Genomic DNA, 144,179 nt, shown 5'->3' with positions numbered 1-144,179 from the left:
CCGGTGAAAAATGGAATTTCCCAGCCAAGATTCGAGAAAGAAAGAAAATACAGGTATTAAAGTGCTCTTTACCAGAGTTTTAGGAAGAACTGGCCACCTGGTAAAATAAATACTGCCCAAACAACATCTTCATCTACTCTTTATAAGAAAGGGAAGCAAAATCACAGGTAAATAAGGTGGGGACGCCGCCACGGAGAGTGCTTCTACGGATCCTTCCCTGGGGTCTTGGAAAGAAGATATCTGGAGCAGGGGGCTCAGGTTGAAGGTGGCGTACACATTAGCTTTTTAAAATTAAATTTATAAACACACACCTGCAGAACTTTCAAACTACTGTTTAAGCAAAGAACGTCTCTCCATTCAGAGCTGAGCTGGCTGTTAAGTGGGTTTTAGAAACAGCACTAGTAAGTGAACCGCTCTGGAACTTTGGGGTTTCCATTCCTATGCGACTTCCCTCCTCTGGGTCCTTACCGAAAGGGAAGGTCCCAGAGGACCATCAGCTCACCCTGGAGGCTCCAGGACTAGACATTGGACTCCCACAGCGCAACACCATGGAGACTCCGGTGTTGGATACCTGGGGCCCCCTCCTTGGCTCCCAGTCACCGTCCTCACACACCCTGTCCCCAGCTAGGGACGGAGGCCATGCGTAGCTGCAATCATGTGTATGAAAGAATTTCTCCGGCAGGGTGCGTTGGCACACGCCTGTAATCTCTGCACCCTGGGAGGCCGAGGCGAGTGGATTACGAGGTCAGGAGTTCAAGACCAGCCTAATAGAAAAATTAGTCCGGCGTGGTGGCGCCCGCCTGTAATCCCAGCTACTGAGGAGGCTGAGGCAAGGAATTCCTTGAATCCGGGAAGCCGAGGTTGCAGTGAACCGAGATCGTGCCACTGCACTCCAGGCTGGGCGACAGAGCGAGACTTCGTCTCCAAAAATAAATAAATAAATAAAGAAGAATCTCTCCCTGGCGTTGGTTTCTTCTCTTCTTGGAATGCTTTTGGCAGATCCTCCGCGTTTTCCGAGTCTCTTGGGAGTCTGACCATGTATTTTTCCTTATTTCAGACAGGACTCCGAAGTGTTAACTGGATTGCGCCCTCCCCACTGCCTGTTCTCCCTATCTTCCTTCTCAATCGTCTGGCGCACGAGCCAGCGCCCCTGCCAACCTCAGGCATTTGGGTCTTCCCCGGGCAGAGGCTCATCCGAGCCAGCGAGATTGTAACTATCCCCCGAGTGCGCACCGCGGAAGCCCGAAGAGTCTGCTTGGGCCACATTAGCAGTTGCTGCGGACACCAGCTTCAGCGCGTCACCGGAGTGCCGGTTCCTGTGGGCGCGCCTAAGCTCGCGGATCGTCCTCTCACATGTTTAGAGGCCAAGAAAAGCACTTTTGAAATTCACTCTTTATTGCCGGGCGCGGTGGCTCACGCCTGTAATCCCAGCACTCTGGGAGGCCGAGGCGGGCGGATCACGAGGTCAAGAGATCAAGACCATCCTGGCCAACATGGTGAAAACCCATCTCTACCAAAATTAAAAAAATTAAAAATTAGCCGGGCGTGGTGGCGCCTGCCTGTGAGCCCAGCTACTCGGGAGGCTGAGGTAGGAGAATCGCTTGAACCCGGGAGGCAGAGGTTGCAATGAGCCGAGATCACGCCATTGCACTCCAGCCTGGGTGACAGAGTGAGACTCTGTCTCAAAAAAAGAAAAAAAAAAAAAGCCACTCCTTCGACCGTGGACAGAGGAGCCTGTGGGCACAGAGCCCTAGCTGAGGGCGGGGGTCGCAGAGGAGAGGAACTGGAAAATGGGAACTCGGTGTCTGCTGACCTAGGGTTCCTCGGCTTTGATTTTAAGCAGCAGCAAGGTTGGGTGGTTTCGCCACCCCCCTCGCTCCCGGGCTGCTGGCGCAGATTGATCCTGTAGCTAGTTACGGGTGTTAAACGGGTACGCGGGTGGGGCAATTCATTAGGCAAGAAATGGATTAGTTGTTTATTATCTATAAACATTCCAACCACAGCAACCAATCATAAAACCGCGGAAGGACCCGTAGAGTAGGGCAGCAGCGAGGCCTCGGGGTGGTGGGCAGCTCAGACTTAGCGATTGTTCCCGGGCGGGGAAGGGTCGATTAGGGAAGGTGGGGGCGGGGGAGGGGCGATAATTAAGCGAGTCCTCAGGAAATTGTTTCCTAGATGGGGATCATGATGCCTCTAACTTGTACGGGGCGGGGGAAATATTGGGGTGATTTGAAGTGGGTGATGACGGAAAGCACCAAATAAGGATTGGGAGGCCACAATGAGGTCATTAGTGAGGTTGATGCCGGCGATAAAAGCTGTTGATTAAATGAGGAGAGCAATTTAGTCTTTGGTTTCTTGGTGAAATGCTTAGTCACTAACCATGAAAGCGGCCTAATAATATTTTATGGGGGTTGGGGGGGGTAAGTTTAAAACTGGCATCTTTCTGGTAGCAGAAATTCACCTTTAAGGAGGGCTTTTTAAAATCCTCTTTAGAATAAAACGTTTTCTAATAAGAGTTCGTCTCAAACAATTAAATACTAAATATTAGCTTGGTGCAAAAATAATTGCAGTGCCTGGCATTACTTTCATATGACAAAAACTGCATTTACTTTTGCACCAATCTAATACTTTCTCTTTTTAAAGTACAAAGCTTTGGTTTTTAACAAAATAGCTATTTGGTTTCTTTGGTATTTCTTAAACTTTAAATTCATTGCATATTTAATACTTTACTATATTAGAAACTGGTGCAATAGTTAATGCTGGTATTTGAATAACTGATTCAAGCATACTGTTTTCACTTTGATTCAGAACCTATTACTCAGAACACAAGCTACTGGCAAATTTCTTAATACAGTTAAATAAGTATATTGGCTTGGAAGTTTATTAAAACTAAGTTTTAGAACATAGTAATATACACACATTAGAGGTGTCCTTTCTCAAATTTTAAAAAACCTTTTAAGTGTAACTGTCCAAAAAGGGGCATAAGTCATAAATGAAAAGTTTGATAAATTATTTTTTAAAACCTTCTTATGAAATTTTTTAGCTCCAGATAAAGAACATTGCCTGCACCCCAGAAAATCCCCTACTGCAAGATATTTTTATCAACGTATTAGATTTTTCTTTGGGGGGATGTGTATGTTTAAATAACTGCTCATCAAGTTCTTGGATTTCTTTTCAAGACCAAGATTGTAGATTTCTCCCCGTTGGAGACCATCTTCCTAAAAATAAAAAGATTTGAGCATTTTGAAGAAGGAACAAAAACAGCCTCCACAAATATATCCATCTTCCCCTCCTTCTGGCAGCACACACTCCTTCCCCCAGCTTTCCTTATACCATACTGAGACATAACAAACAAACGATTACATGTTGAAAAATACATCTGAAAACAGAAAGGTCACGTTACTACCGAGTCCTGGGGAACATTAATCTGATGTTTGGAAAACAGTTGACAGTTGAAGGTTGGAGTTTCTCTTTTCAACTTTTGGACAGAGAGAAAGAGAGACACACACACAGAGAGAGTTGAATGAAAATAGAAGGAAAGAGAAATAATTGAGGGGCTATGAAATTTCGAACCCAGATTTAAAAATGCAAACACACACACAAAGGGGACTAACAATCTGAAATGGCTCAAGTCGGTATTGACTGTATGTGAGAAGGTGTGTGTGTGTGTTGTCTTAAAATAATTAATGTGAATAGTGAAAACTAATCACGATAACATCAAGCCCCGCACGCCTGAGGGGAGAGTTTGCTGGACAAAAACCAGTCCCTTTACTAATAGTTTGTGAGAAGGTGAAAGTTGATTGCCTGACCACTTGCCTCTCTCCAGCGTTTCTCTAAGCCCGAGCCCCCAACTCTTCCAGTCCTCCCGGCTCAGCGAGGAATTCCTTTCCTTGAATTGGTTAGGTGCTGGTAACGCACGGCTCAGCGGCTGAAGCACCTGGGTATCTAAAACTCTGATATCTGGCTGCCAGTGGGATTCAGAATGAGGAAAGAGATCTGAAGGACATTCCTGAGACTGTGACTGGAAATGATCATATTGAAAATTATACTAGTAAATGGCAATGGCAACAAATAACGAGTTCTTCTTTACAAGCGTTCTCAGATCCTGGTATCTCTACAACACAGTGAATATTTGAGGGGACGATGGAGGGGCCAGGTGTGAGAGCGAGAATCAGGAGACCTAGGATCAAGCAATTTTACCAGAGCGTTGTGTGACCTCGTACAATGTCACTTTAACCTGGATGGGGTCAGGTTTCCCCACGCATAAAATAAGATCGGATAATGCCCTCTAGCATTCTTTGACTGTAGGACATTCATTAGGCCAGAGTGAGCAGATGCGCTTGGTGGCCAGAAACTCCCCTCCCCCCCCCGCCCCGAGCTCCCTTTGCGGTCTATTCAAAGGGCTAGTGCATATTCTGGAGCTGTCTCAGAGACTTGGACGGAAAGACTCGGGGCAAATATTCTAGGCTGGGAAATTTCGCGCCGAGCCCCCTGTAGTTAACCTGCCTAAAGGCTGGTGTGGCCAGAGCCCCCTGAGAGCTCTGCACCTACCGTAGGGGCTGACAGTGATTTATGCGAGTGTTACCCAAGTAGACCGTAAACCTGGTTTGCTAGACGTGCAGGGAGCCGCGCCTTTGATGCAGAGAACTGATCCTCAGGCCCGCACGGTCTCCCCACCTGGTGCTCTCCAGCTCCAAAGCTCAGGGATTTCAGCTTTTCCTGCCTGGTTGGATCCTATTTCAATCCCCCCGGTTAACTGAAAGCGTATCCACCCCACCCGGCCCGCAGGACCCTAGGGGCGCCTGGAGGAGTCTGGTGCGGTCCTGGCTGCAGCGTGCCCAGCAGAGCTCCGGGTGCAGGAGGCTGCGAAGCCATTGCAGCGCCCAGGCCCCTTGAGCGGAGGTGGGAACGGTCCGCCCTAGAGTTCAACGCAAATTGCTGTGACCGTGGCCAGTGGAGGAGGGGAGTTCGAGCCGTTCGCCTCCGGGAAGAATCATCCCGGATCATCTATTTTTAGATGTGAATTCCTCCAGAAACCTGCAGAGGCTGCGGCCGGAGCCCCAGCGCCAGGCAAGCGGCCAGACTGCGCTGTCGATAAAGGCGCGAGAATGATTCCATCTGGTTACAAATATACCTTTTTATAAAAAAGGAGTCAGATCCTGAAGCGCTTCCCTGGCCGTTCCCCGCTCTCCGCAGGCCGCTTCTCCGAAGCCAGCGGGGGGCAGCGCCCACTCGGTGAAGCCCGCGCCTCCGCCAGGCAGACCTCCTGCCGCGCGAGCCGCGGCCCGGCGGGTTCCTGCCCAGGGACCTCTAATGGGGTCGGTGGTGGAAGCTGATTTCACTCTTCCCAATTCCTTCCTGTTTGTTTCTCAACCCTGCCGTTGAGAAACTTCAAGTTATAAAATTCACTTTATAACTGTACATTGAAAGGTATAATAAGTTGGAAAAATTCACTTTGTAACTGTCCCCTCACAAACACACGAGTCAGAAAGATGGCAAAGAATTAAACTGGGCAGGCACCCACGTTGCGAAAAAGGTTCCCCTTGGAGACTGGAGGAGGGGCTATCCTTCTTTACAGTTCACCACGTTACTACCCACTTTGTCCTCGAGTGCTCCTCTCCCTGCCGGAATTCCTGGCCGACTTCGTACCAGACAACGATGCGATCATGGCCTCGAAACCGAACGGGGCGTCACGTGCCGTTCCTCCCCAGCCCCCGGGCCCCACTCCCACCCTCGCCGCTGAAGCTGTGACAAAGCCGCCGAAGTCTGGGCACCCGGCCTGGCAGTAGGAAGACCGTGAGATAAAGGACGCGATAGTGAGTCCTTCAGTGCTCAGCAGAGATGAGGTCCCGGAACCCTGGAAAATTCAGCCCGGCCTCCCTACTTCAGCAAGTCTCCTCTTGCTTCTGTCAGCCCCCTCCCCACACACACCTGGAGGGAGAGGCGGTGGCCGCCGGGTCCGGGGTCGCAGGGGCAGACCCTCCGCTCCTCCACGCCCGGCGGCCCGGGGTCCTAAGGCCACGCAACTGGCTTCCTTCTCTGGAAAGCCAGGAGATGATAATGAGAAAATCCCTCAACCATTGGCGCGACAAAGCAAAAAAATGGACAGCCCTCCCTAATTCATAAATACTACTTCAAAGGTGTTATGGACGTTAAGTAACTTTTGTTCTCTTTAGAATCTCCAACGCTGTACTTTATACTGACAGATAAGGTATGACTGGTGCTAGCCGCGTGCCAGAACACTGAACGTGAAAAGAAGGAAAACAAGTAAAAGAGTTTCTAAAAGGACACACATACCATTTAAAATAACCACATACAAAGCGCTCAGGTAATTTCTCTTAAAAGAGTTACAATGAAGAAAATACGTTTCCAACTTAATAAAATTTAATTCTCTTAGTCGTTTGTACAATGATGGCCTTTGGTTACAAAATTTCACTTTTTGGAAAAAATATTGCTCTGCTGTTAAATTACACCACATGACAGCAAATGAAAGGTTTGACTTTTAAGCATGCACATTTATTTGAAACAAAATGTATTTAACTCCCTGGCAGCATACAGGACACAGTAAAAACATGGTTAATATTTTAGGAATTATCTTAATACATTCCTCATTATGATAGCAGAACTCACTCCCGATTGAACCGAGGAAGAATACTTAACTCTTCAGATAAAACAATTTTTTCTCCTTCATTGCCAGACATGATTTGGAAAGCAATAAATGCATGTTTGCAAGAAGTCAGGAAAAATCGAGATTAAAAATGCTGTATAATCTTCCTGGTAAAACATAACTTATATACACATTTTATATATGACCATATGACACTTGAATGAAATATAATTCCTCACGATATTTGTATTTCATAGCAAATGGCAACAGATAATATTACTTACCTTGAGATATTTTTTCTTTTAAAAGCCCCTCCCATCACATGAGAGAGACCTATATTTAAACAGCTACTTATATTGAAATATATAATCTGAAGGAATTAGCTATTTGAAAGTCTTCTGGCAACTTTACAGATTATATCTGTTGAGTTTTCCCTCTCGTCTATTTCCACAAATTTACATGTGTGAATATTTGGGTAACCCTCACTGTCTTTTCCGTATCAGTCATGCATATTAGGTAGAAAAATTAATTTTGAAACTTTTCCTTGATTTTAAAATGATATATCTCATTACTGTTAGGTGAGGAAGCTAAATAAGCTAAATGTATTTTATTGGGGGGAAGGGGGTTAACACAATGTTAGCGCAAATGTAAATAGCATTATCTTGTTGATGTTAATTAAAAGGCCAAACCTCTTAGTCTGTGAAAATCACCTACTTACCTTCTCTTGATTAAAAAAAAAGTTTAACTTTTTGACTCTCTATATAATGTGTGTTCTCCATAGATTTTCTAGTACATATTAATATTTAGATGATGGAGCTAACCTTTTTCCAATCCCAAAAAGCTTTTGAACAATACAGGCAGAGGAGGGAAAAGACACCTACCTCACACATTCACACCCCAAATTTCCTATCTCCAATGCAACAGGAATAATCTTTTTATTCCATTAAAATGGTCACTAACCTTGTAATAATAAAGGCATGTTTTAATCTCTTACCTGAAGGAGTTTTATCAATGTAACAAGAACTGAAATTGTAACTGGTCCATGTTGTCCATTACAGTACAGAGATCTGTACTGTATTGCCTTTGTGAAGGCTGAAGTAACAACATATGGCTACTGTCTCCAGAGACCCTTATGAAAATGAGATATATAGCTGGTTCAAATAAATGCTTTAGACCTTGACCGAGGAATAGAATTGAGAAAAACAAGTTATTTCACATACACTAAAACATAATTAAAATGTTATTCTAAGCTTGGTTTTTGTGTGTTATTTCGCATTTGCATACTAATGATACTCTCAATCATAAAGCTATGTAAGAAATGATTGTACTTATAAAAATGTTATGTAAACATCTTTTTTTCTAAAAGTGAGAAAAATTATCTTAGAAAGGAGTTACAGTGCAACTTTCACTCTTAAAGCCTTTGAAGATTGAATATTTTAATTCATAACGTATTTCTCATTATTAAAATTTTTTGGCTTCCTCAAATCTGGCATTTTAAAATTTTCAGTAGTTTTACAGACTATGTTTGTAAGATTGCATTTTTCATTGACTGTCAAAATAAAGTCATTGTTTCCTTTGGATGTGTATGGATATTTGTTTAAAAATATGAACTCGGGAGAGTTTTAATTCTATGCAACATAAGTCAGTTTTATATAATCAATATATACAACTTAAGCTAATAAAAAGTAAGATTTTAATCTCGACAATATATTACAAAAATGTATTAAGATATTGTAAATCTTAAATGAGCTTGATATGAAAACAAAAATAGTAAGTTCTTTTAATGAACTAGTGGCATATTGTTATGTTATATGTATATATATTTTGCTGATTTTAGCAAGAAAATGGAAAATAATCCTCCTGTAAAAGAAACTTGAGGTGGATTACCTAATAAATGTTTTTATCCTGAATTTTAAGGTACTAAGACATAGCCACACGTTTTGTGTTTTAAAATATCATTTTCAAAAAATTTTTCAAAAATCAAAGACATTAGAGGTATTCCCTGTTTCAAAACCATGATCATTATTCTGCTTTTTACCACCAATATTGATGCTGGGAAAAATATGTTTAACAGTCATCAATACCTTGGGCTCACTGACCATATGAGTGAGTCATATGATCAAAACAAATAAAATAATATATTGAAAAAGGTATATATATATATATACACATACATATGCATATGTATTCTTTTTACATGATTAAAAGGGTTTTATAACCTGGGACAGCAGAAAAAGGGAGTAGCATGCATCACAACCTAAGGCATGAATGAAACTAGTAATGGCCTCTAGACAAAGGAGCAAAGACATTTGCTTTTAGAGTTAGTTTTATTTGGGACAACTGGGAAGAAAGAGAAGTAGGCTGTCAATATCGAAATTAAATTATCTGGATGATTTGTCTACACAGAGCAATAATGACATCTCTTTTGCTGTTGTTTTGTGTGGGTTTGGGTTTTATTTGTTTGTTTATTTGGAAATAGAGTCTCACATTGTTGACCAGACTGGAGTTGCCCAGGCTGGAGTGCAGTGGCACCATCTTGGCTCACTGCAGCCTCTGCCTCCCGGGTTCAAGACATTCTCTTGCCTCAGCCTTCTGAATAGCTGGGATTAAAGATGCCCACCACCACGGCAGCTAATGTTTGTGTTTTTAATAGAGACAGAGGTTTCACCATTTTGGCAGGGCTGGTCTCGAACTCCTGACTTCAAGTGATCTGCCTGCCTCGGCCTCCGAAAATGTTGGGATGAGAAGCCTGAGCCACGGCTCCCAGCTCCTCTTCCTAATGCACTGTGTAGATACATTTCTAACAGGAGACTACAGGTCCCCAGAATTTACTTTTAAAATAATTCAAAACTTACATTTCACTTAGGAAACACGTTGTGCCAACATCATATTGGGTTTTTTTTCGATTACATTCCCCATAACAATGGTTCTTAAATGAAGTATACCTCAACTTAATGTTTGTCACTCCTGTAATAACTATTCGTTGACTGTTTAATACAATTCTAGAAGCACCAATGACTAAAACAAATGAAATAACCTACCCTTGGTAGAGTCAGTGGAACTTTGTTCAGAGTATGAAAGTTAAGGGCGAAAAATCCTGTAGTTTTCAGGTTATCCACTAGGTGGCAAAGTGTGCAAAATTGACTGCTTATTGTAGAGCGAAATTTGGTACAAAGAATAGTGGCTATGAAAATTTCCACCATATTTTGTTTGTAATGATATTGTAAAGTCTCTTTCTGAGCTCTACAGTTAAGAACTAACTGTCAGGATACACTTTGTGTTCAGTTTTACAAAGCATTCTTTGCTAGGGGCTCATCTCTTCAAGGAAAGAAGAGAGCCAGCTGTGTTCCCTAGAGGCCCACCTACAAAATACCCAAGCTTACCTTAAGAAATTTTTCTCTTTTCCTCCCTACATTTTTCTGTGTCCCCAGATGTGTGGATTATGAAATCTGCCTAAGGGTCTCAACGTCTAGCTTTGCAGAGGGACCACAAAGCGTCAGTTCGATTTTATTCAAATTTACAGGCATCACACTTTGATTCGCTGATTTGGGAGGTTAGTGTCCAAAATACGAACATATTACAAAACATCCATGCTGACAAGTAGTCAAACACATATGGCCATATGTACATACATGCAATCATGCATATATTTTGTTTTCAGAGACCACTTGATATCTCACATTTATAGCAAATAAATAAAATTATTTTGATTAATCAGACCTCTTCTTTGCAAAAGAATTGTGATATTTTTCTCAATGAAATTGGATATTTATGCATCTTTAGATCTCCCAAAAAGATTAAAGGGAAAAAACTTTCCTTCTTTGAAAAATGGTTTATACGGGATGTAGAATACTTGTAGAGTTGTTCAAATATAGAGTTTAATTTTTTTCTGTGCTTGTCTACCATATGAAATCTGGACCTTTGTTCTCAGATGAGTAGCCTCTAAATCCAGAAGTGAGATATTAGCTAGGCATTGTGGCACTCACCAGTAGTCCCAGCTACTCAAAAGGCCAAGGTAGGAGGATTCCTTGAGCCCAGGAGGTCAAGAGCAGCCTGGGCAGCAGAGCAAGACCCTAATCTCTAAAAATACATAATTAAAGTGCGATTTTAGAGGTAAATATTTTTCTATGTGAAAATGTTCTCTCCAACAAGCCTGTGTGTTCTTCTTCTAAGGACGTAATTACTAGGAAAACATTAACATTTTAATGTGTATAGCTGAAATTTTCTCCTTACATATTCACTTTGGCTGTGATAATTCTCAACACATTCAAACGTGTGCCTCATAGAAGAGTTTATAAATTTGACCATGAGTTTTGATAACAGTTGTGAATAAGCAAATGAAAGATTATTTTATACATATATTGGAAATGTGGGTTGTTTCTGATAGATGTGGTTGTTTTCCACTTATCAGAGTTATAGGGAAGCTATTTTTTGAAATTAGGGAAAAACATTTATAACAGGCTCAATTCCTCCCAATTTATATCTGTTCTGCTTAGCTCAGGGGCCTCCACATAGTTCAATTAACATATTTACTGATTGATAACTACAATCTACAATTTGTTTCATGGAGAAGTCATCTGTATAAAATGTATTTATAGATCATAATGTAATCAAGCCAAGGTATTACTAGTACAAAAATAATCCATTCTTAATACAATTTTAAGTGTAAAGGGATTACTTGCAGTTAGTCTAAAGAAAAGAATAAATCTTACTCACCCATCCCCCAATCCTCACTGCATTAATTCTGCTTTGGGTTTCAGGATCCGGAAATAGAGCTTTTAGTCTTTGTTGTTTTTAATTCCCATTACAAAATGTCAACTCTTTAATGGCTTTACTATGATGAAATTATATTCTGGATTACTATCATTTTAGGCTTTTCTCATAGACTTACTGACTTTTGTGAGAATTTTACTTTTTAGTTCACAATTGTATAACAAGCAGAGCAGAACTCAATAAAATTTTTTTAAACCACAAATTTCTTAATAAATCCTCAATACGTCGAAGTTTCCATGTAAGCATATTTTCTACTCAAAATTTTCAATATACATTTTCTTCATAATTATAATTATTGTATACATTTTATTTATGGTTTTTACTTCATATGTTATTACAAACAGTTCTCTGATCCTTAACTAGTTTTTATATTTGTCTAGATTAATGTCTAAATTCCCTTGGATTTCTTTCTAAACATTCTCCTTCCCAGTGTTCCTCATTTCAGTAACGGCACTAGCAGCTGTCTGGTTTTAAAAGCCAAAAATCCAGGACCTATCAATCCCCTGCCCCCCTTGTTTTTTCTTTTGAGACAGCATCTCCCTTTGTCACCCAGGCTAGAGTGCAGTGGTGTGATCATAGCTCCCTGCACCCTCAACCTCCCGGCTCAAGCCATCCGCCCGCCTCAAACTCACGAGTAGCTGGGACCACAGGTGTGCACCACCACAACCAGCTAATTTTTATACTTTTATTTTTTTGGAGAGATGGGGGGGGGTCTCACTGTGTTGCCCAGGTTGGTCTTGAACTCCTAGGCTCAAGCACTTCTTCACCTCAGCCTCCCAAACCCTTGGGATTACAGGCAGGAGTTCTGGCACTATCTCAGTTCTCTGTTTCTCCACTGCCGTCACCCAGACCTTACATCTGAACAGCCTCAGATGCCTGCTAACTGGACTCCTGGTTTTCCCTCTTCCTCTGGCCTATTACCTGCTCTTCACACAGCAGTCAGGAATGATTGCTTTAGAAACATACATCACATCGCGTAACTCGTCTTTTAAAATCTCTCTATAACGTTTTATTGCCCTTGAAATAGAATTCAGATTCTTTGCTACTACCTACCAGCTCCTGCCAGATACGGCTTCTGCCTTTTTTTCCCCAAACCCATCTCCCTCTATGAGTTCCTTTCTTCCTCACATGTTTCCTGACCTTTATCATGGTTTAGTGGTTGTTCTAGGTGCTGGGAATGGAGAAGTGAATGTAACAGTGTATTCTTTCATGGCACTTAGATTTTACGGTGCATGGACCAGTGCTGTTTCTGCCTCCCATCCTTGGCATTACTGTTCCTCTGCTTTAGAAAGCACTTATCCTCCCAGGGACGCAAAGAGAAAGAGAGTTTAATCAGTAGATCCAGGACTCGATAGCCTGTGACCTCTAAAAATGGTCATGTTTACCTCCTTAGAGCATATTTGTGAAGGCTGAATGAAAGAATACAAAGCCCTTAGCACAGTGAGTGTAAGAAAAATGTGATCAACAATTTGGATTTTTATTATCATTTTTGTCAAGAAATATTTCTTCAATTTTTTTAGAGTTTTCTGAGACTTGCTTCCTTATGTCATTGACAAAACTGCAAAATGAGCTCCTCTACAGGAATTTTGAGCTACAACATACATTTCCAAGAAGCTGAAAAAGTATTTCCTCCCAGAGCCAGGGTTCTGCTGTACAGCATCATACAAATATCCCAAGTTTAACACTATGGTTTTTATCATGGATGCTGATTAGAACATAATTTAGTGATGTTTTTGACTGGAAACAAATTTTGACCCTGTGGTGCATTACATTCAAAATGTCTCCATTGCAAAGTGTTTAAACTTTTATTATTGCATTTATCACATTGTATTATAGTCATGGGTAGGGTCACCACACATCCCAAGTTTATGCCTTTTGTCCTGAAGTACCATCTGGTTTAGCATTTTAGCACTCTCAAAAAGTGTCCTGGTTTAGACAATAAACTCTATAGTCCCCCAGTTATGAGGCAGGTGCCTGGCTGCAGAGGCTGAGGAGCACTGGGGTGGTCCTAAGCTAAGTGTGGGCCTATTTGAGAAATTGGTGATGCTGGTGACCCAGAGATGTCTGGCTGCTTTGCATGCAGAGAAGGGCTTTGAGGAGAAACTTAGGTGCTGACGGCCAAAGGCAGAATCAGTGGAGGAGAGTAAGGAGGGCCTCAAAGACTAGGCTGAAACTCTGTAAGAGAGAGCTTCTCTTCTCATTTCTGCTAAGAACACAGCACTTTCTAAGGCAGTGAGGATGGAAGAGAACAGCTTCGTTTTAGTTCTTTTGAGGCTTCTAGTTGTATTATAAGACAGGAGGGAATCAAGGGCAATGAGACAAAACTCAGAAGATGCTTTGCAATCCTAAACCTCAGTGAAGTATGAAAGCAACTAAACCCAGTTTCTGAAGACTAGAAGAAACATTTGGGATTGGGTGAGGATTAGGTTTGCATGCATCTTATTTACCAGTGTAAGATTTAATTTGGTTTGATTTTATATTAAAGTTTTAGTTTTTAGTACTTCCAATTATAGGGTCAGATACAATCTATCAAATAAAAAAGGATATTTGTGAAGTAGAATACCTCGTGTCCTGGCAGGAGGAAACTTTTTGGAAGAGAGTGCACCTTGGTTATTTAAAATTTTTATTGTGGAAGGTGGTTTAAATTGTGACAGGATGGTCACTTTTTACATATAAGAAATGTTATTAAGGTACTTTGAGATTTTTGGATGCTTGATTTGAGAGCACTGGTCAAAATCAATTTGTTCATACAACAAATACTTATTTAGACCGTACTATGCCTAGTGCTCATGACAATGTCACAATGCATATCAGCTTCTCTGGTTTCTTCTACTATGTCTATGCTGAGGACTCTCCCAAAACAAGACGGGAGACTTTATCTCCCGTCTTAACACTATACAACCACCAGCTGAATACATAACCGTATATTCAGTATGCACATAACTGTCTTGTGCATACTTCAAATTGACCACAATGAACTCATTCTCGCCTGCTTACATCCTCATCGTTACCACCTTCCTCCCAATCCAAGACAACGTGTCCTCCACTTACATTCCCTCCATCTAGAATGGCAACTCCTTCTTCAGAGTATTTGGAGTAATTTTTAACACTTTCCTCTGCATGCCCAATAGCCAGTACTTCACCAAGATGGTTTACTTCAAAAGTTTCTCTCAAATCTTGCTTCTATCACTTCCACTCCCAATAACAGTGCTCAAGTTCAGATTTCCATTGTATTTCACTTGCATAATTGTAGTATCCTCTTCACTAATTTCCTTAGACTACGTTCTGTTTCATTTCTACTTCATATTTTAGATTGGCATTAGAAAGATGTTCTTCTAAAATGCAGATCAGAAATAACTTTTTTCTTGAAAAATATCCAATTGCCTGCAAAAATAAAGTACTGATTCTCTATTTTAGCTTACTGTCTATTCAAACTATATTTTCCAGGCTTTTCTTCCACATCATTCCTACTTTACCCTACAACTCTAGCAGATTATTCACTATTTCATGACCCCTATATGCTTTTCATTCCATGCCTTTGATCATGTTATTGACTCAGCCGGTAATACACCTACTAAAATAGCATTCATTCTTTCACACTCAGCCAGTCAGTATTAATTGCTTACTCTTCTCTTTCTAAAATACTAGTCATTTTTAAAAAAATCTTTTCATATGGTTTCTTCTGTTATTCATTAAGATTAGTAATAAACAAAAGTTACTTGGGAGTCAGTGTTTCTCTTGGTCTCTATAAATGGTCACATGCTCCTCCAAAAGTCACATAACTCTGAAAAATTATGGTGATATATACGAAGTATTATAGGACTGTATGTGAGTCATTATGGTTGCCTTCCTTCCACTGAAGTCCTTAATAACAAGAGGTAGTTTTCTTCATTTTCTTCATTTTTGTCTCTTTCACAGCACCTAGTAAGTTCCTTTCTTGCACAAAATGAGTCATCTTTAAATGCTTATTTAAATATTAAAAATTAAAATGCCACTGTAATATAAAATAATGTTCTAAATTTACTGTTGTATCATAGGTACTGAGGGGTTATGGCAAGTTTGAACTTCAATATGTGAGAAATAATAGTTCCCTTTAACAGTGAGAAAAGCACAAAATACATCAGAATGAGGTTGGGACAGTAGGCCTTGCCTGTAATGTGGTTGGCTACATTAAGGCTTTAATAAATTGATGTAATAATAAGTGGAAGTATTAGAAACATTCTGAGTCAAAGAAATGGGAAGCTGATGAAAGAAAGGGTAAAACATCGTGCTATTTAGTATAAAATTAAAAGCAATATGGAAGAGATTGTTGGCAGTATCTAGTAGAAAGTGACTTTAGCTGTCAAATTTTAAATGTGCAAAATGATTGCTATCGAGGACTGCATTTGGCTATTTCAGTCTTATGCAAAACATAGAGCATTTAATTCAGGTAACTCCTCTTGATCAGACTCCATGCCCTTCAATCAACTTACTGTAGGCTGGTAAACAGAGAGAAGGTGCTGATCATATGTAGTAGGTTATCACTGTAACATTTCCTTTAGTTCTGGATTTAAAATCATGTCATGAAAAATACATGTGCTTGAGGGGTGCTGACAAAACCAGATTTCTGAGTCTAAGAACCAGACCCAGAACCAACACAATCCATCATGATAATGAATGCCACTCTGGGAGAGCTGTTACAAGGCACTGAATTTCATCTAATCCAATCTAAGCTTGGTCTCATTCAAGTTTTTCATTTCTCTGGCTGATTATTGACAATGGTCATAATCTTTTTTGGATGGCATCCAGGAAAATACTATATATTATAGTACCAAGATTAATTAAGGGAAGGAGAGAAATACATATTTTTAAAATTTATGCTGTAAGAACAAAAATCTCCAAAGAGAAAGAAAATAAATAACTATGAACTCCTTTGTAAACACAATTGCCTAACTTAGACTTTGCAATTCTTTTTTAGAAAACTATGTATTTCTCTCCCTCCCCTAATTTCACAAACATTGAGAAAATAAAATATATACTTGTTGAGAATTATAGAGATACAATAAACTATTCAATGGCCTCAAGGTTGAAAATGACATTGGCTTTGGAAGAAACTCACTGGCGGGCAATGTGATGGGTGCAGCTGAGCCGGTATTCACACACAACTACTTTACTTAGCTCCTTTTATTGTCCTTTCAAAAAGGGCGGCAGCTTCGATGAACTTTTCTGGGCTACCCCACTTTTCTCAGACTGCCTACCAAAGGAGTGCAGGCAGATACTCACTGGAACTCCGGCCCTGGCAAAAGGGATTTTCCCTTGGGGAACACATATTCATGCAGCTCAGAGGAGACAAATACTCCGAAGTTGTTCAAGATGAGGGCACTTTTTGTTCATTTTTTGTTTAGATAAAAATTGGCAAATACACAGTAAGTTTCTATAAAAGTAGCCCTTGGATGTCTGTTATATCAAGACCTTTTCCATGAGGATTTTGTTGGAAGAAATTTTTCTTGCTTGAATTCTTTTGGGCAGGTTTTGAAATAAAACAATAAACATTGATATTGGTCATTGCTACAAATACAAATAACAATTTGTACAACTGTTATTGTAATTTGGTATTTTTTAAAATTAGCAATTAACATTTGGCATTTAATTGCTATTAACATTTACTTAACTTTCAGTAAAACACAAATGTCAAATATAATAATTTGCAAATACCAAATACAATACCAATATTGAACCAAAAATATATATTGCATTTACTGCCAAATTAACTATATTCAGCAATTTGGGTTTAGTTAATGTCATCATTTTTAAACAATACATACATACATTAAAAAGGATGTATTAAATCATATTGCAACCTTATACCTTAATTTAAAAACTTGATTATAAAATTAGTTATGTTTTTTAAAAAATCTTCAAAAGTGAAAAATGATTTTACTTTAAAAAAATGCTTCACTTTAGTTCTTTAAGCTAAAAAAATAGAATGTAACCTGAGATCCTAAAATTCCTTGTTTAATTTTTAAAACAAATTAAGGAGAGGGGACATTAGTACAGATTTTGTCTTCAAAGTTTCCTTTAGAAAATGTCAACAACTTAAATATTTAAAAAGTGATTAACTACTTGGAAAGAGACTAAAACCAAAATCTTAAGTATGTGGGTCCCCAAACATACATATTTCTGATTTAGACTTTTAAACTGTCAATACCAGAGAGACAACGCCATTGACGGGGACCTGGCACTAGTTCTTCCACTTAATTTTTTCCTTGGAGAATGGTTTTGGGCGACAGAGTGGCGTCCGGGCTTCCCAGGTTGTTGCACTGACAAACTGCAGTGGTGGCAAAGTCAAGGAGTCTGACAAAATCTCATTAATCATTTTAAATTAAATCCAACCTTCCTGTCCAACCATGCCAGGAAGAAAGCCTTTAATTTTTTTGTTTTTAACAAATAAAACTTTCCTCAGTACAGATTTGGTATCTTTCTCCTGTTGGTCTTTAATTCGATGAGACAAAAATAAAATAAAACAATGTACTTTTCTAAACTTGAAAACAAAACATTTGTCCAGATAATGATTTAACAGGTCAACTCAGTGTCTTTTGAAAATAAATTTTGAATAAAAATACATAGAAAGATTCTGAAGGGAAACTCTACTAGGTAAATTAGGAACATTGTTTATTTTCTGAATAGTTTGATGATTAATTTTGTTCTATCTAAAATATATGATCCTTAATAAGATTTTAAAGAGAAATCAAAAAAAAATCCACTATCTATAATATTTTGGTATATTTTATGCCAGTCTTTCTATTCATAGGTTTTGCTTTGTTTTCTATAGTAACTATAATTTATGTATATATATGTGCAATATACACACATGTACAATTTTATAAACTTAATGTTTTTCCATATTATTCATAAATATCATTACATCACAGTAATACATCATGAGGATGTATTTTTGTCTTCTCAACCAGTGCATGGTACATAGCAGGTACTTAAATATTTGTTGGGTATTTGTTAGAATTCTGGTGTTTTCATCTCTCTTTTCTTTACAAAACAATAATGTAATTAAAATTGTATATATTGCCTTTTCCCAATTTGGAATTATATCCTTAAGATGACTTCTTAGAAGAAGACACATTTACTCATGAATGTTTAACAAGAAACTGTGGGCAGTAGGGTTATTAATAGCAATATTTAGGAAAAAGCTCACTTTTGACACAGGAAAACAGGTTTTAATTCAAATAAGTTATTTTAAATATTAAAACTTATGAATAAGCTTACTGTCATTGAGTCCAATATTCATAATACTGTCAAAAATTTAGACCAATTAAAAGAAGTAACAAGATCAATGATAAACTCTTGATGTTATTTTTTTTAAAAAAAGGTCACCAACACAGAGTCTGCATGAAAAAAACAGGCAATCTTAAAGTAGCAATAATTCATTCAGACAGTTCAAATTACTTCTGGAGAGGTGAGTTTATGTCTAAACAATACATAGTTGAATCTAAATATTTTAAAATATACTCTGATTTGTAAATTGTGAAAGGTCTGGATTATTTTTTAAAAATGGAAATAGTAGAGCCACCTTTCTATGTGCTTATTTAGAAACTAAACCAGAGCTAAAATAATTCAACTGGATTTATCGAGAAACTGCTCTGGGCTAACATCTGTGTTAGGTACTGAGTGAGATACAAGAACAAAATTTCCACCTGCAAGAATTAAGAAAGCTGTCCTGGAGGGGAAAGAATCTAACAGGACTTGGAAAGACCAGTAACATTCCACAGGTAAATATGAGGAAAGGTTAACAGCTTTACAGAAGAGAAACACAGTGCAAATGAATGGAAGTATGAGAATACAGATTTTTATGAAAATACAAATTCGCCGGGCGCAGTGGCTCACGCCTGTAATCCCAGCACTTTGGGAGACTGAGGCGGGTGGATCATGAGGTGAAGAGATCGAGACCATTCTGGTCAACATGGTGAAACCCTGTCTCTACTAAAAATACAAAAAATTAGCTGGGCATGGTGGCGCGTGCCTGTAATTCTAACTACTCAGGAGGCTGAGGCAGGAGAATTGCCTGAACCCAGGAGGCGGAGGTTGCGGTGAGCTGAGATTGCGCCATTGCACTCCAGCCTGGGTAACAAGAGCGAAACTCCATCTCAAAAAAAAAAAAAAAAAAAAAAAGAAAATACAAATTCATCAAGATTAGAGAGTGCTAATTTTAAAAGAATGTATGCAAGCTGTTAAGCATTTTTGTTCTTTCCTCTCTCTCCACTTCCTTCATTTTTCTTCCTTCTTTCCTGCTTCCTTCCTTCCTCTTTCTCTTTTTCCTTCAAATTACAACCTGTATCTTAGAAAACATAACAGCTGACTGTGTATAGGACAGATTCACTAGCAGTACCCAGTTGCTATGGTATGTTAGGGTTTGAAACAACAGAGCTTACTAGGGAAGAAATGTATAGACAGGCCTGAGTTGCAATGGACCACAGCACTTTTTTGAGTTTCAGCAGAGCTCAAATTATCACTGGGTAAAGGAGTATTTGCCTGGTGACAATATAAAGGGTATTGGCAATATTGTGATTTTCTAGCCTCAGGGAACTCAGACCCAGGTGAAAAAGGTGAACTCAAGAAAGCAAATATATACAGAAAAAAACCACTTCCTTGGTCTCCAGCAATGTAAAACTCAGCATCCTTCCTGAAACTCTTCCTTAGCTCCTGGAATACCATTCATCTCTCGTCCTTGTACAGTTCTGATGAATTTTTTCTGACTTTTCTCTATCCAAAGCTAAATTACTGTGTTTCCCAATTGTTTTTTACTCAATACTGCCTTGAGAATTTATCTTTTCCTATGTCTCATTTGTATAACATACATTAAATACTAATAAAAGCCAGCCACGATTTACATATCCAGCTCTTATTTTTAAAAATTCTATTTTCTAGCTGTAGTCAATTAATGTTCTTTTAACACTTTCAAGTTACAAAACTTGGGATCATTACCCTTTCCATTTTACTCCACTGGGTGCTTCTCCTGGTAGTTACCTTTGATAATAGGAAAACCAGACCCTTGTATTAGAACCTTTCTCAAAAATTACCAAATCCTATCAATTTCCAGGGTTTAAAAAAATCCATTCTTTCTTTCTAAGCCTTCTGCCACTTCCCTAGTTCAGGTCTCACAGTAAGAACATAACAGGTTGGGAGCAATCCGAGGCGGGTGGACCACGAGGTCAAGAGATCAAGACCATTCTGGTCAACAAGGTGAAACCCCGTCTCTACTAAAAATACAAAAATTAGCTGGGCATGATGGCACGCGCCTGTAATCCCAGCTAGTCGGGAGGCTGAGGTAGGAGAATTGCTTGAACTCAGGAGGCGGAGGTTGCGGTGAGCCGAGATCGCGCCATTGCACTCCAGCCTGGGTAACAAGAGTGAAACTCCATCTCAAAAAAAAAAAAAGATATGCACAAAGTGCTATGGTTTGCAGAGAAAGAAGCAATTAACATGACTGTTATGTATGACAGACAATCCTTGAAAGTGTTGATAAAGAAATTACATTTGACATGGATTTTGAATGATTAGCAGGAGAGGCAAGATTGTGAAAGGTTTTATATTCCATGCCAAGGAGGCTACTCTTATTTTGCAGGACCAAGGGAGACACCGAAAGACTTTAAATAGATGTGTCATCAGGAGATTTATGTTTAATAATAATAACTTTGATACATCTGAAAGAAAATGCAATCATTCTCATCTTCGGGTGATTTGTCTCCCCAGCAGGCACTTAGAAATGCATGGGAACATTATTTGCATGTCAAAATGACTACGGTATGCTATTGGCATTTAGTAGGCAAAATCTAGGCCTGCTTATGTCATATACTGCATGGAGCTGTCTCTCATGAAAGAATATCTTTCCCCCAAAGGCAGTAGGACACCCACTGGAAAATGCTGGATTGCTAATTTGGTAAACATTTACTAAATGTTTATTAAGGTTTTTCATAGATGAAACATGTTAAAAATTTCTATACTCACCTAGATTTAAAAATAATCAGGAACAAATCTCTACTTAGTAATCACACGAAGTAGTAAAAAGAATACTACCTAATTGGGGAGGGTTCCATTTCAAGTGATGGTCAAGAAGTTCTTTCAGACCAACCTGCCAACATATAAAATTACAACTCTGGACAAAATATTTAAAAATCAGTGAATTGAAAGTAATAGAAAACAACCAAAAGCAGGCTGATCCTACAGAGGAGTGACTACCTAGAAGAAATGGCATTGGGTGAGTGTCCCATTTTTATATCTCTTAGCCTGAGGTAACTCCTCATCAGGTAACCCTGCATCATGTGGTGCCTATATTGTATTGACTTGAACATAGGATTAAGGTAGCTGGAAAATGCAGAGGGAAATCCTGATAAGAAACCAACCAACAGAGGGAGTCCTAAATTCTGTGTATGACTCTGCCAAAATTTCTGGCTGGTCTCTCAAGCATGCATGTACAGAACAGATTTCAAGTACAGTACCCAGGTTAAAAATCTGAATTAAAATTTGAGCTGCTACTAACTCTAGGGGAACCAGAGTTTGCAGCTGGGAGTTTGGCCAAGCTAACTGCCTGCTTTAAAAAAAAAAGTCTTTGGAGAAACAAATAAAAATCCAGGGTTTCTGCAATATTTTACTTACCATGTCAGGACATAATCTAAATTACTCAACATATGAAGAAACAGGAAAATTATGTAACCCGTTCTCAAAAGAAAAGAAAATCAGAGAAGACTGACAATGAAATGATTCAGAATATTGAAATGAATATTGAATATATTCATCCAATATATAAAAATTAGAATTTTGAAAATTGAATACTTTTCAATATTAATATTAATATTGAATATCAATATTCAATACTGAAATATTGAATATTAATATTGAATATCAATATTCAATACTGAAATATTGAATATTAATATTGAATATCAATATTCAATACTGAAATATTGAATATTAATAAAACCAAACATTAAAATAGACAAGTATGGAATATGAAAATACAATACTGAAATGAGCTGGCAAGTATTTTAAAGTAGCTATTATAACTACGCTAAAGCTGGCAAGTGTCTTAAAGTAGCTATTATAACTATGCTAAAGGAAACATACACTTGTAATAAATGAAAAGATGGAGAGAGATCCAAGATGGCTGATCACTAGCAGCTCGGGCTCGTAGTTCCCAGTGAAAGTGCAGAGAACGAGAGGACGCCACACTTTCAGACGAATATTTGTTGCTCACGGACCAGAAGATTCCCAGCAGAGGAGCCCCATGTGTCGCCAGGGCAACTCTTGTGGCCGGTGCAGTGGTTTTGCTGGTGCCTTAGCACGCCAGTTTTTGGTGCAGAGTCTGGAGATTCCTGGGCAGAAAAGCACCATCCATCTTAACACCGCTGTTTTGGCCGGCGCAGTGGATTGCTCAGATTTCGGCGCTGGGAATCAACAAGTTGGACGTCTGCTCAGAGACCTAGTTAGAAAGTCGGTAATTACAAAGACAACAGACGGATAAATATATAATGAAGGGAAGAAATCAGCGTAAAAAGGCAGAGAATACTCAAAATCAGAATGCCTCTCCCTCTACAGGGGATCGCAATTCCTCATCAGTATCGGAACAAGACTTAATAGATTACGAGTGTGTTCCAATAACAGAAGCAGGTTTCAAAACGTGGGTGATAAGAAACTTCTGTGAATTAAAAGAACTTGTTCTAACCCAATGCAAAGAAACTAAGAACCTTGAAAAAAGGTTTGAAGAAATGTTAACGAGAATGGACAATTTAGAGAGGAATATAAGTGAATTGATGGAGCTGAAAAACACAACACGAGAACTTCGCGAAGCATGCACAAGTTTAAACAGTCGAATTGATCATGTAGAAGAAAGGATATCATAAGTCGAGAACCAGCTCAGTGAAATGAAACGAGAAGACAAGATTGGAGAAAAAAGGATAAAAAGGAATGAGCAAAGTCTCCAGGAAATATGGGACTATGTGAAAAGTTCTAATTTACGTTTGATAGGTGTACCTGAATGTGATGAAGAGAATGAATCCAAGTTGGAAAATACTCTTCAGGATATCATTCAGGAAAACTTTCCCAACCTGGCAAGGCAGGGTAATATTCAACTCCAGGTAATACAGAGAATACCACAAAGATATTCTTCAAGAAGACCAACCCCAAGGCACATAATTGCCAGATTTATTAGGGTTGAAATGAAGGAGAAAATACTAAGGGCAGCCAGAGAGAAAGGTCAGGTTACCCATAAAGGGAAACCTATCAGACTTACAGCAGATCTCTCAGCAAAAACCCTACAAGCCAGAAAAGAGTGGGGACCAATATTTAACATCCTTAAAGAAAAGAACTTTCAACCCAGAATTTCCTATCCAGCCAAACTAAGCTTTATAATCGAAGGAAAAATTAAATCCTTTGCGAACAAACAAGTACTTAGAGACTTCACCACTACCAGGCCTGCTTTACAAGAGCTTCTGAAAGAAGCACTATACATATAAAGGAACAACCAATATCAGCCTTTCCAAAAATATATCAAAAAGAAAAGAACACTAACACAACGAAAAATTTACATTAACTAATGGGCAAAACAGCCAGCTAGCATCAAACGCCAGTATTAAAGTTATATATATTCTAATCGGATAAAAAGCCAAAACCCATTGGTATGCTGCATCCAGACCCATCTCACATGCAACGATACACAGACTCAAAACAAAGAGAAGGAGGAAGATTTATCAACCAATCAGAGAGTAAAAATAAACAAACAAATAAAAAGCAGGAGATGCAATTCTCGCCTCTGATAAAGTAGGCTTTAAAGCAACAAAGAGCAAAAGAGGCAAAGAAGGACATTACATAATGGCAAAAGGATCAATGTAACAAGAAGAGCTAACGATTTTATAGATCAACGAGACAGAAAATTAACAAGGACATCCAGGACTTGAACTCAGACCCGGAACAAGTAAACTTAATAAACATTTATAGAACTCTCCACTTCAAATACATAAAACATACATTACCACCTCACACCTATTCCGTAAGTGACGACATAATTGGAAGTAAATCACTCCTCAGTAATCGCATAGCATTTCATAGGTTTAAATGAAATATTGGTTGGCTGCTCGTTTGTTATTTTCTTCCCTTATTCCTTCCTGTTTACATCAAGTACAAGTATAATTATTGGTATAAAAGAGGTTTTCAATACCCATCACTAAACTGCATTCTAGCCTGGGCAAGAAAGCAATACTCTTATTCTCTCCCTCTCTTTCTCTTCCTTTTTCCTCCTCTTCTTTATTCTTTTTCTTTCTTTCTTTCAAAAAATAAAAAAAAAAAAGAAAAGATAAAAAAATCTCAGAACAGAAATATAAAAGCTAAATAGAATTTCTAGAACTAAAACATACAATAATTAGAATAAAAGTTCATTGAATGGGCTTAAAAGAGAATGAGTACAGAAGAGTCAGTGAGTTGGACTGTACAGATCAAGTGAAACAAATCCAATTGAAGAAAAAACAAAGAGATGAAAAATCAAGAGCCTCAAAAACCTGGGAGACCATATCAAAAGGTCTAGCATATTCATAAATGCAGTCCCAGGAGGAGAAAAGGAGATTGAAAAAAAAAAATTGATGGAATAAAGCACTGAGAGGAAAATTACATTTGTTCACAGGGGAAAAACCATTTGAACACTAATGACTTCTCATTGGAAAAAATGGAGGTCAGGAAATGGGAACAATAACCCTAAAATGCCGAAAGTGGGGTGGGGGAAGTTAATCTAGAATTACATATTCAGCAAAAATATTCCTCTAGAAGGAAAACAAAATAAAGGCATTTTCAGATTTTAACATTTGTCATACTTAATTTCCAGCAGATCTGAACTATAGATGTTGAAGTTTTTCAGTTTGAAAGGAAAGATATTACAAGGTAACTTGGATTTTCAGGAATAAATAAGAACAGCAGAAAAGATAATTTGGGTAAATATAAAATAACATTTTTTTTCCTTATTTAAATGAATATGCCTGTTCAAAGCAAATTATGACATTCTATTTTTTTGGAGTTTATAACATGCACTATGTGTAATACATTTAATAAGATAATGGATGGGGATCAGGGTAAAGAGGCTTATATGGTTATAAGTTTTCTATATTTTATGTTATATAGTACAATATTATCTGTAAATAGGCTACAAAGTTGTACATTTTGAACTGGGTTTGGTTTGTTCAAGTATACATGCATTTGAGGAGACTCATTGATTAGTACATATAAATTTTACCTCAAAGAAGAAAAGCTGGCAGGGCACAGTGGCTCACACCTGTAATCCCAGCACTTTGGGAGGCCGAGGTGGGTGGATCATGAGGTCAGGAGATCAAGACCATCTTGGCTAACACAGTGAAACCCTCTCTCTACTAAAAATACAAAAAATTAGCTGGGTGTGTTGGTATGCTCCTGTAGTCCCAGTTACTTGGGAAGCTAAGGCAGAATTGCTTGAACCAGGGAGGCGGAGGTTGCAGTGAGCCAAGATCGCGCCACTGCACTTCATCCTGGGTGATAGAGTGAGACTCTGTCTCAAAAAAAAAAAAAGCTAAAAGAGTTGATCTCTAGCTAATGATATACAAGTTTAAGTCTTTAGGAAGAAAGCGTATTTATGTTTAAAAGTTATTTTGAGCTGTATCAAAATAATAGGTTGATTGATGGATAGAGGAATGGATAAACACGTGATTTAGTGAATACAGTAAAATTTTAATTGTAGAATACAGGTGGTAAGAACATAGGCATTCTCTGTAAAATATTTCCACTTTTCTATTTTAAAATTTATTTTATTTCTAAATTTTGAGACAGGGTCTTGCTCTGTTGCCTAGCCTGGAGTGTAGTGGCAATCACAGCTCATTGCAAACTTGAACTCCTGGGCTCAAGTCATCCTCCTACCTCAGCCTCCGGAGTAGCCAGGACCACGTGTGCACTGCCACGCCTGGCTAAATTTTTATTTTTTAGTAGAAATGTGGTCTTGCTATGTTGCCCATGCTGGTTGCAAACCCCTGGGCTCAAGCAATCCTCCCACCTTGAACTCCCAAAGTGCTAGGATTAAAGGAATGAGCCACTGTACCTGGCCCCACTTTTCTCTGTGCTTGAAGTTTTCCTAAGAGAATATTGGAAAAGCAATTATTGCCAATCCATATTCATAATCAGGTGAGGGTGGAAAAATAAAATAGGAAAAAGAAGAAATTAGGAAATGGAGGATACAAAAATAAGGAAAAGAGATAGGCAAAACAGAAGCAGAGAAAACTGGATGGTAAGAGTGAGACATGTATGAAGAAAAACAAAGAAGAAAAGATAGAAGGAGGTAGACAGAGGGAGAGCGCAAAGTGCCAATCATTGGAAAATAGAAACGATAGTAAATAGTAGTTATCACCACCCTTTGTCTTTTGAAATATAATAAAGCAGTTTTGAAGTTAAAAATTAGAATTGTCATGGAATTCAAAATTATGCACATTTAAAAATGATTTGGGTATCTGCTTCAGAGTCTTAGAAATTATTTACTATCAGTCTAAAAGTCCCTTAGACATCTGAAATTTCATTATCTTATGTCTTGTCCTTGAAAAATCTGTAGTACAACATTCCAGTTGTAATACTGACAACCAGTTTTGACTAAGGGTTAGATCTGGAAGGAAGCCAGGATTCACTATCTCCCTCAGCTCCCTTCTAAGGTTATGCTTTCTACTTAGAGGTCACTTTAACTCACCATATAAATACACTGTTCTCTATCATTCTAATGCTGCATATTTTAACTATTAAATAATTGTTAATTAAGATATACTTCATATAGTTGCTCTCCATTAAGCAGAATTTTTCTTCTCAGTATCCAGTTATGTAACATCTGTGAGAGCAGGGCCCATGTCTAGTACTTAGCACAGTGTAAATACATGTAAAGCCCTGGACAGATATTTACTGAATCAATGAGTAAAGAGTGTTCACTGTTCTTCACAGTATCTCTTTCTCAATGGACTCTGCACAGAGATCATCAAGATTAGAAAAACAGTAAAGTTTGCATAATCACATCACATATAAGCAAGCAAACATTTACAAGAGTTCTAATAATATTTTATTTTATTCCTATGAATGTAAATTATAAATTTTGATCTTTTAAAAAATCCTAAATGGTTTAAAGAACTTACTGAGACTTGATTAACCCAGTTTTTAAAATAAAAAATCAAATTATAAATTTATATTATAAAAATAAGTGCCAGTTTTGCATAGTAATATAGTAACAAATCAACACTCTTCAAAGTTTAAAGGAAAAGGAAGCTGGTATTGGTTTCTATCTTTAGTCAGATCCAACTTTCATGAAGACAATAACTTCAGATCAGAATCAAATAAATTTCAGAACTCAGTTTGAGAGAAAAGGAAAAACTTTAGTTAAAATCTTTAAAATAAAATAATTATGACTATAAATCTCTTTAGTTAAATATGTACATATTACGTGGTATTTGTATAAAGAATGGAAACGGATAAAGTTTTTCAGGCAAATCTAATGCACAAATACACCATCTTTTAGAGTATAATGTCAGTTTATCATTCTTTAACAGCTGTGTTAGACAATGGCTCTGCTTTGTGCAAAACACGATAAACAAAATTAGGAAAAATTCTGCAAAATTATTTAGTTCCCCAAAGAAATTACCAAAATAGAAAATGACAAAAGAAAAAAAGGTTGTACACTGAAGCTTGATTGTATACACAGGCTACAATGACCAGCACTGATGTAACCCCCATATCTGCTAAGTCCTTGGGTAGCTTTAGTCTGAAGTAAAAACTTGAAGTCCTAGCAATTGTGCTTTTATGCAGCCACATGGCCAATAAGGTAGATATTGTCATAAAGGTGCCCTACAAAATCTTCACTAATATTCTGAGCAGCACGACGGGTATTTCGAATAAATTCTCTTTTTGACATTTTATTCTTCACATGAGGGCTAGTGAGGTCAATGGAAAGTAGAATCAAAGAGTAGCACAGTACATAGACAGCATCTAGAAGGAAAAAGAAACACTTCAAATTATTAGTTGGTTTATAAAATATGATTCCAAGGGCATCATATAAGGCAATTAGCTCATAAATATAGAGTGACCAATCCATCCCAGTTTGTTTAGGCTCTTCCCACTTTAGCATTGAAAGTCCTGTCATCCTGGGAAACTCAGTCCTGAGCAAATCAGGATGGTTATCTTTCTATCTAATACTAATTAAGCATGCATTTCTTTCAATTCAAAAGAACTTTAGAACAGTTTAGAAGTTTATAGTAAAAATTCATTCTAGATTTAAAAATTTTAGAACTGGCTTTCTTTTCATCTTTGCTTTCAAATGTGATATTTCTATTCAACTACCCATAAAATACATTTATACTGTCAGTATTTATCTTCTCTAAAAAAAGTTTATATAGATGCTTTTACAAAAACCCAATTTAATTTGAAAGCATCTTTAATGACAAGGAAGCATATTAACCTAGTACTAGAAAATGAAATGTAATAACTCAAAAGATTAATATTCTTATTTAAGATAACATGTTTTAAAGGCCTGTGGAATTTACATATTAATTTCAAAAGTAAATATTTAGAAGAAAGACTGCTACACCTGAACACCATGCAGCAAGATTTTATATATGCCTAGGATAATATCTGATGTTTAATACTAAAACAGTAACAAACATCATGATGGTTCTACTACTATGGTGCTATTTCGGAACCCTTCAGTCTTAAGAAGGCCAACTTGAACATTATGTCTTGTGAAGTATGCTCAATAAATTTCACATGACAGGAACATTTCTGTAATCTCTGTTTAATAAGATAAGCACAATAAAATTTTTGCTATGAAAAGTTAAGCTATCCCAATTGAAAAAATATGTAGGAGATTCAGGCTATATCATACGCACACAAACATATACATATAGATAGAGGTACACACAAACAATGAAAACCAGTTGTATTAAAACCAAATTTTAGTGAAAAATGGTGCTACCTATGTAATATGCAGATTATTAAAAACTTTAAAAATAATTTCTCAAGTTTTCAATTGGACTAGTAAAAATATCTAACACCCAAACAAGAATATTTTCTTAAAGAACTTATGTAGCTACTTTCTTAAAACAGTATATGTGTTTTTGCTCAAAGCAATAGGAAAAAAAAAGGATATGTGTGTGTGAATATATATGTACATGTATGTATATATGTGTATGTATAGCTGTTGTGTGCATACACACACAGTGTTTTAATGGAAAGTAGAATAAAAGAAAAGCACAGTACATAGTATCTGGAAGGAAGAAGACTGCTTATACTACATACATATTTCATGTATTAGTATTCTATGTGATACGTGTATATGTATTCTATAGAATTCTATGTATATACATATATACATATACATACATGAATGATAGCTATGTATATGTATATATTGCTATGTATATGTATATATGTATATAGACACATATACACATATTTGTATATATATAAATTTGTAATATATATTCTATATACATAGACATATATATATATAAATTTGCATAATATATAAAAAATATAGGGCTGGGCATGGTGGCTCACACCTGTAATCCCAGCACTTTGGGAGGCCGAGGCGGGTGGATCACGAGGTCAAGAGATCGAGCCCATCCTGGTCAACACGGTGAAACCCTGTCTCTACTAAAAATACAAAAAATTAGCTGGGCACGGTGGCGCGTGCCTGTAATCCCAGCTACTCAGGAGGCTGAGGCAGAAGAATTGCCTGAACCCAGGAGGCGGAGGTTGCGGTGAGCCGAGATCACGCCATTGCACTCCAGCCTGGGTAACAAGAGCGAAACTCCGTCTCAAAAAAATAAAAATAAAATAAATAAATAAATAAATAAATAAATGACTATACATAAATAGCTATGTACATATATATATATACACACACTCATATGCAAACAAATAGCTATCACAAATTATTTTTTCTAAGCTCACATAAATGATGTAGTCAGTCATTGCTACAAGCAGTAAAACAAGTATTTGTAATTACTGAGAATATTTGTCCCCACAGTGAGACAAACGTCTCATATGTCTCTGTTTTTACCTAAAGGTGGGCAGGGGGTGATGCACTATTAATATATATATTCTTACCGGGACTAAGGCCAAGTTCTCGCATTAAATCAGGGTTACAAGCACAGAACCTATGTGAGAACTTTGTTATAAGAGTTTCAAGATACTCTCCACGCTCTTCAGGGGCATGGATATGACGAAAAAATTCTCTCAGTGCATTTGGCAAGAATTGATTTCTAAAATTATGCAATGTTACAAGGTCATCCAAGACATCTCTCCTATAGAAAGAAAAAAAGGCACAGCTTTAGTTAACTTTTCTTCATTTAAAAAATGATAAGAAAAAACAACAAATTGCCATTTTTTGGATAAAAATACCTTATTATTGATTACTAGATTAGCTAATATTATAAAAGTATATATAATTCCTAAAATTAAAAAAATTTAAGTATGATTATTTAAGCAGTTAACTTTGAAATATCTTGAGTAGTTTACAACAAAACAAAACAAGTTAAAACCTAGTAATTTTACTCCTAAAATGAAGAAAAAAAGAATTTTGTAGTATTAAAATGAATAACTTCTTAAGTGTCTTCTTGGCTAAATCCAAATAGCAATAAAATTGTTTATTTTTCAAATTACGAAAGTAATGACAGTCTCCACTTATACCAATTCACATCTCCAGAGTAATAACTATTTATATAGACTTTTAAGAATGCCTATATATGCTATGTGTTGTTTCAGAATTTACTTTTGCTTTTTTCACACAGTGTATCGTGGACAGCTTTCTAAATCTTTACACTTAGATTCACCTAATTTTTTTTTAATGGCTTCACAGTATCCTATCTAATGGAAACAACAATCCTATTCATAAACGTTTAGCTTATCTACTATGATATAAATATTTGTGTGTATACATAATTTTTAAAAATCACTAGCATTCCAATATAGAGTCACATTTTGTTACAGTTCCTATTGAACTCAACCATGATTATATAATCATAATCTTCAACTTCTACCAATTGCATATAACAGGAATAGGCGAACTACAGCTACTAGGCCAAATCTGGCCTGCTGCCTGCTTTTGTAAATACAGCTTATTAGAACACAATCACACTAGTTTGTTTATGTATTGTCTATGTCTGCTCTCACCACAGAATGGCAGAGTTATAAGTAGCTGTGACAAAGACTGTATGACCCACAAAACCTAAAATATTTACAAAAAGGTAGGGTTCTTTACAAAAAAAAAAAAAGAAAGAAAGAAAACGAAAAAAAGCCCTGTGAAACCCTAGGTACTGGGCACTTAAACACAAAAAACTTGATGCATCTTTACATCTTTCAATGACTAGTATGCTGAAAAGTCAGGAATAACGTCTTAATCATCTGTGAACTACTACTCTAACAAAGTTTCTATAATATAATGAACATTTACAGATTATTGTTGAAAAATCCTGAGATACACAAAAATTTGAGAATTACAATGAAGGTAAACATATTTTGAAGCCATACATTAGATTAGCATGATATCTATAATTTTTAAAATGGTAGTTACGTTGCATCCAAATGTTGTCCCAATATTTTATGTTCATTAATAACCAAGAGTAAAGTGTACAAATGAAAGACTATCAAATCAGAACAGTATACTAACCATCATTTCTGTGTAAAACACTGCTACATGTTACATTCTCATAATTTTCACATTTGAACATGACATTTCTATTAGTATCTACATGCAAATATATATATATAACTTATATCCCCAGGATTTGGGGTTTATAACTATAATTTGTGTTTATACTAGGTTTTTATATGGTTAATTTCATAACTCAGAACTTTTACCAATATAAACACTTAGATTATGGCTACTTATTTTAAAAAGTCAGGGTTGCAGATTCCTCAAAAAAATTTTGTTTTGGTTTGCTACTACAAAGACGTTGGGGTTGGATTTTTTCATACTTTTACAATGGCAACTTCCTCATCAGCAAGTTAAAGCTCATAAAAGAAATGATATATGAGATATAGGAATCTTTTCCCTGTCTTTACTCAATTTTGCAATCAGATGATTACTATGTGATATTAGTTTTTAAAGTAAAACTTAACTCATCAAAAGCATTATTTAACTTATTTCACATAAAAAGTTAATTTTCATTTTTACCTTTCATCAAGATAGATTCTCAGTTTTTTCCAATTTAGAGTTCTTGTACAGAAGATAAACTTTGCTATTTCCTTTGGCGAATCATCTAGGATACCCTTGGACATAAAGTAGTTCACTCCCTAAGGCAGAAAGACAAGTCTACATAAATAAAATTGTCTTTATTTATACATTTTAACAATTAGGCAATAGCAGAACAGTAGCTATAAATTCTTTCCAGCATTAAGAGACTTTTTGTAGCTTTATCATGCAAATACAAGCTAGAACTTCAACTGAAACTATTTTATGTGGTTGATAGTTTACATGCAATGAAAAGCAGGAAATTCAAAGTTAGGACTGCTAGAGAAATCTTATTTAATTTTCAGGCTCATGTCAGGTAAAACTAACTATACAGAAATATGGCCTAATTTGGAGAAGGAAGCTGCAGATGAAACCACAATACAGACATTAAAACAAGCCTTGTAACAAACATTTCTACTGTCTAATAGAAAACATGATTTCTTAAAGCTCATATATATATTGTAGTATGCCCTTCAAGGAAATAGCTTCAAAAATACTCCAAATGAAAGATAAGCAATTAAAAAATACTCCAAATGAAAGACTAGCAATTTTATTCTGGAATAAAAATATTAAATTACTTAACTTAAAGAAGGCCCAACTCCAAGTCAATTTATAGGTTGCACTACTTTGGCTTTAAACATTGCTACATTCTACTAGAACCAAGCTACAATACACACTGAGAGAAAACATAATAAGACAAAATAATTCAATGTTTTTCATAGGATTTATCTTTGAATTTCCTTTTCTCTGCATGCAAAGTTTTCCAGAGAAGCATTATCCATAAGTTTGTATTTACTTTAGATTTTAACCACCACCAACAAAACACCAACAAAAAAACTCAAATGCTGAAAACAGTATTCTCTCACATATACAGAGGTCACATTCAAATAAATGTCTTAGCTGGATTTGAATGTGCAGTTATTGAAATAAAAGGCAGGTGGGTTTATTTCAACTTGTGGTTATCCAGATACATGCATTCCCATGAATACTTATGTCTGGATACTAGCACACTATGTGCTGTTAATTGGTAGAGAAAATGACGTATTATATACATACAACATAATGTTTCCACACATAAATTCCTTTGGCATTTCTTCACTTTACAAACACTTACATAGTACTCAGAAATATTACACACATTAAGAATTTCAAAAGTTGGAAGAATTTCTATAAAAACCTTTTCAAGATAAAAACTTTCTCATAAAATTTTTTATGTTAAAATTTTTTAAAAGTAATTTGGTACCATGAGGTAATGCTTTTGAAAGGTTGTAATTATCTGTGAGTTGCAATTCAAAGATAAGACTTTTTATATAAAACTACCTTTATGAGCCACCAAATAATATCCTACCAGCAATTCTATCAAATTTTCATGTGAATTTTAATAATACAACAGCAATGCTAAGGCACTAATTTTAGAAATGTACATAAAGAAAAGCAGAATGTGCTAACATGAAACTTTCTTGTCAACTCAGTTGTAACCTGTATTTCAGACTAAATCCTGAATACAAGGGCTAGAAAATGTAAGAGGATAAGATGGAAAGCCAAAATATTTCTTTGTAATGAGGCTTTAAGCGACTGTCCGAGGGGGCAGCAACTAGAACACTAATGCTTGTTCTATCCTTTCCTCCATTAGTTTGAATAATCGAGAGTTGACTGTATACTTAATTGATCTACTTAGCAAAAGTTAAGTCAGGTTTGTTTCCAAAATTCCTCAGTGTAAAAGCATAATGATATTTCAGAATTCTTTCCAGTATTTAATTTTAATTGAAATGATTTAAAAACAATGTCAATTAAGTATTATTTAACAGATTCTTTATTCGTACCTAAATCAGTATCTGAGATGTAGAACTAATGCTAAGCTACTTTTTAAAAACTGTGCAAAATAAACAAACCTACTAATATTATACATTAATGATATCTAATTATCTAGGTATATAATCTATGGCACTTTAATATCATTTGGTGATACTTAGTTATAAATTAACATTGGTATTTGCCTCAAGTAAAAATCATAAACTGTTGGCCATATTCTGTTTTATGAAAAACACATTTTGAGAATCTTATATCTAATCTGAGTTCTCCCAAATCAATCATATACACAGGAGTAGGCAAGAGCACAAAGAATTTTAAATCCAATCCTGAAAAGTGGGAACACAGGTTGAAATAAGCCAACTCTATTGGTTTTATGAGGAAAAGAGGCATCAGCTTCAGGCCTGGGATTCCTTTGGAGAGGAAGGTTACTTTCAAAGTGCTTACAAAGTGAATGGTAAAGGAATAACAAAGAGAAAAAAACATGAGACCAGATTATAACTGTCTCTAATAAGCAAGTGAAAGTCATCCAAATTTTTATCTTTTTATATATTAGGTAGGTGCGAAAGTGATTGCAGTTTTTGCCATTAAAAGTAATGTCCAAAAACCGCAATCACTTTTGCACCAAACTGCAATTAAATACAAAAAAAAAACATAAAACAGCATGAGGTCTGTTGAATAACTATACATTTGTTTAGTAAGTGGTATAAGCATTTTTAAAAATTATTAGAAGAATGGTACAGAGAAACTCCTAGACCATATAGGATATCAATGATTAGTCAGGACTAACTCTGAGCGGTGGGTATGTGCATGCATGTCTGTGCAGTGTCTCACATGCAAAGGAAATCATTAGTCTATATTAATATATATGTAGTACTCTGAAAAAGAAAGATTGTAGCTCAGCGTCATCTACATAATTGACTATAAAAGTGTCCAATTTTGGGTGCCACATTTTATGAGGCACATTGACAAATTAGGACTTATCTGGATAAAGGAAATCAAGGCCTGGTGAGATTGTTGAAGGGTGTAGAATTAATGTTATGTAAGAAAGAGCTGAGGGATGTAGAAGTATTAGGCCAGAGAAGACATAGTTAGGAAAGAAGAAAAGATTAAGACTTTAGGATATCTAAAAGGCTGCGTCACAAGGAAAAAGGAAAAGATGTATGTGGTTGGAGTAAAGATACTAAGCTCTTTTGGGGGGCTATGGATCCTTTTGGGTACTAGGAAAGTTATAGAACTTCTTCCCAGAATAATGCACATAAACATTTTGTAAAATAGAAATTAACTTCCATCTAAGGACTGCAGGTTACGAATCCCTATCCTAGATGAATATAGAAATAAAGTCAGGGAATGTCAATTATAGGCAGACAGGTTAGTACCACATAAGGAAGGGCATGCTTGTAACTTCAGCTGAGCTATTCAATGATCAATCATTTGTCTTTGCTTGCTTCAGTTTTTTTTTTTTACATTTGAAAATAAGATTAAGCTTCAAACTTAGAACTACTTAAATTTAAATGTTTAATCTATATATACTTTAACTCCCATTTCCAACTCTGTTCGACTTTTAGAATTATCTAAATTGTTGCAGTTACAATGTAGTTTCTTTTTTTGCATGTGGGGAGGATTCTAAGATAGTTTTGTCAGATAAGTCTGAGATGAATCATGATGGTGTCAGTCCTATAATGGGCTAAAACCATGATAATTTACCTCAGAGTTATCTCCAAGCATAGAGATAAGCTCTTTCAGGTGAAAGGAAACTATTGGCTAAAATATATTTAAAAAAATAGTTTTAAAGGATAGTTACAGTGGGTAAATAAAATTCCTCTTATGAAAACAGATATTAAGCCACATATTTCTTGGGAAAATAACAAATGGTAAATAATGTTCATGCTACTAATTATAAATTTCCTAGTAATCTAATTTTTTAACAAAAGTATGCAATTCATTTTACATTTAGACAGAAAGATGAATGCCTAGAGACTAGTTTGTAAAACAGATAAATTTATATCTGTGCATATTTACATATAAAATGCTTTTTAATACATGAAATAATACATTATCTGCATCTTATTTTTCTTTTTATTATTTTTTTTTGGCAGTCATCTTTGACTATTTACATCTTATTTTTAGAATATGTTAAACACAAGGTGTGATATGCAAGGTACTCAGTGATAGACACTGAGCAGTGTAAGACAGAGTTCTGTCCTAAGAAAATTTAAAGTTTATCTGTGGCAATGAGACATATATATAAACATCTAGAATACACACATGTACCAAGGTATATCAATAATATATGGCAGTAGAAAAAACCCTAAATGAATGCTTATGAAAAATAAGTGTTTCAGTAGTTCAATGAAAGGAAAAATCACTATGGGATAGGACGTTTGGATAAGGTTTCCTGCTAGAGATTAGACTGAAGGAATGTAAGGGGTTTAGATAGCTCTGAATGAGGGGAACACTGGAGAAGAATATTCCAGTTAATACTGTATTATATAAGCAAAAGCAATATAAAATTTTTAAAGACTATTTTTAGGAAAGGGGAAATATTTTGGGTGTGAGATCAAGTCTAAAACCAGTTTATGACAGTGACAGAAATAGGGCTGACTTTTAGGGTAAGAAGTTTATTCTCTATCCTAAATTTAACCTGAAGCCTCTGAAGGCTTTAAACCTGATGAAGCAATGGGCTGCAATATGAATCTGGCAGGAACATAAGGAAAATAAATGAAAGAAAAATTAGACAGTAGGCTATTCAGCAGAGCACCCACTGAAAAAATAAAAATAGATAGTAGGCTATATACGTCCAGGTCTGAACACATTAAAAAGAACTAGAAATATGCTACGTATATGAAAATAACTTGATAAATATGCTGGCTATCAAGCAAGCAACAATGAAAAGTGAAAGATAGTTGATGTTTCTGGCTTAGATGAAGAGGGAAATGACTGACAGAAAAATGTTGGATAGGTCAAAAATAAAGTCATAGAGGGTGTTGATTTGAAGAAAACAGTGATGAGTTAGCTTTTAGAAATGTTCAATTTTCAGTGATGACAGATATAACGAGAAAGGCATAGTAGGCAGTTGGTAATGAAATAGGATATATTTTAAAAGTGAGGGTTGAAGATACAGGTTCAGTATCTTGGATGAGAAGGATCAGTAAGGGAGTAGTTAATGAAGAGAAGGACAGAATAACAAACATTCCAGAGGCCCAAAGCCTTTGAGTTAAAGAAAAGGGTGTCTAGTGCAATTACAAGTATGATGGAAAGAGCATCATTTTTAGAAGGACCAAACCATGGCTCTGCCACTTAATGATGATATGAACACAAACAATTGACTCAATCTTCCTGAGCCTCAGTTTCCTAATCAGTAAAAATCTTAGCGGGCTAAGTGCATAGCAAAAGGAACACAGCTAGTTTTCTTTTTCTTTCAGATAGCTCAAGGAGACTAAAATAGGAAGAGGGCACTGAGTTTGGTGACTGGGAGGAAAGGAAGAAGTGACTTTCAAGAGGTCTCTTTCCATACAGTTGCAGAGGCTGAAATATAAGAAGCAAACGAAGAAATGAGCTCAAGGTAAAAAAAACTGAGTATTGTTCACTCATTTGAAAAATATATTAGTACAAAGGAGGAAAAATGAATGGCAAAATTAAAGGAAAAAATGAGAAAATAATTTTTTTTCATGATAATTTCAACCTACTCATGTTAGAAGACAAAAAGAGAGAGTTAATGGAGACAGGAAAAACTGAGGTGCAGAAGATTTTGCTGCAGGGGCAGCAAAGATAGCATGGGAAAGGTCTGAAAATGCTGCTGGAGTTTTAATGATTAGCTGGGGGACAGCACAGTAGTACTGGTTCTGAGACAGCTACAGAAAGAAAGTAAAAAACAGAAAACAAAGAACATGTTGGTTTCTTTCTTAGAGAGGACTATCTGGGAAGCATTGGAAAAGAGAGGGCTAATTTGGATCCCTGGGCAAAGTGGTGAAGATTTCTGTCAATAATGATGCAATGGTACGACTGGGAATTAATTCACTAGATATAAACTCAAGGAGTGCCAAACAGCAATGAGAATCTAGGTGAACCTAATGTGAATTCAACCCATCTCTTGTTAAGGTTAAGCAAAATCTACCATACAAATGTTCAGAATCAATAAATATATATTTGGGAGCCGAGTGAATTCTAGAAAATTAGAAATGCAAAGCCAAATGAAAAAGTACTAACTATTGGTACTGAAAGTACTGGCTACTGGCACAGACACCTGGCATAAACATTGTGTAACAGTTGGTATCAATATAAGTTACATAATATTTTGTTTTGTTTTATTGGTGTCACTAATAAAACAAAACTGTCACATACTAGGGAGAACCCTTAATTTTTTTCACAAAAAAAACAACTTAGTAAAGAGATTTAGAAAAAAATTTGATTTAGTAAGTTTTGTTCAATTTTGTCCTTGTATACAATGTAAAATCTAGTACAATGGCGACTATTTCTCAGGTAATAAACTGTCCTCAGACCATTATATAATAGAAAGCCAACTGGACACTGCATTTAATTTTCTTTAAAAAAAAACATTTTGAAGACTTTAAAAAATAATAACTCTTAAACAAGTAGTTCAATCTAGATTTCTAACTTTTCTTTCAATATGATAACCAATATATTATTTTTCAAATATACATTTTAAGCACAATGAAATTAACTGAATATATTATTTTTCAAGTATACATTTGACCACAGTGAAATTTAAACTGAAATGTAACATATACAAACTAAAGGTAATGCAAAAAATTAAGTGATACAATATATGTTATGAATAGTAAAAAATAATTGGCACATCTGCAGGTCAAATGGGAACGTTCCCATTGTTTTGTCTGAAAATAGCAGCAGCAATGGCTAAGATAACTGCTCTGATACTATTTCTTCTTTTCTACAGTGTTTCAAGAATTGCTAAGGTAAATGCAAAATCTATCAATTTTTACCAGTCCAGAAGTTTTCACTCTCCCTTTAATCAGAGAATATGTGCTCTATAGTTAAGGAAGGGTAGGCCCCAAAGAATGTGAATAGTTGAGAATAATTTATCTGAGGATATTTATTTTGCAAATAAAAAATCAACACCTTGCTTTTTAGCTCCCGTAAAATAAGTGCAAAAGGTTTCTTAATTAGTAAGTTTAAGATTAGGTGTCCATGTTTTTATCCTGTCATTTCATTTCATTCTACCCACTAAACTTTGTAATGTTTTCTGCCTTCTGTAATTTTCCATGTCCTTCTATGCTTAACGCTGACCTTGAGCACATACATAACAGAAATGTCACACACTGCTTTTATCAAGTTGCCTATAAATGTTACAATAGTTATTCATAATACAGTCACTAGATTCAAAGACTAAAGTAAAAACTATGCCCAGATTTTAAAAGTTGTCCTAGATAGAAAGATTATGAGTACTAAGTTTTCCTCTCACTGGGGAACCCATAACTGGGCTATTCACTGGCAGGCTCTGTGCTACACAGAACAAAGAGGAAACGGGGCAATGAAAATTGAGAAATAAATGCAAAGATAGTTTTCATGTCAGTTTTAAGCCTGAATAGCAGATTTCAGTCTCCTCTCTTCCAGAGGAAGAACAGAGAGCACACACTGTCCACACTGAAGTGAGAGAATTAATAGTTATGAACAGACGGTGCCAGTATCCTGTAGCCAGTTCTCTCTGATAGTTATGAAACATAATACCATATTTTGTCTAGAGGACAATGAAGAGTCATATTATTCAGTTTTGATTTTACATTTACCTTTCATATAATATGAAACCAGTTTATGTATAAACACTTTGAATAGGCAAAGATTTCAGCTAGAACAATTTATGGAAGACTTTTCAACATATTAAAGGGCAGGATGCTGAGGAATTGCTAAAGACAGAGACACAGACACCTGAAATTATTTGTAGTTAAACTATATCAACAGAAAATCTCACATAAAAGAGGGATAGTTTAAGGAAAATCTAAATAAAAATAAAAATTTCTTCCAATGGAGTCCAGGGAAAACAGACAGGAGGTATAGGACAGATCTTTCTGCTTATTTTTCAAGAGAGAAAAAGCAATGACAAACAAAATAACATGAACCTAATTATCTAAAGTTTTAAATAATCAAAAGTCCCTATTAATTAGTTCTAATAGCCTCAAACAGAAAAAGAACTACATCTGTGAATTCTAGTATCCTCCAAAAGAATCACATTTGTAACTTGGATGAATCAATATAAGAAAGTATTTCCTAAATGATAAATTACTACTATCAATTAAGCATAACAATCGTTATTATAATTATTATTGAAAAAGTTGCTGGTAGCTGAGTCAAGCTTCTTGGAAAAGCCCCCTCTATATCTAATCTGTCTCTATATCAGAAAAAGAAAGCATTCTAATCAAAATATGGAGATAAAACTATTAGGTTATGATTAATAACTGAAACTAATGATGAGAAAATGACACATTTAACAATGATGTCAGCTAATTTAGAATTCTTGCTTTATAAAAATCACATACAAATACTGGATTTGCAATATGCATATATACAACTATTTAAATGACTAACTCATAAACACTAGTTTCATCATATTACCTAGATTTTAATATGTACATTTATAAATATATTTTAACAGCTCTGAAACAGTTTTAAAGTAAACAACATTAAAAAAAAAGGTCTTACTAACAGACAAGCACAGAAGCAAGTTGGGACTTACATGATAGTTTCACTGCCAGCACATGTATACACCTAATCATGACGTAAGTATCTGTTCATCCTGCCAACATTGCAGCCAAGACACATATTTTAATTTTAACATAACTCTGGACCCCTAATTACTGCTTAAATGTCAAAAAGATTAAACTCAGCAGCACTACTGAAACAAAATGTTACTGTATATGCAAAAGATTGCATATACATGTCTGAAATTACAAAGACAAAGGGTATCATTTAAAGCCAGGAGAAATCAAGGTGATCAGTACATACATCATGAAGGACCATTAGTCAGGTGTCATATAGTTATCTACTAGAATCTAAAAGTTCCAGAGGAGGAAGAACTCCAAGGCCTAGAACAGCACCTTGTTTTTGGTATTTTAAGTTGTTGTAGTTGCACCTTTAGTACAAATATACAGTTACAGTTGGGTGAATATTTACAAGCAGGTTTAACATGTCTTATTTCATTTAATCGTCACAAGAACACTATGTTGTAAGTACTATTATTGTCCCCATTTTACAGAAGGGGAAACTGAAGCACAGAGGTTAAATAACTTGCTCAGAGTCAACATCACATAAATTACAAGTGGTAGAGACCCTTAATAAATATTCATTGAATGAATATTTGAATCTACATGTACAAAGCTTCCAGCTGACTTTCAAGAGATGCTGTAAACTTTTGAGGATTATATAATTCAACCCGAGGAAAAATACAAAAACAACCTCCTTCCAAAAAATCTATAAGTGGGATCAAATATATAAGGTAGATAAAACCCCAGTGCACTTTGAAATACTTCAAGTTATGAATTCTCAAAGGTCAGAGTCACAATCCAAATAATCAAAAGTAGCATATCACTTTGATGCTACATTTAACTGCTAATGACCAAAAAAGATTTACAGAAATCTTAGGAATTTTGTTATAAAGAAGGCAACTCTTTAAAAACTTTATGATATAAAAGCAGAAAATGTTATATAGTTTAATGGATAAATGTACACTACAGTTAGCTGGTTTAAAAAATGCTCTTAAGGTAGTGTTTTCTTCATACTCCCATAGTTCAAAAACTGTAAGTTGATTGATATCTTACAATTGATGACATTCAAGAATTGAGGAAATATTATCCTTTGGATTTCTGATACAAAACTCAGATTTTGAAGTAACATCTGCTAGTAACAACAATTGCTAAATTCATGAAAGACATGTAGGCTCTAGCGGCAAACGCCTTGGACATTAGAGCTGAGAACTTAAATCTAGAAAGTGATATCAGGTTTCACTAAACTGTGATTCCCACTGTATAAGGAAAAATATATTGGGAGGTATCGAGGGGGTCAGGTAGTGATTGATAAGGAAATAAAAAGCAAACAGATATTTCTTTGAAATGTACTTAAAATACTCAATGTACCACTGCAAAGTCTCTAGTTACATTTATTTAAATTGCTAACAAAAGTAAAATTCAAATAAAAATTGTTCATTTTAGCATATCATATTTTAATATTAGAAATTTAAAAATGTGTCCTAGGATCAAGACATTATCCACTAATTTCAGCTTTTACCCTAGACAATTCACACTCAATAACATAGCAAATTAGTAGCTCACGTAGCACACTGAAGAAAACAAGAGCAAAATATGTCAGGTGGTTTGACTGATGAATAAACTATGGAATACTCTAAGGCCTGAATCTCTTTTTCAACTAGATAAAGATTAAAAGAGGGCCTGGGAAATTAGTCTTTCTTTGAAGTTTCTGAAAGATTTATTCCGAGTCCACAAACCTCCTCTGGGAACTAATTTTAAACTACTGGAAGACAAGGGACAAGAAGGGTGGCTGGGATAGAGTATGGTGAGGGCAAGGTGTAAACTAAAGTTGTCATAAAAGACAAAGGGTAAAGTTACCCTCTTAATCATAAAATCATCTGATGGATCAGATTAAAAAGAGCTGGATGGATAGATACACACATAAACACATACATATCCACACATACCACATTACTCTTAAAAAAAGAAAATGATCTCCAGTTCAGCACCATTTGACTAATTGTAACTAGTCACTTGAAAGTATTAACGTGTCTAGGCAGAGGAGGAGGGTATTTAGCGTCTGAGAGACATAATTTTTCACTTTGACTCTAATGCTGATCAAGGGGAAGGAGCTTGCCATGAACCCCAGCATTTTAGCTCCTGTAGGGAAACAATTCTTACAGATGGGTTAGCTAGTTAAGCCATATTTGGTGAGGGACTCCTCTCACTGTCACCTACCTTCTTTTGCCCTGATTAAATTCCCTTCAGCAAATTTGGAGATAAATTGACGTGCTACTGGTAGTTAGCAATGTCTGTTTATGAAACAGAATCTTGCTTTGTCAACCAGGCTGGAGTGCAATGGCATGATCATGGCTCACTGAAGCCTCAACTTCCTGGACTCAAGCGATTCTCCCACCTCAGGCTTCTAAGTAACCGGGACTCCAGACACATGCTACCATACCTGGCTAATTTCTGTACTTTTTGTAGAGACCGGGTTTTACCATGTTGCCCAGGCTGGTCTAAAACTCCTGGGCTCAAGCGATCCACCTGTCTTGGTCTCCCAAAATGCTGGGATTACAGGTATGAGCCACTGTACTCAACTAGCAATGTTTATTTTTAAAAATTTGCATTGAGGGTTACATCTCAAACTCCTAAGAGTTTGTATAATAATAATAGCAATAATACATTGGATGTCTTTGGTTATAAATAACAGGAGACCCAGTTCAAAAAAAGGGGGATATATTTACTTAAAAAATAATATTACTTTGCATAACGAGAAGTTCCAAACAAATATGGCTCCAGGTTGTTAGGCTCACAGATAGCATCACAGATCCAATTCTTTCTTTCTAGTCTGCTATTCTTGGTAGGGTAACTAATAACTCTCATGGCTACCAGATGGCTGCACATGGTCTTGTCATTATATTTTCACATACCAATGCCTAGAGGTGTACATGATGCCTGTGCTTGTGCATGTGAGCATGCACATACAATACTACTTCGTTTTGTCTTTTTAAAACCTAAAAAATAGGCTAGGTATGATGATTCATGCCTGTAATCCCAGCACTTTGGGAGGCTGAGGCAGGCGGGTCACTTGAGGCCAGGAGTTCCAGACTAGACCGGGCAACATGGTGAAACCCTGTCTCTACTAAAAAAAAAGATTAGCCAGGTGTGGTGGCGTGCATCTGTAATCCCAGCTACTTCAGAGGTTGAGGCACAAGAATCACCTGAACCCAGGTGGTGGAGACTGCAGTGAGCTGAGATCACACCACTGCACTCTAGGCTGGGCAACAGAGTGAGACTCTGTCTCAAGAAAAAAATCAAAATAAAAAACCAAAAACAAAATCTTTCTCTACATACACCTTTTCCAACCTCATGAGTCAGAGGCAGATTACACAGTTGCCATAAAAGCCAAAGGGAATGGAGTTTGGAATAATCCATATTCAACTCTGGAGCCTAGGAATGCAGCCAGCCACACAACTGGTTGAGGCACCTTCCCTAGGGAGAAGTCTAAATGGTGGGTTATAAGCCTTGCTTGTATAGGCCCAATGTGATTTTTAAAAAATTACTTTTACCATAGGATATAGCAGCATTAGAAAGAACCCCAAGAGATCTCTTGAGTTTCACCTATATCCTTTTGCCACATTGGATAGTATTATTTCCCTCTGGTTATTAGGCTTAACCACTTCAACTACAGCCTAACTACCGCCCTTCATATTCCTGCTCTTCCTTTTTAACATTTTGATGTGTTTGCTTAGTAGCAGGAAGACCTAAAATGGCAAGAAGGTAGGGTCAGCTACCAATTCAAATTGTTGTGCCACTGGTGCCAATGTTCCTCCTTTAGATACTGAGGCCTTTAACCCAGAAGATACCAGAAATAAGGAAGGCTGAATCACACATTTTTTAAGTGGATCACTAGTTAAAATAGTGTTACAGATGCTTGGATGCCTTAACAAAGGCTATTTCCCTTTTTCCATTTCTTCTAGCATCTTAGCTGCAGTTGTTGAATTATAAGTCTAAGCCAATCATGTAAGCTTTCTATTCTATTCTCCAGTGCTCTAGGGGTGTTTGTGTGATTCAGTTATGTTCTGTAAGAAATGAGTAGAAGCACGTTGAAGGCTTCTGAAAAAGATTTTCCTCCCTAATAAGTATAAGGAATATGAGGAGAAAACTTTTTCTGCTTCTCTTTCTTCGCACTGGGGTACCGTCATAAGGGAAGTGGTATTTTGAGCTGTGGTAAGCATCTTGCTATCAAGGGAGAATGAAAGTCAACACACCATGGGTCTATCATGAGATCATCATCTCACTAAAATAACTGGGACCTGCCTCCAGGACTCTTTAGAAGTAAACAAATGTAAAGGGTTTAAGTCACAGTTTAGGTTCTCTGTTCCTTGCAGCCAAAAACATCTTAGCTGATGCATACAGGGAGAAGTGGGTACTGAAAGAAGCCAATCGTAAAATGTGGAACATGCTGAGCTGAGTAGCGTTATGAAGAGTGCTGAGGACTCAATTTTTCCTAGCTAGATCTTAGTCTGTATCACAGCCAAGAATTAGAACTTTGAGTTTATTTTTCTCTTTCTTTATACTCTCCGGCACTGTTTGAAGTATGTGTGTCTTACTGTCAACCTGGCTAATGTTCTACTACCTGTAAGTTTATTCCTGAGAGATTCACTTTCAGTAGAAAGATAAAGTCAAATTTCTAGATGTATAGAACTAAGGGTAAAACTCAAAAGGTAGTACATTTTCCAAATTAAAAACTATCTTAGTGGCCTGTCAGCCTTCATTAGCAAAACCTCTGTATTGCAGGAAGTACTAAGATTTAAGAGTTAGTACAGAGAAGGAGATATCAAGGAAATAATGATGAATGGTCTGTATTTGACGCAGATACTTATATCAATGTGTACAGGCAGTTATTTGAATTCAATATTGCTTACAGGTTTATTGTCTTACCCTTATTGCCCAAAGTAACACTTCCCTTTCCAAATCAGATGGTAATCAAAATATAAAATGGAAAAATCTCTCAGTCTGTCAAGACTCAGTTCAGCTTTCAGGGTTTTTTTGTTTGTTTGTTTTGTAGTAAGTACTATCAGACCAAAGGAAAGAAAACAATAATAGACCCACAGATTTTGACGAGACGATTACATCAGATAATTGTAGGTGAACAACAGGGTATTTCAACCATTCTGAAATATTTATTTACACACAGTAAGATTATGGATAATCTATACTAGGTTATCTCAAAGTATATACCCTGGAATGCTTTTACCTTCCGCCCCCTAAAAACGAACACCAAGTCAAACAAAATTGGATATATATTGTATACAACATCTCCCCTGTTAGATAGTCACGATGTGCATCAAAGTAAAAGTTAATCTGTAAATAAGCCAACTAATCACAATCTATCATGTTTAAATTAGACTTAAGAATTCCTATTTAACTGTGTATTGCCAAAGAATGCATTTGGGAAATGCTTATTGGTACATTCTAATAATACCCACGAAGGATTTCATTCCCTAGGAATAAAAGTTAAAGTTATTTTTTGCCACTATTGCTATGCTATGAAGTAATGGTAATGACCATTTTGTTGTTGCATATTGGAGCAAAAAGTCATTAACATATATCTGAGATACCATTCATAAAAACTGAATATATATTCCTCAAATGGTTTCTATAATGGAGAACTACAAATTTCCTGTTCATACTTTAGCTGGTCCGATAACAAAAGTAATATGTTATCTTGAAAATAAGTTGCATATTCATTTTTATCTAAAACATGTGATAGGTTAAATTTACAATATTTTTATAATATATTCAAGATCAATTTAGTAAAATGCATAAAATTATATGCATGTGGATATTTCTGTATGAATAACAAATAAAATGCTTAGTCATTAAATAAAAAACTTTTGTTATCTGACCCCAATGAGGATATTTAAAACAAAAAACTGTTTAGAAACACATTTAGACAAACAAAAATAAGCTTATATTAAAGTTAAACCAGTTCATGACCAATTTTTCAGATTCTAAATTTAAAAATAACTATATCAAGAAAATGTTTTAATATACATTGGAGTATGAGTAATATAGTTTACTGGTTATTAAATAAAATTACTTTATTATACTCAGCAAGTGGAATAAAATTGACACACACAACTTGTACATGCAGGAGAAATACAACTTAATGTAAACAGATGGTTTTCAGCACATTCCTTTACTAGAATGTGGACACCTGCCACAAAGTACACAAGCTCATGCACAAGATCAAGACGTTACATACAGCTGAGATCACAACGTCATGCATAGTACAACAGCGTGCTAGATTATCGTACCACAAACTGTGCAGATGTTCTCCCCCACCCCATGAGCCACTGCCAGCAGCTGCTGTGGAGTTTGGTTACCCATATCCGTGACATGAACGGTGTCCTTTGGAGAATCTTGTTCCCTGTGGCTGTAAGTATTCTTATTTTTATAATATTTTAATGATTCTTGCTATGAAAAATGTTAAGTACAATACTGGAAATTATGGAAAAGTAGACTTTTTACAATACTAGGCAATTATATACATCTTATCTCAGGTACTTGCAATAAACATCACATATTTAAACATAACATCAAAAATAATTTACTGCTCAGAGTTAAATGAACCCAAAATATGTCTGATGACAGTGCTCCAGTAAGTGGGGAAAAGGAAAACAAAATGCAATCTCCAAAAAGTACCACCTAATTTTGAGCACTCAAAAAACGTGGCAAGAGTCATTTTAAAGTCTGGCTAAAGTATGACTCATACAGATAAGTGCTATATAAGAACATTTATCAGGATAGCTCTTTCACTTACATGATTTCAATTTTGAAGACGTGACTTGGTAAACAATTAGCCAAGTTTACATTATTTATGTTAGTCAATGAAATAAATACAGAATATAGTCATTGAAATACCTCCCCTCATTTCTCTGAACCTATTAAGTATATAGCAATGTCCTTTTTTCCCTAAATATTTCCTAAGTGTATTCTGGTAAAGATAGCATTCTCTTTTGCTATTAGGTAACATCTACTAAATTACATGTTCATAAAAGCATAGAATCAGAATTTTGGAACCACGAGATACGTTGAGTGGCTCAGCTCTATGCCTCTTGACAGTATTCTATGGCCCTTTTAGGAAGGTAAATTCAGTGCTTCTGGAATGTTCCAGACTATCTTTAAATCAGGCCAGGGAGCGGGAAAAAAAAAGAAAAGAAAAGAAAATACAGCCAACTCTCAATAACAATGGAAGGTAGGATAGATAAGTAAAATCTGAAGATGTAAACATCTTATTTTAATTAATAACTTGAATCCCCCCTCTTAACAAACATTTGGTTTGTAATTTTTAAAAAATTATGTCAGATATAAAAAGAACTTGAATTATAGCTCTTTTCTCTGCCCCCTCTCCAAACACTCTAGAGGAGGTACTAACAAGAACTGTATAGTCTGATATTTGTAGCTGCAAAGTTGAAAACCTATTTTTACATTTAGCTTTTCCAAATTAGATATTTAAACCTATACATATATTAGTATATGAGGACCCATGTATATTTTCATCTTTGTGTAAAAATGATTGCTTTATAATTTGTTTAAAAATTGGCATTCTTTTAGCAAGGAATGACTACTTACCATAATCAATATCAGAAGTTACATCCAACTTTTCTGAGTTTGTAACAATCTACAACTTAGTACTTACCAGGTTACATTTCCCTTAGAATGTAACATTTGAAAGTGATATGAATTGAAGATGAGTTTTTACTCAACAGCAGAATAATTTATGACAGGAGCCAGCACACCTTGATTAAATGGGCATAAGACTGGGGCTGACAACAGCTGCCTCTCCTGATTCTTATGTACTGTACAGTAAAACACTGTACCATTCTGCCTCAGTTTTACTCCAGCGATCATCACTCAATTACCTCAAAAGACTGATGCAAAATATATACCTTTATTATGATCATGATCACTGAGACAGGTCTCACTCTCACAGCTTACTGCACTCTTGACCTCTGGGGCTACGTATCTTTATTACGATTATTATCATTGAGACAGGGCCTATCTCACAGCTTACTGAACACTTGACTGCTGGGGCTCAAGTGATCCTCCTACCTCAGCCTCCCGAGTAGCTGGGACCACAGGCATGCACCACAATGCCTAGCTAATTTTTTTTTATTTTTTTGTGGTGACAGGACCTCTCTATATTGCCCAGGCTGATCTCAAACTCTTATGCTCAAGTGATCTGCCCGCCTGAGCCTTCTAGAGTGCTGGGATTATAGGCGTGAGCCATCAGACCTGGCCTGCAAAATAATCATCATATGAACTGTTTTAATTAGCAACAAATAATGTTTAAGTCTAAATAAAAAATTAAGAATAATAAAGTCTCTAAAAGTATGCCATTATTTGAATATGTATGTGCAACAGAATCTCTTGTAAGAGCAGGTATGCCACAGTGCAAGATCAAAAAAATGACATTCTTATGTTGCCATATGTTTACATGGAAGATAACTGGGATTTGACCAAAAACAGATGAAAACAAGTATATTTTATAATAAAAGGCATAAGAAAAAATGTGTGATAAAGGGACAAGTAATGACATTTAAATTTATGGTAAATAGTTTATCCATTTATTTTCATTTCTGAGAATGATCATTAGATTCTAAAAAGCAATATTATATTGGTAAATGTGTAATTTGAACTTCGTAGAAATCATTCTAATTTCATTAAGGTATCAGTTTGCTATTCATTGACAGTAATACCTCTTTAAATAGTGATGAAATAAAAGAAACACCTGAATTTAAATATTATACCAGGCTTTACAATATACATACTTTGCTGTATTTCTGATACACGACTGATAAGAAGGATAACAGTAAACCTTTGCAATGGCATTTTATTTTAAATTTATGTACCATAAAAATTTAACAAAAAATAAACCATACATAATAAGTAAAAATCAATTGATTAAAAAATGGTATCACTAGTATTATGATATGCCTACTTATAAAATTGGTATTTTTGTTTAAGACTCAAATATTTTACATAGGAGAAACATTTCCCTAATTGTAACGGAACTTAAGGTAACCTTAGAAAATATTTGGCTACGTGATTTAAACTGTCCTTAATACTGTGATAACAAATGAAAAGAAAGTTGGTTTTGAAAATTAGGTAAATTAAAATAATGCTGCCGATTAAATTTTTCTACAAAAAAGAATGCACCCAAAAGTAGTAGTTCTGAGTGCTGTATAATTTTTACTTAGATTTCTAAGAATAAATCTGTAAATATTTAAACATTTCTGAAAATCTGAACTTTTCCAGGACATAGTAAAATAAGAATAGGGAAAAAAAAATCAGTCAAAAAGTTGTTTTTACATTTTGATCATTATTACATGTTACGTTAAGAAATAATTAAATAATTAATACAAAATTCTTTAATTTTATAACAGAACCTATAAATAGTTCCTGTGTCAACATGGAATTATACTGTTAAAGGCATTATTTGAAGACATTGTTTTGTCAGAAACTAGAACAACATCCTCAATGATTACCTTTGATAAAAGTAACATCACTACTAAGGAAAAACAATAAATAGAAAAAACTGCTACAGATAAAACCTGATGAACACACTCTGTTCTTATTATCAAATTTTTGTGCTCTCTACTTATAATGTACTAATACTGTAATCAGGTCAGTAGAGGGCTGAACATATATCATGGATGCTGCTATACAAAGTGAGCAGGTAGAAAGGCTAGAACGTGACATGGTAAGGTGAAGAAAAATGACTATGTCACATAGCAATAATTTAAAATACTGGTTTTGTCAGTGATTAAAAAAGCATGTTCAATGACTTGTTATTTTCCCTGCTAGTTTATCATATTGGAAAGCTGCAGCAAGATAGTAATAAAGTTCACTGTATACAAATATTCAAGTTCTTCACTAACCTCATCTGGGTTGGCATTAAAGGTGAGGCTGCCTTCATCCAGCTGCATATACAATTTTCTAAAAGAAAATCCTAAAGGTGGGTTCTTATTGTATATAGAACAGTGACCCCAAGTGGATTTGCACAGCCTGTAAAATCAGAAAATGAGACAAGAAAATATTACTATCTTTAATTTCCTAAGTTAAATATGCATATACATGAAAAAATAGTAACATGAAATAATATAAAATTGAATTTTATACCTCTAAAGTTTAAAATTTTTAAGTTTGTACTTGTTTTCTATTTGTTTACTAGAGTATGACAGATGCCTTAAATTTAGCAATTTTGACAGCATCCAATAAATGTGAATTACAAAGATTATCATGAGTACTATCTGAAGTTAAATATAAACTGTTCATAACAGTAGCAATAATAGCTAACATTTACTGAGTACTTACTAGATGTCATACCCTATTTTAAGTATTTTAATTGTATTAGCTTGCCTAATCTTCACAACAATCCTATGATGTTGGTGGTACAGATAAGAAACACAGAGACAAAACAGTTGCCCAAGATCATATGACTAATATGTATAGATGCAGGATTTCAACCCAATGAGTCTTAATCCAGAGCTTGCAATATTAACCAAGAATCTAAATAGGATTTATTAAGTACTATGTGCACCACTGTGAAATAAAACTAAATGGGAGGAAAAGACTGCTGGGCAGGGAAACAACTTTTGTTTTTCAAACAATACACATGTTACAACAGACAAATTAAATATAGAAAGTGTTTGTAATGCCACAACTTCACTACATTCATCAAGCTGTGATGTTAAATATAGCTGTTTTTAAGATACTGCTTCAAAAACACTAGTTCTTTACTATCAGAGTGATACATTATTGTTTAGAAATTCTATAAAACCCAAAATACTAACAGTTCATATCTCAAAACACACTGCAGATTGGGATAGTTGTTTCTAACTCTTTACAGAGGCAATATCTACCCTTATTTGAAAGCCAGAGTTTTATCTTATTATAATGCCTGAAAATTCTGGATATCTGTCAAAGAACCTTAAACATAAATGCATTATTTTCGAGACAGAGAATACTGAAATTATATTGATACAACGGTAATGAGTCTTTGTCTCAAAATTTTCTAATTTGTTGTATATTCAAAATCACCTGCTACTTGCTGAGACAAATGAAACTGTTTCTTTCTTCATTATTAATTTCTGCCTCAAATTTCCTTTTTTTTTTAACACACACACAAAGTGCAGGGCAACAAGAGAAAGTTACTGTCTGAGCATATAACGTCAAAAATTGTGAGGACAAGGGGGTAAAATAACTGAGTTAATATGAGACTATCCCCTTAGTACTTGATTTATACACTGTATTATTTTTACCAACCAAATAAAATCATTGACTCAAAACCGTAAGTATAAAAAATTGTTTAGAACATTATCAATATTTTTTCAGTCTCTTTAATCTAGTCCCAATACAACTCAAAACTAGAGTTTTAGTACTAAGCTATGTGAAAACCAGAGGACTTCCCAACATCAAAGTATTGAGCTTTGAATACACCCAAAGTTGAAATTAAAACTAAGCCAGCATTTAATTTCAAATAGAAGCAATTTATCATTAAGGAAGAAAATCCAAGTATTATAAAAATAGGTATAATTATGGCAAACATTTCTTTCACAAATGAACAATTCAGATTTAAACCCCAAATGGAGAATACATTCTGATTGACTTCAGGTAAAAACTGAAATTAAACTTTTAAAAAAGTTCAAATAAAGAAACAGAAATAAAGTTAGTGAGGAATACTAAAATGTAGAAGAGAGATTATAAAGAATAAGCCAGTTTAAAAGTACTTTCATTTCATCTTATAATTACATGATTAAAAAATTAACTGTTATTTAAAGACTCCTTATTAATAGAATTTCCTCTCACATAGTACTTTCACTATGACAAACGAATGAGTAAAAGAATAACAAGATATAATATTGATGATTTTTATCTATTTAGAGGTTGAGAAATGACCTACATAAGTTGTACTATAACTCCGTGACATCAGAAACTCTAACTTAGGAATGTCATTACTGGAAATACATTTTGACTAAAGTTTGCAATTATTAAGTCTCTCACTTAGATTTCTAGTTAGAAATTATCTGAAGTCTTAAAAAGATGTTTGTTTCTAGTTGTATTCCATATTTTTATAAAGATCCACTTCAAGATAATAAGACAAATAAACTTTGGTAAAGGAGGCTAGATCTGAGATCCAATGATTTCAGGTTTGGTAATATTTTCAGGATAAAAAAAAATCATGTACCTATACTTTTTGTTAAAGTACATGATGCTATTTAAAGAGTAACTTAGGTTCAATAAAACAGATTCTATTCCAGAAAATGTTCTCATATTTGTAGTTTTAATTCAAACTAGTACAATGCAAAAATTAATATAATGTACTTTAAGTTCAGCAAGTAAATAAAAACAACTGTTTGTCCCCTTCTTTTCTAGTATTTGCCTACCTCACTGAAATGGTGCTTAGAAAAAAATAAAAAGTAGATAAAATTTTCACCAGTTAAATTTTATTGTAACAGACACCTTTGAAGAAATACAGAATTAAGTAAAAATGTACACATGTATGCTCTACATGAAGAAAATAAAAACACTAACATTTGAGGATTATTCATTGATTTTGAAGTCTGCCTAGTCTTCAGATGTGATACATATAGGAAGCAGAAACTACACAACACATGAACACTCCAACTTTTAAATTAGAAATTCTCACTCCACAACTTTGCAGTATTTTTAGAATAAACTGAGAGTTTCTGATTTATATAAACTCTCAATGCTTGATTGGTAACCTCTCTTCTAACTATTATTCTATTTTCTATGGTCCACCTTTTCACAATATCAAATTTGACTGTGATGCTAACTGTATATTTTTCCAGGTTTTAATAAGGAGTAACTCAAAGTACAAGCCCAAGTTTAAACAAAATATTTCATAATATATATTATAAAAAGAACATTTAAGCATGATTATGTTTAGAGATACCTGAATTCAACACTGGTGGGTTTAACTTACCCTTGCCAGAGAAGTTCATCATTCGCGAGGTCCTGCCAAACACATGAAGCCAAGCAAAGGTCAGTTGCATTCAGGTAGGACAAGATGGTAAAGCTTAGCTCAGGGGGCAACATTTCCAAATTAATGAATCCTTCCTGCTCTTTAGATTTCCTTGCCTTCAAAAGATGATATATGTCAATGCCTCCTTGGACTTGTTTACGATGACTGGTGTTAGAAATGTTGTTTGCAGCCATTCTCCTGCTCTGCTCTCTGGTGAGGTAGCCTTGCTCACTGTAGCCTTCTTGTTGTAGCTGCTGGTTTCTGACCACTCTCCACAGCCCTTGACCCATCTGCAAGCCTGGGAAAAAGCCAGAATATAATAAGGGTGACATTTTAAAAGTAACCCATTTTCCCCAGTGGTATAACAAAATCGACATGAAGCATTCATTTATCAGAATTAAAACTCCTCATTAAAATCTATTAAAACCAGTAATATATTACAAAGAATAGTTGGAACATTATAAGTGCAAATTTTGATAGGCAAAGTTTCAGAACCACTTAGTTCGATCATCACCTTTACCCCAGTTTGCTAACTACTTTTAAAGTCCATAGGTGACATAATCATTTTTCACGTGGTAAGATTTAAAAATTACTGATGTCCTTAATACTCTTACAAATTATAATTATGTGGACTTATGGGCTAGTATTAAATACAGCTCTGATTAGAGCACAGACTTTAGTTAAAAGGCCTCCAGACCCTGCTTTTTATCACAATTCAGTCTAAGCTAAGCTAGCCCCTTTTAACCAAACTCCCAGATGCATAACAGCTGGGAAACAGGCTTTTAGTTTAATTCTTGCCAGTCTACACTTATGTTGTAGACTGTAATAAAATGTAACATAGGCCCTGAAGCCTAATTCAGAAACCTTATAAATTAGACACCTAGAAATCCATGATAAATAGCTCAGTAATAGTCGACTATTTCATTTTGTTGTTGCCTTAAATTAAAAATTATAATTTACACTAATTTTCTAATTCTTCTCCACAAATCCCTATGGATTCTTCAGAGGTTCCTGGGAAAAGGTACCAGAAGAAGGCGTGCTCCAGTGCCCCCACCACAATCTGACCTCCCGCCACAGCATTTAACATTTGTCTGTAACATATATTGACTTCCTTGTATACAAATGTATTAGAAAATTCCTAGATCTAGATTCAGCATTGTCTTTACATAGCTTTTCCGGGGCAAATAAAGTTATTGAGAACAACTAAATCAGAATTTTTAACAAATACAAATAATTACTTTCATGATCTCTTTTTCAAGCAAAATATTTTTGTTTTATCAACTCAAGTTGACTACTAATACCTGTGTGTGTTTCAAAAACTTGGAAAAGATACTGACTTTCTCATAAAATCATTAAAATAGTCAAATAATTTTTATAGCATAACCTGAACTTAAAATATGGTGGTGTTTTAATTAACTGTTTACAATAAAGACTAACAAAAACAAAAGCAAAAACCCCTAAAAGACAAAAAGCAACCCAACCAACAGCAGTAACTATTTTAAAATAAGAAATAATTTGAAAATTGAGTGGAACTTCAAAGAATGTCAAAGATACTATTATTTTAGTATTCAAAAAGGTATAATTCATGAATTTATTTACTAAATCATTGGCTATTGTTTGGGTAATGGCCACTAAATTAGGTCATCTGTTGATTAAAACAGAAAAAATAGTCTGGGATAATTTTTAACCCCATCTTAAATTGCACTGCTTGGAATCCCAGCAGCTTAAACTATAAAGGTATGGTGGGGAGGTACAAAGAAACATTAATAATTTAAAAATGTGGGAATATTTGTTTTTCAAAAGAAGGCACAAAAGATAACCTTTCTCTCCCTACTACACACACCACCATGGTATTTCTTCCTAAATCAGTGGTTAAGCTATACAGATAAAATTCTTTAAAAAATACAGAATATCAAGAAAATAAAAAGACAAGCCATAGACCAGGAGAAAATGTCTGCAAAACACATATAAGATAAAACACATACTTTGTATATCCAAAATATGCAAAGAACACTTAAACCTCAGCAATAAGAAAATAATCCACTTTAAAAAATGATCAAAAGATCTGAATAGATACTTCACCAAAAAAAAAAATATATACAAAGGGCAAATAAGCATATGAAAAGATGTTCAACATGATATGTTATGAGGGAATCGAAAATAAAATGACAATGAGCTACTACTACACACCCATTAAAAGAGTATATCCAAAACAGTGAGAATACCAAATGCTGGCAAGGATGTAGGAATGCAAATGATACAACCACTTTAGAAGACAGGTAGTTTCTTTAAAAATTAAACATACTTTATATGATTCAGCATTAGCACTCCATGGTATTTACCTAAATAAGATGAAAGCTTATTTCCACACGAAAACCTACATGGGAATGTTTAACGCAGGTTTAGTAATTAATTTTCAAAACTTGTAAGCAACTATGATGTTCTTCATCATGTGAATATATAAATTAGCTGTGGTACAGTATATCTATACAATGGAAAACTAGCACTAAACAGAAATGAGCTATAAAGCAATGAAAAGACATGAAGGAACCTTAAGTACATATTATTAATGTTAAATAAAAGAAGGAAATCTAAAAAAGTTCTTTACTATATGATTCTAAGACATTCTGGAAAAGGCAAAACTATGAATATAGTAGAAATGATTATGTACAAAAAATAGAGCATGTCAACAAAAATCTATAAGTACAAGTTTTATATTTGTTTAATGTTTAAATGTGCCATGTCACAGTACAACATAAGTACAACTTAATTTGGACACATATTGAACATTTTAAGTCTACTAATCATCAAGAAAAGTATTTTATTTTCACCATGGCTATTCCTCTGTTTAACTCAACAAGAAAATATCTAGAAATCATGTTAACTGCTAAGCTCACCCAGCACAGCTATTAAATAATTAAATTTATTCTTCTCTTTTGTTTTTGTACCACCAAAAGTAAATTATCAAACATGGTAACTGCAGTATCTGAAGTCTCAATATTTAAAGCATTTATTAACAACTTCAGTCTACTTTCCTACAGAATCTTTCTGGTGGCATATGGTTAAGCAGCTGTTGCTACTCTTAGGCCTGTTGCTAGGAAAGAAAGAATCAGGGTGATTTCCCTAGGCTCTGGACTTTAATGGGGATCACTTAAATTGAGCACTGGATAATATGACTCAGAAAGCATCCAGCAGGTAGGAAGAGGTAAAACCAGCAGCTGGTTCTTTATAATAATGGTAATAATAATAATAATAATAATAACGGGGAAGTTGGAGGGTTGAGGCTTATGTATAGATAGTTAGACAAAAAAACTGCAAGATTATACCTCATTTTCTGTATTCCTACTGCTAAACAATACTGCAAATTGTCCCCTTGGGACTTTCGTTTTCCTTTAAAGCAGTTATTGATCCTGGGTAAAAACACAGTAATGATAAAGCACTCTGTGAAAGAGTAACATCATTAGTTTAGCATTTGGAGAAAGAAAAGGGAGTCTGTAATGTTCTGTCCCCATTCCCTATCTTTCTTAGGGTAATAGGGATGTGAAACATGGATGTAACTCAGAAAAGTGATAAAACTCTCAAAATGACATGACATCCATTGTGTAAGTGAAGCAAGTCATGGAGGGAGTACAGTAGTATGGGTCTAGAAGTCAGACAGACCTGAGTTTAAATCCTGACTTTATTAGTTATTACTTACAGAACCGTGGGGAAGTTACTTGACTATTCTGAGCTTTAGTTTCTTCATGTACAATGTAAAAAATAATAATAATAATATCTACAGTTCAAAAGCTGTTGTGTTAAGATAATGTACATAAAATTCATTTCATGGCTAATAGTCAATACACATTAGATATTACTTTGACAAGCATGTTTTATCAAGTGAAAATAAGCACTTTCATAAAACTTATTTGATGATACTTCTACTGTTCTGATGTCCTGCCTGTTAAATAAGCTTATCTGCTCATGTCGCTACTTGTACAGCTTTGTAGGGCCTCTACAAACAATTCACCTCCTTTCGTTATTTCATATTTTGATCATGTTTTTATGTTCTTTTCTTCTTGTAAATGTAATTCTTTTATATCAATGACCCAGCAACAACAACAAAAAATTCTAAAATACAAAAACGACTGTGTTATTGTTCACAAAAAATTTTAAAACTCAGCATCCCTGAGGATGGTGCTAACAGTGGTGTCATGAAATAGGTCCTCATGTTATTGTTAATAATCCATCAAGATGTGGCTAGGCATGGTGACTCATGTCTGTAATGCCAGCACTTTGAGAGGCTGAGGCAAGAGGACTGCTTGAGACCAAGAGTTTAAGACCAGACTGGGCAACGCAGACCCCATTTCTACAAAATACAAGTAAGCTAGGTGTGATGGTACATGCCTGTAGTCCTAACCACTCAGGAGTCTGAGGCAGGAGGATCACTTGAGCTCAGGAGTTTGAGGTTACAGTAAGCTATGATCACACCACTGCACTCCAGCCTGAGTGACAGAGTGAGACCTTGCCTCTAAAAAAAAAATTGAAACTAAAATTAAAAATTAAAAGAAAATCCGTCAATGCTAGCTCTAAAAGAGATGCAGAATGTGAGGCAGTTTCATGCTGGGTCCATGATTTCAAACTCTTGAAAACAGTGCTTAGACTGAACCAATTAAAACTTAATTTCAAAGTATAAAGTCTTCAGATTTGTCTTACAGTTTTAATAATATCCTGGTATAAAGATTTAAAATTGAAATATAATATTATAAAAGATATAGTACTGTCCTGTCACTTGCAGAAATTGTTTGGTAAAAAAAAATTCAGCTGCAATGTGAAATCACTGACTATGTAAAAAATTTCAAATTGAAAAAAAAAACAACATGAAAGAAGTTTATGTATTTGAAATCACTAGTTTTGGTGTAAATATGGATTCTGTGATGAAACTACAGCTTTATTTGTTCACTCAAAATAGATAGAGAAAATATATATTTCTTTCTTTGAAAAAACATTTACTCTTCTAAGAGCATAATTAGTCTATGTTAGTCTACCTCTTATAGAAATAAAAGAAATCCAGTTGCTTCTTGTTATTCATGGCAATTATGCTCTATAATGTTTCTGCAAACACTGAATTAGCAATATTGAACCACTGTTCCTAGGAAATTACAGGGTTACTGCAAGCCTCTGGTCACAATATTTTCATTAACTGATCAATACACAACCTTGTTTTATGTGTGTTTCTGCTGAAAGACATTTAATATATATTGCTGATTCATTAACCATGAACTCAACAGCACTATAACTCAGGCTTGAATGAGGCTTATCTAACATGTACTTTCTCCATAAGGCACAATACTTAGGAAAACTAGACAACACTTCTGCACTATGCTTGGGGTCCATTTTAAACAATAAAATCACTAAGAAAAAGCACAAAAATGTGGGAAATGTGGCATTACGTAAGCCACAAAAAAGACACTTGTTAATAATGAGAGCTAAGATAAGAAGGCAGAGCTTGCCTTTAATTTCAGCTGGGAATGTGCACCTTGAACAGCATATTTTTTTCAGGTCTTGTGCATGTTTGCTAAAGACTGCAAAAGGACCAGGAGTACTGTTTTGGGAGATACAAATAAATGTTAGTGAGTAGGCAAATTCACAAATACAAAATTATAATGAGAACTAACTGTAAATTAATATGATTCAAGATGTTCCCTGCCTTTTCTTCCAAATTTGAATTTATTTTGTTCAAAGCTTCTTTACCGTGTTGAGAGGATCTATAAAATTCTTTCTAAGGAGCTTCAAAATGAAACCAAACATTTTTTCCTGGTCTACAAAAGTAGAAACAGAACTTCATTATTTATCATCTGACAGAAGTAAACCAAAATTTCATAATTACTTAGGTCACAGAAGAAGAATTATGCTACCGAAAAATTATCTGTAAGATTTCAAAGTTGAAACTCTTCTTTACAGAGGAGACCAAAAACAAACAAAAACAAACAAACAAACAAACAAACATGGGGGGAACCCCAAAGCAATCATACTCATTTTCTCCTATTTGTCAGAATGGTAATGAAATGTGGCAGGTGCAGTGGCTCACGCCTGTAATCCCAGCACTTTGCAGGGCCAAGGCGGGCAGATCACTAGAGGTCAGGCGTTCCAGACTGGCCTGTCCAACATGGCGAAACTGTGTCTCTACTAAAAATACAAAAATTAGCTGGGCGTTGTGACGCATACCTGTAATCCTTGGTACTTGGAAGGCTAGGGCTGGAGAATCATTTGAACCCGGGAGGCAGAGGTTGCAGTGAGTGAGAAGGTGCCACTGCACTCCAGCCTGGGCAACAGAATGAGATTGTCTCAAAAAAAAAAAAAGGAAAAAAAAAAGAATGGTAATAAAATGAATACTTAAAACTGAAGATTCAGACACTATTTGTAAATTTAAATTGATAATTTCCACAGTAGCTGGGAAGACATAAATGGAAAGTAATATGATTTTGAAAGATTCCAGCATTATTAAAAAATAATGCCTTTGAAAGATATTTATCTAGAAGACTGCATAAAGTTTCCTACTTAGCTAAAGGTCATTTTATAGAGCAAAGAGCCACTATCACCCCTATATGATCTGTTGTACTCACACCTGATAACATTTCAGTAAAGTTAGATCTAGGATTAATATGGATATATGGTGTTTTTCTTTCTACAAAGGCTCTTTTGGTATTACACAGTTTAAATTTAATATGCTAAACTTTAAATTCATTTTTATTCATGTTCATGTTTTAGAAATAGGTTTTAAACCAATATTGGGATAAATATAAATGGTAGGTTATCATCTCATTAACATGACTTGCAATTTGTAAGATATTGGTTGGACAGGAGATAGAAGAAACAATGTTTGGACTCATTTTTGAAAAAATCTTTTAAGGAACTTTTTTGGAAAAAATCTCAACCTTGGATGGATTCTTGTAAGATGGAGCATATATATTTATCACCTCTCTCTCCCATAAAATGACAGAGAACATATCAAAAAGGTAGAAACTATACCTAAAAGAAAAGGAAAACAGGATATTCATGAACGTGAGATTTCAACATATTTCTGCAACATGAAAAGTAGACAGAGGAGTGGTTACTAATGAAGCCATGTAGTTAAAAAAAGGATAGTCTGGAATCGTATGGAGAGAGAAAAGCAGAAGCTTATGTACCTTGCGTAAACCTTGAGAGGCTTGGGACTCCAAAACATAGGATAAGGAAGAGGGAAATTCAGAGTGAAATGAGCAAAAGAATCAGGATATTAACATCTCTGGGTCACTGTTTCCTTCCCTACACAGTGACAATAAAAATATCACCCTTTTATGATTTTTATGAGAATTAAATAATGTATATATGCATATGTAACAATGGAGCACAACCTCCCCCCTCAACATACATACATCACATATCTAGAATGCTTAGGTATGTACCCCAACCCCATTCCCTCACCCAGGCAAAATGAAGAAGTATTTTTGCTAAAGAAATTGAATGACACTAGAGAAAAACTCCCTGCCACAACCCTCCTAACATTTACAACTGGCTCAGCATAAAGGCTGTCAAACCAATCACCTCAAAGCAAGGACCACCAGCACAGTATGGTGCACAAATCTGTCAGTCACTTTTTATTGCCTCAAAGATCCAATGTTCAAGCATCAAAGTGTAGCTGAAACACTTGCATAGCAATTACTTCATTTTTCCTGATTTCACCCGGTATCTTGTCAATAAAAGTTAGTTTTAATCTTAATTTAAATAGATATAATTATAAAATCTTATACTATACATATTACATATTTGGGGAATTTACCTATAGTAGGTACTCATCAAAGTTCTGCTATATAGAAATATGGTAAAAAGGTGCATCTTTTTCTCAACTTGTACCTTTCCAGTCTACTTGGGACCCCCTAGGGGCTACCAAGAAACTCCTAAGGCAGTGTTTCTTAAACTTGGATTATGAGTATTCAATGAACTAACAGCAAATCAAAACAAAACAAAAGCAATGAGATAATGTAAAAACGACATTAAGAGCTAATTTGAAGGAGGCTTCTATTGGCTAAACCTGGAACATCAAAATAAAAATGACAGTAATGAATTAACTGTCCCTTGGTATTTGCAGTGGCCTAGTAAAATGGTATAGTATACATCCTCCTGTATACTTTAAATCATCTCCTGATTACTTACAATACCCAATACAATGTAAATGCTATGGAAATAGTTGTTATACTGTATTTTAAAATTTATATTATTTATTGTATTGTTATTTTCTATTTTTTTCTCAAATATTTTCAATTGTGGTTGGATGACTCTGTGCATGCAGATCCACAAATACTGAGGACCAACTGTATAATCCATTACATAAAAAAAAAAATTCATGAGTCTATACTGATGATAATCAATAAAAACATAAATAAAGGAGAAGGAAAACTCTTTTTTAGAGTGGAATTCTAATTAAAGAAGATAGAAAGAATGATGTGGTTAGAAAAATTATCATTTTACCATCAGAGAAAGAATAATTTAGGCAAGAATTATCAATGGATGTTGTTTAATCTGGAGTTTGACAAAGAATGGAATACTTACAGAATCCCAAAGTATCTTTCCACATATCAATCATTAATTACAAGAAAAAATAAAGAAATAAGACAAAACCTTAACCAAATGATGAAAATGAACGTTTACCAATAAGAGGCAAACGCATATTATGTGCCTCTAGATGTGATCCCCTGAGGACATATCAATCATATAGTAGTCCAGACAAAAACCCACAATCTGAGTTTAATAGGGAATATCAGAGAAACTCAAATGTACTCTGTAAAATAAGAGAATTTTTTCCTTCAAAAATGCCAATGCCAGGGTGGGAATGGTGGCTTATGCCTCTAATCCCAGTGCCTTGGGAGAGCAAGGCCAAGAAGAGTGCTTGCAGCCAGCCTGGGCAACACAGAGAGCTCGTCTCTCTAAAATATTAAAAAGTTAGGTGAGTGTGGTGGCATGCACCTGTAGTCCTAGCTACTCAGGAGGCTGAGGCAGAAGGATCACTTGAGGCTAGGAATTGGAGGTTCCAGTGAACTAAGATTACACTAATGCATTTCAGCCTGAGTGATGGAGCAAAACTCTGTCCCTAATAAATAAATAAATAATGCTAATGCCATTAAAAAAAATGTGGAAGAAAAGTTTTGCATTAAGAGACTAAAAACATACCACCGAAGTGCAGTATGTCAACAGGATTGGAAAAAAAATTGCTATATAGCACATTATTGAGATATATAAGAAAGTAGACATATGGGCTAAAGACTAGATAAAAATATGGTGTCACAGCTATCGATATTAAATTTCCTAAATTTGATAACTGTGAAATGGCTATAAAGAAGTATATTCTCATTCTTAAGAAACACACACTGAAGTGTGATGGTGTGATGTATGCAACCTATTCCAAAATGGTTCAGCAAAACAGTAAAATCTATGTCTATACAGATAGAATAATAAGATAATGTGACAAAATGTTAAAAATTTGTAAACCTGGCTAAAAAGTATTCAAGGGTTACTTTTATTCCTCTTAACAACCTTTTCTGTAACCACGAGTCTCCTAGCTGTGGAATCCAGGCATGTAAATTTGAAAAAGATGTGTGTCTGAGTTTGTGTATTCAGTTTAAGAATTACTGCCTTAGGGCTCAGTGTAATACAGACTAAAAACCATTACTAAAGAGATAAATACTCAGTATCATGGTATAAGAGTAGCAGGAAACCTATTGTTAGAAATCATCAAAATTTTAGTAGGAATTATTTTTGCCATTTTTGATAAGAATTTCCTATTTTAAAGGGCAGAGACATTCTTTTTTTATTCTAACAAAGTAGAATAAAAAACCCTTTAATTATTTCTTGTGTATGGAGATTTAAGCCTTAGAATGAATTCCTGGCTCTGTTCCCTCCTTTTGTACATAATATTATGCATGTAGCATTTATTTATATACTATTTAATAACATAAACATTAAACGATATTATTTTGTGCTATGAACCATTAATTAAATACTCTTTGCCAAGCACTCTGTTAAGTTTGTTGTATCTCATTTTAACCCTCACAACAACCAATAGGTAGGTGTTATTATGCTAAATTTACAGTTAAGGAAATAGTGGTTCAGAGAGTTAATTTAAGCAAATTTGCTTGAGATTTCACAGCTGGAAAAATGGAAGATTTAGGATTCAAACTCAGGTCTGAGTCCAAAGCTTTTATTCTTAACCCACAAACTGTATTTCCAGAACTGCTGGAGCCCATGGATGGTAAAGACAATTTACCATCTGTTCCTTCATCACTGGTTCTCATCTCTTTTTACCCGTCACTGTTTATTACCTCCATGGTTGCTCCCAGCTGCAGCTACTCTTTCAGGGTACTACTGTTCTTGTGGAAAGTACATAGGCTTTGATATGAAAAAAGATCAGGATCAAACCCCAACATGGAATCTGATTAGCCTACAATCTCTGATCCTCATTTTTCTCATTAGTAAAATAATGGATAACAATTCTTATGCTGTGGGACTCAGCGGGGATAAAGTTTACGGAACTTAACCCATAGTAGGTACAGTTTGCAATAAAAGGTAGTTTTGTACTCATCCCTCTTACCCTCTTTAAACGATAACTATTATTTAGGTTCCTTCATTTCAAATTACACCTGACTACTGTGGATTTAATGACCTCAGTAGTCATAATCCTGGTCCTAAATTTCATTAATTTAGGATCTGTGAAATTTGGAAAGATGCCCTTTGCTGGAGGAAAGAAATAACAACTAGTAAATGTGTATATAAAGGAAACAGAAGCTGATTTTACTTAGACTGATACACTATATATAAAAAAGTTTGTCAGAAAAGTTCAAATATTTAGTCATTAGTGATAACAGAATTAGGCACTATCATCATCTTTAGTCACTACCAATACGTTTCTAAAAATGATAACATCAAGAATTCTTGAGAAGAGTCATGTCAAAGGTTCATTTGGATGTACCACAAAACATGTCTGTCAACTGACAAGAAGAAATTTCTACTACAAATCTTTGTAACCCCTTCAAATTCTTAGTAATTTGAATTAGAAAGTGTTTTATGCAGAGCATGCTAATGTCTTAGACCTTTGGAATTAATGTATCAGTTGTTGAGATCACTATTTTAAAGCATATCTCTTGATTATACTATAATATTTACTCAAACATAAGTCCATTCAGATAACATTGGAATTCGCTATCACATTAAACTTTCGTCCAATTTCATTTTAAAGTTTGTTTATTAAAAGAAATGAACATTTAAAATACACGTGAAAAATATATGCTTATATATTTAAATTATACAAGGCAGTCCTTGCTTTGTCTAGTTCTGTGCTGATTACTGGTTAACAGCACCATGGGAATGCACAAAGCAAGGCCACAGTTCCAACATGCACTAGTTTCAGTTAACACGGTACCATGCAAAATGACGACTGTAAGTACTAAAATAAGGAACTGACTCCACACTAGAGGCTACATGAATAAATCCAGTATCAAACACAGTGCTTTGATATATAAAGTGCTCAGAAAATATCTGTTGACTGAACAAATGATTGGTAAACACTGATTTTTTAAAAAGTGAGTTAGATGAACCTTGACCTAAACCTTACACTTTTTACAAAAGTGAACTCAAAATGGACCATAAAGTTAAACGTAAAACATAAAACTACATTAATTTTAGGAAAATACATAGATGGAAATCTTTGGGGTACAAGGCTAGGCAAAGAGTTCTCAGATATCAACATCAAAAGCATCATCATGAAAGTAAAAATTGATCCAATGGAACTCATCAAAATAAAAAAGTTTTGTTCTTTGAAAGTCTATATTTAGAAGATGAAAGGACAGCCTACAGACTGAAAAAAAAAATTGGTAAACCACATATCTGAAAGACTAGTACCTAGAATATATAAATAACTTTCCAAACAACAGTTTAAAAAAATCCAATTTAAAAATGGGCAAAAGAAATGAACACACATTTCACCAAAGAGGATATACAAATGGCAAATAAACACATGATAAGATGATCAACATCATTAACCAGGAGAAAGGTGGGTATGGTTATAAAAGTGCAGCATGAGAGATCCCTGTTGTGTTACAACTATTTACTATGTTGCCTATGGTGCTGGATATGTGAACTTGCACAGAAGTTCATACACACACACGTACACTAAGTAAAAATAAAACTGGGAAATATGAATAAGAGAGGAATTGTATCAATGTCAAAATCCTGGTTCTGATAGTGTATTATAGTTACAAAACTGTTACCAATCAGAGAAACTAGGTAAAGCATACAAGGGATCACTCTATTTCTAGATACTGCATGTGCATCTACAATTATCTTTAAAAAAATTATAGAAGGATGAAAAAAAGTTTAAAAAAGGAAAGGAAACTGCATATTTAAAATGAATGAATTTTATGGTATGTAAATAATACCTTAATAAATCTGTTTTTTAAAAAAAGAATTAGAGAAAAACTCTAATAAATGCTTTAAAGATGGTAACCAAGGACATGGCAAATCTAGCGTCATTTCACAAACAGTAACTGTTTTAGATTTCAGGAGTCCAATTAATTGTTAAAAACCTACCACCTATGAATCATCTCTCACATCATGTAAATTCAGATACATATAGATCAAAAGAAGATAGAATTAAGAAATACAAATCCTTAATGACACAAATCTGAAATGATGTTTTGACCGCTTACATAGGATGTATCAACAACAGAGTAAGGTAAAAATGCAAAAAGGGTCGATATTTGTGTGACTCTTAGTCTAATAAAAAAGAAAATGTAAATATAAAATACATTAATTAGAAAATTGATATAATTATTTAAAAACAAAGTAATAAGCAAATATGAATTAATTTGGATTGTGACAAATACTGTATTTCTAATATCTGTAGAAAAATGCTTCTACTTATTAAAATATATTAAAAAATCAACAAATTTTATTTAAAATCTCTTAAATTCTTATATGTCCTAGTTTCTATTAAAATAGCAACAGCAATATTAAGAATAATACTTTTATTACACCTTGACCAAATATTTATTTGACAGAGCAATTTTTTTTTTCTTTAAGATGGAGTCTCCCTCTGTTGCCCCAGCTGGAGTGCAGTGGCTCGATCTTGGTGCCCCATAACTTCCATCTCCCAAGTTCAAGTGATTTTCCTGCCTCAGCCTCCCGAGTAGCTGGGACTATAGACATGCGCCACCATGCCTGGCTAATTTTTGTATTTTTAGTAAAGACGGGGTTTCACTATGATGGCCACGGTGGTCTTAAACTCCCGACCTCGTGATCTGTCCTCCTTGGCCTCCCAAAGTGCTTGGATTGAGCCACTGTACCTGGCCGACAAAGCCAAGTTTTTTTAAAAAATCTAAATGTATTTAGATATTTTTGGTTTTTTAAAATTAATTTCTCTAATTTCGGTTTTATTATGCTAATTTCAGCATAAATAAATAAAACTAAATCTCTAATGTGGGCCATATACTATAACGTCTGCTTTACAGTAATGCAGAAGTTTTTTTTGACACTACTACTGCAGCAGATAAATTTAAATATGGAGCTCCAATTACACTGTAACTTGCTGTATGACATTAGGTATTTAAAACAAGGTTCTGATCTTTTGTTTCCTATGAAATGGGGGAAATCATTCCTGTTTTACAGGGTGGCTATGAGCCTTAACTAAGAAAATGTATATAAAAGCATCTTTTAATTGGTAAAGTAGTAGGTAGTTTCTGAAACAGCTATATTGTTCTAACATAATTTTGGATTTTTTTTTTTAAAGAAGTAGTTTTAGTCTAAATAAATCTGTTATAAAAGAGTTTCCACTTAAAAGCAGTACAAACTATGGATTAACTACAAATAATTATACAGGCTACGTATTTATTAAAATTTATAATAATAATAGTTACATACCTTTTACTTCTAAAAGATGGTTACATTTCTAAAGGAGACGGTATTTTTGACTATCATGTTTTGTTTCCTTTTCAAAATAGTAGACTATTTCTTAAAAAAGAATAAAATACAAATTTTATTAATAGCTGTTGCATCTAATATAAAGTTTATATGTAAAATATTAAGCAGCTTTAATCAAACTATCTCTGTGTAACAAGTTAAACACCAAATAAAGTAGTATCCATTAAGAAAAAGAGAACTACTGCTTTTAATAATTTCATGGCACTAAGCACTCAAATGGCACATGCTGTGTTGACGATAAGTAATGAAGAATGGTTTCTATACTATATGGGCATATAAAATCTACACAGTGAAAGATGGCAAGAATAGAAAGGAGTCTGAAGGCCTCAAAAAAGCATTCTGCTTTAAGTACTTTTGTTTGAAGCAAATCAATTCCATAAAGGTTTTACTGAACAAACAGTGTTAAATCATTGGTATGTGATGATTGACATGTGAATAGCCTCATTTAAATACATATTATAAATGATTATTTTTCTTCAGTATTTCTTAGTTGTCTAAATAGTGAAATTTATAAATAAATGTCCTTTCTCAGATAAAGGTTTAAAATGTGTACTAAAATAGTTATCTCTAAAATACAAATTCTACTAAGACTTAAAGATAAGAAAATTCACGTATTTTTTAAACTTTCAATGCTTTTCAGGTAAAAAGTAACAATTTTATTTTTGGTTACTTTAGGTTTTAAAAATCTTTAAGTGATAGCATGTGATATTATTCAATGGCATAAGAATGTTGGAGAGTCTATGAAAAAATATTTTCTGAGACATTTTGAATCAAATCAGGACCACAGCATTTATTTCTTCACTTCCAAAAGAACAGACCACCAAAGTAGTTTAGAACAGACTGGGTAGAGAAATTTTTTAAAAAAGAAAAGAAAAACCTGATAACCAATCACATCTCTAAAATTTAAAGGCAACAACTGTAGAGAAATGAAGGAAGGGTAAGTCCACAAGGAGGTCTTTCTAAGGAGAAAAGGGAAATAGCTAAGTACTAAGAGGTCACAAGGTACATTAAACACATAAAAAGCCACCACTCATTAAATTTAAAGATCTGGTCCTGCAAGAGCCGTTTTTGTTACTAAAAGGCATACCATTTGCAGGTTTGGGTTTTTTTAATTCAAAAAGATTTACAATATTACTTTGTTTTCTAAAGGTTTTTTTTCCCCCTGTTCTTTGATTTTATTTTATAAGTGTTACCAAAATGGCAACTAAACAAATGTAAAAATTAAGATGTGTTATTTAAATGCAACCAAAAATCTCAGAATTTTAGGCTTATTCAATTTCTTTGGTTTTTCAAGAAATGTTCCATTGTCCAACTATTTGAAATTTTAAATAAAAATGTATCATGCTTCTCACTAGTATCATTTTAAATTATATCGTTCTTATTTAATTGCATTACTATTTACTTAACATGGCTGTAATCAGCTGCAGTCATGGTAGCATATCCTAACCCACCTTCTCAGTATACACACACTCACCTGCCCGCTAACCACAAAGGCCATTGCTATGAGTGCTGTGGAATTAAAAAACAAAACAAAAGTCATAACTCTCACTGAATTGCTTTTATACAAATAAAACAAGGTATCAAATTAAATGAATATTGAGGGCAGCCAGAAATAAGACGAAGATGAGAAATTAGATGAGAAAACATTTAATAGTGAAAGAGACTTATAGAAAACATCAGTTTGATTTAGTTTCCTTCCTTAGCCAGTAGTGAGCATCAAGCAAGTCGCTAAAATTTTTAAGTCTCAGTTTCCTCCCCTGTAAAATAAGGGTTTTGAAATTGGTGTTCTCTTAAGGTCTTTTTTAGCTATAAAATTCTATAATTCCAAGAGTAATTAGATAAGAAAAAGAAGTAAAAGACATGCAAATTGGAAAGAAAGCAGTAAAATCCTTTGTAGTTACCATAACGATTCTACCAAAAACTTAGAACTAATAAACGCATTCAGCAAAGTAGAAAGATACAAAGTCAAGACACAGAAATAAGTTGTATTTCTATACATTTACAATATACAATCTGATAAGGAAATTAAGAAAATAATATAGATTACAACAGCATCAAAAAGAATAAAATACTTAGGTAAAAGGCTTCTGGAATGAAAGCTACAAAACACTACTGAAGGAAGTGAAAGAGGACAAATAAATGGAAGCACATCCTGTGATTATGGATTGAAAGACTTAATATTATTAGGATGGCAATACCACCCAAAGTGATGTATAGATTCAATGCAGCGCTTGTCAAAATTCCAATGACGTTTTTTGCATTAATAGAAAAAAAATTCTAAAATCCACATAGAATCTCAACCTCTAATAGTCAAACCAAACTTGAAAAAGAACAAAGCTGGAAGACACACTTTCTGATTTCAAAACTTTTTACAAAGCTACAGTAATCAAAACAGTGTTATACTGTCATAAAAACAGTTAAACAGACCAATGAAACAGAACAGAGAATCCAGAAATAAACCCTCACATGTATGGTCAAAAGTTTTTTGACTAGGGTGTCAAGATGATTTAATAGGGGAAAGGACAGTCTTTTCAACGAACAGTGCTGAGAAAACATCCACATTCAAAATAATGAGGTTGGAACTTTACTCAACAGTATACATGAAAATTAACTCAAAATAGTTGAAAGACTTAAATCTAAGACATAAAACAATAATACTCTTAGAAGAAAAAACAGGGCAAAAGGCTTACAACACTGAATTTGGCAATGATTTCCAAAGGCACAAGCAACAAAAGAGGAAATAGACCAACTGAACATCATGAAAATTAAAAAAAAAAAATTGTGCGTCAAAAGACAGTATTAACAGAGTAAAAAGGTGACCGACAGAATGAGAGAAAATATTTGCAAATCATGTATCTGATAAAATCTGATATCTATAATTTACAGATAACTCAAAACTCAACAACAAAAATATAATTAAAAAATGGGTAAAGGACTTGAAAAGACATTTTTCCACAGAAAATATACAAATGTCCAATAAGCACAGGAAAATACACTCAACATCACTAATAATTAGAGAAAGACAAACCAAAGTACAATGAGATACCACCTTATATCCATTAAGATAGCTACTACAGAAAAAAAGTAAGTGTTGACAAGGATGTGGAGGAACTGAAATCCTTATGTACTGTTAATGTGAATGTAATATGGTACAGCCTCACAATATGGAGCTTCCTAAAAATAAAAACAGAATTACCATGTGATCCAGAAATTCTACTTTCATGTATATACCCAAAAGAACTGAAAGTAGGATCTGGAAAAGATATTTGTACACCCTTGTTCATAGCAGCATTATTCACAACAGCTAAAACATGGAAGCAACCCAAGTCTCCATTAACAGATGAATGGACAAGCAAAATGTGGTCTACATATATAATGGAATATTATGTAGCCTTAAAAAGAAAAGAAATTCTGGTATATGCTACAACAGAGATGAACCTTGAGGAGATTATGCGAAGTTAAATAAGCCAGTCAAAAAAAGTCAAATACGGGATAAGCCCATTTATATGAGGTATTAAGAGTACTCAAAGCCAGAAACAAAAAGTAGAATGGTGATTGTGAAGGCCTGGGAAGGGGGAGAGGAGTTATTGTTTAATAGGTATAGAGTTTCAGTTTGACAAGATCAAAAGAGTAATGAAGCTAGATGGTGGTGATGGTGGTGCAATATTAACTGTACACTTAGAATGGTTAAGATGGTAAATTTTATGTTATGTATATTTTACTACAATTTAAAAATTGAAAAAAATATGTGATTCTATAAAAATGAGGGAAAAAATGAAAAATAAATCAATAAAATGAGATGATGGTGTGTGTGTATGTGTATTTACCATCCATCCTTTCCTTCTCTTTTATCCCTATATTCATGACTTCCACAAATCACTACTCCATATAGGGTCTCTCCAAGTGTGGCTTACTTGCTAACATCTGGTTCCTTCATTCAGATAGCTTTTGAATCCTATGAAATCTATTCTGGAAAAATATACAAACTGCTGACTACAGAGTTAAACTCCCTAAAGCTGTTGCCTAAACTCCAAACCATAAATATTTTTAATCTCTATATTGCTATAAAGTACTTGCCCCAGACCCAGCACAGTGACTCACATCTATGATTCCAGAACCTTGGGAGGCTGAGGACACAGAATCGCTTAAGCTCAGGACTTCAAGACCAGCCTGGGCAGCACAGTCAGCAAAAAAATTTTAAAAATTAACCACACATGATAGCGTGTGCCTGTGGTCCCAGGTACTCCGAAGGCTGAGGTGAGAGGGAGAATTGCTTGAATCTAAAAGGTCAAGGCTGCAGTGAGTCTTGATCACACCACTGCACTCCAGCTTGGGTAACTGAGTAAAACTCTGTCTCAAAAAGAAGTACTTGTCCCAAATATGATATAAATTTATTCAAGTCAGCCAAAGATGTTTTAGTTTACTAGAGAGCTATGCCAAGAAATTTGTCAGAAAAACAAAACCATGCAAGAGAAATGAAAAAGAAATAGTGAACACAGATTTCCAGAAATAGATGTATTTCATTTAAATTGTTTAAAAATGTTATTTATGTAGAGTAATTCAAGAAAAAGAAACACGAGTTAAATGCATAATTCTTAGACTTCAGTATTAATAATTTTGATGCATTATCATGAGTCAGTCAATGGAATAGTGTCAGTTCCCAAATTTCAATCAAGACAGAAAAATTACTTGTACATTAACAGTTGTTTAAATAATGAACCAAAGTATAAGTCTGAATGACTAATTTCAACACACTGTGATTAAAGATTTGGTAATTCCATGTTTTCATATTGCAAAATAAGGAAAATATCTTTTAACCTAGCAACAGTAAACACACAAAACATTCCCCATTAAACTGATCATATGTAATAAATTATAATCAACGTTTTGGTTTATCTAGAAGTTATTATAATACAGTATTTTGTGGATGGAAGTATTTCAATTGATCCAAGGGCCCCAAGTAATATTAATAGGCTGTAACTTATTAAAAGAAGTTACACTGCACCCTAATTCCTGACATACAGAAATTGATGTTTGTTGTTTTAAGCTGGGGTAAATTTGGGGGTAATTTGTTACCCTGCAATAGACAACTAATGAAGTACCTCATCAGACATATTGTCAGGTTAATTGGCTAACGACAAATTTCTGACCTAATATGAAAAAAACAAAACAAATTATTCTGAATTCTGAAACCTACCCTATTTTGTATATCATTTTTGTGAGGGGTAGAGTTGAGGAGTGTATAGAGCTCCTACTTCAGAAATATATTACTTCAAACTTTAAAGGAGGGGAAAAGAAAGCTGAAATAGAAAACATAAATTGTCTTCACTTTGCAGTAATAAAAATCATGATATATTCATTTGAGGAGATACACCTAGGACCCTTAAAAATGAGTATTTTACTTGTAAAACAAGTAGAATCAATTATTTTATTAGTAAATTCATACAGAACCTAAAAATAAAACTAAAAAAAAAATTAAATGACTGAGGACTGGGATCCATTTATGTAATTTTACCAAATAAGTATTATTCATTGAGAACCTACTATGTAAGAGATTAGAACCCAGTCGCTGAGAAACAAATAAAAGACAAGTTTGCCAAGTTTTATAACTGAAGTTTGACTACTGTAGTAGCTAGCAATCCATCGTGATCCTAACTATACTTGGGTCTGCATTCATATTATCGGAAAGTGGTAAAGAACCAAAAACTGTGCATAGGAATCAAAATAACACTACCCGAAAACCAACACTTGGAACTGAAGAAAGTAACCCTTGCTATTTCTCAGCTTTATTTCATAATGACGCTGGGTTACTACTTAGAGTCCTAAACCGACCTACAACCCAATGGCCTAGAAACAGAGCACACTCAGTCCCGCCTCTTGACACTGATTCCTCACTTTAATGAGCCACCACCGCTGTCACTCAACATGCTTTGCACTATCATTGGTCACAAACTCTTGCTGGTCGGCTCTTGCTGGTCGGCCAGTTTCGGTCAACTGGCAAGCAATAGGTTGTCTTTATTTTCGAGAAAAGTGAAGGTGAACAGGGAAAAGAGGCAAGAGATCTGAAATATGTAGGTTGACGCTTGTACCTGAGCGACCTGCGATCTCCACCGCCGCCGCGACGAATTGGCCTCTGGGCGGGGGCTTTTAGCCAAAAAGAAAACGGCTCAGCCGGGAACTGGTGCCCAGGCCATGGAGAAGCCGGTTCAAACTTTACTTGTCCACACCTGTGGAGGTGACCGCGATGAGAGTACCAGAAACAGCACTACAACGCTCAACTCAGGGAACCTCCAGATGCAGGAGCCAGAACTGCCGACTGTCCGAGTTCTGACGTTTCCTATTGTTGCCGGAAGTGACGTTAGTCTCCGACTCTTAATACAGAAGCATTTTTATCTCCGTTGTTTACGATTCGCTATAGATTCCTTGTTTCTCACTTCGCAGCCCGAGCTGCTCTGACCATCAAGATCAGAAAAACTTCTAAGCTGCCAGTTAGAATTGGACTGGCCATTAAGGAGGCTCTCCGCAGAGTCATTCTCCACAGGAGTCTTGACGACCGCGGTGTGGAATCTGCAGCTAGAAATCCTGGAGCTCAGAGAAGCCCTCTGCTTAGAAGGTCTTGCTGCGGTGCGTGGCGGGCGGGAACCCACAGTTCCAAATACAAACGGTGGGCGCGAGAAGCGCGTCTGGGCGCAGGCGCCAGCTTGTTGAGGCTTGTTGGCGGGAGGCTAGACTCTGGTGACTGTCTATGGTTGCATATGCTCCCTTCTCCTCTCCCTGTCGTGCTGGGCCTTTGAAACCCGCTTCTTGACTGGTGGATCCTGCGTGAGCCCCGAGGAGCGGGCAAGGCCACACTCTATTGGGCAGAGGTCGCCTCTCTCCGCCGCTCTTACAGAGACCCCGGGCGGGGACGAATGACCAGGTCCGCCTTTTCATTCTTTTAAATCAAGTGGCGGGAGGGGAGCCTTGCTTACATACCCAATTACTGTATGGTTTTAGTCACAGTGAAGTGGGAAGTATCGTGGCAGCTCATCCTGTCAGAATTAGGTTGTGACTTAGGGCTGGAAAATTAGACTTACTAATTCCTATCGGATCCTCTGAGATGAGGATCCATCCGGCTCCTATAAGGAAGACAGGACAGCAGTTCGTGTTTTTCTTGCTTGCATTTTCCCAGCTTTTCAAATATTTCTTCACCTTTATTGAAGACTACAGATTTTTTCCTCACTATAGAAAGTTAATACTGAAATTGTTATTCTCTTATACTCTCGACTTACGGCTATGGTAGACTCTTGAAAGAAAGAAGATGAATTAGGTAGAGCTGATGACACCAGGTATAGATAAGGATGTAGTACTTAAGGGTAAATCTGAAATTCTCTTGCATAATTGAAGGACAAAAATCTGCGTGTGAGAAGGGAAAATTTTGGTGAAAAGTGAAAACTTGGATTTTGTGGTCCAGGGCCTTACAAGTAGACAGCACAACTCAGAAGAGGAAAATTTGGGGTGCTTTTTATACAAAAGGACTATTTTTAGAGGTGTGTGTACACGGATCTGGCACTGCTTCATTTTTTGACCTCTTTATTGAGGCATGATTGACATACAGAAAGCTATAGATATTTAATGTATACAATTTCTGTTTGGAGATAAGCAGAGATTGTGAAACCATCAAACCATTATTACAAGAAATCAATGCCATCACCTGAAAAGTTTCCTTCTCCCCTCTTTTTTCACCTTTTGTGATAAGAGCACTTAACATTAGATCTAACTTCTTAGCAAAATTTTAAGAATACAATACAGTATTGCTAACCACAGGCACTGGGTTGTACCTCCAGATCTTATTTATTTTGCATAACCGAAACTTTGTACCCTTTGAGCAACGCCTCCCATTTTGTTCTCCTCATCTTCCCTTACAACCACCGTTCTATTCTCCGCTTATACGTATTTGACTATTTTCGATTTCACATATATTGAGATAATACAGTATTTGACTTTTTGTGGTTAGCTTATTTCACTTAGCATAATGTCCTTCAGGTTCATCCATGTGGTTGCAAATGGCAGGATTTCCTCCTCGTTTAAGGCTGAGTTTGTTTATTCTCACATTTTTGGTGGGGTCCCTAAGGTTTTCTACATATAAGATCATGTCATCTGCAAACAGATATTTTACCTCTTCTCTTTTGATTTGGATGTTTTTAATTTCTTTGTCTTACCTAATTACTCTGGCTAGGGCTTAAAAACACTACACTGAATAGGAGAGGCTAAAGTAGGCAAACTTTCCTTGTTCCTGATCTTATAGGGAAAGCTTTCAGCTTCTTACCTTTAAGTATGTTAGCTGTGGGCTTCTCATAAATGGACTTAATTTTGTTGTTCATCCTTTATCTAATTTGTTATAAGGTTCCTCTATACCTAATTTGTTGAGAGTTTTTTTTTTATCAGGAAAGGGTTTTGAATTTTGTTAAGTGCTTTTTCTGCATCTGTGGAGATGCCCCATATGAGTTTTAGCCTTCATTTTATTAATGCAGCATAACAAATTGGTTGGTTTTCATATGTTGAATCATCCTTGATTCACAAGCATAAATCCTACTTGGTCGTGGTGTATGATTCGTTGAAGATGCTGTTGTGTTTGTTTTGCTAACATTTAATTGAAGATTTTTGCATCTATATTCATCAAATATATTAGACTAGTTTTCTTGTGTCTTTTTCTGGCTTTGTAGTTGGGGTGATGTAGGCCTCAGAATGACTTTGGAAGTGTTCCCTCTTTTTTAATTTTTTTTTTTTAGATATGTTTAAAAAGGTTTTGTATTAATTTTTCTTTAAATGTTTGCTAGAATTTATCTGGCTCTTGGCTTTTCTTTGTTGGGAATTTTTAAATTTTTCCTTCAATCTCCTTTTTTGTTCTTTGTCTATTCAAGCATTCTATTTCTTCTTGATTCAGTCTTGGTATGCTATATTTTTCTAGGACTTTATTTTTTTCTAGATTGTCCAATTTGATGGCATACAATTGTTCATAATAGTCCCTTAGGATATTTTTTATATCTGTGGGATCAGTTGTAATGTCTCCTTTCATTTCTGGTTTTACTTAAGTCTTTCTTCTATTTTTAAAGTCTAGCCAAGGATTTGTTGATTAAGTTTGTCTTTTCAAAAAATGAACTTTAAGATTTGTAAATTTTTAAAATTGTTTTTTTTTCACTTTGACTATGATGCCCATAAAATTGTTTTTCAATTCTCTATTTCATTTATTTCTGATCTAATCTTTATTATTTTCTTCCTTCTACTAATTTTGGATTTAATTTGTTCTTTTCCTAGTTTTTGAGGTATAATGTTAGGTTGTTTATTGAGATCTTTCTTCTTCGTCTTCTTCTTTACTGAGATCTTTCTTCTTCTTCTTCTTTTTTTTTAGATGGAGTTTTGCTTTGTCACCAGGCTGGAGTGCAGTGGCGCAATTTCAGCTTACTGCAGCCTCCACCTCCTGCCTCCCGGGTTCAAGCAATTCTCCTGCCTCAGCCTCCCGAGTAGGTGGAACTACAGGCGTGCACTACCATGCTCAGCTAATTTTTATATTTTTAGTAGAGATAAGGTTTCACCATGTTGGCCAGGATAGTCTTGATCTTTTGACCTTGTGATCCACCGCCTTAGCCTCCCAAAGTGCTGGGATTACAGGCGTGAGCCACCGTGCCCAGCCTCTTTCTTCTTAATCCATTGATTGCTACAAACTTGTACCTTATTCTGCTTTTACTGCATCCTATACATTTGGGTATGCTGTGTTTTTATTATTGTTTGTCTTGAGATATTTTATAATTTCTTTTTTGATTTCTTCTTTGATCCAGTATTATTTAATCGTATATTAATATTATTAGTTAGTAATTTTTAGTTAGCATTTAATTTTCCTGTATTTGTGAATTTTCCCATTTCATTTCTATTATTAATTTCTAGTTTCATTCCATTGTGATCAGACCAAATACTTAGAATGTGTTTAGTCTTCTTAAATTTGTTAGAACTTGTTTTGTGACCAAGGCTGTGATCAATTATAGAGAACGTTTCATATGCTTTTGAGAAGAATGATTATTCTGCTATTGTTGGGTCTCATGTTCTGCATATGCATGTTAGGTCTGTTTGGTCTATAGTGTTGTATAGTTTGCAATTTACTTGTTGGTATTCTGTCCAGATGACCTGTATATTATAGAAAGTGATGTATCAAATTCTCTTTCCATATTATATTGGTATCTATTTCTCTCTTCAAATCTACCAATGTTTGCTGTATATTTTAAGGTGCTTTGATATGGGTGCGTATGTATTTTTAGTTGTTATATCTTTCTGTTGAATTGACCTTTTGATATTATATAATGCCTTCTTTGTCTCTTTTGACAGTTTTTGACTTAAAGTCTATTTTGTCTGATATAGGTATGGATAGCTACCCTGCTCTCTTTTGGTTACGGTTTGCATGGAATATCTTTCTCAATCCCTTCACTTTCAGCCTATGTGCGTCCTTAAATGTTAGTCTTTTATAGACAGCATATAGTTAGGTGGTGTTCTTATTATCCATTTAGCCATTCCATGTCTTTCAAGTGGAGAGCCCTTAATTGTTAAAAATTTAATAATTAAATAATTTAATAATTTTTAATAATTAAGGACTTACTGTTTCCATTTTATTCAGTTTTCTATTTGCTTTCTGTTTCTCTTGTTTTTCTCATTGGTCGTCTGTGATTTGATGATTATAGTAGAATACTTTGATTTTTTTTTTCTTTCTTTTTTGTTTATTTACTATACTTTTTATTTTGGTTACCATGGGGCTTGCATCAAATATTATGTAGTTATAGCAGGCTTTTTTAAGCTAGTAAGAACTTAACTTCATTTACATTCAGAATCTCTAAACTCCCTCCACTTCCTCCTCACCAATATATGTAATTGATTTCAGATTTTACTTCTTTCTATATTGTTTCTATTAACAAATTTCTGTGGTTATTATAGTTATTAATACTAGTTATGTCTTTTAATTTATATACTATTGTTCTATGAGATTTACATGCCACAAATTTCAATGTTGCAGTATTCTGTGTTTGTTTTCATGTTTACTTTTAGCAGTGAGATGTATACTTTCATACGCTTTATACTGTTTATTTAGTGTCTTTTCAGTTAACTTGAAGAATTCCTGTTAGCATTTCTTGTTACTGCGTGTCTAAAAGTGACAGACTCCCTCAGATTCTTAATTTGAGAAAGTCTTTATGTTTCCTTTCTTCTTTTTTTTTTTTCAGGTCTGGCTCTGTTGCTTAGGCTGGAGTGCAGTGGCATGATCTCAGCTCATTGCAACCTCAACCTCCTGGGCTCAAGCCAGTCTCCCACCACAGCCTCCCAAGTAACTGGGACTAGAGGCATGCACCACCATGACTAGCTAATTTTTGTATTTTTTTTAGAGACAGGATTTTGCCATGTTTCCCAGGGTGGTTTCAAACTCCTGAGCTCAAGCAATCTGCCCACCTCAGCCTCCTCAAGTGCTGAGATTACAGGTGTGAGCCACCACACCTGGCTATTTCCTTCATTCTTGAAGGACTGTTTTTTTCAGGTAATTATTTTTGATTGACAGGTTTCTTTTTTTAACTTTCAGTATGTCAGATATGTGATTCCATTCCTTCCCTGCAATGGTCTGCTGAGAAATTCACCACCAATACCTTTATGGGGGCTCCATTATATGTATATGATAAGTTTTCTTTTGCTGCTGTCAAAATTTTTTCTCTGTCTTTGAATTTTGACAAATTCATTATAGTGTGTATTAGTGCAGACCCCTTTGGCTTCAACCTACTTGGGAACTTTGGGCTTCATGAATCTGGATGTCCATTTTCCTCCCTAGATTTGGGAAATTTTCAGCCATAATCTAAATGTGCTTTCTGCCCCTTTCTCTCTCTGCCTTCTGGAACTTTTATAATGTGTTTATTAACTTACTTAGTGGTGTACCATAAGTCCCGTAGAATTACTTCATTTCACTTTTTATTCTTTTTTATATTTCTTCCTATAATTTTTCTATTGAATTTTTCAGATTAGTCATTGTATTCTTCAGCTCTAGGATTTCTGTTTGGTTCTTTTTTGTTTTCTATCTATTTTTTTTTTTGTAGTCATTGAGCTTCTTTAAGATGATTATTTGAATTCTTTGTCAAGCAGTTCATGCATCTTAATCTTATTATAGTCAGTTTCTGTAACATTATTGGTTTCTTTTGGCATGTTATATTTACTCATAATCCTTTGAATCTTTCAATGGTGCCTGTGCATTTGAAGGAGCAGTTACTACTTCTATACTTCACAGACTGATTTCAGTAAAGATCTTCTCTTGCTGGTCCCTTGATGAGACTGACTTCTAAACCACTGTTTAGTCACTTAGGTGGAACCAGGTTGTGGGTCTGCTTACATGTTCATAATCAGGTATGTGGATTGTGGGCCTGTTACTGGGGCTTGGGTGGGTGTGGTTCCTTCTGGTTCCCTAGACAAACAAGACTTCCTATGAGACCTTAGACAAGTGGGTTGGAGTCCACAAGCCAGTGAAGCTGCTGCTGGATCTGGAGCCAGTTCTCAAGTCACATGCTTGCCACTGGGTCATGATTCTGCCCTCTCAAAGTGGCTTCTATCAGTCTTGGGCTCCAAAAGGATGTCACAGCCTCCTACTTGAACCCATCAGGGCACTTTTATACATAGATGGTTGAGAAATTGGTGTTTCTTTGAAAAACAAGGGCTGGGGAGGTTCTGTTCCATTATCCTGTTCTAGCCATAACCTTCTTTGATTTCTTTTATAGTTTTGTAGTTTGTAACATACAGATCATGTACGTATTTTCTTAGACTTACAAGTATTTTTCATGCTATGATAATGGTGTTTTAATTTTATATTTCATTCTAATTATTTATTGCCCATATGTCAGAAAACATTTGACTTTTATGTATTATTAACCTTATATACTTCGACTTTGCTATAGTCACTTTTTAGTTTCAAGGTTTCTTTTGTTGACTCTAGCATTTCCTGCATAAAAAATCATGTCTTTTGCAAACAAAGACCATTTTATTTTTTCTTTCCAAGCTGTTTTATTTCCTTTACTTGCCTCATTTCTCTAGCTAGGGCTTCTGGGACAGTGTTTTATATGAGTAGTGAGATAGGACATCCTTGTGTTATCCCCAGTTTTTGGGGGAAGTATACAGCTTCTCAGCTGTAAGTGTGGTGTTAGCTGTTAGGTTTTGTAGGCTTTATAGCCATTCTAATAGGTGTGTAGTGGTATTTTGTCTTAATTTGCAAATCTCTAATGATAAATCATTTTGAGCATCTTTTCGTATTATTTGCAATCCATATATTCTCTTTAGTGAGATATCTGTTAACATCTTTTGTCTATTTTTTAAATTGTATTGTTTGTTTAAAAATTCTAGGTATCTTCTTGATTAATTTGAGGGAGTTTCCCTCTATTCCTAGTTTGCTGAGAGTTTTTATTATGGGTGGGTGTTAGATTTTTTTTCAAGTGCTTTTTCTGCATCCATTGATAATACATGATTCGCCTTCTTTGACCTGCTAATGTGGCTTACATTGATTTTTAGACTGTTGTGCTAACCCCCTACATACCTAGAGTATATCTGCTGGGTGTGGTATTTGATACCTTGGCTGAGTATGGAATTCAAGATTACAAGTAATTCCTTTCAGGATTGTGAAGATAAGTTTTCTTTATCCTTTAGCTTCTAAGATTGCTATTGAAAGTTTGATGTTATTTTGATATTCTTCCTATGTGATCTTTTGTTGCCTTGTTAGATGTTTTTCAAAACTTCTCTTTTACCTTATGCAATGTCACAGTGATCTATCTTGGGGTGTGAGTTTTGTTTTACTTGTGTTGATCACTCGTATTCTTTCAATCTAGAAAATCATGACATTCAGTCTTGAGAGACTTTTTATTTAATTTTACAATTTTATTTTTAATTTTTAAAAAATTTTTATTTAATTTTACAATTTCCTCCCTTATTTTTTCTGATCTTTTTCTAGAATTCTTGTTCATGAGATGTTGGACCTTTTGGTTTGGTCCTCTAATTTTCTTAAAATTTCTATTCCATTTTTGTATCTTGTCTTCCATATGTAACTATAATTATCTCCTCAAACTTGTCATCTCTTATTTTAATTTTTACTTTTACTGTTATTTTAAGTTCTATTGTTGTTTTCTATATAAATTCTATTGTTGTCTAAAAGCAAACATTGTATGATTTCTGCATTTTGAAAATGCGTTAAGGTATGCCTTATGACTCCCAAAGGTAGTCTCTCTTGGTGGATGTTCCATGTGAGATTGAGAAGAATATGTATTCTATTATTGTTTCATGAAGTAGTCTGTAAATATTCATTATATCCAGTTGATCAATGATATTGTATATCTTTACAGATTTTTTTTTTTTTTGCCTGCTGGATCTATTTCTGATAGAGGAATGTTGAAGTCTCCAACTAAATAAAATAGGGGATTTGTATATTTCTCCTGTGATTCTGTCAGTTTTTGTTTCACGTATCTTGATGTTTTGTTGTTAGGTGCATACACATTAAAGATTGTTATGTTTTCTTGGAGAATTAAGTCTTTTATCTTTACATAATGCCCCTATATCCCTAATAACTTTCCTTATTAAACAAAATGTGTTTCTTATAGACAACATATAGTTAGATCTTATTTTTGGTCCACTTTAACAGTCTCACACAAGCTTAATATTTATTATATCCTTCTTTTCTTGTTTTAGGTTTTAATTTTTTTTTCTAATCTCATTGAGAATAGAAAGCTTTACTTTGAATTTTTTTCTCGTATTATCTCTATTTCCAGAGAAGAAATTTTTCTTCTCTGCTTATTTTGTTTAAAGTATTTATATATACTTCTCATACTGAAAGCTTCCCTCTAAAAGTTATTGATTTTGGGGCATATATTCAGTTTCTCTAAGAAAAAAAAGGTACCTGGCTAAAGCTTATCAATGATGAGTTTGCTGCAGGTTTATTGGGCAAGACCCTGGCCTTTTCAATGGAGATTTTCCTCAGATGTCAGAAATGTGATGACATTTTTTTCTCCAGGTCCATCTACTTTCTCTAGCATAGAACTTGATAGTCTGTTGTCATGGAAGACATAAGTCTAACTAAACAGTTTCTTGAAGCTGAGATATAGGAAGAAACTTTTTTACTCTGTGTGTGTGTGTGTGTGTGTGTGTGTGTTTGTGTTTTCATTAATACTTCTTTCTGCCTTCGAGCACTTCATTCCATGTTGTTTGCTTTGCCTGATGTTTCCAAATTTGGTGCTTCTTTAATTCAATTTCTTTAGAGTGTAAAGCTCTTTTCTCTTTCCAGGGAAGGTGAGAGGTAGTTGCCTTGCTGAACAAATTATGTGTGTAGGTATAGGAGGTGGAGGGAAAATAAATTTTAGGGTTAGCTGCTGCTTATGTAGACTTTCAAATAATCATTCTTATTTTAGCCCCCTGGACTTACCCCTCTGTTTTCAGAAGTATCAAGTGTACCTGATTTGTGAACATATCTTGCTTCAGTTGATTTCCTCCTGAATAGGCAGATGGGATTGGTTTGTCTCTGCTCTGCTAGGTTTGTTATTCATTTGCTTTTCATTTTCTAAAATTTGGTTGATACCTCTTTTGTCATGTGAAATCTCTAGTTCTTTTTGTCCTGGTGGGTATATCTGATTGTTAATTATTTACTTTCATGTTAGTGGTCTTTAGAAAATGAAAATGAAGGTAACATGCATTTAATCTGTCATATTTATCCAAGTGAACCCTGCATTTTTAAAATGTGGTTTTAGTTTTTAGGAAAGCTATCTTTTTGGCAACTATGTGAGATCAGAGCCCTGTGACTCTGATTAAATCTGTGCTAAATTTATGTATCTCTATTTTTTTTTTTTTTTTTTTTTTTTTTTGAGATGGAGTCTCATTCTGTCACCCACGCTGGAGTGCAGTAGTGTGATCTCGGCTCCCTGCAACCCTGCAACCTCCGCCTCCCAGGTTCAAGCAATCTTCTGCCTCAGCCTCCCGCGTAGCTGAGATTACAGGCGCATGCCACCATGCCTGGCTAATTTTTTATATTTTTAGTAGAGGCGGGGTTTCACCATGCTGGCCAGGCTGAATCTCAAAGTCCTGACTTCATGATTTGCCTGCGTCCACCTCCCAAAGTACTAGGATTATAAGCTGATCCATTTTTTATTGATTGTGTTATGTAGCCTCTATAAACATCCAAAAGAGTCATTGATGCATGTTATTCTAAGTTGATGTGTCTTCTCAAATGATGCTTTATTCTTCAAAAAAAAAAAAAAAAGTATTTGGGAAAGTGTCAAATAAGATACATCATAACAACATGAATATAAGGCAAACTTATTTTTTGGAAGGAAAACATAAAGGAGGGTAGGGGAGACCCTTACCCTGTATTCAGGAATTTATAGTCGTTACAAAGTAGAACTTGAATAGTAAAGAAGCAGCTAGGGGAAAAAAGATCTAGGGTAAGATAAATATGGTAAGTGCCAATAGGAATATGAACAAAATAGAATCAAGAAGCTTCAAAAATACACAGTTAACCAGTATTTCATGAATTTCTAATTTTAGGTGAAAAATTAGACTATTTTAAGAGGTGGAGCTGAATCTGATATTAAATAATGGCAACAGGTGACTTAAAAAGAAGCTTACGGAACCTAGAACAGGTGCTCCGCTTGCTAAATTATCCTGAAGAGGTGGACTGTGTAGGGTAAGCTATGATATCAAACTTACTTGTTTTCTTCTTGCTAGTGATTTAAGATAATATTTAACATGGGAGACTACCTAAGAAAAATCAGTTTTTATCTGGATCCTATTTAAATCTGCCTTGAAATGATTAAAATATTTGAGAAAGCAGGGAATTATAGGAGTTTATTTCTAAGTATGGAGTAATGAAGAATTCCAACTTAAAAGATTTGAAACTGTTTAGAAGCACAGTATTTATCTGTATAAGGTATAGTCTTTGTATAACTTTTAAACTCATAGAAGTATAATAGATTTCGTTATATGTATAATCTACCACTCTCTCATATTCAGTTGTATGGTATTTCTTACAGTTAAATATATCCAGAATAAGAAGAGATTGTTGCCATTTCTTGTCAGTATTTTCTTGTCATTTGTTTATTCTCTTATGGAGGAAAGGTTTTATACATTTAAGCCAAGTGTTCTTTTTCATATGGAAGACTCTAGTTAGTAGATTTTTTTCTGTGGCAACCAGAGGATTGCTATTAACCTATCCCATTTAACAGACCCCACTTTGAACCTTTCACTTTAGCTTTCATTTTTCAACTGTGAGTTAACGTTTTTAGAATATGGCGACATACATTATCCTATATTCATGCCAACCTAATATGGTACTGCAGTCATTCTCTATCCTTTCATACTTCTGTTTCTTTGTAACACTTACCCTTAACCTTTTATCATTGATTAATTGATGGATTCATTAAATGTTTCCCTTTAGCTTACTAGAATGAAAGCTGAAGTCTTGGACTTCGTTGTTTTTTTTTTTTTTCACTGTGAAATCCCCCCATCTAGAATTATGCATGGCACATATTAGGAGTTGATTAGACATTTAATGGATGAATGAGTGTCCAAACAAGTCCAAGTTAGATGTTCAAGAGTAGAGTGAAACTTGGTTAAACCAGCTACTAAGTAGAATCCTTGAGTAATGGGCTTTACATATAAGAATGGATATCCATATAAGAATGGATTTTCTGATAACTCTTGAGGTTATACTAGGGAGAGGTAACTCAAGAGAGGGCTGCTAGTGAAACAGTAGAGAGGGGGAATAAGGAGAAAGTTTAACTCTAATTGCTGTTATTACAGGCATGATATGTGAAAGGCAGAAGATATGAAACAGATAAAATCCATGCATGTGAGAATCTCTAGATTCCTCAAAACATGAAAATTTTGACCATCCAGAACTTGCAGGGCTTTAACCAGTTTGATTGGTCAAGTTTTCTCCTTGCCACTTTAAGCATCAACATTTTAAGAGACATTTTAAATAGGAATAATTCTAAAATATACCAATATTTCTTGTTTTCTAAGCAAAATGTTTAAACATCTAGTTCTCTTATTACCCAAGAGCATCATTAAGGACAATAATTTTTACATTATTGTATAACGTACTAAAATCTGCAGGGTCTATTGAGATTTGTAATGCTAGCTGCTTCTTCCCCAGAGACACTCAGATTGCTAGTCTCCCTGCCACACACATGTAAGTACACACACAATAACCCCCTCATTTTGATTCTTTTTTCTATTTTTTCACATTTTTAATGTTTTCTGGCCATTTGCTACTTTTTTGTCTTGGTATGCCAGTTTGTAATGTCTGTTTTTCTTGCTGTTTCAATATGCTAAGTCTTTAGGAACTAAATAACCAAGGTTTTTGAGATTGTTTGACAAAAGAAGTGTTAAATATGGGCCTGGCTGTCATCTATGTATAATGCGCATAAAATGGACAGAGTTTGCTGTAAAAAGGCATTTTTTTTTCATTTCCTGTTTTTGGACTGTGTTTCAGATAGACAAGGTTGCCAGAGCAGTTTTCTAATTGGGTGAAAATATTGTAGTACTTTTAAAGAAACATAAAAGAAACAATTCATATTGTCCAGAAAAACAAAATGCAGTGTTATCATGTATTTGTTCTCTGTCTTATTAAAAATTTGGGTGGGGATGGGAATATTTATGTGAACATCTTGAATTTTTTGGAAAACATTTATGTTTTATATAAATACAAATACTTAAATTGAACAAATCTTAACTGGCAAATTGAACAAATATCTCCTGCACTTTGTTGTGGGAAAATCAGTGAAGGTACTTGACATTGAGAAAATAAGAAGACAGGAAACACTACCAGACAGATGATGAGACAACAGATACTGAGCAGCCTGAGAGTCTTTTTTGGAGAGATCAGTATAGATCAGAAAGTCAAGGAAGCGTCATGGGAGGCTTGAGATTTGATGAATGATTCATAAAGAATAAATAACAATTGGATAAGCAAAGAAGAGTGGGATACCTTTCTAGACTGGAGAAATTAGCATAGGTAATGAAGTACAGATTTGGAATAAGCAGTAAGTGAAAAGTAATAGACTGCTCAGCTAAGTCACAGTGCATGCTTTCTTCCGCCCTGTCTTCCTCATCTGTAGCTTAGAATTCATAATATTTACCTTTGCAAGTTTGCGATAGAGAGCAAAGGAGGTAATGTAACTAAGCTTTGGAAAATCAATGGTAAATAATTGGTACTAGAGAGATATAGTAAGTTTTTCCAGCAAATGAACAGTGGTATTTCCTAGTAGTCTGGCTAGAGTGGTTTAGAATGAGGAATGGAATCTAGACAGTCTCATGTATCACCTAATTATTATGGCTATGGTGTTAAGTTTTAAATTATTATAAACATTTCTTATATTTTCTTGATTATCCAACTTTGTGGAATTATGCTTACTAAATGCTTATTAAAATGTTTCTTTTTTTCCCTAACAGTTTGATAAAGGGAGACACAGCAGCATCTTTGCCCATCATCAGCTATTCTTTTACCTCTTACTCACCGTATGTAACAGAACTTATAATGGAATCCAATGTAGAGCTGATAGCAAAGAATGACTTGCGCTTTATAGACGCTGTCTATAAGGTATTTTGAGTTTATAAAATAATAATTATAAGTTATTGAATGATTTTTTTAAATGAATGTTTTAGTTATAACTTCTTAAATATATACAGCACATACAGTTGACAGGCTATTTTCATTTGTATTTATCTCATTTAAATGTAGTCCCTGTTGAAATCAAGATACAATTCATGTTTGCTTTTTGAATGTTTCCTATTCTAATAAATACAGCGATGGCAAATAAACATTTGCTGTCGGCTGTTCTTGGCCCTTTTTATATCAAATTTTAGTAAAATTTGGTATACTGGCAGAAATTAGAGAATAATGTAATTATGTTCAGTAAAATTTATAGTTTTTTATAATTATAAGTTAATTTAGTTGTTTGTAAGAAGGAACTATTACTGACATACTCTTTTTTTTTTGTAACTGATATATTCTTTGAGGTCTGAGAGTATGTCTTGTATCTACCCTAGTATTTACACTTGTACTATGTGTATACTTAATTTAATCTTGCATTTGATTTTTTTTAAACCCTGCTTTTATCATTAATTTTTGCCTAAGTACTGTGGTTTTTATTAAAGTTTGTTTTTAATGGTAAAACCCCTTTATCAAATGTAGTCTTTTTTTTTTCCCTTTTGAGACAGAGTCTTGCTCTGTCACCAGGCTGGAGTGCAGTGGCGCGATCTAGGCTCACTGCTCACTGCAATCTCTGTCTCCCCAGTTCAAGCAGTTCCCCTGCCTCAGCCTCCTGAGTAGGGACTATAGGCGCGCACTTCCATGCCCAGCTAATTTTTTGTATTTTAGTAGAGACAGGGTTTCACCATATTGGCCATCTCTCTGGACAGCTTCTCTTCTACGGCATATGTTTGGCTACCTGTCTTCCACCTGATACCTGTTTTACCGGATCATGACTTAACACCAGCCCTATAAATTACTTTAGTACTCTTTAGTTCATGGCTTAGTTTTCCTTGTCCTCTCAAAAGTGGCCATTATTCCCCTGACCAGGTGGCCATTTATCATTTTAAGTTTTAGAAATGAATTGCTCCCAATTATTACATCAGTCTGTTTCCTCTGCAGCTTCTTCGTGATCAATTTAATTATAAACCAATTTTGACGAAAAAGCAATTCATCCAATGTGGGTTTGCAGAACGGAAAATTCAAATTGTTTGTGATATTTTGAATTGTGTGATGAAAAAGCACAAGGAATTAAGCAGTCTTCAGAAGGTAATTTTATGAATAGATTTTAATGCTAATGTATGCTATTAATAGATGGCTCGGTATTTTAATGTATAAAATCAATACCCTAGATAGCAAATTATTTCATAGTACACTTACTGTATTATTCAAATATTTGAGTAACTTTATAAAGCTTGATGTTTATTTTAAATACTACTCTCTTATTTTATACATCTGTGTCTGGGAACTGCTGGTGTTAAAAACTAACAGTTCTAACATAATACATTTTGGTTACTTCTTAAAAGACATGTAGTCTCATCTGAGTCTCATCATTTGTCAGTTATATTTCACATATGAAAATTTAAATCTTAATGGAATTTTAATATATAACCATGCTTTCACACAAAATTTGTTATTTTGACTAATACCTTTTTTTTTAGATTCCATCACAACAAAGGAAGAAAATCAGTTCTGCTAAGTCAGAACCTCCTTCAAGCAATGAGAAAATATCTGCAGAAGCTATTGGCATTGATATCACTGGGAGGCTTATAACTTCAGGAAAGGTATGCAACCACAAAGAAAACATCATGTAGTTTAAGAGTTACCTAATCCAATGTACAGTGTTCACTTTTCTGACTGGCACCTGGTGAAACATTCTAATTAGATAATGGAGTGTGGGGATTTTTAACAGTGCATGTCATATTCTTTTGAGAAATATTCCTGAAGTTATAACAGTAGGATAGAAATGTAAAATTAAGTAGGTGTTCTCTTTTTATTTCTGATTTCTATTTCTGCCTAATCTCCTAAACAGAAGAGTAGTGATTTAGGAAGATTATCTTACGCAGTTGTCTACATTTGCTCTTAATTGTATATCTGGTCTTCCTAAAACATGGGAACATATAAAGAGCCTACATTAGTAATAGTGATAGGTTATAATGATTCAGTTATGTACATTTATATTTCTGTAAGCAAGTATGAATTATCCAATGATTGGTAGTCCCTACACATAGAATCTGGTTTTCAGTTAATATTTCGAATGTTTTCACTTTGTTAAGAGATAATTTCTCTGCCCTTATCTGCTTTGAGCACCTGTGGCAAAATGAATCTAATGCGTTCAGAGATACAGTTTTTCTACCAGTAAGGGAGAGATAAGGGAGAGATAAGCTAAAATATTATTTTATGATATACTTTCAGCTGTCGTCCATCTGGAGAAAACTCTTTCTGAGTGAATGATAGAATATCAGATGAATTATCAGTGGTGTAATTAAATAAAGGATGTGAATAATTCTTGGCTGAAGTATAATCTAGAGAATTATTTCTGTCCTAATCCAAAATAGATGAGTTATGTAAACAGAATCTATTTTAAAAATTTATTCTTGGGCCTGGCATAGTAGCTCATGCCTCTAATCCGAGCACTTTGGGAGGCCAAATCAGGCAGATCAACTGAGGTCAGGAGTTCGAGACCAGCCTGGCCAACATGGCAAAACCCCGTTTCTACTAAAAATATAAAAATTAGCCGGGCATGGTGGCAGGCACCTGTAGCCCCAGCTATTCGAGAGGCTGAGGCAGGAAAATTGCCTGAACCTGGAGGCAGAGGTTGCAGTGAGCCAAGATTGTACTACTGCAGTCCAGTCTGAGTGACAGAGCGAGACTCCATCTCGAAAAAATATGTATTTATTCCTTTATACCTTAAAAAAGTGAAGTTTTATTGTGAGAAAAGGTTCTCATGCCACTTCTTTTTAATGTGCCTGTTTTGCTCGAGGTAATGAGGACAATATAAAGAATGATAAATAGTCACGATTTTTGAATAAGTGCACATAATTTTTGTACACTTGCATCTGTAACTCATCTAACTCTTGTTAGTTTTACATATTATTTTCTAGCTGTTAAATGACTTACAGCTTATATTCTTCATCAACTAGAAGGAACATGTATAAACAGGGATTTTCTTATACTGATTTTTTTGTACCTTCATTTTGCTTAGCACAGGATTAGGTACACTGTGAGCACTTATTATATATAAGTTGATATAATTAAGTATACTTTTCAGTCTTCTTTTTCAGTATGAGAGTTGAGGGGACAATCTAAATTGTCCTAGCCAAGAAAAATGTAAACTTCAAAACATTAGACTTTTCATTTTCTTAAAGTTTTCTTTGTTTTCTATCAAAATTTATATCAGATCTTTATCAGGAATTTGAATAAGTATTGAAAGTTCTCAGATTCAGAAAGGCAGAGTATAGAAGTACATTTCTTTGTTTACAAGCAAAAGTTGAGTCAGTATTAAAGCAAATTATCTCGTATCCCCGTGCTTTATATAGTGTGCTATATGTGACTTCTGAGTCACATATATTTTTATAGTGTGTATACAAACTGTAGAATAGGAAGTAGGTAGAAGATTTCTATATAAATGCCTAGCATGACCTAATGCTTTTTTGTCAGGACTTTTTCTTTGTCATTATTAGGTTTGAATTGCTAGCTGAAGGTCTAATAAATTGCAGTTTGTTTAATAGAAAAATTGTAATGAGTCCTACTCATAGAGCCAGTTCTTGATTATTTATAAGTGAATTATGCAGCAACCTTTTTTAAAAATAACTTTTATTATGGAACATTTCAAACATTTACAAACGTACCCATCATCCACTTTCAACAATTTCTCAACTCTTTGCTAATCTTGTTTTGTCTTTATTTCCCAACACCCACCCGCCGCCGCCATACACACAAAACTGGAACAGTTTAAAACAAATCTCAGAGATAATTTAATAAATACTTAAGTGTTTTTTCTAAAAGGTAAGAATTGTATTAAGTCATAACTCTAATTTTATCATCACATTAATTATTAGTAATATTAGTAATTGTAATGTTTTGATATATACATTATATGTGATAATTTAAGCTTTTAAAAATCATTAAAGATTGGTGTTCCTTCTGCAAAATTACTGTGTGTATGTTTAAAATAATTGTGAGAGGATCTTCTCAGCCTAAAATCTTCTTAGGCTGATAAGGAACTTCAGCAAAATCTCAGAATACAAAATTAATGTGTAAAAATTGCTAGCATTTTTATACACCAACAATAGTCAAGCCGAAAACTAATCACAAACTCCCATTCACAATTGCCACAAAAAGAATAAAATACCTAGAAATATAGCTAACAAGGGAGGTGGAAGATCTCTACAAGAACTATCAAACATTGCTCAAAGAAATCAGAGATGACACAAACACATGGAAAAACATTTCATGCTCATGGGTAGGAAGAATCGGTATTGTTAAAATGACCATACTGCCCAAAGCAATTTATAGATTCAGTCCTATTCCCATTAAACTATCGTTGACATTCTTCACAGAACTAAAGAAAACTATTTTAAAATTTATATGAAACCAAAAATAGTCCAAATAGCCAAGCCAATCCTAAGGAGAAAGAACAAAGCTAGAGGCATCATGCTACCCAACTTCAAACTATACTACAGGGCTACAGTAACCAAAACAGCATGGTACTAGTACAAGAACAGACTCATAGACCAATGGAAGAGAACAGAGAACCCAGAAATAAGACCGCACACCTGCAACTATCTGATCTTCAACAAACCTGATGAAAACAAACAATGGGGAAAGGTTTCCCTATTTAATAAATGGTGCTGGGATAATTGGCTAGTCATATACAGAAGATTGAAACTAGACCCTTTCCTTATACCATATACAAAAATTGACTCAAGATGGATTAAAGACTTAAATATAAAACCCAAAACTATAAAAACTCTGGAAGACAACCTAGGCAATACCACTCAGGACATAGGCATAGGCAACGATTTCATGATGAAGACGCCAAAGGCAATTCCAACAAAAGCCAAAGTTGACAAATGGGATCTAATTAAACTAAAAAGCTTCTACACAGCAAAAGAAACTATCAACCAAGTAAACAGACACCCTCCAGAGTGGGAGAAAATTTTTGCAATCTTATATCTGACAAAGGCCTAATATCCAGCATCTATAAAGAATTTAAGCAAATTTCCAAGAAAAAAACAACCTCATTAAAAAGTGGAAAAAGGATATGAACATATACTTCTCAAAAGAAGGCATACTTGCAGCTAATAATCATATGAAAAAAAGCCCAACATCACTGATCATTAGAAAAACGCAAATCACAACCACAATGAGATTCTATCTCACGCTTCTCAGAATGACTATCATTAAAAAGTCAAAAACAACAGATGCTTGTGAGGTTATGGAGAAAAAGGAACAGTTATACACTGTTGGTGGGAGTGTAAGTTAGTTCAACTACTGTGGAAGATAATATGGCAAGTCCTCAAAGACCTAAAGACAGAAATATCGTTTGACCCATCAGTCCCATTACTTGGTATATACTCAAGAGAATATAAATTGTTCTGTTGTAAAGACACATGTATGCATATGTTCATTGCAGCACCATTCACAATAGCAAATGTAAATGCAATAGCAAAGACATGGAATCAACCTAAATGCCCATCAATGATAGAGCAGATAAAGAAAATGTGGTACATATACACTATGGAATACTCTATAGCCATAAAAATTAATGAGATCATGTCATTTGCAGAGACATAGATGGAGCGGGAGGTCCTTATCCTTAGCAAACTAGTGCAGAAACAGAAAACCAAATACTGCTTGTTCTCACTTATAAGTGGGAGCTAAATAATGAGAATGCATGGACATATGGAGGAAAACAACACATATTGGGGCCTTTCAGAGGGTGGAGGGTAGGAGGAAGTTCAGGAAAAATAACTAATGAGTACTAAGATTAATACCTGGGTGATGAAATAATCTGCACAAAAAAACCCCATGAAACAAATTTACTTGTGTAACAAACCTGCACATGTACCCCTGAACTTAAAAGTTTAAAAAAATAAAAATTGTGGGAGGAAAACATTGAAGTATTTCCTACATATTTTTGCCTATACAGAAAAAAGCTGTGGTGATTCGTCACTTGTATAATGAAGATAATGTTAACATTCCTGAGGATACGTTAAGTACAGTAACAGATGTTAATGAAGCAATTACCGTGTCTGACTTAAATGCTGCCGAAATAAAGATGCCTGAAGTAAAGGTTCCTGAAACCGAGGCTGAGCAACAGGTAACAATTTTGGACTTTTTAAGTAGATACCAATATTTCTTACTTAAATGTTTAAGTATTCTATCCGTTAAACTTTGGAATATTTCTAGCCTTTTGAATTATTGATCATGATCTTTTACTTATGTTACAATTACTTAGTAAGTAGTAAGTCTTACTAAAAATAATTATTTGCTGGTTATGTTTAGGGTGCTGGGCTAAGTGTTGGAGTAATACAAAGTAGAATAAGATATAGTACTTGACTTTAAGGAATCTACAATTTAGTAAGACATAGAGATGCACTACTTTGCACATTGGAGGTTCTCTACCACCTACTTTCTTTACTGGTCAATGGAAAAGATTGGTACTTTATTGCCTACTCATTTTCCTTTCTGGGTCCTTGCTATTCTTTTGTCTCTCTTAAGATGCCATTTGTATTACTCTTAATTGCCACAGACCCCAATATATGTCTGACCTCTACTGTTCTGGCTAAAACTTCTTTTTCTATGCTTCGATATCTTGTGACTTCTATAGATCTCAGTATATCAATATACAGTTGTCACTTAGAGAAACTACCAGATGGCCATTGGACCTACTTCCTGTTATATGGCAAACTGAACAATCTCAATGCACTATGTGTTGTTTTCAGTCATTTCTTCTTAGCTTTGTGCTAGATATTGTTTCAAGAAGCTAGTTAATAATAGTTTTATTTTACTACCTGGTATTAAGAGAATTATGCAAATTAATTCATCACAAGAATCATATGAAGTAGATACTGCTCTTACCTCTCTCTCTCTCTCTTTTTTTTTTAAGATGAGGAAATGGAGGCATCAAGGTCACAAATTTTCAGAACTAGTTTAAGTGGCCAAGTAGTCTCCATCCAGAGATAACTCTCTTGACTCTCAAGAAGGACTATCTCTCCTAACTATTGAGATAACACCGTGGAAGTGGGAATACATTAATTTTTAAAGGAAATTCAGTTTGTATAATTTTATTTTTAATCTCTCTAACCTTTTTAGGATATAAATGTTAATCCTGAGATTACTGCACTACAGACTATGCTTGCTGAATGCCAAGAAAATCTTAAGAAACTAACTTTGATAGAGAAAAGGTTAGACTGTTTGGAACAAAAAATGAAAGGAAAAGTGATGGTGGATGAAAAGACCTGGACTAATCTCCTTAGTCGTGTTACTCTTCTTGAAACAGAAATGCTTTTGTCTAAAAAGGTATTTTCTTCCTTTAATGTTTATAAAATATCTCAGATATAACAAAGTATTTCTTTGTTATATGTGTGTTATTGGGGGAATGCTAAATATGAGAATATTTGAGTGATGAGTAAATGCCTAGTTAGAATAAAGTCCTGTTTAAATATAGCCTGTATGTTATTGTGGCTGTTTCTCTCTTCATTGAATAAGGTAATCCGAAAAACTTGTAAGTTGAACTTTTACAGATGTTAATAATACTTGAAGAACTTAAAATGAGGGAAGAATATGATAGATTTTATGAAAAGCCTAATATTATTTTATATCTTTTAATAGTACAGATGATCTATTTTCATAGAGTAGAAAAGATACAGAAGATACTGATAATTTTTTTTTTTTGCTCATTTACTTCAATCATATTGTGAATTTCATGGAAGAGTTACCAAATTTACCATTGCCTTATCAAATCTAAGGAATTTGTTTCTTTTACTCAGGATTTCAATTTCTGGTCTGTCTTTCCTTCCTAGAAAGTGAAGATAGATTCAAGAAGCTTGCTATCTGCTTTCATATTTAAAACATTTCTTTTATGTGGAACATACAATATATGTATTGCTTTATAAATATAAAAATTAAAAATATTTAAACATTTATCATGCTATCTTTATATTTTATGCTTGGTATTAAGATATAAAATGAAGGATTTTCCTTTTATTTCATTTCATTCTAAATATTTAACTGTTATTTCAGAGTGGTGAGTTTAATGAAATTAGTGAAGACTATGCTTCTTGTAGCGACGTGAATCTTCTGAATCCTCGTAAGTTTGTAAATACTATTAGAATTGGTATGATGAGTTTTCAGAAAAATAATTATTATAGGTATTTGGTAATTTTAGTATTCTTAACCCTTATTGTTTAGAAATTGCAAAGCTCTTAGAACAAAGAAAATAATGAACCTGCATACCTCCAAAGCCAAGAATTGCTTAAGAATCCAGCCTACTTATTTCACTTACAGAGTGGGTGAATAAATTTTAGTGTACAAAGTTGAAAAGTTTTAGAGATATTTTACTGTCTTAATCATTCTAGAATAATCAAGTGCTCTAGAATATTAAAATCAGCCTCCAACTTTTAAAATTTAAGCTTAGGTAGGTAGTAGCTTTCTCATATGTAAATAATATGTAAGAGAAGAAAACACCTTTGTCAGTAACCTATAAAGTATTGCAAACTTCTTACATGTGAATAGTTCACTGATAATGATAAAATGCGAACGATCTAATATTAGGACAGGTCTTTTCTGTGTCACGTAACTTTACTAGGCTATTGATATTTTGCTCAGGATAAGATTTCTGTTTTTCAGTGACAGCTTTGTTTTTTTTTTTTTGATTCTTATATTTTTTAAAAGACAGATCTAAATTGTGTGCTACATCTATGATTAAGTCATATCTATAAAAGAGATGTTTTGTCCAATTGAGAATTCATCAAGTTAAATTTTACTATCTGTGGATTAACATTATAAAATCTTTCAGCTTTACTATAGATGTCACAATAAAATAACAGTATATTCTAGCACTAACAGTGTGCCTAGCACTATTATAACTACTATAGTAACTCATTTAATTCTTGAATGCAAGATAAGTACTATTTTTATATTTAATAGATGAGGAAACTGAGGTACAGCAAAATTAAGTAACTATGACAAAGGTCACACAGTTATTGAATGGTAGGTCAAATTTGAATCCAGGCAACTGATTTGAAGTTTTTTCTTAACCACTGCATATTTGGAGCACATATCAATATGATCACACAGAGAATAATTTTGGTGATTAGGTTATTAAATATAATTATTTGAGATGCTATTTAAGGCAGCTAAATTTATTATAGGCTGCAGATTTCAGATTTGGTAAAATGTTGCCTATTTTATTTATCCATTCATGTATTTATTTAACAAATGTTAAAGCTTGACTATAGGATCCTTGGGAGCAAAACTTTATCTTATGGTCTGCCTGTCTAGTACACAGAAAGTATATCTGTGCTTTTATCACCAATATTTGCCTATAGTAGAGTTTAAATATTTACACACTGAAAGAATATTGAATGCTTGCTATTTGTAAAACATTGCCTTTTGCAAGTTTGATTTTAGATCTTCAGGCTTATTATTTTTTAATGACATAATTATAGAATATATCTTTAACCTATTTAGAAAACACATGGCTAAATTTTATTTCTTTGTTTGTTTTGTGAGACAAGGATGGTCTCACTCTTGCTCAGGCTGGAGTGCAGTGGTGCAATCATAGCTCATTGCAGTCTCCTGGACATTAATTCCTTGGCTTAAAGTTATCCTCCTGCCTCAACATCCTGAATAGGTAGGACTACAGGTGTGTGCCACCACAACTGGCTAATTTTTATTTATTTATTTATTGTTTTTAGTAAAGACAAGGTCTCGCTATATTGCTCAGGCTGGCCTTAAACTCCTGAGCTCAACCGATCCTCCCCTCTCTGCTTCTCAAAGTGCTGGGATCACAGGTATGCATTACCATGCCCAGACTCACATAGCTAAATTTCAGAAACTGTGCCAGGACTGAGAATAATGAACAGATAGGCCACCATCTGAAATGGATTACAGATTATGATTAGGGTAAATACCTGGTCTCAGAGTTTATGATCTGATCTAGGTTAATCAAAAGACTCAAGTTTATAAAGACACATTATACCTCATACATGCTACTTGGAAATAGGAGGGTTTGATTTCATTTGGATGCAGAGAGCAATAATTTACCACTCTTGGTTTAGAATCATGTTAAATCAAGAATAGTTTTTGTGAGGTTCTAGATTTGTTTTGGCTTTATCAGGAATACAGTGTTCCATGAACTGTAAGGCACCTTAATGTCTTGGTAAGAGTGAGTTAGCAGAGGCTTTTAAGAATTGGGCTTGTGTTGGATAATTTTGGAGAGGGTTTGAGGAAGCAAGGGCTATGGGTGCCATCAGGAAGCAGGAGCAATTTGATGATTGATGGTAAGAATGAAATAGAGTTGAAATTTTCATAAAATAGGTACTTGTATTAGGCAAGGAGGGCTTTTATCTGTCTGGTCATTTATGTGGTTACATGGTGCCCTTGTTTTATCATTACAGGAATGAAGTGACCTCATGTGATGCTATTTTTTATGAAATTATGTTCAGTAGAGGGTACAGTAGTTTAGGTGTTAATTGCCAGATAGGGCACCAACTGTTAGAGCTGCTTCTTTGTTTGCTTGTTTGTTTGCTTTGCTTTGTTTTATGCCTTTTTCATCTCAGAGGAAAAAAAATATTATTAAGAAAGGTGTGGCACCACAGAAGAGTGTGGTGCTGAAGGAAGCTGAAGCAGAAGAGTAGAAAGATCAAGTCATGGGGTTTGTCCCAGAGTCATAGAAAGATTTTTAGAAAATATTCTCAGGTTTGTGTTTCACAACAAAAGTTGTCATCAAAGCAGAATAGTGATTTGTTAGGAAAGTAAGATAGACAAGGATAATTTGAAGAGTATTTAGTGATCATTATTTCCAAATAATAATGAGGATATCTACTAAGGCAATGATAGTGAGGATAAAGAGGATAAAGATTTATTTGGGAGATATTTAGATGTTAAAATTGATATGCCATGATTCCTGATAGATACAGAAAGAGTGAAGGAGAGTAAGAAAGTTAAAACTGACTACTTGTGTTTGGCTCATGTGATTGGGTAGATGATTGTTAGTTACTCTTTAATGGAGGAGAAGGTTTGGGAGGAATAATGAATTCACTTTTGATATATAATAAATTATGTTTAAAACACTTAACACAAAATATCTAGAAATCAGTTAGATCCTTGATTTGGAAGTATTGGCTTACAAATTATTAAATGGTGAAGGACCCTACTGATTCTTTTAGTAGAATAAGGTGATAAGCCTCCAAAGATGGCAGTGAAAGATTAATTGTCATGTGGTAAGAGTTGGCTAGAAGATCTCATGTCCCATACCCTTAGGAGAAGAAGAGTCTCTTTCTTCATAGAGACTTCTTAGCAGTCACTACTGAAGGACATAGCAACTGGTGTCGGGGCCTGGTGTCAGTTGCAGATGCCTTTCCCGATTTTTTTCCAACCTGAACTCAGTTACCAATTCTTTTCTCAATCCCCTATAGCACAGCTAAGAAACGATTAATGTTTAAACAAGTAACACTTTACTTAAAGATTCAGGAAAGCAATAAGAAAAATTATAGAAATTAATATGCACTTAACTGATCTGGCTATTAAATATAGCTGGTGTTCTGTAATAGTCCACTCTGTAACCTCTAACCTAGGAATAACTATGAATAGTCTGCCAGCTGCCTAATGCCAGCTTTCTCCCACCATGAGGCACACCCTGGAATAAGGTTAGATAGCTCAAAGTCTGGATCCCAAAGTGGAAGACAAAGAGAACTATTCCTTCACCCTTTATCTGTCTTCGCAGACCTGTTTCCTTATCTTAGGGCCCCCTCCTCTTTTTGGAAAGACATAAATGTTCAGCACAACTATCCATACCCATAGAAAATAATCCAAGTTTTAGGGCATAGTAGATATAGTTCCTACCTAATTTCAGATTATTTCTTAAAATAACCTCTTGTCCACAGCTCCTGCTAAAAGATCTGGATTTAGGTAGTCTTCAGCGTTGTACCCTGTTATCTTGACCCCCAGGCTTAGCTAATTGGATCAAGAATAGACACCTAACCCAGAGAATACCAATCCAAAGTGTGTTGAGTCAAAATACATTCTCTTAGAATTTGGAATTAGGACACCACGAATAAGTTAGTGAAATGATACTGAGCCCGGACTGGGCTGGCTATGTGGTTCAAGTATATGCTGATGAGTCAGCAGAGAAAGCCATTCTACAGAGAAAAGCAGAGGAATGGAGCAACTGGCAGAAGTAGGCAAAAGAGACTATGGCTCTATGAGACATGAAAGTTAGTCTTCTAGTTATTTCAGTTCTCACATGGTAATAGTTTGTTCCCTAATTGAGGTTGTCTGTGTAGGCTTACAATAAAGCTGTCTTTATGTGAACCACTTTAAATGGGTGTCTATTTTTTTTTTGTATTGCTTTTGCAGCCCAATGTCTTCTGACTAAAACATAGGGTTTGTAGGATTTATTCCATTATCTGTAATCGTCTCTAATTGGTTTTTCTGTAGGGGAGATTTGCCATCATTTTGTCAAATTAATAATATCAGAATATTTGAAATGTTAGATTTTTCATTTTTTTAGAAAAAGAAATCTGTGAATCTTAAATTTTTTGTATTACTTCTTTTCATATATGTCAAATCAAGTTAGAATGTTTCTTGATTTTTAAAAGATATATATGGTCAGTTATGGTAATAGTTGTCACTTGCCACTGAACACTAGTAAAAAAAATTTGCGAAATGCTTAAATGTTGCTGAATAAAAGCATCATGACAAATTCATTGATACTAATTATTTAATGTAGATGTCACCATTTTAAGAATATACATGATCGATTAGGTTATATTGTAAAATAAATTATTAACTTGCCTGTTTATTCAAACTGATTGCTATTGTGACAATAATACTGCCTTTTGTAATTTTTACTGGCCAGTTTTTAACATGAGAATCTCCATATGTAAGCTGTTACCTTAAAAGAGTACTAAAAACTCTTTGATCTATACCGATAGCCATTTTTAATTAAAATAGTATGTTTTTCTTCCGTCTATAAATAATGTTTTCAGATATCTGACTCTGTGAAAAGGAAAAGGTTACCTAAAACTTAATTTTTTCACAGACAGAAAAAGCAAAGTAGAGAGACCAGCAAGTATTCCTCTGTCCTCTGGCTATAGTACAGCATCATCAGATTCAACTCCCAGAACCTCTACCGTTAATTACTGTGGTTTAAATGAGATTTCAGAGGTAAGAAAATGTTTATTTTCTTTCTAAATTAAGAAAATAAGCAAGCATTAGTTTTAGTTCTATATATTGCTGGCAAGAAAAATAGCAAAACTGTAAATCTTAGTCTCTCAAATTCTTTCTTACGTAAACAGTATTTAATGCAATGTTTTAGACTGTATTTTATACATTCTGGGGTCCATCTTTGATGATGATTTACTTTGAGAAATCACCTAAATTTGTTGCTTTTTAAATTAAAGGAAACAACAATCCAGAAAATGGAAAGGATGAAAAAAATGTAAGTAACAGAAAGGGGCAACAGAAATTTATTTCCCTATAGGGAATTGTAGTGGATTGCAGTATGTATAAAATGTGCATGTGTGTTTCAAACCTTAAAGGTCTCTCTATCAGGTGTGGAATTTCCTTCAGGACTCCATTGGATAATAAATTCACCCACAGTTATGTGTTTGTGAGATGAGTTACTGTTTTACTTTCCAACAAGTGATGTAAAACTTGTTGGAATTGTTAATGGAATTAACTGCAGATTAGAGTACAAAGATATTTTTGGTTGGTAACTAATCAAGAGTATTACATAGTTTTGATAACTGATTTCTCAAAATATTAAATAATATATGTAGATGGTTGGTTTGGAGACATTTTCAGTATCGTGAAAATATCACTGGTGTTTTTTGGTAAGTTATTGATAAGATACTAAAAATGATGTTTTTATCTAGTACAAATGATGTGAGTTTTCTAAAGAGCAGTTCAAAGGAAATATAAAGTGAAAATGCAAAAAGTATTTAAATAACTTACACTCTAAGAATACAAGACTCATAATTGACTCTTGTTTTTCCTCCCTCTGGACACAGTTTATTCATAGTAAATGTACTTATAGATAAGAAAAATATTCAAATTTATTTTAGCTTAAAAAGCATAATTTCAGTAACTAAAATGCTGTGCTTTATTGTGAATTATTGATTTACTTAATACATTATCTGTCTATTATATTTCAGGTTTGAAGAAACTGCAGAGTTACTGAAATGTTCAAATCACTAATTGTAGGATTTTCTACATTAACTCTAGGACTTCGGTTACCATACATGTTGTATATTTTAAGAATTCTTTCTACAATTTTAATATACTGCAATGTTTTTGACAATTTCTATTTCATTTGGTCAATGAATTTTTTCATTCATTATTGAATAAATTGTGTAATATTTTTGAGCAATGATTATACTACTTTACCTTGTGTCACTTTTTCTTTTTCTTTTTTTTTAGGAAAAACTCATGTTCTTCTCTTACAGAGTGAAGTCATTACAGCACTGTATTTCTGTGTTGACATTTGTTGGCAGTGTGCTAAGTAATGTTTTTTAAAGCACAAGCTTGAGGACTATGGTTTACATCCTATTGGAAACATTCCAGTTGGAACTTGCATATTATACCCAGGAGGCTCTCATATATACCATCTTGCCATGTGTACTGATGAATAAGTTATGATGAATAGTTAAAAAAGATCATTAAATATTAAACAAGAAGACAGCTATTTCATGCTTAGTCAAAAATGGCAATACCTTTCCAGTTAACACTGAGAAATTAAGGTTAAGATTCTCCTTTTGTGCTGGGTAACAGATCTCAAGGTTCACCATGAGAAACATGTTGAACGTTGTAGTGCTCTGTTGTGTAACACTTCTAGTTTTTTTTGCTCTTGTTGCCCAGGCTGGAGTGCAGTAGCGGATCTTAGCTCACCACAACCTCTACCTCTCGGGTTCAAGTGATTCTCTTGCCTCAGCCTCCTGGGTAACTGGGATTACAGGCATGCACCACCATGCCCAGCTAACTTTGTATTTTTAGTAGAGACAGGGTTTCTCCATGTTGATCAGGCTCATCTCCAACTCCTGACCTCAGGTGACCTGCTTGCCTTGGCCTCCCAAAGTGCTGAGATTACAGGCGTGAGCCACCATGCCCGGTAGTGTAACACTTTTTAAGACCAGTATAACAGAGAATGTAGCCATTCTAGCTGGCATTAAAAGATACACAGTGAGGTGTTTTGTTTTTTTTAAAATGATGAAAAATTATACATTTTTTTGAGAGGGAAAAAAAGCCTTAGCTGAAGTTAAATCAATGGAAAAATGAAATTTATTTTTAATATTACTATATAAATTATATATTTTAAAATTTTATAGATAAAAGTGTAACAATCCTGGAAAATCCTCAAGAAAATTGACTTTATTATCTGGAAGGAAAAAGAGTATTTTATTTTTTATTATGTGGATCATCTGATTATGTTTTATTTATTCGTCTATTTATGGTAGACATGTATCATTCTATATTTCACTGTCAAATGTAAAATACTGTTATGAGTAGAAATCACTTAAAAATTTATTTTTGTTTTTGTAAATTTGAAAAAACATAAGAAATCACTTTTAAGAAAGCACTTTTGGTACTTTTTTTTTTTTCTTTTTCAGATAGGGTCTCACTCTTTTGCCCTGACTGGAGTGCAGTGGCATGATCTCCATTCACTGTAACCTCCATCTCCCAAGTTCAAGCGAATTCTCGTGCCTCAGCCTCCTAAGTAGCTGGGACTATAAGCCTGTACCACCATGCCCAGCTAATTTATGTATTTTTGTAGAGACAGGGTTTTACCATGTTGCCCAATCTGTTCTCGAACTCCTGAGCTAAAGCTACCTGCCTACCTCAACTTCCCAAAGTGTTAGGATTACAGGCATGAGTCACCACATCTGGCCACATTTTTAGTATTCTAATAAATATTTGGTCATCAGACTTTAAAATGAAATTTTCTGTTAGCCCACAGAAACATACAATTTTGAATTTAACAGAGTTTCAGTAAATATTTCCAGAATTAATGAAGCCTGTTAGGTTTAATTTTTTCAATTGCAAGAGAAATACATTTATAAAAATTAAGAGATTATAGTTATAAGGTAAAAAACTACTGTATCGATTAAGTTATAAAATACTAGTAGCAGCATGGAATTATAGCACCATCTTGTGGTTAATATGCCAATATTTTACCTTTTAGGAAAACAAGTGATTTCCCTTCAAACAATAATTTTTCCCTTTTGAAAAATTTTAAAAGGAAACAGTTTGGAAGTTTTCTTATGGAAGTTAGAAGAAAAGTTGTCTCTTTCTTCCTTTGTTTTTTCTTTATATAGTATGGATATATACACAATGAAATGACTTAAAACATTTCTAATCTAGTGTATAGACAGCGGGCAAAAGATAAGTATATATTGAAAATATAAAATACTTAATACATATTATCAAGTGGAAATTTAGAATCCAAATTTTCTTAAACTTTTCTCTAATAACTTTTGTCTAACAACTATCTAACAGGGACTAATCAACTCATAATACAACATACATTTAAACTTACAAAGAGTCTCTATCTTGACAACATAATTTTTGGAAAAATAAAGCTAATTTGACTTTATTGAAGTTATTGGAGCAATCAACAGTTTGTTATTTTTAAAAGTTTTCTCTTTTAGGCAATTTGGTAAGTGGTTTGTAGTCTTAAACTAACCACTGTTGATTAACTTGAGGAGATGAAGCAGGGGAGTTCTGAAGAGATTATCTGGAGCTACGTAATTAACCCTAAGTTAAATTAAATGTTCACTTTCATTCTTTTCATTCTCACATAAGCTGGATGAAAAAACATCATACTACTGACAAAGGTGTCAGTAGCTTGTACTATGCTCTGAATAGGTCTAGGTAGAGATAATATGGAAATACTATAAAGAATACATAAGGTAAAATACTAGTCAGAAAGAGTTCAAAAGAAGTTAACATCAACTATGTGAAAATTCTAGGTAAAGCTAAGAACTATTGAGTTGGAAAAAATAGTATCATGTTTGTTTGTTTTCCTCTATTTTTTTTTATATGTAATGTTGCAATATATTCTTTTAAAAATAAAACTTGAAAATGTTGGAACTTTGTTTCATGCCATTCATTACTCATAGCTTTATATAATTGATACACACTTGGGGAAGCATAAATTTTTTTAAAAAAAGCCTTGTCAATTTTATAAACTACAGTGCTTTTTGAACTCAAATAACATTGTCACTTTGATTTTTACTTTTTAACAATTCCCCAGGTTTGTTTGCTTCCTTTCTTTGAAACTAAAGGAAGGTGAAGTAGAGGTAATGTAAAACATTAAACTACAAAATTAAAGCTTTAATTGTGTCTCTTGAGTTTTAATGATCCTAGCAAAAAGGGCAAGTTTCTTACACCACTCAGAGAAGAAAGCTGGAAAATCAGTACAGCACTGACAGCAGTAGCACATTCGGAACATGCAAACTTGCTTTTGAAGAGGAAATTTTTAAAAATTCGTATTAGTTTTATCATGATTTATGTTTATAATATTTGTGGGAATTAGGACTATATAAGAATATATGGTTTTGTTTTTGTTTTTTTTCTCAGCAAAGTCCACTAAATTACTAGTAAAAATTCAATTTGGTTTTGCTTTTTAATTAAGTGTAAAATATTAATCTCAACATTTTAAAATTAGAATACTTAGTAAGTATCCCAAATGCATAAATTATTTTAATTTTACGTTAGGGAGATGGGTGGTAAGAAGAAAAGTAGAGAATCACAGGAAAGTTGAACAGTCAGGAAATTAGAATGATGAGAAGGCTGAATATTTTGGAATAGTTCCTAATTTGTTTCAGTCCTTTGGTTCACTTAAGTTGTTATGTACTTGGAGTGCAAATCAACTTATTAAATCATGAGATGTAGCTCTTCAATTCGTTTGCTGTTGAAACCCTAAGAGGCACTTGTGACAATGCAACAGAATTCTGTATGTGTTTCTTATGTCTCTTGGCCATCCCTATAGATGGACTTTTGCAGTTTCCCAGTAATGTTTGCCCAAGGTAGATCACCTTTCTGGGTCCTCCATCAACAGTATTTCTATTTTTGTTACCTTGTCTCTGAAAATTCTGAGGTTTTCCAAGACTATATATATTAGGATATTTATGAAAAAAGGCTTTAAAATAAACTTTAGAATAGTTATTTGTAATTACAGTGGTAAAACTCTATCAATCCAAATTAAAGATTGATCATTTTTAGACCCATGACTGGCTCACTTTTTTTTTTCCATTTTTCCCATTCCCCACTTTGATGAGGAAGCATTACCTTCTGTAAGTCCTCATAAAGTGCAGGATGTTTTGTTGCATGCCCTTCGCGATTGTATGGGAGGCAAAACTTTACCATCTTAAGGTCTCTGGCTAGGCCTGATAATTAAATTGATGTAAGGTAAATTAGCAGGAGAAAAACAAATGGATTTTCCTATGTACATGGGTGCTCCATAGGAAAATGAAGACCCAAAGAAGCTGCAAAACCTAAATGCTTATACAGTGGGTTGAACGAAGAGTAGCAATTGTGGAAAAGTAACTGTATGAAAAGACTAAAGGAAGGTAAGAGTTATTTTAACAAAGACCCTTTGTACAGATTTTTCTCCATTTTAACTCATCTCTGGTAATAAGAATGTTTCTTCTTTCCTTGTACAGGGAGGGCATCTTTCACAGGTAAGTTTTCTCTGTTCAGTGATAAGAATGTTTCTTTTTTCCTGGTGCAGGAGGGCAGTGTCTTTTTTCCATCTGCTGGTTTTCAAGTTCCTTTAGCTCAAAATAATCTTATGCCAAAGTGGCATATTTTATGGTGGCATATTCTGCCACACTTCACTGTCAAAAACAGTATATAGAATCTCACTCAAAGATTACTACTACTGCTGCTGCTGCTACTACTAACAATAATCCATCCCCTGCCTAAACCCTGTTATTTATACTGTACTATTCTTTATCCTTTATATTATTTCATATATTTATCTCCTTTCTCATTGCCGCTGTACTATTCTTTATCCTTTATATTATTTCATACATTTATCTCCTTTCTCATTGCCGCTGTATTCAAGGTTTCTCATTCTTTGCTTGCACTAGTCACTGATCTTGCCTTCTTCAGTGTATCCATGCCACTACCAAAGTGTGTATATATATATATATATATATATACACAGATGTATCTTTTTTTTTTCTTCCAGTGCATGATTTTTATTATCTTCATTAAAGGTGGAAAAAAAAACAGATCCCTACTTGTAGTAACAAAACAATGTTGGAAACTGTCATTAAATCAGGACAAGTGAAAAACAGATCTGTTCCCAGACTCACAGGATTATAAATTTGGGAAGTACACACACACAAAAATAAAAATTATACTCAATAAGATACATTAAATATGTACAGCTTTTTGTATGTCAATTACACCTAAGTAAGTAGTTTTAAAAAAAGTATGATCCAACCCACACCACCAACTAATAAAGAAAAAACAAATGAGTAATGCAAAAGAAAAATCACGTTTCGGTTTACTCCTACTTTAAGAACACTAACAATAATTTGCATGCAGTGAATAAGGTTCCCTAAATACAACAGATGAATTATGTTCTATACATATTTATTTATGGAGAACTGGTTAATAAACACATTTTAAGTTCAATATATTATGTATTTCTGAGTGGGGAAGCAATCTTAAACACTTTAAACACCAGAAATACACAAAATTTTAAGTGAAATAATACAAAGTGCCTTGTGTTTTGATTCTGTAGTCACACCATAAAAATCTCAGATTAAGAGAACTCTGAAAAACATTGTTTTGAACACTAAGAATCATGTTTTAGGGAGGGAGAGAATTAGCAGCCTTTCTTTGCCTTAAAATACTTTTTATGAAATGTTTTATGAAATTGCAATTGGAATGAAGCAGCTCCTAAAGCCGTCAGTGTCCAGAGGAGGAACAATTGAGCACAGGAGCAAACTACTGTTTTACTCAACTCCTTCCAATGCTCAGCTGAAGAAGTTCTCACTTAAAAGAGCTGCTGAAAGCAGGCACAGTGGCTCATGCGCGTAATCCCAGCACTTTGGGAGGCTGAGGTAGGTGGATCACTCAAGGCCAGTTGTTTGAAACCAGCCTGGCCAACAAGGTGAAACCCCATCTCTACTAAAAATAAAAAAATAGCTGGGTATGGCGGCAGGCGCCTGTAACCCCAGCGACCCGGGAGGCTGAGGCAGGAGAATCGCTTGAGCCCAGGAGGCGGAGTTTGCACCGAACTGAGATCGCACCACTGCACACCAGCCTGGATAACAGAGCGAGATACTGTCTCAAAAAAAAAAGAACAAAACAAAACAGCTGCTGAAGTCTTCTCTATTTTAGAAAGGTCGTATGAATAAGTTTTTCTACATATTAACCACAATTTATGGTAATTTGTGAAATGTTTTTCCGTTTTTAAATGCAAGAGTCTATCTTATCTCTACTCACAAAGCAACAGGCACTGCTAGGGGTCTTAGGCTAAGATCTGCCACCCCAGCAATCTGCATGGCCCGTAAGCAGGTACGGAGAGGATCAAGTTCACCTGCCAGCAGCACCACGGAATCCGACTCTCCAGCCTTTCTGCCATTAATTACCATAGATACGGCCTTTTTCCTGATATTCTATTCCCATTGGAGGCTTTTTATTAAGACCTTGTTCCTGTGAACACATTTGGGGCACAACATATTGTCTTCAAGGTGCGAGGGTGGAAAACTGGAGGCAGGAAGCAGGAAGAGCGCACTCATTCTCCCTTCTTGCTTTTCTGGAACCCAGGCTTGACCAGCATGAAACTGCAGGTGCACCCAACCATCTGCGTCTGCAGGGAGACTTTTCCCATGGACCACACACCACCTGACACCACTGGCTTCTTGCGGAGATTCCACTGCCTCTGGCGTCCTTGCCCTGGCTGAAATTCTTGCCCAGGAGGCCAGCACAGCCTCTGGGGCAGAAGTTGTCACCACAACTGTATTAAGTCCCTCAAGAGCAGTGGGCCCTTCCAGAGCAGGCAGCCCCTCCGCAGGGGGAAGGGCCACTTGAGGAGGCTGTGTCCCAGAACTCTGCAGGCACACTTTGCCTTTTTCCACCTTTAATTTATTTTGCAATGACTTCTGGATTTTGGCCTCTTTTGCTGTGCTAGGGAAATCCTTTTGGTTTGGGTAGGCAAAGGCACACAAGCGCTTATATGCATCCAGTTTCTGGCCTTTGTTGCTCAGCTTTAATTGCTGACACCAGGCCCGCACGATGTCCCGGTGAATCAGATTAACAGGTGGCAGTTTAGAGGGTAAGGGAGGGATTGGTATCTTCTGAGGTCTGGGGTTATCATAGTCTGCCTTCTTCTTAGGGCAGAGCGCTTTGTCACTTTTGACAGACACTTTTCCTTTGGTTACCCCCTTTGCTGATGTTCCCGGCAAAGCAATCGTGTTTGGTTGATTAGAAGCCTGCTGATCCTCTTCCCTCGCCTTCTCTGTGGAGGTCCCTTCTAAGGCACCAAGACAGTCCTGCACTCCTCTGGCAGTGTGGATTCTCCTCTGGGTATCCTCTTAATACTCAGTTTCATTTACAAGACTGGGAAGCAATGATGGAAAAAATGGGAAGCCAGTAAGAAGTACTCGCTTTGGACCTCACAAAGACTTAAAACAGAGTTAAAAATGACCCGGTTCAAGTAAAGAGGCTCAAATATGGCCGTTCAGTGCCTGTGCAACACGTCTCAAAGGCTCTCTCATACGCATGTATCTTTGTGTTTCTTTTATTCTTAATGTGTAGAGCCCAGCTTCTTATACTGGACAGCAAAGATCTTTTTCTTTGAAGTCTTTCTTTCCAGTGTCATTTTCTATAACTCTATAGGGAACCTAAATGCACAGAACTCTTAAAATCTGCTTTCAGACACTCTTTCTTCTGTCTAGAATGACTTTTCCTTTTATCTGGCAAGTTTCTGCTTATCCTCAAAGACCCAGTACCTTTCTTGGAAAAGCTTTTCTCAACTGTAGAGGCCAAATTATCTACTTCTGTCTCTTTGCTGCTTTAGTGCCCTTTTTATACTTTTGATTTTTGTACCCACTTATTTATATGGCTTTAATCCTCATTGGTCTTCCAGCTTTCAGTATTTTTTCTAATGTTCATTTCTTCTAATGCCTATCATTTATTTATTCATTACAGACTAAATGGTACTAATAATTATTTGTTGACTAAATGAATATCAAATACATTATAATTAGTCTTCCACATAAGCAAGGTTTTATCAAGCTAGGGCCTGGTCAATCATACTGTATTCTTTCTATGGAAGAAATATATTGACAGAAGAAAGATATAATCATGAATTCTAGCAAAGAGTTGGCCAAAGATGACTAGCTCATTGATAGGTTAATGAATACATTTAGAATGAAAGTTGATTGAAGTGTCTACTAATGCCAGTCAGTGTGCCCGACACTGGATATATGCAGAGAAAAAGATAGAAATGGTTCCTGTTCTGACTGAGCTAATAGCTAAGTAGCAAAGACAACTAAATAAGCAATAGCAATGTGTAGTACTGTGATAAGAGAAGAATAAGGCGTTCCAATGAGGCATCAGATGGAGGAAAATAATGGGATTTGGAATGAGATATCAAACTGATAGCATGGAAGGAAGTGATATTTATCTTAATTCCTAAAGGGTGAATAGAGTACAGCCAGGGCAGATGGTTTGAGCAAAAGCAGTAGTGTAAACAAAGGCTTAAAAGGAAGAGCATCTGAGTTTGAAAGAGATTCACTAGGACTAGCATACTAAGTATGCAGAGAGTGTGTGTGTGTGTGGCTAGAGGTCAGTTGACACAGGCCTAAGGGGCAGCTTGTATCTTATTTACTGAAACATTTAAACAGCAGAATATGATAACCAGATCTGAGTTTTTGAAGGATTTATTTTACTGCTTTAATATGGAGAATGGGTAAGGGGGTAAAACTAGAGGCAGAGAAACCAGTGGGAGGCTATTACAGCAATGGAAGAAACATAGTAAAGGTGACTTGAATTATGATGACAGTGGAGATGGAGGAAAATAATGGGATTTGGAGCAAATGTAGTATAAGGACTATCTTCAATTTAGTATCTGCATTAGGAGATAGCAGAAAGATAGTACACTAGTGTTTAATCTGATATCTTGCCTAATTGGTCCTCATCTGGAAACTTTTTAGAAATGCAAAATCTCAAGCCCTGCTCTTAACCTACTACATCAGATTCTGCATTGCACAAGGAACCCAAAGAAATTTGTAGGTACTTTAAGTTCAAGAAACATTAGTTTACATTAACATACTTCCTGTTTTATTATCATAACTAACATTTGAATCTAAGCCTTCAAATTTAGATTCTCCTGAATTGCTTTCATCTAAGCATATACAGCTTTACATCATTCACATTTAGTATCTTGGACTCCTTAGCACCTTTGGTTAGAGTTTTAGGGTTTTGAGTGCATTTAGTTAAATGATTTTCTTTCCTCAGTCAAATGATACACAATTACGATTTAAAATATCCTTTCTTCAAAATTAGGTTTAAGCGTTGTACAAATAACTTTTTTGGTCCTCATCAATAATGATTCTTTACTAAGCATGCACAATTCATACCAGTAGCCTCCGTCTTTGAAGTACCTGTGTTTATGCTGAGAAATTTCCTAGTTTTTTCTTTTAATTATGTTGCCCAAAGTACAACAGGCAGTCTTCTGCATACATATTTACTTTTCTGTATTATGTCACAGGGTGAGTTTTCTGAAGATATGGAAAGCAATTATTAGGGATCCGTATTTCACATTTAATTTAAAATTCTTACCAACTTTTTCTAAAAACCATTTGTCAAGTACAACCCCATTTAAGTAGTGTTAAAATGTAAGAGTAAAAAATGCATCTTAAGTTTAAGAAAATACAATATTTAGAAAGCAGATTCCATAGATGAATTAGGTGCAAAGAGAGCGAGAGGAGAGGAAAACAGAAACCACTAAGTGTTCATAAGCTTTACTCGATCAATATGTGTCTTCCTTCAGATTTGCCATCTTTGTTTTAGTAAGCTCTTGATTTATTGGGTGAGAATCTGACTAGTGTTTTTAAATTCTGATCATTGTTTGCCTTTTGATATTCAAACTAGGACATTTAAAACAATAACAGCTGAGAACTTTTAAATGAACATAAATAACAAACATCAAAATGTTTAAAATTTATTTTTTCACATTGCCATGAGAAAGCAGAAAAATGATGTTTAAAATTTAAAAGCATTTCAATATTCCAATTATCCTCTCAATTTTGCACCTTTTAAAAAAAAAATCACTGTTCTCTTCCACCTTCACTTTTTATATCTTCTGCTTTTTCACTTTCTGAATGTTCTGGACCTTCCATGACTTTACAAATGCTGTTCCATCACCTAAAATGTTCATTATTCTCAACTTTTCATTTCCTATCCTCTGGCTGATGATAGGAATCACATAAGCTAATGGAATTCTACTCATCACAGGGGTTTCAGATTAAACATAATTCCCTCCAAATAATGTCACCTAGGTCCCTAGAATAGGTTAGATTCCCTGTTTATGCTATTAAAAGCATCCTGTAATTTTTATTTTACTTCAGCTTGTACATTATTAAACCTATTATTTGCAATTGTTGCTAAAGTTGTTCTCCCTGCTAAACTATGAGTGTTACAAGAAAAGAGATTCTGAATTTTGTTTACTGATATATCCTCCATGCTTAGCACAATGCTTGGTACGTAGGACATTCTCATTTTATTTTGTGGCTTGACAAACACTTAAGACGTCCTCCCATCCCCCATATTACAATAGAATTCAAATTTTGTAGGTAGCCATTAACTGATTTCTAAATTGAATATCTCAAATTAGTTCCATTTTAATTTAATATCAACTATTTATTGTTACACTACATTTCTGTATTTGGTAATATATTTAAATGTAGAACATACTATGTAGCATTAATTCCCAAGTTGGTAACTTTTAAAATGGTTTCTCTGTACTTGAAGCACTGGTATTTTTGGAGCCTAACTGTGAGTTTTTCCTAATAAAAAGGTGAGGAAGTATGAACTATGATATTTTTGAAAATTTACTCAAAAAAGTATACAGGTCTCATTTAAAGCACTAAAAGGCAGCACATTTTTAGAGAAAATGAGATTTCTACTTGCAGAAATATGGCATACAAGGTATTAAAAAATGTAAAAAAACTCCTGCAACAAATCATCAAACATTCTTGAAAAAGACATAATAAATATTTGTCATAGCTATCACAGGAAACTAAAATAAATCCCTGAAGGCCAAAAGAAGAGGAAGCAGAAATTCAGGGTATTATGCTTGCTTGACGCAGCAGCTTCCCTGAGACATTGTTGATGGTAGAAACCTAAGACCTTTAGAGGTTTTCCCCCATCATATTTTTTTATCAGCCTTTATTGTGTAATAATTTACATACAATAAAATTAACCAATTTAAGTCATATATTCATATAACCACCACCTTAGTTAAGATATAGAACATGCCTCTCTGCATTCATTCCTCTGATACCAAACCAGGCATATTCTTGCCCATCCTGCAATAAGCCAGTCACTGGGACAGTAAGTTTTGCAGTAGAGAAAAGATTTTATTCATGAGGCATCCAAGTGAGGAGGTGGGAGAACACCCCTCAAATTCTCCTCCTTGAAGTTAGGGTCTTAGGGATATTTATGGGATAAAAGAGCAAGGCAGTCCAAGGTATGGAAAAAGGTGATTGGTGGTAAGAAAAAGTGAGATAATTGCTAATCTCTACAAGTGCAGTTAAGCTTCATTGCTTTTCAAAGGATGCATGTTCCCAAAATGATGCCATTAGCACAATCTGAGGGTGGAGTTTTGGGCCCTCTGATGTCAAAAGGACACTCATTGGACATTTATATGGGCCACTTGTTGGCAGTGGTCCAGAAGATAAACCAATATAAATAAGGAACCTTTGCTGGGTTTTCTAAGAAATATATATATATTTTCATTTCCACAGTAACCATCAGAAGAGACTATAATTGATACAGTGATTTGTACCTGAATGAAAGCTGCCATATAGAAACCCAGGAGGAAGCCAATATCTCAAACAGTACAATTATATGACAGTGTTTGAAATGCTGGAGGAAGCTGCATTCAAAGTGAGGCCTACCTATGGACTTTTCAATTGCATGAGGCATTGTTATTAGAGTCTTACGGTGTCTCCAGAAAATTGTCTGTAATTTTTAGCAGCAATTCGAACTTATTTCTTGGATTTTTTTTTTCATGGCAAAGAATTTCTCAATAAATATAATTTTTAACAACAATACTTTGACATATATAAAAGATATTGCTATTTTACAACTCAGGCTAATTAAATTCTACATAGAAGTTATCAATTATACTTAAATTTGCAAGCCTAAATCATTCTTTAACAATACAAATTAAAATAAATACAAATTAAAATAGGTTTCTATCTAAAGTTACATAGAAAAACTTATGACAGATAAACCATTAGCATTTAAGATTAGTGTGTACAAGAATAATGGCAATTATATTTTTACTTTTTTCTTTTTTTTTGAGACAGAGTCTCTGTCTGTCACCCAGACAGGAGTACAGTGGCACAATCATAGCTCATTGCAATCTAGAATTCCTTGGCTCAAGCAATCCTCCTACAGCAGCCACATGAGTAGCCAGAACTACAGATGTGTGGCACTGTGCCTGGATTTTTTTTTAATTGGTATTTTTTCAGAGATGGGGTCTTACTATGTTGCCCAGGCTCGTCTCAGACTCCTGGCCTTAAGCAGTCTTCCTGCCTCAGCCTCCAAAAGTGTTGAGATAATAAGCGTGAGCCACCATGCATGGCCCCATGCTTTTCCATTTTATTAGGAAGGTGATTCAGGATGAATAGGAAAATATCACGGGAAAGTCCTTTGCTCAAACACATACACATACACACACAGACATACACACAAAAGCATATTTTAATAAGAGTTAATCAGAATTTTTGGAAAAGTTGTTAGCCCTTTCCCTCTTAGTACAGTTTTAGTTGATTTTACATTGTAAATGCTAAAGGAAACATTTTTTAAATTGTTTTGATATGTCTTCAAAGTTATAAAAGTTAGAAAGTTGTCAATGTTGAAATATATTTGGTAGTTTAGCATTATCTTGCTTCCAGGATAATGTTCTCACACTTTATAGCTTTAAAAATGTACTTTACTCATGAGAACTAAAAATGTTACGCTTTGAGAAACCAAAGTGGAAAAGTTTAAAAGATACTTCATAACTTTTTTTGGAGGGTGGGGGGTTGAAAAAGGATAAGACTGTTTGGATTATGTTGTTCTCTAATTTAGTAAAAAAATATATTAATGAATGTATGTTAACCTTCAGGTTATCATCATTCTTTCTCAAGATAGTTTTACGGTAAAATAGACTACTGAGCTGTCTTGTTAAATTTTTAGAGATAAGTTTGGATGAGTTGCAAATAACATCCTCTACCCTTAGGTCAAAAGGAATATGTAAACCAAAATTTTTTAGATAGAAATACTTATTATAGTTTTGACTGTCACACTTCTTGTTAAAATGATTGTATAAGAATATACAATCTTTTTAAAGTTTTATTCTGAATATGTTCTGAATTTGTAACACATTCATTTTTAACATGTTCAGAGTAACACATATTCATTTTATTGTCATTAAATTTTTCTTTAAAAGTCAAAGATAAAGTTGTACCCAGAAATAAACTTTGTTAATATTTTGACATATCTGACATATCTTATTTTCAAATTTTTTCTATCTATATGTATATGTAGATTTTGTGGTTATTACTAATGAAGATTGGCCAGGCGATGGTGGCTCACACCTGTAATCCCAGCACTTTGGGAGGCTGAAGCAGGTGGATTACCTGAGGTCAGGAGTTCGAGACCAGCCTGGCCAACATGGCAAAACCCTGGTTCTACTAAAAATACAAAACAGAGCAAGACTTCATCTCAAAAAAAAAAAAAAAAAAGAAGAAGATGATGTTGTACATGTAATCTTTATTCTTTTTTTGGAAATCATGAATCTTTATGTCATTAAATATATTTTCAACTGCAAAATATAGATTTTAATAACTACAAAATATTCTTTCTTAGTTCAACAAACATTTAATCTTCAATGTGCCAGTCATAACACCATAATCTTTTTTTATTATAACGTATTTTTTTTTAATTAAAAGAAACATTTCAAAATATTTTCCTAATATACTTCTCTCCAGGGATTATTCCAAGTATGCACATGGAAGCCTGTTTCTCTACAGAGGGAGCTAGACGCAACTCATAATCCTATAGTCAGGGCTTCTTGGAATTCATTCCCAACCTCTTCATTAATCTACTAAAAATATTTACCATAACCTTTTAAATCATTTTTCTGTCGTATATTTTGCTGGTTTATAAAGTTCCTTAATATAAAAAGTACCATGGTAAACATATCTACATGTAAATCTTTGATAATATGTATTATTATTTTCTTAGGATGTGCTTTCAGAGTATGCAGTGGTTAAAGCACTTGATATCTATTGATGGCTTTATATCCATAAAAGGTATACTTTTCTACAGGAATTTTTGTTTAAGTGTATGCTCATCACAATGGAGTATTTCCATTTTTAATTAGTACATATATTATGTTATCATTATATTTATTACCAATTTTTTAATTAAGGTAAGACAATTGCATAGATTTCTTACTGCCATCGCTCCTCACCAATGAGAAAAAAATAAAACTCTGAACATTTAGCTGTTTGTTCTGGTGTCTAACAACATATTTCTTAATTTTTTTATTTTTATTTTTTTTTGAGAGGGAGTCTCGCCCTGTCCCCAAGCTGGAGTGCAGTGGCACGATCTTAGCTCACTGCAACCTCTGCCTCCCCAGTTCAAACAATTCTCCTGCCTTAGCCTCCCCAGTAGCTGGGACTACAGGCATGTGCCACCACGCCAAGCTAATTTTTGTTTTTTTTTTTAGTAGAGACAGGGTTTCACCATGTTGTCCAGGATGGTCTCGATCTCTTGACCTTGAGATCTGCCTGGCTTGCGATCTGCCTGCCTCAACCTCCCAAAGTGCTGGGATTACAGGCGTGAACCACTGGGCCCAGCCTCTAATAACATATTTCTACATAATATGATTTTCAGGCATTATTTTCAGACTACCTATTATGGAAGAGGAGGAAGTATTAAAAGCACTCTGACACTGCCCTAATTCCTATCTACCCAATCTGCCAATGTGCTTATATCATATTTTAATGTATAATTTTGTGTTTCCTTTCTAGAATTTTCCTACATGGAGTACTCCATCCTCTTGTTCCAGCCTCAGCTGGCTGCTCCATGGGCTACTTCATAGCTTTCATCACAGAGCTTTGCGTGGCCTCTCCTGTGTGTCATCTCTGTCTCTTGGATCCTGTGCTTTTCTTTTCCCGCTGTACTCTGACGTTTCAGTGAAGTTCACCCACGAAGTCCAGAATTCTGCCTGGAAACCAGCTTCCTCCTCAGCTCCAGCTCTTTTAATGGGTACATTCGAACCGATGACTTTTCCTTTCTGCTACATAGGTAACACTTACTTGTTGGTCTAATTTCCATTTTCCAGAAATTTCTCAAAATGTCTGCTGATAGCCCCTCATTCCTATTTTTCATGTGGGTTCATAGCTTTCATATTTCTTTATGATTGTAAATGCAGGCTGTGGAAGGTGAGGAAACACATGATTTCTTAAAAGAGAAGCTCTCCTTCATTAACTTAAATATTTTTATCGACTCTAGAAAATGCAGAAAGTTAGTACAAGATCATTAGACAGAAAGTCAAAGATTGCAGAAGTACTGAAGTAGACCATTCTTACTTTCTTTGCAATGTCCATTACATCCACACATAGGTAAACTGTTACAAATCCAGAATGGTGAAAGAGTCAAACGGCTGAGGGAAGTGGATGTTAAGATATAGCTCAACAGTGAAAGTAGCAGGGAAAGAGTTGAGCAAAGCAAAGATCATCTTTTGTACAGTTGATACAGTAGGCTAAAGGTACAGTGTTCTGTATTAGCTAGAGCAATATGAAGGAAATAAATTAAGTCCCTTATACCTAAGACCTCTATTTTTCTGTTGATTACATATGCGGTGGCAATGGAAAGAAGGGAAAATAATGGGGATAGCATTTGCTGATTCTCTAATCATGCAACACTGGCAGCATTCTAGACTCCTTCTATTAATTACATCAACCACATCTTATAAAACACATTTCCAAACGCCATATGTAAGAGGCCTTGGCTTCATTTGTTGCATTTATTAGCTCCTTAAGTTGACAACATATCATTGTTTTCATATAATTTTCGTCAAATAAAATTCATTTTAATTTGTATGAACATATTTAAAGTGGAGAATGTCTTCTCAAATGGTCCATATCTCAGGCAGCGGATATTTTATGGGCTTCACAACTGAAATGCCAGAGATCTCAGGCATAGCATGTATTAATCACAACCACTTACTGACCTGGTTCAGATGCTTACTCAGTACATGGGGCTAGACTCAGAGTGTGCCTTAGGCTAAAGAAAAAATTATTCAAATTGAGCATATCCATAAAGTCTTGCTCAAGCAATATATTTGGGGGGATAAACACAAGTTTATTACGAGTTGGAAAGATATGATGCTTAGGACTGAACCTGTTGCCTTTCTGGAATTAAGTGCTAGAAAACATAGAGACATTTCTTTCTAACTGACACAGTTTCTAATAGAAAAAGCCAGAAATCACTTTTACTGGGCATTTTCAGAAAAATGTTGTCAACTTTTTGTAATTTTTAATAGGCAAAAAAAGGATTGTTATATTGATATTGACAGAAATTAGGTGGTTAATTAGAGAGTCTAGCGTAAAAGGATGAATTGCTCTAACATTGGTTTAGAATTTTTCTTTATATGATTCAATTTTGTGGTCTGGCAAAGTCCCAATAGTCATTTATCTGGTATGCATACCTTTCCACAGCTGGATTTTCAAATATGATTATAAAGTTCATTTGACAGAACTATTCTGAAAATAAATATGTCAGCAGGCTTTGCTTTATTTTATGTATTTATTCTAGGTATAACATAACTTGATACAAACACAGACTACAATTTAAGACATTTTGCCAGAGCTCTTCAAGTATAGCATCGTTTGAGATTGTGGAAGGTGATTTAGAAACACCTGGGTTGAATATTTATATCCCAGTATTAAATCCTGAAAGCCTTCAGTTTTATAGTACTTTTGGGGAAAGACAGGAACTGCATTAATACTTCTTAGTGTAAAAGTTAATGCATTGCTGGAAAAGCCTTGGAAAAAATCAGAAAATTAATGCAAAAAATGAAGGGAAAATTAAAAAGGGTAGTGTTTGATCAGTATTTATAGGTTTAGGGATGTATTTTTTAGAATGTATTTTTAGGAATATATCTTTCATATTTTAGTGTTTGGGAGGGTGATGAGATTTATTAGAATAAAATTCTAAATCTTATATGTAAATGATAATTTTTGTTCATAGTAGTATTTTATGGAATGTGACTAAGAGTCCCATCTAATGGTGAAACAAAAATGAACACAATATTCTCCTCAAGCTCTGTGTGGTCCTCCTGGTACCTCTGTCTTTTTAATGACACTGTTCTCATGCTCTCCTTCCACCCTTCCTTACATCTGTTTGGTCCAATTTGATGCCACACAAGACAAAAAGCTTATTTGATAGAAGAATATAAGCTGATATTAGTAGGGAGCAGAACCATAAGGTCTCTCTTCTTGAGTAATATGTTTAGGTTTAACAGCAGTCATCTAGAGGAGCACCTCCAGCTTTCCTGTCAGAAACAGTAATTTTCAGATAGTGTAGTAGAAGAGCAAGCAGCACTGTAGCTCATGATGTAAATATTTTCTCTGGAAATTTTATAGCCTACCATATATCATGTTAGCTACATAATGTGTCATACATTTGAAAAAGTCCTTTCATAAGATAATCTTTACCAATAGTAAATAATAATAGTCATTGCTAATATGTTTGAGTACTTTACTTACTCTGGCCAGGCACAAAATGGTTCACTTGAATCTCCCAATAATTGTATTAGGTAGGTCCTTTTGTTATCTCATTTTATGGATGAGATATCTGTCAATTCTCTTTTGTGATTAATGCACTGCCTCCAAAATTAGTGGCTTAAAATGTCAACCCATCATTTAACTCAAGATTCTGTGGAATGATGGCTTGGGTGGGGCTTAGCTGGCTGGTTCTTGTTCTTTGCCAAAATAGGTGATCTTGGCTGAGCTCTATGAACCTGTGATCAGCTAGTGAGCCAGTTGGGGCCTGACTGATCTATAAAGACCTTAGCTAGATCTTACTCCAACAGGGCTTATCCCCGCACAGTTTCTCATTCTCTAGCCTACCAGCCCTGGCTTGTTCATGTGGTAGTCTCACAATTCCAAAAGCTCTCAAATGAAACTGCAAGTCCTCTTAGGCCCAGCTTTGACACTAGCATAACCTCATTTTTGGTGCATTGTATTGGTCAAAGCAAGTAATGACTCCTACCAGGTTCAAAGTAGGGGGAAAAAGACTCCACTTTTTGAGAGGAGCATCATTGTGGGTTTTTTTTACATTTGCTTCTGTCTCTAAGACGTGTGTCATGACTTGCCAAAGATCACAGTTAATAAATAAAGGAATTGATTTCAAATCCATGCAGTTTGAGGCCATTACACTGCATAATTCGACATTGTGTTTCAAATGTCAATGCCAACCCTTGACCTCTTCCTCCTGTTAATGCTAAGGTACCATACCAGTTTCTAATTATAAATTCTTTTTAAAATGGTACTAGTAGCTTTGAATGTGCAAACTGAAAATTGTTAAATAATGTCTGCAAATCTAGTGGGTCTAGACCAGTATCTTGTAGACTCTCCGTGAGTCTCAAGAGTTCATCAAGTCTCTTGGACAAGGAAGGGTGTCAGATCTGAGACTCCAGTTAATGACTTACTAACTCACAATGGGCTTTTCATCTCTTCAGAATGGTCTCTGGGACTGGAAGCTAAATATGGAGATTGTGAGTGGCTTTTGGGAAAGGCAATGGAAACCAAATAAACAAAATGAGTTACCAGATACCCTTTCGTTCATTCAATTCCCTTCCCATCGTATTGATCGACCCTGAGTCTGTTTAGTCCATGTGCAGTTTTATTTACTGGCATCAATGGCTCTGGAATCATCAGGATTGCCTCATGGTTATTGGTTTTCATTTTGGATCCCAGATGACTGGTTTTTTCCCTCCATTATTTAACCACACATTGAATTCAAAGCTTATTCATACTCAGTAAGGTAGCTTTTAATATCTCCGTATTCCCTAAATCTGGGAGCCTGGACCATTGACATGAAATACTTCTAGGACCCAGGCTTTTAAAATTGGAAATATGGCTGGTTGCTTCTTATCTCGAATTTCCTTTCCCTACAGTGAGGAATTTTTTTTTTTTTTCATCTTGGACTTCCACTTTTCTTTTTGATTAAGAAAAATAAATGAACTGAATTAGAATTCTTTCTTCTTGTTTTATTCATTGCCATGCCCTTTAGTGGTTCCTGTATTGTATATTCTGGAGAGTTATGGACCTCAAGAGTCGGCATAGGATCTTAAGAGATGATAAAAGCTGCCGACACAATAGCTGTTTTCTCCAACAAGACCAAGTGCTTTTGCTTTTGATTCCCTACTTCTTGATGTCAGCAGTGAGCATGAAGAACAGTCTCAAAAAAAAAAGGGTAGTTTCTTTCCAGAGCTCTTTGGTAAAAATAGGAAATGACTGCAGATTGGATTTTTCAATTCACTCCATCTAGAAATCTATTTTTTAACAAACGCTTGGTTCTTTATATTTTCACAAGAAGGGACCATATTTATTATTTATTGTTATGTATATCTTTTCAAATTTTTTTTTGAGACAGGGTCTTGCTCTGTCACCCAAGCTGTACCACAGTGAAGTGATCATAGCTCTAAAGCGATCCTCCTGTCTCAGCCTCCTGAGTAGCTGGGACTATAGGAATGCCACCATGCCCAGCTCATTTTTAATTATTTTTAGAGACTGTGTCTCACTATGTTATCCAGACTGGTCTCAGATCCTGGTCTCTAAGCAGTTCTCCCATCTCAGCCACCCAAAGTGTTGGAATTACAGGATTGATCCACCATGGGCTGTATATATGTTGAATATCTCTATCAGACGTGTATATGTTACTTATTAAAGGCCAAGCATCATTTTAAGTGTTTTCTCAATACTCAATTTATTTAATGTCTCCATATAATAATGTGCTACAATATATATTTTAGGCTTAAAAATGTTAATATTATTAAAACCTGGCATCTTAGCATAAGAAATATTCTGAATAAAGGACATAACTGGATATACCTAGGTATGCATTGCAGACCTATTGATAACAGAGGAATAAAGGAAACATTCTATTAAGCAACAAGGAAATTGCAGTCACTCAAACCATGTGTATAAAGGGTAATTGCTACAGTAGTAAGACAAAAGCTAGACTTGAATACTTTATATAGAATATAGAATAACATCTCAAAAGACTATAGACATACACTAACATAGAATATAGAATAACATCTTAAAAGTCTATAGACATACACCAACATGTTACTCTGGGACATGAGAATAAGGGTTTCTTTTTCTTTTAAATATTTACATATTTTTCTATTTTCTAAAATTAGCCCACTTTTCTTTGATATTTTACTGAACAAAAATCTGAAAGAAATTCAGATATATATATATAGCTGAATATATGTATTTTTCAGATAATTCAAATATATAATATATGTGTATTTGTTTGTTTGTTTGAGATGGTGTCTTGCTGTTTCCCAGGCTGAAGTGCAGTGGCACAATCTCGGCTCACTGCAACCACCACCTCTCGGGTTCAGGCAATTCTCCTGCTTCAGCCTCCCAAGTTGCTGGTATTACAGGCAACCACCACCATGCCTGGCTAATTTTTGTATTTTTAGTAGAGACAATGTCTCACCATGTTGGACAGGCTGGTCTTGAACTCCTGACCTCAGGTGATCCTCCCTCCTCGGCGTCCCACAGTGCTAGGATTACAAGTGTGAGCCACCGCACCCAGCCAAATTGAGATATATTTTTTGATTTATCAAACATTTGTATTGTAATGATAAAATAGTTTATTTAAAAAGATAATTGTAACATTTGCAGAAAGAACAGAAAAAAAAGATATGTGAAACAATTATTTACAATCTCACTACTATGAGGTAAGTACCATTTTCTCATATTCCCTCATTCATTTTTTCCACGTCATTATATATATGCACATGCACACCTATGCATGCACGCACACAAACACACAATTTCGATTCCTAAATGTTACCTTATCATTAATTCCATATCATGAAAAATTCTTCATAAATATTTTAATTGCTATAAAATATTTCATGGTACAAATGACATAAGTGTTTCCTCTCTTATTAGACTTTTGAGTTGTTTTTATTTTTTGATATTATAAAAAATAGATTAACATATTTTCTGATAACTTTGTGTGTGCTTAAAAAATATATATATTTCCCAAGGGAATTGTCAGTGACTTTCTAATCACCAAACCCACTGCTGTTTGTTAGTCCTCATCTTTCATGTCATTTGTACTGCTTGCCTGATATTGGCTACTTTTTCTTCCCTGTTGCATCCCTCTTCTCCCATGGCTTTCATGAAATAGTGGTTTCCTGATTATGCCACTGGTCTAACACTTTACTCAGTTCCCTAAAGATTTGTTTTCCCTTGTACTTTCCTAACTTGATGGTCCTAATATTTGGAATTCCATCTTTTTTTCAGTTCTTACATGACTGTCTCCCTCAATCCTAAGCTTTTATGCTTCTATGAAATTGAAGCATAAAATTTCTTAAAATCCTTCTATGAGGATTACTACTAAATCTTTTCCTTGAGTTCTGAACTCTTTCCCATTCTCTAGATTCACATTTCTCCTTGCTGCGGATGGCTACTTAAAATTCAAAACATTTGAAATGGAAAGCAAATTTAACAGCAAGTCAACCATTTCTCCTGTTATATTTCCCTCTTATTTCTACCTGCGGGCACTACAGTGCTTTCAGTCTTGAACTTGGAGTCTTTTTAAGAAAAAAAAAAATGGCTTACTTGAGACGTAATCAGACTTTACATATTGAAATTATAGAGTTTGGTCTGTTTTAAAACCATTGCAACAATCAAGATAATCAATTCTATCACCCCAAAAGTATCTTCAAGCTCTTTTAAATTTCTTTCTTTTAAATTTTAAAATTTCTTTTAAATTTCTTTTAAATTTTAAAATTTCTTTCTCTAGCCCCATCCTGAGACAACTACTGATTTACTTTCTGTCACTATAGATTACTTTTCATTTTCTTGAGTTTTGTATGAATGAAATCATACAGTATGTACTCAGCATAATGATATTGAGATTTATCTACAATGTTGCATGCATTAATATCTTTTTCTTTTTATTGCCAAATAGTATGTCACACATGGATGTATCAAAATTTGTTTATCCATTCACTTGTTGATGACATTTGGCTTGTTTCTAATTTTTGATTTTTAGAAATAAAGCTGCTATGAACATTGGTATTGTAAACCAAAAAGTAGCTAAGACAAGTCTTAATCAATTTAGAAGTTTATTTTGCCAAGGTTAAGAACATGCCTATGACACAGCCTCAGAAGGTTTTGATGACATGTGCCCAAAGTTGTCAGGCTACAACTGGATTTTACACATTTTTGGGAGACAAAAGACATCAATCAATACATGTAAGATGTGCATTGGTTTGGTCTAGAAAGGTAGGACAACAGGATGTGGAGGATTCCAGGTCACAGGCACATTCAGAGATTTTCTGATTGGCAGTTGGTTGAGTTATCTAAAGACCTGGAATCTAATCTGTCATGGGAGTTTTAAAAAAAGTAAAATTAAAATAAAGACCTGGAATCAGTAGAAGGAAATGTCTGGGTTACTATAAAGGGTTGTGGAGACCAAGGTTTTATCATGCAGATGAAGCCTCCAGGTAGCAGGCTTGAGAGAGAATAGATTGTAAATGTTTCTTATCAGATTTAAAGAACATTTTCTATCAGTCTTAAGGTCTGTGTTGATGTTAATGGTAATGAAGCACATCCGACTCCTCCTTCCCATCATGGCCTGAAGTAGTTTTACAGGTTAACTTTAGAATGCTCTTGGCTGAGAGGAGGGGTCCATTCAGAATGGTTGAGGTGTTTAGAATTTTATTTTTGTTTGCAGTATGCAAGTTTTTGTGTGAACATATTTTTTTGGCGTCTCTTGTGTAAATTTCTAGGAGGTAAGTGTATACTTAATTTTCAAAGAAATTGCCAAACTGTTTCCCGAAGTAGTTGTACAATTCCTATCAGCAGCATATGAAAGTCTAGTTGCTCCATATCTTCAATGTCTTAGTCTGTTTATGATACTGTAACAAAATACCTTGGACTCGGTGATTTATATATAATATAAATTTATTTCTCATGGTTCTGGATGCTGGGAAGTTTAAGATCAAGACACCAGCAGATTCACTGTCTAGTGAGGGCTGCTGTCAGATTTCAAGCTGGTGCCTGGTTACTGCATCCATACATGGCAGAAGACAAAGGGCAAAAGGAATGATCACTGTGTCCTCACATGGCAGAAGAGATGTCAGGGATAGAAGGGATAAACTCTGTATGAAGCCTCTTCTATGAGGGTATTTATCCCATTCACACAGGCAGAGACCTCATGACCTAATTGACTCCTAAAGGAATTGATACTATTATATTGACAATCAAATTTCAACATATGAATTTTGGGGGATAAAATTCCACTCCTGGACCGCCTCCAGATTTTTTGTTCGTCTCACTTGCAAAATACATTTATTCCATCTCATAGCCTCAAAAATCTTAACACGTTTCAGCATCAACTCAAAAATCTGAAGTCTAGACTGTCTTCTAAGTACCATCTAAATTAGATATGAGTGAGACTCAAGGTCTGATTCATCCTAAGGAAAAATCCCCTCCGACTGTGAACCTGTGAAATTAAACAAGTTGTGTTCTTCCAAAATATAATGTGGAACAGGCATAAAATAGACATTCCTATTCCAAAAGGGAAAAATAGGAATGAAGAAAGGGACAATAGGTTCCATGTAACTCTACAATCCAACAAGGCAAACAATGTCACATTTTGAGGCTTGAGAAGAGTCTTTGACTCCATGTCCCACCTTTTGGATACCTTGAGGCCCAAGTTGGGGCCTGACTCACAGGTTGGAGTCTGGTGCCTGTGACTCTCCTAGGCTGGTGTTGTATACTGGTGGCTCTAATGGTCTCAGGGGAGCCCTGCCCCTATGGCTCTGCTAAGCATTGTCCTAGTAGAGACTTTTTGAGATGGTCCTGCCCCTGTGGCAGTTCTCTGCCTGGGCCCCAAGGCCCTCCCAGAGCATCCTTTGAAATCTACATGAAGGTAGCTATGCCCCCATAGTTTGTGTACTCTGTGCACCTGCAGACTTCATACCCTGTGGATGCTGCTAAGGTTTACCATCAGTACCTTCTGGAGTGGTGGTCATTGTAGAACACCAGTGAGCAACACTGTGCTAGAATGTAGAAGCAGAAACTTAAGGTGGCCCTGGGCAGCAAACCACAAGGTCCCATGGGCCTTTGAGATAGTTCTGCCTTCAAGGCCCTGGTACTCTGGCCCTGTGATAGGATTGGCAGTTTTGAAGATCTTCAAGATGGCTTTGGAATCATTCTCCCATTTTGTAGGTGAATAGCATCTGGCCTCCTTATGTTCATACCTAATCTCCTTAACAAACAGTCCCTTGGTCACACTCTTGGTGTTCTCTTCTGAACATGCCTTTGCTTTTGTTACAAGCTGAGAATTTTTCAATTCTAAGATCTGCTTCACTTTTGATTCTAAATTCTATTTTTAATTCATTTACCTCCTCTTGCATTTGATTATAAGAAGTCAAGAGAAGCTGTGCCACACCCTTGACACATTGCTTAGAGATTCTTTCTCCAGATATCCTAGTTTGTCATTCTTAAATTCTGCCTTCCACAAAGCACTAGGAAGGGGACACAATTCAGCCAAGTTCTTTTCCACTTTATAACAAGATGGCCTTTCCTCCAGTTTCCAATACCTTGTTTCTCATGCCTAACTGAGACCTCATCAGAATTGCTTTTACTGTCCATATTTCTACAACATTCTGTTCATGACCACTTAGATACTCTCCAAGACTTAAGTTCTCCCTAAGCTCTCTTCTGAGCCCTCACAGGAATTGCCCTTCATGCTTAGTTCAAGGCAATCTAAGCTTTTTCTAACATACATCTCCAAACTCTTCCAGTCTCTAACCATTACCCAGTTCCAAATCCATTTTCAAATTTTTAGGTATATTATTTTAGTAGCATCTGAATTCTCAGTACCAATTTATGTCTTAGACCATTTGAGTTGCTATAACAAAATACCATAGACTAGGTGATTTACAAATAATAGAAATGTATTTCTGACCATTCTGGAGGCGGAAAAGTCCAAGATCAAGGTACCAGCAAATTCAGTGCCTCGTAAATACCTACTCTGCTTCATAGATGGTGCTTTTGCTGTGTCTCCACATAGTAGAAGGAATGGAAGGGCTAAAGGGACTGAAGTGCTATCTTTAATTTTGCTTATAAAGATCATTGATACCATTTTTGAGAATGGAGCCTGAGTGAACAAATCACCTCCTAAAAACCACACCTGCATCTCTGAATATAATTACTATTGTTGATTAAGTTTCAACTATGAATCTTGAAGGAAAATATTCAGATCACAATACTTATCAACACTTGATATTGTCAGTCATTTTAATTTTAGTCAATTATTGGTATTGTAATTGTATTTCATTGTGGACTTAATTTGTGTTTCTCTGATGACTAATGATATGGATCATCTTTTTATCCACACATACATGCTAAATCACTATCAGTGTACATCTATATTCTTTTGAAATGTACCTACTAAATCTTTTGGCCATTTTTTAGTTGAGTTGTTCATCTTCTTATTATTAACTTCTTTATATATTCTGAATAAAAGTCTTTTTCTAACATATGTATTGTGAATATTTTCTCCAGTTTTTGGTTTGCTTTTCATTTTTTAAACATCTTTTTTTAAAAAAGAGTGAGTACTTTTTATTCTAATAAAATTTAATTTACCAGTTTTTTTCTTTCATGTCTTATGCCTTTAGTGTTCTGTTTTAGAGTGAAGGAGTTAAGGAAAAGTAGCTGAGAAGAGTCAGTGAATGGCCCTACAGGTCTAAGGATGCAGCCTAAAGTAAACCAAGTGTTTTGTTTTAAAGGTTTATGTGAATTTTGCATTCTATTTAATAAAATGACCTTTCTTGATTTAATGTAAGATTAATGCTTTACATATGAGTTTATCTGATGCTTCAGGATAAAGGCCTATATTTAGTTCATGGTATAGTATTGCACAGTTTCAGAGCATAAGAACTTCAGGTTGCGAATCATAGAACTGAATGGCCACTTGCCTCAGCTGTCATAGCATTAATATTGATTATGAGTTTCAGTACAAACAAAAAAGATAAGGCCATAATTAAAAGGAGAAATTGCTGTGAGATTTCTATATTTCTATATTTATTATATTTACAATATGAGTAGAAACTACAACAACAATTACCCCTTTCAAGTATCATCTTTTTGCTTGTACTGGAACATATATGTATATGTACAAATGAACATATATATATGTTCTACAGTTCCAGTACACATATATATGCAGAATATTTAATAAGCAGAAAATATATATATAATCTTTTATCTTTAATATTTTCTGACTCTATTAGTTCGTTCTCATGCAGCTAATAAAGACATACCCAAGACTGCATAATTTATAAAGGAAAGAGGTTTAATTCGCTCACAGTTCAGCATGGCTAGGGGGGCCTCAGGAAACTTACAATCGTGGCAGAAGGGAAAGCAGGTACATCCTTCTTAACATGGCAGGAGCAAGGAGAAGTGCAGAGTGAAGGAGGGGAAAAGCTCCTTACAAAACCAACAGATCTTGTGAAAACTCACTCAATATCACAAGAAGAGTATAGAGGTAACCATCCCAATGATTCAATTACCTCCCACCAGGTTCCTTCCACAACACATGGGAATTAAGAGAACTACAATTTAAGATGAGATTTGGGTGGGGACACAACCAAACCATATCACTGAACATTGAGTATATTATTAACTTTGTATGTAGATTCGATGATTCAACTACTATATTATTATCTTTCTATGTAGATTCAATGAAGCAACTACTTAAATATGTCTAGGCTACTAACAAACCTTCCTGGATGAATAACAGATGAACAACTGAATATAAATGAAAACAGATGGTCTTAAAGAAGAGGATTCAGAATTGTCATCAGCCGTTCACAATCACTACATTTTCTCTAATAAGCTCATATACTCATAGCATATTTCCAAAGTTTATTGACTTCTTCCAGAATTTCTGTATAAAATAATGATTATGATCTCATAGAGTTCAGGATTGCTTACCAAAGAGCATACCTTCTCAGGATGATACCCTTTCAAAAGAGCTGGTGCCCCCAGGAACACTGGGAGAGGGAGGCATACAGATGTATTACATTCTTAGCCTAAACCCTGCTTTATGATCTCAGAATCTTCCAAACTTTTACTTTTTCCAAATCTGAAAATCTGTTGTCACTCTATGATCCAGAGACATAAGGCAAGCAGAATTTGGTATCTGGATACCAAACACTCACATAGTATTCGGTATCAAGATTTTTATGCCTTTAAAAAATATATTTGTGGATTAGATCTATTGAGATACATCAGTATTCCTACGCATATACACACATATTTGCATAATAAATATTTTAATAAACAAAGATGGGTAGTATAATTCTTACAAAACACAAAACAATGGTTTCTGCTGTTGAGCTATTTGCTTTAGATTTGATGTGTCTATAAATGGCTGTATAAAATATGTTTTAAGAAGTGATAATGGGTTAGATATTGTGCAACTGAATGTGGCAACTAGGCCTAAGGTATATTACCAGGTTTTTATCTTCATTGAGCAAATCATAGAAGAAAGTGGAGAATTCATTTCATATCTTTATCTGTACATATTCCATATTGATTTACTACTTAAATAATCTCATGGGTATATAGCTCTTACTTCATCTATATCTTTTTTCCTGACTTCTCTGATAGCTTATGAGAGAAGGAAGATGTGTTCAGATGCATATGCAAAGACCTGCCAGAACACACACAAATGAGAGAATGGCAAAGGAGTAATCGGGTAATGAGAAGCATTAATAATTTGTTTTGCATAGAAGTCAGATATACTAGCATTAAAATCTATGCCTATTATAACCACTAAAATTATGGTTCATTTTGATGGGAAAATTTCTGCTGAAAATCTAATTTCAGGCAATTGTTCACCAAGCAGGATCATAGTAACTATCTTATCTGTGCTTTCTGTGTATTTATTTTTCTGATTAATTGTGCTACTTATGGTAAGCATTTATTAGTCACTCTGTATAATGTAACACAAAATGTAACATGAGTAAAGGCAAGTTATTAGACCTTAATACCAAAAAGTATTTGAAAATTCAGAGTGTTTATCTCTTCTTTTATAATGTGACTTCATCTTATTTATGCTGTTGCATCTGGAGTAGTTCAGTATGTTTGCAATAAAGTTACTTAAGTTTATACATTATGTAGGAATATATTATCATTGCATAAACTCTTAAAGCACAAGTTTCTTTAAAAATTATCATTATATTAAAAAGCATTAGTTTTAAAGTAATGTATATTTGGAAGTGCCCTCAATTCAGAACAAATGTGTTGTATTAAAATAAGCTGCTGGCTTTTTTTTTTTAAGAGTAAAATTTGCTTTATTTTTCCCACTCTAATATGTAATAAGTAGTTTTCTAAAGATGACCTCTCTTAATAGATGTTTTCTTCTAGGACTTTTTTTTTAGGATGCATGTTTACATAGCTGTGATTCTGCACGCAGTTTCTATTTTGCATTTCAAACTTGGAATTAAACATATTTTAACTCTAATACTATAAAAATTGCATGCATATAACTTAAAAATATAACTGTGTCATAATTACTTCAGTTAATACTATAATATCGCACACTTCAGTTAGGTGTTAAAAAATAGTTCAGCAAATCTCTTACTACATGAAGCTATTTCCCAAATTTCAGATTATTTTATTTTGTTAGAGTATCAGTCAGCTTCACTGCTTTAGTGGCTGGAGATAAGAGATTTATTGCAAGGAACTGGCTTACATGATTATTGAGGCTAGCTAGGCAAGTGTGAAATCCACAGGGAGCATGTCAGGAAGGGCAGTCTGGAACTCTCTTGCATAGGCTGAAACTGCTGTCTAAGGCCAGATGAGGTGGCTCATGCCTTTAATCCCAGCACTTTGTGGGGCCATGACAGGAAGATTGCTTGAAACCAGGTGTTCCAAGCCAGTTTGGTCAACAAAACCAGACTGTGTTTGTACAGAAAAAATGAGGGAAGGAAAGAAGGAAGGAAGGAAGGAAGGAAGGAGGGAAGGAGGGAGGGAAGGAGGGAGGGAGGGAGGAACTGATATCTGTAGGCAGAAATGCTTCTTCAGAGAAGCCTAACTCTGCATTTAAGCCATTTTAACTGATTAAATAACACTCACTGAGGATTATTTAACTGATTGAATACTGCTTATGGTAATCAATAATTTCCCTCACTAGAGTCAACTGATTATAGACATTAATCACATCTAAAAAATAATATCTTCATAGCATCACCTACCTACGTGTTTGTGAATAAGTGGGAACTATAGTCTAGCCAGGTTGACACATCAAAGGACAATCACAGTTAAATTCTCAGAAATAGAATAGCTGAATCAAAGGGAGTAAATTTTTAATTTTTTCAGTGTTTATAAAATTGTAGACCATTTTCAGAGCAGTTTAAGCTTCACAGCAAAATTGAGAGGAAGGTACAGAGATATCCCATATACTTCCTGTCCCCACACATGGTAGCTCCCTCATTACCAAAGTCCTTCACCAAAATAATACATTTGTTACAACTGATGAAACTACATTGATACATCATTGTCACTCAGAGTCTATGCTTTACATAAGGGTGTTTTTGTTTTGTTTTTTGGTATTGAACATTCTATGAGTTTGGAAAAATGTGGATATAAATGACATGTATCCATCATTATAGTATCATACAGAGTATTTTCACTGTCCCAGAAATCCCCTGTGTTCTGGCTATTCATCCCTCCTTCCCCCCACACCTCTTGGCAACAACTATTCTTTTTACTATCTCTATAATTTTGCCTTTACCAAAATATTATATAGTTTGAATCATACAGTATGTAGCCTTTTCAGATTGGCTTTTTTTTTTTTTTTAACTTAGTAATAGGCATCTGAATTTCTTCTCTATCTTTTAATGGCTTGAGAATTTCTTTCATTCTAACACCAAATAATATTCCATCATCTGGAGGTACGGCAGTTTATTTTTCCATCATCTACTGAAGGCCATCTTAATTGCTTCCAAGTTTTGGCAGTTATGAATAAACCAGTTATAAACATCCATGCATAGGTTCTTGTGTGGATATAAGTTTTTACCTTTTCTTGGCTAAATACCAAGGAGCATGATTGCAGATTATACGGTAACCACATGTTTAGTTTGTAAGACACTATCAAACTGTCTTTGAAAGCATCTGTCCCATTTTGCATTCCCAGCAGCAATGAATGAGAGTTTCTATTACTTTATAAACTTTTCAGCATTTGGTGTTATCAGTGTTCTGAATTTGCCTATTCTAATAGGTGTGTATCTCTTTGTTGTTTTCATTTGCTTTTTCCTGATGACTTATACTGTGAGGCATCTTTTCTTAGGCTTATTTGCCATCTGTATGTCTTCTTTAGTAGGATGTCCATTAAGGTCTTTGGCTCATTTTTAATGATTTATTTTTTTTCATATTTTTGAATGTTAAGAGTTCTTTGTGTATTTTGGGTAACAACCTTTTATTAGATATGTCTTCTGCAAATGTTCTTTTCCAGTCTATGACTTATCTTTGATTTTCTTGGCAGTGTCTTTAATAGAGCAGAAAATTTTAATTTTAATCAAGTCCAGCTTATCAGTTCTTTCTTTCATAAATTGTGTGTTTGGGGTTGTAGACAAAAAGTCATCACCAAACCCAAGATCAACTAGATATTCTCCTATGTTATCTTCTAGGAGTTTTATGATTTTGAGTTTTACATTTAGGTCTGTGATCCATTTTGGGTTGTTTTTTTGGGAAGAATGAAACGTTTGTGTCTGGGTTTACTTTTTTGCACTTGCATGTCAATTGGTCCAGAGCCATTGGTTAAAAAGAATGATACATATTTTAAAATTCTTTTTCTAAAAGGTTATCACAATTTTCTCTTTCTCATTCTATTCCTGCCTTCCCTTCAGGTAAATACCAGACTGCCCACCTTGCTACACTATGAATCAATGGAATCAATAACAGTTGAGAGTGTCCCTAGCATTTAAAAAGTACTGGTGTCTCAAGATAGGCACAAAATGTCTTGGCAGTAAGTGTTTAAGGACTTTCTTTTCCAGGACAGTTTGCCTTCTCCATGTCAACATCTAGTTTCCTGAGCATTGTATAGCTATATCAGCTTCACTAAGTAACTGCTCAAATCTATGTATAGGTGGAAATATAAATTACTATTTATTGCTTTTTATTTATAGGCAATTTAGATGTTTTAAGGGAGATATAAGTATTAACCTTATTATCAAAAAGTTTAGTTACAATAGTAATTTTTAAATAAATATTTAATGTTATATTTATGTTAAGGTTCATTTTTTATATATTTCTTTGGGAAGCAAGGCTAACATGTCTCAGAAATCTTCAGTAATATAAATAAAAGGCATGATTTACCTTTCAGAAGCTTTTTTTTTTTTCAGTAGACCTGTGTAAAGGTTTATATTATTTTTGTTTTTATTTACTTGAGACATGGTCATGTTCTGTCACCCAGGCTGGAGTGCAGTAGCGTGATAATGGCTCACTGCAGCCTCGACCTCCTGGGCTCAAGGGATCCTCCCACCTTAGCCTCCTGAATAGCTGGGGCTACAGGCATTTCCCACCACCACGCTTGCATAACATAATTAATATTATTTGATTTTTAGAAATTTTATCATTAGACAGAGGTTAATGGAATTATTGATTGAATCGACTTGGGGATGATGTGTTTTGAGTTTAATTCTTAGCTCTACTGTGTACTATTTTGGCAAATCTGGACAAATAACTTAATCTCCTCAAGCCTCAGTTTTCTCACTCATAAAATGGAGATACTACCATCTCCTTTGTATGGTTGTGTGAGGATTAAATGAGCCGATACATGTGAAACATATGGTATACATGCTGGCACATGAGTCTGTGTGTGTCTGGTGGGGGAGTGTGGATGTGCACATGTGCTCTGTACTGTATATTTCCTGCCTTTTTTATACCCCTCATCCCCATCCTACCACTACCCCAAACATTCAGCCAATTTAGGGACAGGACAGAAAGTGGAAATGGCTTGCAAGTCATTCTTTCTTTTATTTTTCCAAAGCCTTAAACCTTCAGAGAATGTAGAAGGTTTGAAGGAAGCACAAAAGGATGGGGTATAATTAGAAGACAGAAATAGAATGCCTTGAGGAAACATAAAGCACAAATGTTCCTCTACATTTGTACAAGACTGTTCCCAAGGCTGAGGGAAAGGAGGAGGTGGGCTTGTGGATCCTGAGAGCAGAGGTGATCACCATGCTTCTTAGTGGCAGTGCCTGAGAAGCTGGCAAAACTCCCAAGAGGAGGGGAACTGAGGTGCCTCAAGCAGGGGAGCCCTGGGCAGTCTCACTGTAGCTTCCTTAGGCAAAGGAGCTATAACAGCAATAAAGATTGCCAAAGCTGCTAAGGTCAAGAGATAACTGGAGTAATTGCCAGGATGGTTGCAGAAGCCCCTGATGTCATTTCATGGGACCCAGAGCCAGAACACAACTCTGGGCTGGGCAGGTGCAGTGTGACAGGTCCCCCACCAGGTTACTTAAGTGTGTATGTTCACTGCCTGAATCTTGAAGGCTGGGCAGTGAGCCAAAGCCACGGTGCCCAGCCAAGGAGCAGGTGTCCCTAAGAACTCAATCGACCTGGAACGTATTCAAGAACCTACCAAGAAAAACAGTCTCATCACTCAAACACAGTAGCCAAAGAGCCAGAAAACTAGCTTAAAAGCAGTTTAGAGATGGGAGGTGATGTGGAACTCTTGAACTGTCCTGCTGTTGCCAAGGAGTGCCCTGTATATAAGTCCTAATAAACTCATCTACTCACCAAGCTGGACTTGTCTGAGTCATGCTTTGGTCTCTGCTTCGTCCCAGTTTGGGGAAAACTTTTCTATACACTTCTAGGTTTTTCTCATAGCAGCAGAGAAAGACTCTAAGAAGGACTGGAATGGGATAGGGCTTGGAAATTGAAATTGAGTCTTTTTTTTTTTTTTTTAAGAAAGATGAGATACAACTGAACTTAACTTATAAATTGAACTTTGCATACAACATCTACTCAAAAAGTTTGACTCAGTCAAGTATTCAGCTATTATTGATATGGAAGAAAGTAGAAAAGGGAGCACTCTCCATCCAGCTGACATATATTTTTTAAGTTATACTTTAAGTTCTGGGATACATGTGCAGAACATACAGGTTTGTTACATAGGTATACATGTGCCATGGTGGTTTGCTGCACTCATCAACCCGTCATCTACATTAGGTATTTCTCCTAATGCTATCCCTTTCTTTACCCCCTGCACCAACAGGCCCCAGTGTGTGATGTTCCCCTCCCTGTATCCATGTGTTCTCATTGCTCAGTTCCCACTTATGAGTGAGAACCTGTGGTGTTTGCTTTCTATTTCGGTGTTAGTTTGCTGAGAATTATGGCTTCCAGCTTCATCCATGTCCCTGCAAAAGGCATGAACTCATTCTTTTTTATGGTTGTATAGTATTCCATGCTGTATATGTGCCGCATTTTCTATATCTAGTCTATCATTTATGGGTACTTGGGTTGGTTCCAAGTCTTTGCTATTGTGAACAGTGCTGGAATAAACATACGTGTGCATGCATCTATATACTAGAATAATTTATAATCCTTTGGGTATATATCCAGTAATGGGATTGCTGAGTCAAATGGTATTTCTGGTTCTACATCCTTTAGGAAGTGCCACACTGTCTTCCACAATGGTTGAACTAATTCCACCAGCAGTGTAAAAGTTCCAATTTCTCCACATCCTCTCCAGCATCTATTGTTACCTGATGTTTGAATGATCGCCATTTTAACTGGTATGAGATGGTATCTCATTGTGGTTTTGATTTGCATTTCTCTAATGACCAGTGATGATGAGCTTTTTTCATAAGTTTCTTGGCCACATAAATTTCTTCCTTTGAGAAGTGTCTGTTTATAATCTTGGCCCTCTTTTTGATGTTTTTTTTTTTTCTTATAAATTTGTTTAAGTTCTTGTGGATTTTGGATATTAGTCCTTTGTCAGATGGATAGATTGCAAATTTTTCTCCCATTCTGTAGGTTGCCGGTTCACTTTGATGATAGTTTCTTTTGTTGTGCAGAAGCTCTTTAGTTTTATTAGATCCCTTTTGTCAATTTGGCTTTTGTTGCCATTACTTTTGGTGTTTTAGTCATGAAGGCTTTGCTCATGACTATGTCCTGAATGGTATTGCCTAGGTTTTCTTCTAGGGATTTTATGGCCTTAGGTCTTACATTTAAGTCTTTAATCTATCTTGACTTAGTTTTTGTATAAGGTGTAAAGAAAGGGTCCAGTTTTCTGCATATAGCTAGCCTGTTTTCCCAACAATATTTATTAAATAGGGAAACCTTTCCCCATTGCTTGTTTTTGTCAGGTCTGTCAACAGATCAGATGGTTGTAGATGTGTGGCGTTATTTCTGAGGCCTCTGTTCTGTTCCATTGGTCTACATATCTGTCTTGGTACCACTACCATGCTGTTTGGTTATTGTAACTTGGTATAGTTTGAAGTCAGGTAGTGTGATGCCTCCAGCTTTGCTTTTTTTGCTTAGGATTGTCATGGCTATGCCGGCTCTTTTTTTGGTACCATATGAAATTTAAGGTTTTTTTTTTTTTTCTAATTCTGTGAAGAAAGTCAATGGTAGTTCATTGGGAATAGCATTGAATCTATAAGTTATTTTGGGCAGTATGGCCATTTTCACAATATTGATTCTTCCTATCCATGAGCATGAAATATTTTTCCATTTGTTTCTGTCCTTTCTTATTTTCTTGAGCAGTGGTTTGTAGTTCTCCTTGAAGAGGCCCTTCACATCCCTTGTAAGTTGTATTCCTAGGTACTTTATTCTCTTTGCAGCAATCGTGAATGGGAGTTCTCTCATGATTTGGCTCTCTGCCTATTGATTTTGTATCCCGAGACTTTGCTGAAGTTGCTTATCAGCTTAAAGAGTTTTTGGACTGAGACAATGCAGTTTTCTAAATATACAATCATGTCATCTGCAAACAGAGATAGTTTGAATTCCTCTCTTCCTATTTGAATACGCTTTATTTCTTTCTCTTGCCTGTTTGCCCTGGCCAGAACTTCCAATACTATGTTGAATAGGGTGGTAAGAGAGGGCATCCTTGTGCCAATTTTCAAAGGGAATGCTTCCAGCATTTGCCCATTTTGTATTCCTAGGTATGTTATTCTCTTTGTAGCAATTGTGAATGGAGTTTACTCATGATTTGGCTCTCTGTTTGCCCATCGTTGGTGAATAGAAATGCTTGTGACTTTTGTACATTGATTTTATATCCTGAGACTTTACTGAAGTTGCTTATCAGCTTAAGGAGATGACATATTTTTACATGTCATCTGTAAACAGAGACAATTTGACTTCCTCTCTTCCTCTTTGAATACCATTTATTTCTTTCTCTTGCCTGATTGCCCTGGCCAGAACTTCCAATATTATGTTGAATAGGAGTGGTGAGAGAGGGCATCCTGGTCTTGTGCTGGTTTTCAAAGGGAATGCTTCCAGCTTTTGTCCATTCAGTATGATATTGGCTGTGGGTTTGTTAAAAATAGCTCCTATGAGATATGTTCCATCAATACCTAGTTTATTGAGTGTTTTTAGCATGAAGTGGGGTTGAATTTTATCAAAGGCCTTTTCTGCATCTATTGAGATAATCATTTTTTTTTTTTTTTGAGATGAAGTTTCACTCTTGTTGCCCAGGCTGGAGTGCAATGGTGCGATCTTGGCTCACCACAACCTCTGCCTCCCAGGTTCAAGCAATTCCCTGCCTCAGCCTCTCAAGTATCTGGGATTACAGGCATTTCTCATTGGTTCTGTTTCTATGATGGATTACGTTTATTAATTTATGTATGTTGAACCAGCCTTGCATCCCAGGGATGAAGCCAACTTGATCGTGGTGGATGAGCTTTTTGATGTGCTGTGGAATTCGGTTTGCCAGTGTTTTCTTCAGGATTTTCGCATCTATGTTCATCAGGGATACTGGCCTAAAATTTTCTTTTTTTGTTGTGTCTCTGCCAGGTTTCAGTATCAGGATGATGCCTGATTCATAAAGTGAGTTAGGGAAAAGTCCCTCTTTTCCTATTGTTTGGAGTAGTTTCAGAAGGAATGGCACCAGCTCCTCTTTGTAACTCTGGTAGAATTTGGCTGTGACTTTGTCTGGACCTGGGCTTTTTTTGCTGGTAAGGCATTAATTACTGCCTCAATTTCAGAACTTGTTATTGGTCTATTCAGGGATTCAGCTTCTTCCTGGTTTAGTCTTTGGAGGGTGTATGCGTCCAGAAGTTTATCCATTTCTTCTAGATTGTTTAGTATATTTGCATAGAGGTGTTTATAGTAGATCTTTCCTGCTTTCTCATGTGGGCATTTACTGGTATAAATTTCCCTCTAAACACTGCTTTAGCTGTGTCCCAGAGATTCTGATATGTTGTGTCTTTGTTCTCATTGGTTTCATATAACTTATTTATTTCTGCCTTAATTTCTCTACTTACCCAGTAGTCATTCAGGAGCAAGTTGTTCACTTTCCATGTAGTTGTATGGTTTTGAGGAATTTCTTAATCCTGAGTTATAATTTGATTGCACTGTGGTTTGACAGACTGTTTTTTATAATTTCTGTTCTTTTACATTTGCTGAGGAGTGTTTTACTTCCAATTATCAGGTAAATGTTAGAATAAGTGCTATGTGCTACTGAAAAGAATGTATATTCTGTTGATTTGGGGTGGAGGGTTCTGTAGATATCTATTAGGTCCACTTGATCCAGAGCTGAGTTCAAGTCCTGAATATCCTTGTTAATTTTCTGTCTCATTGTTCTAATATTGACAATGGGTTGTTAAAGTCTTCCACTATTGTTCTGTGGGAGTCTAAGTCTTTTTGTAGGTGTCTAAGAATTTGGTTTATGAATCTGGGTACTCCTGTATTGGGTGCATGTATATTTATGATAGTTAGCACTTCTTGTTGCATTGATCCCTTTACCATTATGTAATACCCTTCTTTGTGTCCTTTTAATCTTTGTTGGGTTAAGGTCTGTTATATCAGAGACGAGAATTGCAACTCCTGCTTTTTTTTTTTTTTTTTTTTTTTTTTTTGCTTTCCATTTGCTTGGTAAATATTCCTCCACTCCTTTATTTTGAGTCTATGTGTGTCTTTGCATGTGAGATGGGTTTCCTGAATACAGCAGAACAATGAGTCTTGACTTTTTATCCAATTTGCCAGTCTGTATGTTTTAATTGGGGACATTCAGCCCATTTACATTTAAGGTTAGTATTGTTATGTGTGAATTTGATCTTGTCATCATGATGCTAGCTGGTTATTTTGCACATTAGTTGATGCAGTTTCTTCATAGTGTTGTTGATCTTTATATTTTGGTATGTTTTTGCAGTGACTGGTAGCAGTTTTTCCTTTCCATATTTAGTGCTTCTTTCAGGAGCTCTTGTAAGGCAGGCCTGGTGGTAACAAAATCCCTCAGCATTTGCTTGTCTGTAAAGGATTTTATTCCTCCTTTGCTTATGAAGCCAGGTTTGGCTGAATATGAAACTCTGGGTTGAAAATTATTTTCTTTAAGACTGTTGAATATTATCTCCCACTCTCTTCTGGATTGTAGGGTTTCTGCAGAGAGATCTGCTGTGAGTCTGTTGGGCTTCCCTTTGTGGGTAACCTGACATTTCTTTCTGGCTGCCCTTAATATTTTTTCCTTCTTTTCAACCTTGGTAAATCTGATGATTAGGCGTCTTAGGGTTGCTCTTCTTGAGGAGTGTCTTAGTTGTGTTCTCTGTATTTCCTGAATTTGAATGTTGGCCTGTCTTGCTAGGTAGGGAAGTTCTCCTGCATAATGTCCTGAAGAGTGTTTTCCAGTTTGGTTCCATTTTCCCTGTCACTTTCAGGTACACCTATCAACTACAGGTTTGGTCTTTACATAGTCCCATATTTCTTGGCGGCTTTGTTTGTTCCTTTTCATTCTTTTTTCTCTAATCTTGTCTTCATGTTTTATTTCATTAAGTCCATCTTTAATCTCTGCTATCCTTTCTTCCACTTGATCAGTTCAGCTATTGATACTTGTGTATGCTTCACAAAGTTCTCATGCTGTGTTTTCCAGCTCCATCAGGTCATTTATGTTCTTCTCTAAATCGGTTGTTCTAGTTAGCAGTTCTGTAACTTTTTATCTACATTGGGTTAGATCATGCTCCCTTAGCTCGGAGAAGTTTATTACCCACCTTCTGAAGTCTACTTCTGTCAATTCGTCAAGCTCATTCTTCATCCAGTGTTGTTCCCTTGCTAGAGAGGAGTTGTGAACCTTTGGAGAAGAGACTTTCTGGCTTTTTGAATTTTAACCTTTTTTTGCTGTTTTTTTCCTCATCTTCTTGGATTTATCTACCTTTGATATTTGATGCTGATGACCTTTGGATGGGGTTTTTGCATGGGCGTCCTTTTCGTTGATGTTGATGTTATTGCTCTCTGTTTGTTGGTTTTCATTCTAACAGTCAGACCCTTCTTCTGCAGGTCTGCTGGAGTTTGCTGGAGGTCCACTCCAGACCCTATTTGCCTGGGTATCACCAGCAGAGGCTGCAGAACAGCAAAGATTGCTGCCTACTTCTTCCTCTGGAAGCTTTGTCCCAAAGGGGCACTGCCAGATGCCAGCCAGAGCTCTCCTTTATGAGGTGTCTGTTGACCCTGCTGTAATGTGTTTCCTAGTCAAGGGGTGTGAGGGTCAGGGACTCACTTGAGGAGGCAGTCTGTCCCTTAGCAGAGCTTGAGCGCTCTGCTGGGAGATCCATTACGCTCTTCAAAGCTGGCAGGCAAGAATGTTTAAGTCTGCTGAAGCTGCACCCACAGCTGCTCCTTCCCCCAGGTGCTCTGTCCAAGGAAGATGGGAGTTTTATTTATGAGCCCCTGACTGGGGCTGCCTTTCTTTCAGAGATGTCCTGCCCAGAGAGGAGGAATCTAGAGAACCAGCTGACATATTTTTTTATACCTCATGCCTACTTGTGATCTTGCTTGATCAGTGACATCTAATTTTAAGAATTTTGAAAAGAAAAGAATTTTAAATCTTTCTTTTGCACTGATATTTGCCTTCACACACGCTAAACTTCTCACTTATCCTCAAACAACAACCACCAATTTCTTTCGATCCAACCATTATATCAAGTTCCTGTGTCCTTCCTTTTTCTTATCACGTTTCTTAAGAGGGCAGTCACATTTGATGTGTCTACTTTCTGAACTCACCTGCAATCTCCAATTGATTACAGTTTGGGTTTATTTTTCTTACCATTGAGGGAAACCATTTTAGTTAGGAAGACAATGACCTGTTGCTGTTCAAATCCAATATTTTTAAATTCTGCATCCTATTTAACCTCTGGTTAGCATTTGACACTATGCCACATCTGTGTGTTAAGATTTGTTTTTTAAAAAGAGTTCAGCATTGTACACAAATATTTTTTAAGCTCTATATAAGGAAATATTGCTAGAACTGGAAGTTGTAAAACTCCTCCTTCTTGAGATCTGCTCCAATGTGTTATATTCTACACATCAGTTAATGCCCTTTTTATGGTACTGTGCCATTTCTCACTTCTTTCCTTTTCTCAACTCTCAAATCCAGGAGAATGCCAAATCCTGAAGCTTCTACCTGAGAAATATTTTAGTCATTCTTCTTCCCAGCAGCGATTGTGATAGGAAGCCCTCATTGTTCTCTCAATTAGAAAATGTAATCGTCCCTAATTGATTTTCCTGTTACTAGTGTCCCATACTTGAGTCATTTCTCACACTGTAAACCAAATCCAATGATATAGATATCTCTCTCATGAAGTTCTCTGTCATTTCTCGTTGACTCCAAGATGAAGCTCCAACACCCAATTTCAGGATTTCACAGGGTGGTCCCTAGATCAGGAGAAGCAACATCTCCTGGGAACTTATTAGCAAAACAAAACCTTTGATCCTATCTCAGAGCTGTTGAAGAACAAACACTTTAGTCCAGGGTCTAAGATGGAACAAACCCTTCGGGTGATTCTGATTCACACTAAAGTTGGAGAACCACTGCCCCAGCTGACTAGTAGGATATCCTCTTTGTTCAGGCTGCCTCTTGCATTTGTATTTCTTTTGCGCTCGATGTTATTTTCTCATTGACTATGTCGTCTTGCAAATGCCAGACTGTAGGACTGACCTTCCAGACTGGAATACCACACCGAATGTTTTTTCCTGGCAAATTGTTATTATTTTTTCACTATTCATTTCAAATGCTGTGAGATTTCCGATCTCCCTCAAGATTCATTCTTGCTCTGTCTGTCCTCCATTGGTATTTTGTTCACATCTCTGTAATAGCATTTACCATGCCATATCTTAATTTATCTTTCTATGTAATATTTTCCTCCTAAGACTGTGAAATTCTTACATATAGACTAGGTCTTGTTCATCTTTGTACCCCTTTTGGACTAGCTTGCTGTTTTCTGTTTTTTTTTTTCTCTCTCTCTCTTTTTTATTGGCAATCTCTTTACACAAAAGTTTTGAGAGTGGAAAACTATTTTTGAAGTGAAATATTTCAACTAATCACCATAATGGTAATCAAGAAGCTTGGCAGCTATTACAACTTTGTAACAGCCTTTTTGCATATCAGAGGAACCAGTCTCCTGTTGCTCTTTTGTACATCTGCATGCATAAAATGACAGTAATTAATCGAGACAGACTGATTCCTCTCACACACTTGCCATGTGTTCTTTCTATTCTACTTTATCCATGTGCCCTGATAGGTCTCTTTTATACAACTTCCTTTGTGACCCCCAGATTCCAACAACAAGGATGTAATGTTTCCCAGGTGATTTCTTTCTGTTGTTCAAAAATCCTGTTTCATTAGGTGCAGTTCTTTCAATTCCTTCTCCTGATTTTTAAAAAACCAGATTGCTATTTGTGATGAAGAAACACTGTGTGATGAAGAGATGAAGGAACCTCAGGGTTTGGGCTCTGTTTGATGGCCTATTTCATTAAAATACAGCCCTCTCCCCTTGATCATACTTAATTCTATAAGAGGGACATAAAAGAGGCAATCTTACTCCAGGTGTGAAAATACATTAGTTTCAAAAAACGGGAGCTGATATTTTCAGATCAGTTTGGAGTAGCTATGCCATTACTATGGACTTGTGATAGGTGTCTTCATGTTTCCATAGCTTGATGTTAAACTGCTTAGTAAATAACTATACCAAAGCACCAAATTTAATTCATTAGCTAACAAGCTTAATGCAGTTTCAACTGGTAATTGTACGTTTACAGCGAAAATCACGTGCCTTGTTTCAGAGAAATGAAATTAGAGTTAAGCCAAAACAGATTATTTTAATTACCAACTAAACAGATTAGAACACTTTTCGATTAAAATCTAGCAAAACAAAATCAGCAAATAATTTTTAAATGATCTCTTAATTTCATCAGAGTATTAAATATTCCTTAATAACTTCCACAGATTTATTTTATGATATGCAGAAAACCACATCTGCAAAACCAGAAGCAGAGTGACTTATTAATGTGATTTTCATTGTCATTGACAGGGACAGATTTTTGACAGATGTCATTGTTAGATCTGAATTGTTAGAGCCGTTTCTTTTCCAGCAGCAAGTAATTCCAGCTTGACACAGTGGTTAACATGGACATCTAGTTCATGAGCTAAATCTAAAGCCCTGTTAAATT

The 144,179-nt window shown here is 35.1% G+C and overlaps 3 protein-coding genes across 12 annotated transcripts; 1 reads left to right on the top strand and 2 right to left on the bottom strand.

Annotated features, from left to right (window-relative positions):
* Positions 1–27,762: 27,762 nt before the first annotated feature.
* Positions 27,763–74,569, bottom strand: FBXO8 (F-box protein 8). 2 transcript variants are annotated; one of them, XM_012454686.3, is made up of 6 exons: positions 74,303–74,569; positions 54,186–54,522; positions 51,118–51,244; positions 32,580–32,698; positions 30,512–30,708; positions 27,763–28,393 (listed from the first exon to the last, which is right to left on the bottom strand). In XM_012454686.3, exons 2-6 carry the CDS (start codon positions 54,512–54,514, stop codon positions 28,206–28,208), a joined length of 960 nt encoding a protein of 319 aa, XP_012310109.1. In that variant the 5' UTR covers positions 54,515–54,522; positions 74,303–74,569; the 3' UTR covers positions 27,763–28,205. The 2 variants fall into 2 exon arrangements, with proteins under 2 accessions (XP_012310109.1, XP_012310110.1); XM_012454687.2 differs by lacking the exon at positions 74,303–74,569 and adding an exon at positions 68,154–68,243.
* Positions 74,570–74,614: 45 nt separating this feature from the next.
* Positions 74,615–105,084, top strand: CEP44 (centrosomal protein 44). 9 transcript variants are annotated; one of them, XM_064371027.1, is made up of 13 exons: positions 74,851–75,132; positions 77,605–77,958; positions 84,780–84,918; positions 87,687–87,834; positions 88,888–89,034; positions 89,427–89,549; positions 93,920–94,090; positions 95,086–95,292; positions 96,016–96,082; positions 97,692–97,787; positions 101,039–101,163; positions 101,400–101,437; positions 102,153–105,084. In XM_064371027.1, the coding sequence occupies exons 3-13, from the start codon at positions 84,830–84,832 to the stop codon at positions 102,193–102,195; spliced, it is 1,254 nt and encodes a 417-aa protein (XP_064227097.1). In that variant the 5' UTR covers positions 74,851–75,132; positions 77,605–77,958; positions 84,780–84,829; the 3' UTR covers positions 102,196–105,084. The 9 variants fall into 9 exon arrangements, 8 of the variants coding, with proteins under 8 accessions (XP_064227098.1, XP_064227097.1, XP_064227101.1 ...); XM_064371028.1 differs by lacking the exons at positions 74,851–75,132; positions 77,605–77,958 and adding an exon at positions 74,615–74,837; XM_064371031.1 differs by lacking the exon at positions 77,605–77,958 and having other exon boundaries at positions 95,122–95,292.
* Positions 105,085–108,629: 3,545 nt separating this feature from the next.
* On the bottom strand, positions 108,630–112,358 carry LOC105718840 (developmental pluripotency-associated protein 4-like). Its single transcript, XM_064370987.1, has 2 exons — positions 112,304–112,358; positions 108,630–109,486 (listed from the first exon to the last, which is right to left on the bottom strand). Exons 1-2 carry the CDS (start codon positions 112,356–112,358, stop codon positions 108,630–108,632), a joined length of 912 nt encoding a protein of 303 aa, XP_064227057.1.
* Positions 112,359–144,179: the final 31,821 nt, after the last annotated feature.

The sequence above is a fragment of the Aotus nancymaae genome, unplaced genomic scaffold (genome assembly GCF_030222135.1).
Source record: "Aotus nancymaae isolate 86718 unplaced genomic scaffold, 86718_ANA_hifiasm-v0.15.2.pri h1tg000115l, whole genome shotgun sequence".
Classification (NCBI taxonomy): domain Eukaryota; kingdom Metazoa; phylum Chordata; class Mammalia; order Primates; family Aotidae; genus Aotus; species Aotus nancymaae.
Note: the sequence above shows the minus strand (reverse complement) of the source record. Positions and strands in the feature narration are given on the sequence as shown.

Excerpts from the sequence above, each read along its gene's own strand:
- FBXO8 (XM_012454686.3), bottom strand. The coding sequence starts at position 54,514 with ATGGGTCAAGGGCTGTGGAGAGTGGTCAGAAACCAGCAGCTACAACAA. Across the intron at positions 30,709-32,579 it reads AGAATCTATCTTGATGAAAG|GAGAGATGTCTTGGATGACC; the intron begins GTAAAAATGAAA and ends TTCTTTCTATAG. Across the intron at positions 28,394-30,511 it reads AGAACTTGGCCTTAGTCCCG|ATGCTGTCTATGTACTGTGC; the intron begins GTAAGAATATAT and ends TTTTCCTTCTAG.
- CEP44 (XM_064371028.1), top strand. The coding sequence starts at position 84,830 with ATGGCAACAGGTGACTTAAAAAGAAGCTTACGGAACCTAGAACAGGTG. Across the intron at positions 96,083-97,691 it reads CGTGAATCTTCTGAATCCTC|TAAAGACAAGGTCTCGCTAT; the intron begins GTAAGTTTGTAA and ends TATTGTTTTTAG. Across the intron at positions 97,788-101,038 it reads TCAAAGTGCTGGGATCACAG|ACAGAAAAAGCAAAGTAGAG; the intron begins GTATGCATTACC and ends ATTTTTTCACAG.
- LOC105718840 (XM_064370987.1), bottom strand. The coding sequence starts at position 112,358 with ATGGAAGGTCCAGAACATTCAGAAAGTGAAAAAGCAGAAGATATAAAA. Across the intron at positions 109,487-112,303 it reads AGAAGATATAAAAAGTGAAG|AAGGGACCTCCACAGAGAAG; the intron begins GTGGAAGAGAAC and ends TTGGTGCCTTAG.